The 144,179-nt window shown below is 41.2% G+C and overlaps 1 protein-coding gene across 3 annotated transcripts; it reads right to left on the bottom strand.

The window, feature by feature from the left end:
- Positions 1 to 75,317: 75,317 nt before the first annotated feature.
- adamts18 (ADAM metallopeptidase with thrombospondin type 1 motif, 18) lies at positions 75,318 to 133,367 on the bottom strand. Of its 3 annotated transcripts, XM_029497880.1 has the most exons (24): positions 133,031 to 133,367; positions 132,674 to 132,755; positions 131,483 to 131,796; positions 116,800 to 117,091; positions 115,055 to 115,269; positions 114,089 to 114,172; positions 113,844 to 114,003; positions 112,456 to 112,561; positions 111,524 to 111,661; positions 111,278 to 111,431; positions 109,577 to 109,672; positions 107,695 to 107,843; positions 103,120 to 103,292; positions 101,595 to 101,725; positions 99,629 to 99,752; positions 99,281 to 99,525; positions 90,087 to 90,207; positions 88,720 to 88,846; positions 84,043 to 84,247; positions 81,795 to 81,989; positions 80,142 to 80,212; positions 79,803 to 79,968; positions 77,970 to 78,165; positions 75,318 to 76,666 (listed from the first exon to the last, which is right to left on the bottom strand). In XM_029497880.1, exons 1-24 carry the CDS (start codon positions 133,130 to 133,132, stop codon positions 76,551 to 76,553), a joined length of 3,762 nt encoding a protein of 1,253 aa, XP_029353740.1. In that variant the 5' UTR covers positions 133,133 to 133,367; the 3' UTR covers positions 75,318 to 76,550. The 3 variants fall into 3 exon arrangements, with proteins under 3 accessions (XP_029353740.1, XP_029353741.1, XP_029353742.1); XM_029497881.1 differs by lacking the exon at positions 133,031 to 133,367 and having other exon boundaries at positions 131,483 to 131,770; XM_029497882.1 differs by lacking the exons at positions 132,674 to 132,755; positions 133,031 to 133,367 and having other exon boundaries at positions 116,796 to 117,091; positions 131,483 to 131,619.
- Positions 133,368 to 144,179: the final 10,812 nt, after the last annotated feature.

Here is a 144,179-nt window from a genome sequence, read left to right as displayed (position 1 = left end):
ATCTTTTTGTGCAAGTGATGTGCTCAGTTTGACAGCGTTTCAGTCTAATAAGCTACGGCTTCATATCATCTTATTGCCCAAGAGAGACAATCAAATGTCAAACACCAAAACATCCGGGAAAAAAAAAAAAAAAAACTTTCCCATGTACAATCCCATGCACTCCACCACTGCTGGTATTGTGAGCCGTGACACCTATCACCTAACGTAATAACACCCTGCTCCACATACATCATCCCAGGATTTGATTAGAGATCTGATTTATTTATTTGTTTAGCACAGAGACCCCACTGTCATTATTTTTCCTTGTAAATAATTCAATAAAAATGTCATCCACCGCCCTGCTCTACATTAATATTATGTGTAATAAAGATAGTGGGAGGGAGCAGGTGTACACAGGTACAATGGGGAGAAGCAGACATAAAAGCATACTCAGCAGCATCTGACCTGATAGTAATATGACAAGTCAAAACAAGAGAGCCAGATTTGTAGAATAAGTACAAGAATTGTGCCTAGCTGTCAAATTATACTTCATACATGATATATGGCAAAGCGAACACTGCATTCGCTACACTGACGCACAGAACAAGGCCCTTGTTTTGGAGTTTACTGTGAGTTTCAACATTTTCATTTCACATTGTGTTTACAACATAGTGTAGTGGAAAAAAAAAGTGGAGGTTTTATTAATCAAACTTAATGCAACTTTTCGAGCATTTAACTTCGCTGGACTTTTCCAACACCGGTTCATGTCATATCAGAGGAGGAGGCTGCAGTGTGAACTGTGCTGGGGCTCCATCCTTGTCTTGGTTTTCACCCTGCAATGTACCCCAGCAGGAATTACAGATGCTTGGGTCCATTTCTCTTCTTTCTTTTCGTCCTGTTTGGAGGAAATGATATAACACAATAGGTTGTATAACTCTCCGTTAAACTGTCTTAGATCACTGAGGAGTCCTTACATGTGCATTCTCACTCTGCAGAAAGGGAAAACCTTAAATCTTGTGCCCTATGGGAAGTGGTCTAAAAGTTGAAATAAGTGTGGAAATGAATCAAAAACCTGCACAGACCTGTCACAGCGACTATCTGCAGTTCAAGACCTAAGAAAAGCAGACCTGCGGTCTAAGTTTATAGGCTGAAAAAGAAAACATTGTGCTAAATCTTGCAGCACAAGATTTTGTGATCTTTATCTCCAAATATTTTACACCGTATAATTTCCAGACAACAGGAGCTGGGGACGAATGGACATTTCGTTCAGACACCTTATGAAATTGTTGCTAATTCATTCAAAGGACAAACTGTAACTTGTACTGCCATATTGGCTATAGTACTGTTTCTTAACTTTTACATCTCGTTATCTCGTCTGCCTCGCTCCCATCAGTAGCATATGTTCTCAGGGCCACCAGGCAGATAGTATGAGTAAATACCTTCAGAGTTAGAATTAGATACTGTCAAGTATCTACAGATGGACACTAATGTTAGCTAGCTTCTAACTTTAGCCTTAATTAAACATTAATATAAGTAATGAGCACTGAGAAAAATTAGCTGCTATGAGTATTATTTTATTGTGATAATCTTGTGGCTGTGGTGGGTAAGTCTTTTACCCATTTCATAATTGACCCTCATTTAATAGTCTTGAGCACAGTATTAGGATACTTTTACTTCAGCATTTCCATTTCCAGTGCATTTCAGAGGGAAATAATGCACTTTTACCATTGTATATTTATTTGACAGTATGAGTTTAAGATTATGCAACGACTGCCACTGATAACCAGGGACCATGCCTGCTTCGTACTGGTTCCCTTCTGCTTGTGGGGAAAAGCTGAACGCCCCCCAATTGCGATTTTGTAATTGTACTCTGCCCAAAAGGCTTTTCAGACAGTGAGAAAAAAGATTCTTTGGTCTGATGAAACCAAGGCTGACCTCTTTGGCCTCAATTCTAAGCATCGTGTTTGGCGGAAACCAGACATGAGGCAAGAGACTCAATCTGGTTTCTGAGTGATGCAGGTAGTTCTGGTTTTTGCTCTGATAAACATTTTCAGCAGTGAGATTTTACATAGTAAGTCTCATCATGTCCAATCTGTTTAATCAAGCATGAGGGGTGCAATGATTTGATAGGATGCCTTCACTTTTGATCCACTGCATTTTATAACCTAAGAAACAATTTAATTATTTTGAAGACTTTCAGTCCAGTTTAAGCTGAGCTCTAATTCATAACCTATTTTATGGTCTGTTTATCTCCAAATAGGACCAAAAAAAATTACCCTCCTGTTGTATTGATGAAGACTTAAAACTAGAGACTGAGACCATAAACTCATTAAGAAAATGTTTGCTTCCCCAATAAATCAAGTGAGAAGTAAGGAAATTTTCACATCGACTTCAACATAATCTTGCCTCTTTTTACAACCAGTGGCGTCACCTCTTGATCGTCATAGAGTGTCAGTTTTATGTTCTACCCATTTAAAGTATCCACAAATGCTATTATGTAAGTAGTTTCAATAGCTCAGGATACCCGTGTAGGTGGACATTGTCTTGTGGCTGCTCACCGTGTCTGAGCTGTGATCTGACTGTGCGTCCCTGCCATCTGTCCAGGTCACCGAGGGACCATATGTGTGTGACTGTCTGTTTGGCTGTCCCAGGCTAATGCAGTGCTGCTGCACATGAGACCCAAGATAATCAATAATATGTCAGACGTACTTAGAGCACCCCTGTGCTAAAGGAACTGTGGGATCTGTCTCATCTCTCGGACAGAGATGAAGCCACTGACCTCATGTCCCCAAGAGGTCCCAGCTAAACACAAGGGTCACCACAATCCAGTCTCACGCCCGCTTGTGCTCACACAACATAAAAAATGGGAATTTCAAAAATGGCATTTGCACTCAGGGGAGCCTCACATTTGTCAAAATGTCTTTTGCACACTAATTGTAGGCAGGTTATAAGGAATGTGACAAGCTGAAATGGCTGAAATGGCCAAATTGATTTTTGCTTGGGTTGGACTCCCATGTTTTTACATTGCACATTTCAGGAAAAATGCGTATCAGCGGGGATAGATGCGCACAATTTCTTTTCTGGCATCCATCTCTGATCCAGCAAATCCTCTAATTTGCCAATCAAATTGGAAAAAGTGGCGTAATAGGAAGTATATGGTCAAAAATGTCTTCAAGTCAGATTTTCCCCCGAAATGATCAGATGCATGCATGTGTCTTCCTGTGAATGTTAAATTATGGCTCTCTCATTTCAGCTACTCCACAAATGCGAGTAAATCCAGAGCATTTCCATTTCAATCTTGAAACCAGTGTCAGGTTTTTCATCTCTTTAGCATGGAGTGGGGCCTGTTTCACACGAGCACTTCCATCTCAGGGTTTCTATAAGAGCACGTGCCTCATCATCGGGTTTCATCTCCCGCCATATTTTCTCCAGTGGGAAATCCATTGTTTCAGTATAAAAAGCATCTCATTTCACTCTCTGATTTGTTTACTTGGCTAATGAGACTGCAGTGTCCTTTGTTGAGCCTTTGCAGAGCGTGACAGAGCTCGGTTGCATTGCGGAGAGAGAGTTGGCTGGAAGAGAAGCAGAATCTCACCATTTGATATTGGGGAGGCTTTCATGCTAGATTTAATGACTCTTTGCCAGCTGACATAATTGCACTTTCAGATTTTTAATAAGAATTTTAACATAATAAGGAAGTAATGTGCAGTGTCGTGAACACCACTTTTTACAAATGCTTTCCTTTTTAACTGTGATAATAATAGTAATTACAAAGATAATATGCACTAATTGCAAGGAGGGGATAAATTGCTTTTTTCCCCTAATCCCATATCTGCACGCAGCTGTTTCTCACTCCCCTTGTCTGTTCTTGCAACAGGTTGCATCAGACATTAAAGGAATATTTGAACTTGGAAACAAGCTGTTGGTCTGTTCCAGCATTGTTGACGCCCATAAAAAAACGTTTATGATTTAAGTCAAACAGTGGGAATCTACGCCGGCCAGATAAATGTCTCTCACTGGAACGTCATTGCTTCTTCATTCTTCACATTCGTCACAGGTGATAATCCATATATATATTATGTTCACCATTTCCAGCTGCTACCATCAAAACATATCGCCTTGAGGAGTTTTATGTTTGCTCGCATACATTATATGTTGAAGCGTGGCGGGGAAAAGGGCCTCACTTTTTTTTTTTTTTTCTTTACTTTTTTTCGTGCTGTCAAATGAAATCCATGCAGCTCCAGTTATGTCTTTAGTGAAGTTGAGGTGTTTGACTCTCCTCAGGAGATTGTGAAAATGCTGGAGCCCGTATATTGTTGAAACCTTTTCAAAGCCAACAAAAGTCAAAACGAGAGCGAGAGACTGCAGCCATGCCAGCAACTCTGTGAGGCTGAACTCGGGCACAGCAGTGCTTTGAGCTAAATGTCAGTATCCTAGCCTGCTCACAGTGACACGCTAACAAGCTGGTGCTAACAGCTATGATTTACCATGTTCCCTGTCTCATAATATCGTGTTTGCATGCTGATATTTTCTCAGTAGCATTAAAAAAAAAAACAACTCAGAAATTGTAAGGGGACCTTCAAAACTTACTCCAATTGTTGTCAAGACATTTCACACAGCACCGGGGATGTGAACTGCACGGCAGTGCTCACAGAAAGGTCAGGAAGTCACCACAGGGGACCACAAATGTCTGTGCGAAATTCCACAGCAATGCATCTAACAGTAGTTGAGATAAAGTCTGGGCCAAAGTAGCAAACTGGCCGGCAAGCTGACAGACTAACAACCCAATAAATTGCCGTCCAGGAAGCCATGTCATTAGTATGGCAGAAAATGAGGCCAAACAAGATTAGTTTGCAGAGTTCCTCCAAACTAAACATCACAGAATTGCCATCTCAATGAGTTTTCCTACTTGCCAACAGTTAAACAAAAACTTGCCAAATGTACTATCATGACATCACAACAGCATACTTTGTGCCTTAGTTCAGTGAATGATGGTGCCAATTTGGCTGAGGAGCAGCTCTCCTTGGCCAGCTTTATCAGAAAACGACATTGCTGAGCTGAGTTCAGCTGTTGTCAGAGTAGAAAATGCCTTTCCCTGCATCTCTCACCGAGTCCTTGGGCCATCACAGGGTGAGATACCCATTGCTTTATACAATATCGGAGGTGCGAGCGCCTTAATCTCAATAAAGAGGGCAACTGGACTGAATAATCTGTATGATTGCCCTTTAGAAACGCTGTCAATGCTATTCTCCTTATCCGGCTTCTAAAAGCCTCTTTCTCCGCAAGAAGTCTATGTGAGGGGAATACAATGCAGGCAGTTCAGACACCACAAAAGGGCATTGCATTAGAAAGCCATACCTCTGCTGTGTGACCTTTGCTATGCTGGGGAGGTCGGTTGAATCCCGGTGGACACCCAGTCAGCTCCAGTCAAGGCAACAGAATAGATTCTAAATCTGTGATTCAAGGTGCGCATGTCAGTGAGCTCAGGCAAATGGCAGCTTATTGTTTTCCCTATTTACACTTCGAATGCTCGGCGTGGGTGGTTTTTATTTTTTGTTGTGCAAAATGCTCGAGTCTGTGTCTCACACCTGGATGTAACTTAGATATAAATCCATGCAAGCATGCGATAGAAAATGTTTTCCCTCTTTTCACATGGATGTACTCAGGTTGTACTGGTGTTTTGAGATTGCTGTTGTTATATAATAATTGAATATCATGTATAAGCTCTTCATGCTACTGTAACAGGATGTTTCTCAAATTGTTGGGCAATCACATCCATTCATCCATTCATTCGATCATCTTCCACTGCTTATCTAGGCTGCAGGGGGTGCTGGGGTCAATCCCAGCTCACACTGGGTGAGGGCGGGGTCATCCTGGACAGGTCACCAGTCCATCACAGGGCCAACACACAGAGACAGACAGAGACCAACAACCACTCACACTCATACTCACACTCAGACCTACGGGCAGTTTAGAGCCACCAATCAACCTAAACATGATGTCTTCGGATTGTGGGAGGAAACCCACGCAAGCACAGAGAACATGGAAAGAGAACATGCCATACATAAATCATATATCTGTACTTATCTGATTTTAGGCTGTCAAAGCACAAATGCAATCATTTATGAGCAGTCTGCTTTTTCTAACGTAGAACTGATACAGGGCCTCTTTCTCTCTGGGTGTGTCAAAATGGAAGCTGAAAGAAAGAGCTGCGCTTAATTGCATGAAAACTGATTTTAGTTTCTAAACCAATGAGTCATCGTGGGCTGAGATGATGCGCCGAAGCCCCTGGAGAGACGAAGTGAGGGGATTCTAAAAGCCTAAAATGGGATCATCTTGGCTGAGCTTTTTTTTTTTTTCCCCCAAGCAGAATGGGATAACATTTCAAACACTCAAGTACAGACTGCTGTCTGCCATAATATGGCCATTGTTTTATCTCCTCCAACGGCACTAAAATATGTGGCTTCTCAAAATGCCCCTCTGTTACACCCCGCTTTAGTTATATTGCGCTTTTTTGACCTTTCTGGACATAATGAACCTTCTCTTTTGGGGGGACCAAGACACTTTGAACTTGTTTAATTATTCATAATTTATATGTTATTTGGAGAAATAACATACTAGCGAAACGAGACAAAGATGCTGCTGTCAAAACAAAATCTCCGCAGCGTCAGAACCGATGCCACAGATGTCGTCCTCAGAGCTGTTGCTGGCAGCATCATCGTCATTAACACCGCCATTATCATTAACACATTTCTTTTTACAACTTTTTTGTGCAAATCAACAAATTACAAAACACAGCACACGTCATTAAACAAGTTAACAAATCACAACTAAGTATCCAACAAAAATGAGTCGTTAATCTGATTTTAAGTTTGGTCCCCTCCGCCCCACGCCCATTTCTCAGCATGGACGTCCAAGCTGCGCTGGTATACAGCATCATACAGCTGTCAGCTGTGTTGTTTTTCAATGGTGTAGTTTGCTTGTTTTTTTTTTTTTTTTGTTTGTTTGTTTTTTTGTTAAGAAACTGACAGTTCTCTCACGATTAACTAATTACAGCACTGTTATTTGAGCTCAGTTTGTGTTTTTGTCTGGCACCGGACTGGACCTGCTGCCAGTCAACTCTCGCCATTGGCCCTAAGCAAGCCAGCCGCAAGCAAGGCAGCAACAGCGGCTGAGTCTCTGGCTTACTTTGTTCTGTTTCCTTGCTGAGGATGAACATACTTTGACTGCAACAAACTGTTGCCAACTATAATATAATCTGTGCGGTACATTGTGCAAACTATTCAGTTGTTTGCTTGTCCGGAGTGGTATCCTCCACTAGCAGAGAGATAGCAGAGTGAACGGTGATGCCTCCAGGCAGTGGAGAAGAGGGAAGCTCAACTTATCTCGGTTTCAGTCTCCCAGTAGTTATTTCGCAGTGAAGACAGTTGGTGGTGGCAGCAGCTGGCAGCATCTGGCAGCAGCCACACAGAAGACGTTATCAAGAGCTGTAGATGTGTGGTCGTGGTACTTTAGTACAGACTAACTGACTTGCACGCTTTAGTCAGTTGCATCCTATCTCGCCTTGTAATTATTGATTAAGATGTATTGTGCTTTCACAGTATTCAACAGCTGTAGCTGACTGTGCCATCACTGTGTCAGCTGAAAGGAAACTTATGCCGTACCTGACACGTGTCCAGTGGCCTCCGTGTCAGTGATAGTTCACAATTTAGCATCTATTGTGACACGCTGACATGTCCTCATTCCTTTGAAACGGTATCTACAAATATAGTATGCTTCTCCTTGTTTTAAGTCAAAGTTAGAATAACATTTTTATTGCAAATACAAATGTATTGTACCCAAATGCCTGAGTGAATGAGTAATTTTCCATGCTGATTATTATTATTAGTTTGGGTGTGTGTTGTTTTGATGTACACACGTTCCTATCCTTTATTTTAGCCAGTGTACCACACAATAAAACAAATTAACTGATGAATCGAGGCGGAAGTATTTCAATGGCTCGTGCGTTCTGTGAGGTAAAATGAATGTCGTGTCCGGCTAAACAAATAGAAGCTTTAATAACAAGATATATCTCTGTGGGAATGCTACCCATAAAGTATTCAGACATTTATAATGACAATCTAAGTCCATCAGAAACTGGTAGAAGGTCAAGCGTCAAACAACTTCGACGTTGAAAGCTGTGCCATTACTGACACTGCAGAAGCTGTTTTGCAGTTTCCGAATAAATCGCTCTTGCTCAACACAGCACCGATTGCAAACATTTGTCAATACCAATCGTTTATCATAAAAAAAAAAAGTATTGCTAACTTTTGTCGTTAATATTGTATTGTTAACTTGTTATAATTTTAGAAGCGAACTTTGGGAAGAGAGATACATTGGCCCAATCTCACAGAAGCCATTAAAGATCATACTGATGCCAGCTGCTACATCACACATATAATGACAAACATCACTGAAGGCCAAGAGTCATGGGGCAAAACAGATGGGGGGCACCCAACCAGAACATTTACAATGTGATTTTGGTGGGTTAATAAAAAAAACAACAACAACAACAACAAAAAAAACCAAAACAACCCACACTCATTCATCAACAGAAGGTTTGAAGACAAATATGTAGAGTGGGAGCAGATAAAATGTACTTTGTACTTCGTAAAGCCTGTTCCCAGACAGATTAGCTAACTGCCTGGTGTGGTAGCTTCAGATTTACCACGTCTGCTGCAGACAATCTGTGGGCTCATTTGTTTGTAGGAAAGTCGAGATTTTTAGAATGCTTGTGGGGAAAAATAGACACAGTTTGTCAATTAATAGTGCATTAATGGTGCTGGTCTGCTGAATGATAAATCGAGGGCTGCTCTTAAACTGTCACTGTCTTGCCAAATAGGAAAATCAACTGGCCTTGGAAGAAACCCAGTTTATACAGATGACAGCGACTGAGATCTAAACAGTGGCTTCTTTGAGAAGTGAATGCCAAATGTTAGTGTCAGGTAGTCTGAACCGATATAATGAAAACAGTCATCACACAAGTATTTCAGTATCAGAATGGTTGTTTCCTCAGTTGGTGGTGTAACTGAGCGAGAGACAGGAGAGCACACCTGACGGCTTCTTCTGCCATTCAGAGAGAGAGCCGAGCGTTGAGGCCGGAGCACAGCAGCGTCAGTACGAAGCTCTTGGTTAGAAAACAAGCTTTGCGCTTGGCCTAGCTCATAGGCGAAGCTCGGCCTTCCCGGGCATTCGGCAAATAGGGCCCTATAAAATCCAAGCTCATGAAAAAACAGAGTTCATTATAAACATGGAACAACAGAACTGCCCCACATTTTACAAAAACTTTTTTTTTCTCCCGGAATAAAAAGGAACGTATCTGTCGGGAAAATGCTCCGAGGGAGGTCACTAATAATGGACGCCTCCCTACCCATGAATAAATAAATGAATTAATATAGTGACTTGAGTGTAGTGGGCGCGGTTCAATTCCCAGTGGGGGCACCTGAACATGTCTAGGTTAACTGGTGAATTGATATAAATATATGTGGTGACTTGAGCAGCATGGTGGCGTCGTGGTTAGCGCTGCTGCCCTGCAATAAAAAGGGCGCCGTTCGATTCCCGGTGTGGGCACCGGGAATCAAAGTTGATTGGTTAATTGGTGATGCGTAATGGGCTGGACTACAGCAAGAAACGGTGACCTGGACCGGGCCAGACTAGACCGGTGATGGGACCACACCAGAGACCAGGCCCCTGCAGAGAGTAGAGAATAGACCAGACCAGACTAAACCAAAGATGGGACCTCCTCGGAGACTGCACCAGACCGGACTAGCCTTTTTTTTTTTTTTTTTTTTCTCGGAATAAAAAGGAACGTGAGAGAGAGAGTCACTCACTGAGCTCAACACAAAGAGGTTGACTATCATGTACATCAATGGAGATGTCAGTAATCGGTGGAAAACCAACGAGCATGGGGATGGAAGAAATGAAAAAGTTTACAGTGGATTTGATATTTCCACCAAAGTTGTGTGACATGTTTCATTGTTTTATTATGTTTTTGCTTAAAGGAAGCATTAAAGTTTTCAGTTATAACTGAAGAAATTGTTATATTTCATGACTTAAAACACTGTCTCAGGGTAACATTTGCATAAAATGCTAAAAACTAAATTCTCAAAAATTAAAAGCTGGGGTTTTTATGGGACTGCGAATATGGGAAAAATTTAAACGGTATTTGGGAAAACATAAAACTGATTTTACAGGGCTCTAGGTAAAAACCAAAATTAGTCTTCAACAAGGATGGGGCCGGTTTAATCTTTCTTTCCTCTATTATTGTAGTTTCCTCCTTGTTTTGGTGTTTACTGCACATGCACATGTTCCAGAATCGGCTCTGTGGTGATGTCAGGATGTCCCGCAAACAAAATGGAGACAAAGAGCCTGTGGATTTATTTTTTTTTTTAATCGATTTTGGGAAATTTTAAATCGATTCTGAATCGAATTACATGGATCAGTTTTTTGGCACACCCCCAACTTGTAGTCATTTTTAAAGAATATAGGAATAAAAAGATTTGCCAACTTTTGGTGAAAGTTTTGCACTCAAAATCGAACGTTTTTGAAGCAAGAGCTTACCATTGTCACGACAAAGAATAAACTAGTCCCTTTTACAACCACACCAATTTGTTTTTGGCAGAGAAAATCCGTCAATATCTTAACTGCCCATTTTGTTGTCTTTTTAGTATTTATCTCATCTTTCTCCTCCTCTATCATTTGCAGCTCTTCAGGTGTCAGTTCCTTGTGCCGTTTTTCTCTTGATTTTTGTCTTTTCTTCTCCATTTCTTTTTCTTCAGTGGCATCCCATTCCTCAAAATTCTTGTACTCTCCAAAGAAGTTGAAAGAAATGTTAAAATCACCCATTTCTGTTTGTTTTTTTTCCTTGGAAGTTGCAGTTGACAGGTCGACGGTTGACACTTTGACAGCTGGGCCTGTTATGTTTAGCCAAACTGTGTGTGCATTCAGCAGTTTTAACGCACACCTGCCGACCAATCAGAAAAGAGTATTCACACTGACCATGGTGTAATAAGGGAAGGTGATACGGTGATTCCAATTGTTTTACTGCTCCATTGTATGCCTGTCTCCTCTTAGACCCTAAACCTTACACACATACCTGCAGGGTGGGTGAAACATACACCAGGTGGGTTACATTAGCAAGTAAATGTTAATGTACTTAAGTATTGTCAGCAAAATTTAAACTCAGTCTGGGAGGTTTAACCACTTTTCTGGCATTTAAAATCTTTCCTCAAGGCTACATTTCCACTGTCAAACAGCCCCATGGGCTTCTACACCGCATCCGGCCACTTGTGTATATATAGCCATCTTTTAATAATCTCTCTCCTGCCCCTCCTCCTCAGTATATTTCATTTCACAGTTAAGATTCTCTGCCTCGTCTGTTGACCTATGCACCACGTAACAGTTTTTTTCCAGAATCAAAGGCAGGGAAGATTTTAATTACATTCTGAACTGTTCAACAGCAGTTATGAGGTTAGAATAGCTGAGAAAGGACTGAGCCAAGAAATGTAATTTAGTGTTCCATCCAGTATGCCCAGTCTTTGTTTCATGCCAGTTTGAGTTGAAGATTTAAACTGAGTCAAGACCCAAAGGGAAATCATTAGATATATTACTGCATAGTTAGAATTACACTAGTAAGCATCACACTGGCAGCTCCCACTGCCAGTGGAAAAGTCTGTTTAAAGCTGCGTGTATCAATTTTTAGAACACAAGGGGCCAGATTTTTCTCTGTTTTACAATAGAATTCTCCTTTTAGCTCTGTTTTGGTCAGCACCAATATCCAAATGCATGTCAAACACAAAAAAAAACATTTTAAACTTAATCTCCAATTTGCATGAGAGAATATGATTTCTCAAATTCAATCCTCTGACAAAAAGACTCTTAAGCGGTCAAAGTCTAAAGTAATCTACAAGCAGCTGTGTTTGCTGTGGTGGTTTCAAGAGAGACTAATGGCTTATAGCTGCTTTGGCATCACTTTCCAAAATGTAAGTAAACATAATCTAAGAACACTGCCCAACAAACTGAACTGTTGCAAAAATAAAAAAAATAAAAGGTATGTATATGTGCTAAATACAACACAAGGACAAGACAATACCAGACAGGGCAAGAACAAAATAGTGAAAAGACCAAAAATCCAATTTTAGTTAATTTATTTATTTATATCTTCAGTAAGTGCTGTCGTGTTTTGTTTTGGGTTTTTGTGCGTGCATGCGTGTGTGTGTGTTAGCATCAACACAGCTCCTTTATCCCTTGAATTTTAATGCCCTCTTGTATACATTCAAATATAAATATTTTGTTGTCTGTTAATACTGCTGCAAATTTAAAATTTGTATACAATGTGCTGAATATCTGTTTTCATGAAATGCTGCACCGAATTAATAGTTTTAATTGCTTATTCAGAAAAGTAACACATACCAGCTACAGCTGAAAGACTATGAATTAAGGGTGTGAAAACTGAGCAAACAAAGCTGAAGGTTCAAGTGATAAATACTTTATATAACACCGATTTTAGCACTGCACATGTTGTGTGGTGCAACAAAAAACTGGAGCGAAAGATGCACGGGGAGTTTTTGACTTATTTAATTCAAGAAGTATAGTCTGTAATACACAAACAACGAACATGGACAAGCCTCTATCTGAGGGACAGATTGCTTAACTGACAGGGTGCTCGCTAGGTGAGGAGAGGCTAATGAAAGTAGCTTTTCCAGTACTTTTTGGATTACAGCTGCTGGGGGAGAGAGAGAAAGGTGCATTCAACTGAAATAGCACGGTGTGGGAAAAGTGAAAGAAACCCAAAGAACATGTTGGGTTACTTATGTGTGTGCGTATATGCATGCACTGTATAAGTGAGAGTTTTAATTAAGTGTGCGGTGTGTCTGTGTTTATCTGAGTGTTAGTGGGCTGGGATGATGCAGGAGAGGTCCTGCTGGGGAGCAACAGCCAGGGAAAACATCTGGTCTTCATCAGGCACTATCAGGCACAGAGGCCGGGAGCAGGCTGACAGATGGTGGAGAGGTCTCTACACAATAGGGAAAGCCTACTCCCTACAACACCAGCACCATTACACCTCACGCACGCACGCACGCACACACACGCGCACGTGCACTCCTACATGTGCTGTAGGTGAAGATGTTTACACACACGCGCGCACACACACACACACACACACACACAGAGCAAAGAGTGTATGCAAATTAAATGTGTCATAACAACTTTACAAATCACTAGGCATTATGGCATGGGATGGTTATTTTGAGGAAATCGGAATGGCACAGGCACCATAGTGAATTTCCAAAAACCCAGAGGGCTAAATTTTAACCAATACCTTCAAAAACACACAAGAAGCTTTATCTTCAGGGAGATGCAAAGCCAACAGCGAAGCAGACAGGAATGTTGACAGGAACCAGTCTTTTAAAGCAATATCAGTGTCCTGATTGTCTGTCATTGCTACATATGACCGAAGATTTTGAGCGTGTTTTTGCTGGTAGCAGCCTTTTTGTTTTTGTGTGGAAAGGTGATGGAAATTATAAAATTCTTGTCAAAAACTTGTCAACAATAAGAGAATATAATATAATAGGTTCAGCTGGCAGATAGCCATAAGGGTTAGTTCTGGTGTGAAGATGAAAAGGCAGAAAACACTTTTTAAATTTTTACATTTATTAATTACCCTTCTGGCCATTTCTGTATTTGTGAGGTTTTTACATGGAAACATGACAAAGTCAGCTTAATGCACTTTGTACATTTTGTGCTGCAAACAGAGGCAGGCTAGCTTAGCCACATTTAAATAGCCTAGCATGTGAGCTTAGCATGCCCAAAGTTGACGCAAAGTTCTTTTGTTCACTTTTCCATACAGTTCGATATCACACTGATTACAATCTGCCGTAATGCGGTCTAACATCACTTTATTGGCCTGAATTCTGTCAGATTCGTAACTTGATCAAAGTGTTACATCGGTCGATCATGTGATCAGTGCTGCATAGGGACCACATAACTTCACAGTGCACACACATACACGCCAGTATTTACACAAATAGGACTAGATTTCTGCAGACGGACAGACACACAGACCACTTCATAAATACCTTTCTGTAGGTCTTCTCTCTTTCACTTTGGTATACAGCTTTCATCTCGTAAATTATTCAGTAGGCATCAAAATGCAGTTTCTGATCCAAGGAAGTAATAGTGTCTACTGCTGCATCTTTTTAGATTATTAATGCTGTGCTCATGGGCGACAACGTGGCACATACTCACTGCAGGTTCAGCAAGGTGGAAGCAGCTCAAAAGACCTCGGGGTGCAAATGAGCATGTCGCGCACACAGCCAGCGAACGACCAGGTCAGAGAAAAAAAAAAACCCCAAAACAAATAGTTTGTCTCCACGCTGGAGTCGAGCACAGAAAATGAGTGTTGACAGTGCTTCGCTGTGAGTTTACATGACCTAAAGCAGGATTTTAATCATGTCTTTCGAGGGTTGTTTTACATTTCATTTAACTAATATGAATCTTACGTTATTATTTAATGGAGTACGTTTTACAAGAGGCTTTATTACACCCTCTGACCAGCACTGCTAGCTGGCCAACATGTTAGCCTCGTTAGAAAGAAAGAGGTGATAAAAGCAGAACAAAAACAGGATCAAGACTCTTATGAAACAGCAAATGGAAGGCAGCGGAAAAATGTCTGTTTTCTACTGATAATTTATTTATTTATTTATTTATTGAATAAATAGCCAATGTTCAAATAAATATTTTAAATGATTGCTATTTATTGTCTTCAAAACTGAGATTTTTTTTTTCCCCCCTCGGCACTGTGAGGCTGAGAGTGTCCTGCAAATAATAAAACAGTCCAGTCCTGATAAAATCATTTTCTGCATTTCTTAAATATTAAACCAACCTCAGACCATGTCGCTGCTAATCTCAGAGATACTGTCTGGATTAATCAGACCGCTGACGTACACAGAAATGTTACAATTTGTTCAATCAAACCAATTCAACCAGTTTATTCCCAAGCATATAGGGAGGTTAAAGATTCCTTTGTTTTTATTCACAAAAAAACAGAATAATATCAAATGAAAAGCCTCTATATATAATTTTAAAAAATAACACTGCAATCTTGTTCTGTAAAACTAAGATAGGAACTCAGATGCAAACTGTGCTGCAGGCTTTAGAGTTTATCTCAAATTTACACTTCTGATCATGATCGGCTTTTCAATCTATGTGGCAATTAACGCATACATTTTCTTTGATGCCTCAAAGACCAACCCCATCGACTCACCATGTTAGTTCAGCTATTTGCTATTAGGTTGTCGGCTGGGTGGGTATCAACTGTCAACAACTGCAGGCTGTCTTCCTGAATCTCTCAGCCTCCCGCCAGCCTTTAAGTTTGTGCTGCTGTGAAGTGATTGATGACAGGTCAGCCAACAACGGCCTTGAAAAATTTCCAATTGTTCCACGGGGAAATTGTTCATTTCTTCACAAGTCTATTTCAATTTTTACCACACAGCAACGTGCTAAGCTTGTGCATTAGCCTGGCACCTGGATGCAGAATTGTGATGTATTATGCCATGCATTGGACGAAGGAGAATATATATATATATATATATATATATATATATATATTAATTTGTGTTACCTCATTGTTTGCTTTTTTCTCCTGGATGGCTCGTCAGGGGGCGTATTGTGGCAAGGTAATATAAAAGTAAGCAGGCGTGACACTCTTATTTAGATAACTACCTCACTACCTCTCTCACACACTTTCTACACGACTGAAACTGCCACTGTGACATTGTTGTTGGCTGTTTTTTTTTAAGTCCCTGTGCCTTTTTTAAATATACAGAAATGGTATCCTATTTGCTGCGGTGCGGGCTTCAAAGAGGTTATTTGTCATCATACAAATTTATGCTGTCATTCAGGGACATTTATATCACTTTAAGCTCTTCGGGTGTTCCAGCTTTGGAGCTGGGCAGACAATCCCGCAGAGATCCAAGCGTCTCCCTCTCATTTCATTTTCCTCTTTTTTTGTATCGCTCGCCTTCACCAGCGAGGAGTGAAACTCTAATGATTGTTACTGCTTCCATGGGCTCATGTTGTAACAGCACTAAAACAAAATGGGATCTGGTTTGGCGAGCGTGGCTGAGCTTTACCTGGAGAGGCCCTTTGCTGTGATTAGTTCATAACAGGTTCAGCAAGGCCTGGACGAGCATCTTCTCAGGTTTGATGCCGGCATATGTGAATTCATCAGCTCATTTCAACAAGGACACCATAGGGCATTTCACACTTGACTGACAGAGATCTCAGCTGCTTATGTGAACACAAGATGTATTTTTCTTTTGGTCTATTATTCCTATATTATTCACACAGTATACCTTCAGTAGTTCCCCTAAGGCAGGCTGGATGCTTTGGGCATTCAGTTGCTGAAACTTCCAGTGGGTCGTCATATGCGGCAAGCATGTGGACTTCTCATTTAAAAGGATCTTAATCCTCCGTCCTACTGATACTCTGATGGTGGCAAATCGATTTCTGACAGCCTGCCAGTAGGTTTTTTGTCATTCACATCCACTGCCTAAAACCTAGAAAACATGGCAAGCAGAAAAGCTGAATTTTCATGGAGCAGAGGGGGGCTTATGAAGAAGCAAAGTGGACCTTGTGTTGTATATTTCCAGTTTGTAGGCTGCATTGTATTCTACTAAAATGTGAAGCATTTTGCTGAAATATTCCTTTTATAGCTTCCAAGTTCTAACATAAATGGGCACAGGATCAAAGAATACCAGTGGGATATGCACTTATTATTATTCAAATGCATTATTAATTAATATTTCAGTGAAGCATTGAATATTTAAGTGATAAGAAGCAACCATGGCATTTCAGCAGGTGAAGGTGATTCGTACAAGGTCTATTATCAAGGGTACAGTGGGTTAAAGGATGCCTTGCCAAACTAACAGTAAACTTCCTGTTGACATTTAGGTTAAAGCCTGATGTTATGTTCTAAGGTACACGTTAGTAAAATGTTTTTGATGACCTAGATATGAACCACACCATAAGGATGCTTGCAAATGTTCAGTAGATATTAATGAATTACATGGTACGGATGGGGCAACAGGCTCAGCCTGTACATCCTTTCACAGTAAAGTTACATAATGAAAAAGACTATATAAATTTTACTTTCAAGGGGGGGAAATATCTCACCCCACTGGTGCATACCAGTATATGCTGTCCAATATGTTTGTAACTGAAAGTATATTGAGTTTGATAATTGCTGATGAGATGATGATAAGACTAGACCAGTTGTTGCAGCTCCAACATTAGTATTTATTGTCATATGGATCTGGACATTGTGTTACTGCTCTTACATCCTTCTTCCCAGGCGTAACCTGATGTCTTGTTTCCAAGCAACAACAGCGGATATCAATAGTTATTAAGCTTGGCAAAAGTTCAATAAGGATGATCTCTTCCCCCTGTTCCTCCATGAGCTAATGTATATCTGGGTATATGAGTATGAATATTATAGTTACCCTGCCAAGACCCACCAATCAATCCATCATCCTATAATATTTAAGATACTCATTTGCTCCGCATCCCTTGCATTGTTTCAGATGATGGCCATAATATCCAGTCAGTATTTAATTGATATGCACAAAGTAAATTAGGCTATAATGCGTAGGCTGTAATTTAAAGCATCAAGCGCTAACCTTGTTCTGACCCACTGACTTGAAGTAACAAAAGCAAACCGGAACTGTAAAATAATGGAATGGAAGCAAGAGCTTGCTAGCATCAGTGCTTTTGCTGTAAACCACGAGCACCCAGTTGTACTGTGTGAATCCATAGCTGCAGAACAGGCTGTGCTACAGTAATAGACTTCTTTAAGGTAATTCAGCAGTCATTATGCAGAGGTCCGTTCTAATGTCCTGCAAATTGCCAATTGCTCAGGCTAAGTAATTATACTGGAGGCAGGCAGACAGTGTTTAAAAAACATTTAACGTAAATGACTTCAGGTGAAGAGTAGACTGTTGCAGAGCAGAACCTGGTCGACACACACAGCAGGACCAAGACATTGACAGAAGAGTTGGTTAGCCCCCGTGACAATTTCCTCCTGAGGAGAGACCGAAAATTCTGAATATTCAAGCACCGTTTGAAAGATTCAGGTGGTGTTGAGAATTCTTCCCATTCGACGCTCATGTTCATGGTGCTCTGTTTTGAAGTTGCTGTTTTATTTTGTAAGGGCTTCATGATGATTGCGCTTCCTGTGTTGGCGTCCTCCGTTCGTTGTACAGTTGGCAGCAGGACAGAAGCCACTGACGACGTGAGTTCTATTTATGATGTTGTAAACTGAGGTGATTAGATTGCTAACCCTTTTCTCTGTTCAGCAGCTTTAGACGTGTGTTTCCAGTCTGAAAATGACTGTTGTTTAACTTGGAAATTAGCATTGATTTGCGCTAATTAGTTAGCTTACGTTGTTTGTGAGACTCATTTAACATTGAGTGATCAGGAGATGCAGTAGATAATGGTTATAGTACTGCAACGGGCTAGTGTTCATTTATATACGTGTGTACATTTATTTTCAGTAGCATGTCTATTTACCGCTGCGTACGAGAGCGCACAAATATTTAAGTTTTGTAATTTTCTGTTATATTTTGCAGATACACTGCACTGCACTGTGGAACAGTTTATCAGTAAAACCCTTAAACTCAGCTGATGACTCTGAGTGTTCTCTGACCAGAGCCCCGTAGCGGTCAGTCATTCCTATCGCAGCTTCAGAGGTCAACTCCTCAACAGGTGCCCTATTATTGGCATTTCAGGCAGTTTCTTTATGTTTCCAGGGTAGAAAGCAAAGACGTGAAGTCACTTTCTGCTTTTAATTCTTTTTTTCTTGAAATCCTTCTCCATTTTGACAGGAGTTGTAAGTAATGGCTTTGAGTGTGGTCTTTCATCCTGTCGTCATGCTGTTCACTCTTGTATATATACATATATGTGAGTGTGTGTCTGTGTGTGTAGTACATATATATATGCCTTAGCCTTCCAGCACACACTGCTTGTCTGTTCTTTTCTGTTCTCATCTGTTGGCCCTTTTTTGTCATTTATGTACTTTCTTTTGGCTTTTGCTAGCCTAATCCTTTGTATTTGTTTGACTGTAAAGTAAAGACTCTTGGTGCACATGATTTGTACACGCAGGCTTCTTTTCTGCGATGGCCCTTAGAGCTCAGAGCACTGCAGCTAAAGAAAACACTACAAATACACAAAACATAAGTACACTCAGAAATTGCCTCACCAACTTGACAATACCACATGTGCTGCAAATGCACAAAGCACTAAGAAATGCAGACACACATTTCAAGTAGCGCAGACAACAGCGAGTGTTTCCGGGGACACACAAAATGTGATGAATCTCGTAGGGAAGCATTTGTTGTTCAATACTTTTAACTTCAAACCTCCCACAGCATTTAAACAACAAATAATTCTAAGCTGGATTCATAGCTCTTTTTTTTTTTTTCATGTGGTGGTCTGTGCTATTTGCAGCGCTACTTGGTTAGATGGATGTGTTTTCTTTAGCTGTGTGTGAGGAGTTCTAAGGACCACCGCACTTTTCTGCAAACTTTTACAATACTTTAGACGGAGCACCAGTTGTAAAGATTAAAGAACAGAGCGTATACACCAGCGGAATTACCACATAAAGTTTAACAGCATGAAAGATGCTGAAATCTTGAAATAACAATGTTTACAATTTGCTTGAAATATATTATTGACTTGGCTTTGGCAGGAAATTAAACTGTCCATTACAACTCGCAGCACTCCAGGCTAAATAGTGACTGCAGTCTAAAAAAGACCAAATCTACAAAACTGAGATTGTTTCAGTTTGTGTGTGTGTGTGTGTGTGTGTGCGCGCGTGTGTGTGTGCACCTTCTCACACCCCACTTTCAGTGAATATCAACTCTGTTGCCAGGGCATCTTGGTAGCCAACACCCTCCTTCATCACCCACAAGAAATAAAAGTCATACTTGATTTAGCTGACAGGCGCTCTTTGAGCTCTCCTTGGCTGAAACTTGAGGTGTAGCTGCCTCTGTAGAGAGACACAGCATTGAAATGTTTCTGCCTGCCCTCCCTTGAAAAACATCCCCTCCCCTTTTTGCCAGTGATCTCCTCTCTATTCTCATGGTGTCTCCGTGTCTGGCAGTTGTTCAGCTTGGCTTGGTGCTCAATCTTATTAGAGGGCGGAAGGTGGTTCAGAAGGTTTTCGGTGACACTGACAGACCCCAGCCACTTACTTTCTTCCTGTTGTTTTTTTTTTTTTTTCTTTATCTTGATACACACGACTGCACACAATAGCACATGCAATGTAAACCCACAGCTAACACCACACATGTCGAGTCAATCTGACATTTCCTCAAGGTTGTGTGTAATAGCTGATTACTTGCATATAGGAGAATCATTCTTGGCATGTTGCAGAAACACCAGTGATTTGTAGCAGATCAGTCATCTGTAATACAATTCAAATCTATTACATCTGAACTCCATGGCTCCCGGGCCTGTGACCTTGGCTGTGCGCTTTTCCAGAGGCTCCCTTTTAAAAACAACTACTGTTGACTTCTTGGTCATTTGATTTGTTGGGGGCATTTGCCTTGAATATGAATGCGGACTGAAAACTGGCAGTGTTTTTTCAAGGTTACTGTTTGTCTTTGGTCCCTTAGTTTTCCTCCCAGATTTAAGCCATTTATAGGAGCATAATAGCTATGTCATTGCAGCCAGAGTAATATGGCACATTAGCACATTAACTATTGCCAAAGCTCGGCGGTATCAGTTATCAATGAATAAATGAAAAGAAAGGTAAGGCCGCGTGGTAAATAATGAGGCATTGTGAGGAGAGCTACAAGCTACTAATACCACCTGTGAAGGCACCAAGGCCATGCAGCAGTGACAGTCCAGTCACATTCCTGCTCCTGTAGCTATTCTGTGCATTTAGCCCCTGATGCTTTAATCCACCACCTTCCTATCACTCAAGCGCCAGCGATGGGTTGTTCTGCTATAATTGTTTTTTATCGATTCTGGCTTTGGTCTGACGCTTAGATATCTCCTGTAAATGGAGCTGAACAGATATAGTCAGTTTACCTGTATAAATATTTCAATAAAGAAGAAAATCTTTGGGTCTCTTTGGCACCCCACCCCCACATGTTCCATGTGCCAACTCACAGGCTAATGCGGATGCACATTATGCCTCTTCCTAATCCGGTTCAGAAGAGACAGTGTAGATGAGAAAAAAAAAACAGCTTAGTGTTAATGTGTTATTGAATTTTGTTCGAAATATATGTCATACCCCAGGCTGAATGCCTAAATGACAGACAGACAGGCTACTATGCTAATTCTGGCGCCAAGTGCAAAAGTCCTAAACAGGGATAATGTGATGAAATCTGTTTCCAAAACAGCTCAGAATTGAATGGCACTGTCCCAGCAGGTTTGTAAGTGAGGTGCAATGGCTGGCTGCCTTCGAACTCCAAGTCCTCTGTTCCCTTGACTGACCGACGGGAAGGACAACAAAGCCAATCATCCTCCACTCATCCAGACATGAATTATAACCCCCCCCGCGCGCACACACACACACTTTTTTCACCTCTTTCTTTCTTTAATACCTTTGGGTATGGAAGAGTGTGCGGCTGGCTGCAAATGCTTCTCATCTGTCGGCCAGTCAGCTTTGACAATGAAACGAAGTTAGGATCCACCTTTTTGCCAGGTCCCTGGATAATTCCTGAACAGAGAGCCATCCACAATGTTTCCTCCTCCTGGGCCCCCTCTGCCCACTATATGCACCTCCAGGGCATCTACAAAGTGCCCTCTGTCTGAGGGGGAGCGATAGAGTAATAGGAAAGAAGCAGGTGCTCAGAAGCTTTCATCTTTTTTTTATCGTGTATGTGTGTGTGTCACCACTGATGTGTCAGGTGATGTCGCAACAATGAAGTGAATGGACTGCAGTGACACCACAGATCATTAATAATAAATCTGAGTTTGGGCTCTGAGATGTTGAGGGGACATCCAGCCCACAACTGAGAGGGCTTTGCTCCAGAAATTCCTTCAACCACAAACATATTGGCATAACTGGCCGTCAGCTGCCGTTACCTCACCCCTCCACCCAGCCGCCAACATCATCTTCCTACTCTCTCCTCTACACATCTATTCATCTTTCAAGGAAAGCCAGCAGTGCAACAAGATGTAATCATCGATTAAGCACGCTCATTCTGCAAGAAAATTGAGGGGTTTTTCTTCCATGCGAGTAAAGTTCCTAGTCTAGCTTCTCAATTTGTGCCAAATTATTTCATGAAAATGCATTAAATCTTGGTCTCGTTCACACCGTGTGTTTTGTTATACACTGTGCACAACGGCTGCCAAATTACTATCAAATCCCACTTTAGTTTGTTTCTGTTCTGTTCTCTTCTACTCTTTTCCCAAAGCTTAATGTGGTAGTGCGAGAGGAGGTGGATCTCTTTGTCTTTTCTTTCTTTTCACAAAGAATGTAATCTAGCCTGCTTGTGCAGAGGTGTAGCTCCACCATGGGACGTGCTGGGCTGAGGTCAGGCTGTTTAGTCAGGGGGAAAAGTGTTGCAGTAGCATAAATTAACACCTGAGCCCTGAGAGGCTGAGATGCGCTGTGCCCTGCTGCATCGTGGGGGAAAAGAACAAAAAAAAAAAAAAAAAAAAAAAAGAATCGCATCTGGTTGCTCAGCGGCCGGCCATTACGCCACTGGGATAACACAGCAGCGCTTACGTGAATGTGTGTACCTGCATGTGATATATGCACTCTGCATTTCTATTGTAACATCACCTATCTAGAAATGGAGGCATTTTAAGATGGTGAACCTGCCTTGCTCATGAGCCCCGCTGTGTTCAGTTTGTTTGTCTGCTCGTTAGTTTTGCTGGTCTTTATTAGCTTTCTTTATGTGTCAGAAATTTTTTTCGGTATGCCCATTTTGATGCAGTTGACTCGCATGACTCTCATTTCATTGCTGGTAATGTTACTCAGGGGTTCCCTTGTATTGACACATGCTGTTGGATGGAATTGGTGTCTGGCTAATAGACTATGGGAGTTAACATAGGGTAGGCCCTGTTGTTATCGAGTGTTTCATATTGGTAGGAGTAAAATGCTGTAGGAAATAATAGACTTGGTGGTTGCTATCACTCCCTCGGGCTGCAAGAGGCACTCATCTAACTAAATGAGAGTGAGACAGAGAGAGAGAGAGAGAAAGAGACAGGCTTCCCTCTGGAAAGACTATTGATGGCGAGCATATTGCTGCTTTTGATACACATTTCAAAGTGTGCGCTAACATTTAATTTTTTTTTATTTATTCACATATTTATTTCTCACTATTGCGCTGTAGTTTTACTACAAGTTTGGATTATGATCAGAGCGTGTAGAACCAAGCTGAACCCCAGGCCATTAGACGTAGTACACCCGCCTGGCCTTGTCATTAGGCAGGAATATTTAGCGAGAGCATGCTCAAGAACTAATTACCAAGCTGTCTCACTCATGCACCCACACCCCCGCTCACCAAGGAAATGAGGGGCTTTGAGCAAAATGCACGTGGATGGGAGAGACAGCGGGGCTAAAGAGGGACAAGACTGAAGTCATCTTGACATGATAAACGCAGAGACAAAGCAGAATTTATCAGACATGACAGGACTGTGTTGTAAATTGCAACAAGCCTCAGCCCATTTACATTATGTGATTGAAGAAGGTGTCCTTCCTACACACACACACAAAAACAGGCACACAATATAGTTAGTGTAATGTGTGCAAGTGTTTGTGTGTGCGGACAGGCATGATTGACCTTACGTTATCACAGCCAACTGATATTTAAGATCAACGTCATCACAGCCTAGAATAGAATTACAGTGACCTTTGAGAGCTCAGAGCTGTGCAATTTAAGAAAATGTGAATAAACAAAAGCACATCAAACAAAGGAAATTTCCTCATCAATGTGCTAACACACAAGCAGCATTTAAAATAAATCATGCAGAGCAATGAAACACAGGCACAACGAGAAACAACGGGAACCAGGCTGACAACACATACGCAACAAATTCAGAAACATGACATATGGTTGTGTTTCGCGTATGGTTGTGTTTTGTAACGTGCATTTGCACAACCCTCAACTTAACAAACAGCAAGTACATTTTAGGGGGAAACACAGCGGCTGGATGTGTAATGCTCAGAGGCAACATGTTTTTTGAATGACTGAGTTGCTACATTTATTAATGGCTGCAGAGACGGCAGCAGGCAGTCAGGGTGGATGGTGGGTGTTAAAAGCAAGAGACTGTCACACCAGAGGCCAGGGTTCACACCCACAGGACTGTTTGTGCTTTAGCTAGCAGAAGCTGTTGTATTGTGTTGCCGCCTAAATCTAAGCATAAAATATACATATTGTACAACGAGAATATTGTTGTGCGGGATGTGATATTCCAGTAGCAGTACATTTTGGTTATAGGAACAGTGGCAGCAAACAAAGCTATTGATATTCACAGAAAATAAAGACTCTGGCCATGAACATTTTACTTATTTATTTTTGTTCTTTTTCCTTTTCGGGATGGAACCACAAGTTAGTTTCCTGCAACTGCAACAACTATCCTCACCACTATACTAACTAGGCAGCTATGGACAATTTAATAATATATTCAGTTTCCATTTTGCATTCACATTTTCTCTGATGCATGAATTAAATATCCTTAATATATTCATAGCCCAGTGATCTGGGCAACCTGATGACCAAATGGTTTGGGCTTATACCATGGGGGCACGGAAGTTCTGAGCAGGCTACATTAGCTTGAATTCAGGTGGTATGACCCTTTCCTGCCTCAATAAATGGCCCAAAAAATAAGTTAAACAAAAGTGAAATCTGGTTGCAGTTTAGCTTTCATATAAATGTTCAGTTTTAGCAAACACGGTTGCTCAGCTGCAGTCTTTATTATGCTGCATGACTGTTTTTAGTCGTGAAAACTGCAGTATATTGAGCTCTCAGGACTGCAATTGGATTGATGACAATAGAATTAAATAAAGGATAAATGAAACAGCTTTTCTTAAAAAAAAAAGAAAAAATATCAATGTTCTTCGCAATACTTAACCAAACAGCCCAATAGCCTTCTAACTCCTGGGATAAGTGCTGCGCTCACATTCCACAAGAGTAATGTGAATTGATTAAATCCCCCATCATTCCTCAACTTGTGCATGCATGTGTGTGTGTTTGTGTGTATACAGTATCCCTACAGGCTAATACCCTGATTCATGAGACAGTTAAGTGAGAGAGCTGGTGCGGTTCAAAAAGCAGGCGTCCTTGTGGATGTGGAGTCACGGCTGAATATCACATGGACAGATACTATTCCCCGGACCATTTATTACCATGTCCGCCTTTCATTTCATCTATTATTCATTACACAATTATTTAACTAAGTGCAGTGATTACTTAAATGTTTAATGCTGCCATAATCAATATTGGTCTGAGCTTTTCAGGTGGACACGGTTTTTCTAGCATTAAAGTCCCATCACCTATTGAGTTGATCAGGTTAATTTGCACATGGTTACAGTAATCACCCCCATTAAAAAGATCCTTTTATCAATGGCAGAGGAGACATGTGGAATGATAAGTGTCAGTTTCTGCCTTTGCTGCTCAGGTTATCAGAGTCGATGTTCACTTTTTTTCTTTTTTTTTTTTTTTCCTCCCCACAAGGACAGCTCATGAGGATAACAGTCTGAAGTTGGATGGCCAAAATATCTCTGTTCACATCTATAACTCGCTGCTGAGCAAGCCAAAGAAGACTAATTCACTCACACGGAAAAGAAATGTTGCACTCCCACATGGTGACATAATGAACATTGCATTTGCCTTATGAAAGAGCTTTTTCATTTTAATGACAACTGTGTTGAGAAGAGGTCTATCCAAAGGATGTAAAGTGAATTATCTTGATGTAGCAGCCCACGTGTCACCCAGTCTACCATCCGTTCTCCCTCCAAGAATTTCAGACAATCAAATCTGATAGTAACTGCAAAACACAGCCAGAGTGTGACATTCACATTCGCGCTGTGTTCACACAGATATGGATGCCATAAACATGAACTTGCCACCTGGATTGTGCGTCAGTGTCAAAGCCTGGCTTACAGCACCTTAATCATATCATCCATATGTAAGCAGTGGTTGTATTGTATTCCCTTTGCATCACTTCCCTCTGCCTGATAATCCAACCTGAATGAGGGAGCTCGGTTTGAGGAGTGAAATACAGCTTTATGTCGTTCTCCCGGGCCCGCTGGTGGCATGGATTTATCACACAGGATTCATATTTCTCTCCCTGTGCTCGCTGAAGGATTTGAGAATGACTGTGGTGCATTTGCCAAACACAATACTACAAGGGAAATGGTGTTGAGCAGCTTTTGCGCTGTTGGTCATAATCTGTTAAACTTTGACCTCTGAAATGTTACTGGGCCAAAATGTTTGGAACAGGATGACGTGTTGGCATTAAAAGTTACCATGAAAGTAAATGGAGTTGGATAGCAATATATCAGAAAAGGATTGTAAATCGTGAGAGGTTTCACGGAGAGCTATCACTTTAGACTGTAATATCACGTCACCTTTAAGAAGCATTAATCAATGTGTCTGCATAAGTGACAACATGGAGGGATTTTTCTTCCTGTGATGTCATGGGAAGGGAGGAGGATTTCTTTGTTGAGAGTGGATGGAAGGTGTTATATATTTTTTTTTATTTACTTATTTGTTTTTTACTTTTCCATTTTGCACTATTAATGTGATTGCAGAATTTTAAACTGTCGTTTAACTCTTGTTTCTGTTGGAAATCAATTGGATGACGAAAAAAATTTGATTAACCTGCTAGTTCTGGTCTTATCTCCCACGAGAAGCATTTGGCTCTTTAGCAGCTAATATTTTCTGTAAGCTATCTTGATTACTTTACCTTTCTGCTATATAGTTGTGAATGCATTCCTTTTATGTCAGATTATCAGATCTTCGCTGAAAGCTTTTTGACTTGTTGCAGCTTAAAATGGATTAGTAAGGAGCTGTGAGAGTGAAAGTGGAGAACTAGATGCTAAAACTCTCTGTGGAGCTGAAAGGAGGCTGATAATTCTCTGATCACCATTGTGTCTTTAGCTTTTCATTCAGTCACTGATGAGCAGCATGAAACCATGATGGCCGCTTGTTTTTTTTTTTGTGTGTATTTCGTTTTTTCTTGTTTGAAAAAATCTGAAGTATGTCGCACTGCCATCATTATTTCCTGTTCAGGAACTGCAGTATTTCTCTGCGTATGCTATCTCTTCCACACTTCTCACAATTTCACTATTGATACTTTTAATGAAGGTGCCTAAATAGCAAGCCTGTAGTGATGCACGTGTTGGCTGACATCAGGCATGCTTGAATGAATAATCCGTGCACTACCTACTCAAACAGATAATTTTTTACAATGCCGTTGTGCATTCAAGCACACAATAACATCGACTCAATGGAATGTTACAGCGAAGAGCCACATAACCTACAAAACCAAGCCTGTCAACTCAGGGAGACAGGGGACGGAGAAAAATAAACCTGAAACCTTGTCAATACGGGAAGCTAAAGTTTGCATTAGCAAAAGCGCTAACACTGTGTCAGCCACTGCCGGCTAGAAGCAAACAAACAGAATAACCAATGATCTATACTAACTGTTCTGATATGGATCCAACTGAGCCTCAAACACGTGGCTGAGTTTGTCCCATTTGTTTCCTGTGCTATTCATCTTGACTTTTGTGGGAAACTAAAAATTCTTCGTATGTAAAGTATTTTTACATATGCACTTTGATTGTCTGGTTGTTTCTCCAACCGAACTGATGACCAAATCTAAGATGTGTGCAGAGATATATAGGTCTGGGATAGGTATAGCTTTGAGTCCATAAATATGTAAAATGTGAAAATGGCTTACTCTGATGTGAGCCAAGAGCAGTACCTAAAAACACTAAGTAGCTTTAATGAACATTTTGAATGTGCTTAGCAGTACTAGTGCTATAAAATGTAATCTTATTGTCATTGGTTACCACAGTGATCCCCTTTCCTGCCACACCACTCGTACTAAATGTCAAAATCTGCAGTTTTAGTTTTTAGACTAAACCTTTCTGACACATAGCTCTCACTAAACCATATAATAAAAGAAGAGTTTTGTTCCTTTTGAGCTTATTTGATGGCACAAAAGAATTGGACCAATTTGGCATGATCACCTTGATTACCAGCGTTCAGTAAAAATTATAGTGTTTGCTTTCTTAGCAAAGGGACTACAAGCTAATGCAGGTTGCGTTGGAGGGTAGAACCTTTTAACAAATCCTTTCAGAGAAGTTCCGTCCCTGTTGTGGAATAACTTCACCACAATTAACTTCTTTGTGAAAGCAACTTCACAGGCATGAATTTTAATGCTCTGATCAGACAAAAATATTACACCATGTTCGCTTATACGCAATTATAAGCCAGCGTGGGTTGAACAGCAGCAAACATTCAGGCTGTGATGTCAAGAAAAGAACACAGATAGAATTAACGGCTCTGTGATGTAGACCCGAGCACCATTAGAAAATTGCATTAATTCCCACTAGCATCTGCAAGCCCAGCTGTATGTGCAAACCACTAAGAACTTCAACCCTTTATCAATATGACTACAAATGTGAGTGTATATAAATATATATATTCAGAGAAAGGGAGAGAGAGATGTGTGTGTGTGTGAGTGTGTGAGTGAGTATGTCTACAAGAGTTTTCAGTAAGGCAGTAATGAATTTCTCTCTTGTGAATCAGCAAGTAAACACTGAAGGATAGTGAACTCTGGCAAAAGCCATTCCCATTTGGCTCAATTAGGCCCGAAACTGAGACAATCAATGGTGCTGGCCTTTCTGCTGGTCTGCCTGTTGGCGACAGCGCCGCACTCAGTAAAACAAAATGGGAATATCAAAGTCCATAATTAGTTGGCCTGAGAGAGTGCGGGAGTACGTTTTCACTCAAGTACAACTGGACAACAGCGCGGTGACTATGTAGGCACAGGCACTGCATGGAGATGAATGCACACAGCCTCGAGGAAAAGGAACACAACAAAACATGAGCTCTATGCTATATAGTTATCCCATCGTGACAATGAGGCATACCCGACGCTACACGCAAGCAATGGCACAAATATTCACTTGGCAACAAAGTAAATGCCAAGGGAGATGTCTGACTGTGATGAAAAAGTAATAGTGGTGAATGTTTTTGATCTGGAGGATCACTCAGTTGGGCATGAGGGCAAATATAACACTGAGACGGAGACCACAGAGAGAGAGATAAAGATGAGCTATAAAGTGGGGAGTAAAAAAATAATAAAGTAAAAAAAATAATAAAATATATATATATATATATATATATATATGGTCTTGGGGTTTGCCTGCCAACTGAGGAGGGAATGTTGGGAAAATGGCCCAGATTCTCAGGGAGCATATCTGAGATGTGTGAACAAGGATGTGAGTCCATGCACGGGGACCTGCAGAGAGATTCAGAAGAGGCAAGAAATTATCTCTGCAAGCTTTTAAAGATCAATTCACAAACACTTATCATTTAATGATAAACAGTTAGCTATAAATGGATTTACATTGGTGGCCAAAATTATTATAACACCTGACAGATCTGAAAATATTGACTTTTTTGCCACCAAAATAAGATTTCACTTTGTAAAATTCATGAAACCTGAGGATGGTTGATCTAAACACACCAAATATCCGATGAAGTGAGTCCTATTGTTTTAATTCATTTTTAACTTTTAATATTCAGTTCGTCCACCATTTGCAACAATTACAGCGCTAACGTTATCCCCTGCCTTATGCAACTCACACCAAAGGCTTTCCTTTGAATGTACAATGGATCTGTCCAATATTTTGGAACTCTCCCAAAATTTGCTCAGTGGATTTGAAGTACAGAATTGGTGGCATCATGGCAGTCTAAAGTGTCATTTTTCAGTATAATTAGGACACAAAAGTCGACACAGAGATGGGGGATGGTTGAGGTGGTGTTTATTCGTGAACAATAGAAGGTTGGTAGGGGGCTCCAGGGAACAGGGCAGGACACAGCAGACAAGTGGACAGTGGTTCAGGCAAGGTGGCTGAGGAATGTTGATCCGGGAGGCAGGGGCTCCAGTTAAGCACTCTAGGGATGCACAAAGGCAGGCAGTTGGCCGGGATCGAGGGAGAAGGTGGATGATCCTGAGCACAAGGGAACCAGTCTTGGGAGAAACAGGCACAAAATCTGATTACCAAGTAGATAAGTCACAAAGGTCAGCAGAGAGTAACTCTCTAACTAGTTAGAACAACAATCTGTCGACGAGTAGGTGAAAAGCTTAAAAACGTATACAGATTCTTGATTGCTGGTGTGCAGGAAGCGTCCATCAATAAGGTATACAAAAAAACGAAAGTGAGGTGGACCACAGGGAAGAGAAAAAGAACACAGAAAATACCTAAAGCCCGAGCAGATCCATGATACTGAAGTGGGCTTTACAGTGCTTGGACTGCATCTGAAGTCTTTGCCAATGTCAAAGAGCCTTTATTTGAACCCGCTGCTCATTCATTAGCTCATTCTTCACCTTAGCCATGTTCAAATAATAACATGTGCTCCTATTTCTAAAGGCTTTGAATTTTTACCAGCTGCAGTGATAAAACCCTGTTACTAATCACTTAATGAGCAGGATAAGCATCGTATGTCCAAAAGAAACACAAAGCTGTGCCTTTGAGCTGTGTCGCTGAATCACCATCAATTTGATCATGATCACCCCTCACTTTGATTACACGAGTGAGTTGGCTTCTCTGAAGAAACATGATTGTGTGACAATAGTTGTGTTTCCATTACAGTTTTTGGCAAAAATAGTCCAAAAATGAAAAAAATAAATAAAAGTACAATTCCAGCTTGCAGGTTTTTCCATTGAACGGTGTTTTGCGTATGAACCTTAATCCTAGTAAAGTCTATTCCCGCAACATCCCATAATTCTTGTAAAATATCGTCTTGAGAGACTACACTTTGAAGAAGATTTTGGTCACCACTGTATATTCAATCTTTTTCTCAAATAATAAGGGCCGAAGCAGTTCACAGCGCGAAAGCGTTATTGCATTTGTATCGGTTATTTTATTTATTTTATTCTTTTTCCATTATTATTTTGCCAGGTCCCTAAAGAGGCAACTTTTTCAGAGCCTAAACATGTTCCAAAACTGTCCACAATTCACATTCTGACATTTCCACAACTTGTATTTGAGCTCCTCTCACAGCTCTAATCCAAACAATTTTACATTCACTCAGTGTCATCTCCATGATTGAAAAAACAAGGCGATTCAACACTTTTTCTCATGTCATTCCTGCTGGGCGTGGCGGGACCGTGAATTCCTGCTGGGCATGACGAGGCCGCAGATTTCGAGGACTTGCCATAAATAGGAAGTTCTTTATAACTCAAGTATACAGTTGGCCAAGCTGCTCCAAGTGTTGCATGCATGACAGGACTCCTACCCTGAACACGTCTATTAGTCAGTAATGAATCAGACTCCAATCGCCACCTACTGGACACACGAAGTCGGCGTCATATTGCAAACATTGTCCGATTTACATGATCTCAACAGGGTGCATTCTCCACATCACACACTTTGATATGACATATGACATGTGAGCGTTCTCTAGCGCCACGCAGTGGACACTCACAAAAATGTTCCATGCACACTACTCATAAAACGGATTTAATGTGTTTGGGGGGAGGGGGCTCCGAGTTGCACAGGTGTGCAGGGGCCCTTTCATTGCTGATTGCAGCTTTAATTTGGTTTACTTTTCAGTTTCAGTGGAAAAACTATTAAATATAACAAATGTTATCGAATGGAAATCGAAAGATAAGGCTGTTATACTTTGTGGATACACTACTAAATTACTACAACTCAATTTAGCGTGTAAAGCACCACAGTGATTTGCACCAAAGAAATACATTTGTTCAAATCAGGCATCAAATTAAATCCTGCAAATTACCTCTTCCTCAGACCTAACTCTTTCTAACTGTTATTATCGGCACTTAGCGGTTTAAAATTCACTGACAAAATTGTAGCAGATTTATAGTAAATCAAAGCAAAGTGTTGCAGTCCTCTATGGACCAGATGATGACCAAAAAATGGACATTTTTCATTCATGTAAAGGCTGCAGTGCTGATTGATATGTGTTGTAAGGATGAAGGGGTGAAGGAAAACACACATCAGCCAATCCATCATGGGAGCCATGACGATCACATTAGATCACGTTGAATCATTCACAGGAAGATGAATAAAAAACAATCTTAAGTTTGCTTGAATGTAAACGTCGCCATTTTTTTGCCAAGAAATTGTTTCCCAGCGTTGTTCCAGTCTGGATTTCTGCCCTGCCACATATTTTTATTTTTTTTTTTTTTCTCCAGAACTTGTCCTCATTCAGATTGAAGTTGAACTTGGCCACTTCCTGTATATCACTGTTACTGAAATGCTTGCTGGATGCATTGAGGCACTATGACACCGACAAAAACGATGGCCACTGGACTGATTTGCTGCCTGTGGAAATGATGAGAAGGGAAAGGTGATGCTGGCACAGGCTGGGGTCACGCTGCCCCTGGTATTCTCACAGAAGGTGGCCAGCCTAATGATGAGGTAGATTGCGTCTGTGTAAATTGCTGCCAAGTTAAAGTTGGAAAGTAGTGCCGTTTTTGTGCATGTGTCTAGATGTGTGTGTGTGAGAATGAGGCGTGTTTTAGATGCATTGATATCTGGTTCCAGATCAGAAGGACAGATTGACAAACAATGGGAATCTGATCCATAGGACCAATGCCTCATAAATAAAAAGGCCACAAGTCTTTATAGTGTCTAATTATTTAACGTGAAAGGGACATCCAGTTTAATTCTCACCTTCTTTGTGTGTCAAATGAAAATTTGACACACAAATAGGATTTCTGTAATATGAGAATTAACATTCTCCACAAGAGGATTAAGTGACAAATCAAAATATGTTTCCACATTTGTCATTAATTAGTTGGTGTCAAATAGTGTTCAGCTACTGAAACATCTGTAGCTCAGAATGGTGTTAATGTTTGGTCAAGATGAAGTTTAAAAAAAAAAAAATCCTCCTTAGACATATTTATACATGTTTTCAGTGTTTTAGCATGCAAGTAGTACAAAACACAATGAACAAGGGAGGCTGATGGGAATTCGACTTTGAAATTTAATGATGGAAAGCAACATGAAAGCTGAATGGAAATTAAGGGGATTATGCCAAAGTGGTTATGATTCATCCTCTGAAGAGCTTGAGTGACTGCACTGAAATGTCAGAAAAATCCTTTCAGCTGTTTTGAAGATATTTAATTCAAAACCAAAATTTCAACATCATGGTAATATTGGGGGAAATGAGTCAGAGGACCACCTAAGTCATTAGGGTAGATCCTCTGGGAGCCATGCGCATAAGTGGGCAATTTATTGGACACTTGCTGAGATATTTTAGACTGGCCCAGTGAAAGACCTGTGGACTGCCACAACCACCTATAGACTCACACAGCTAGGATGGCAAAACTAGGTTATCCTTTTCAAAGTAAAAAAAAAGAAAGAAAAGAAAATAAAAGGATATTTTCTCAAACAATTTATATTTCTTACACTTTAAGAAATCATTCTGCTGTTAGCTCAAAAAGTTTTATGAACGATATAGATTTAGTAGAGCTCTAGCAAAACTTTTTTTGTTTAGTTTCCATTTGCAATAAGCATTACTGTTGGTCCTAAGAGCTCAATCCCATAGCGAGTTCAAGAGAAAAGGCCAGTGTGATTCCTCTTGAACAGACCAGGTCATCTTGGGTAATATAAGGCCATTTTTGCTACAAAGCAACAGCTGCTCCCCAGGTCTGAGTGGGAATGAAGTGCCACAGAGTTATACCTGTAAATATCCCCAAAGCAAACTCCCATGACAAAGCCTCATGGGTGACATAATTTGACTTTTTAATATTGAATACCTTCATTGCTGAGCTATATTTTTTTTTTCTCAAGTCAATCAAAAGCTAATTTATCCCCAAGAAAATACTCTTTAGAGGGAATGCTGTTGTTTTGAAAAATAATGATGTAGTTGTGGCCTAAGTCTTAGCTGTCAGACTGGCAGGAAATGAAAACACCTTCTTGGTTGTTTGATTTGTATCTCAGGGGTGAGGTTGTTGGGAGACACCATTCTACTCTTTCTTGTGACACCTCTGGCCCTTTGCCGGATCATGGGGTGGTTCTGTCTGGCAACCGTCGGAGGCAGCTGACTTTAAGTTGTCTTGTTGTTTCTTTGCCCAAGTGAGTGCACTGTCTGCTTAATATAAATCACTTAATGCACAAACATAATTAAGCACATAATTTACATTTATGCACTGGGATCGCTGCCTGTTTTTGCTTTCAAATATGCTAGTGCCCAAATGGAAAACAAACACAGGCAGCCCAAATGGAAAGGCAGAACCACTTAGAGGCATGTGTCTACTGTGCTGTGTTACAAAGGTGCTGAAAGGAGAGGACCACTGAAATCAAGGTAGACCCACTTTGCATCCCAAGCATTGGATCTTTCAGGATTCGCAGGCACAATCATAAAGAGGCCTGTGTGTGCAGCTGTCATTTCACTGGAAATTGAAAAACTGATAATGCTGAAGCACAGAGCTACTCTCTGCCCATTGTAGACTCAGTTAAGCAGTAAAACATACAATGTAAAAACACGCTTACGTGTGAATTTGCCTTGACTCCTCCTCCGGTGTGTCTGAAAAGGTGTTTTATGAGAGGGCCAGTCAGATAAAGGATGTTGTTTTCCACGCTATCATGTTTCCTTGTCTCCCCATTGGCATGAATAATGAAGGACATTCACCTTGTTTATCTTTCAATTCAATATTTACTCCTTGTCAGACGCATTTGGGGGCTTTTCATCATCACTGCTCTCCAAGCGCGACATTTTCCTCTGTGGTATTCAAGCTCACTGTTAATGTTTGATGAATGTCACAATAAAGGGCTAGAGGGGGGTTTCTACCTGTGCCACTGTTTTTTTTTATATCATCCTCTATTGATGTTTATAGCATCTTCTCCAACATCACGCTTCCTCCCCAGGGACTCCCTGCTTTTCCGGGACTCCCCTTTTCTTTCCCTCAAGGTAAATTTGGGCTATTGGGCTAGATTGAATGAGGCAAGGGAAAGTAGGTCAATGGCTTTGATCAGTCTGTTTCATTGTTAGTGTGAAGGTTAAACCTGACGCCAGTATCTTCCCAGCAGCAGCCCCAGCCAGGCAGGTATTTTTGCTCTTCCTTCACTTCCTGTTTATTTCCTCCTCCTCCTTGCTTTGCAATTTAAAATGTTTTCCCCACAATGCTTTTTTGAACACAGGCACAGGCAGACAGCTAAACTTTGTTCCTGAAGACGGTTTTCTTTCCTTCTCGTTTCCTTCTCATTTCTTTTCCATGCAGTACTTTGCTGTTTCTGCTCTTTGATCATATAATGTTAACTCTGCTGTCCAGCTTTATTCTATCTATGCTTTATCTTGATTTTTTTCATCAAATACGTGCTATCTTTTTATATTTCAACTCTGCTGTTTCAGACAACGTGCTTCCGACTGTGCATGCTCATGTTCATTTTAGATTTTGAAAAGTCACACTTAATAGGGTTAATATGTTCAACTTGATAAAGAGTTATATACTGTGTAACATCACAGTTGACCCTTTTTTTAATATATATAATTGGCCTCTCACTTACTTACTCATTTTCTACCGGTCATCTGTTTCTGGATCTCGAGGATTGCTGAAGCCAATCCCAGCCAACTTCCAGGTGAGGGCAAGGTACACTCTGGACAAGTCACCAGTCTATTGCAGGGATATCATTGGCCAGTAGAAGTTAGGGAAAAAAAAAACAAAAAAAAAAAAAAAACACTGCTGTCAATATCAGGGAAAAAGCTGCATTATCATCACAAACACCCTGGACAAACCTGTGACAAGGTTATTGAAAAGTACCCATCAGGGGAAGGACAGGGGGAAATCTTCAAGGTAATGAACATTCCTCAGACTACAGCACGGTCAGACATAAAAAATGGGAGAAAAAATATGGCACAGCTGTAAAACTGCCAAGAGCAGGCCATTTGTGTGAGAAGGGTAGTAGTGAGGGAGCCCACTCGTATGCCTGTGGCATCACTGAATGAGCTACAGAGTTACACACATACAACTGTTACCACAGTGATTCACGAGTCGCATTTATATGGCCACTGAAAACAAGACTGCATGCTCACGCCAACATGCCAACCTGCTCAGTGACATTGCCAACAATATGGTGTTTGAGTGTGTTCACCATCTTGGTTTTGTTTGTACAGTCATTTTTACTCAGTACTCTTAAAATAGGTTAATCACATTTAAGATTTAAGAACTAACAGGTATTGTGATTATTTTGGTAATATCTATTAGCGGCCTCAGATAAATGATTTTGGTTGCTTGTTTGACATATTTATGTTAAAGTCGTGGGGGGGGGCTACGTGTCTGTGCTCGGACTAGTTGCTTTGAGGAAAGGCAAAGGGGGCAGCGTCTCCCCCATTTCTTCAGAGGCCATCTGGAATGACAACAACGCAGACTGCGTCCCCACGGCTCTCTTTCAAAAGCTACTGTTTCGGGTTCTCATCCCTGGGACCCGTAACAGTAGCACCAAACACAAGGGATAGAGTGAAATGAGCTGATAACAGCACCAGATCAAAAACTGTTGTTGAGATGTTTCATACAAACACGAAGAAATCAACATCCTGGCAGCACAAATGATCAAAGCCATAAAAAAAATCATCGTTTTGAGAACAAGAATATGTTCATTAATTCATTTAGATGTTTCATCGTTGTTCAAAGCGGCGACCAACACTGTCAACCCTTGCTAAAATGCTAGCTCTGATGCTAATATTTTACAAGAGACTGAAAATACGGTCAATCTTTTGGGGACCCTGAAAATTCAAAGCCACCTCCTCTTCAAAAAATCTATACATTCTTTCAGCTCAGTTATCGCTGACTGCTGGCTACATTGATGCCAGAAGAACAAGAATTATTCAGATTCACCCCGATAGAGACGTTGAACTGCACTACCTCAGACATGTCGTCCAGTACTCATCTTTAACTGCTCTTCACTGATGTCAGTAGCTCTGTCTAAAGCCTAACTCCCTCGATTTCTTATTCACATTCTCATCTACATTTTATTCCAGTGAAAGTAGTTGAAGTATTTATTTCTATAGCTGCCGAGTGGTGCCTCAGCAGAGGTACCTCAAAGTGGAATCAAACCGCAGATAAATGGCCACTGTTATGTCTGACCATGGGCCCTAGACACACATAAGACCACATCTCCTTTTTATCATCAACACAGTCATGAAGAACAGCACGGGTGGGCAGGGGGACTTGAAGCAACCACTCCAGTGACATGTTGCTCACAATTAGCCAGCTGCGGAGGGACCGTATGGCTGTCATGTCTCCCGTTGTTCCGAGGTGAAAACAAGGCTGTTTCTGAAGGCAGAGTGCTCGCTGAACAGAGGTTGCCCCTTCCACATGCGCACACGCCCATACACATGCACTCATCCACGTGCACGCAGGTCATAGAGCCCCTCGAAGCCCCCACAGCAGCTCTTAAAGCTAGGCAGTCATTGACCAGCCCCTTTACTGTCCTGATGTCAAGTCTATGTCACATTTAGAGTGTGCTGCCATTGGGCTGGAATAGCGTTAACAATTAATTGGGTGCGATAGGCATTTTATTTCACATGGCCATATAATATAAAATAGCTGTGCAATATATTCTGACTGTAACTGTGTCCAAAGATCGCTCACAATATTTCCTACCAAATGCTCTATTGTCATTGTATGTATTGTGTATTTTTACAAGACAAGACAATTATATCAACCTGCCTGCCAGACACCGACCAAAACTGTAGCGCTGAATTGAAATCAGTCAAATGAGGGGGGCACACCCTGCACCCTGGACAGGTCACTGCTCCATCGAAGTTGGCGTTTCAGATGGTGGATGCACATTTTTATCCACATGGTTACTTCATCAGGTGACATAATAACAATTATTAGATGTCAATATGCAGATTTCTTGCATACAGCATAAAAAAAATTTATATAATTTGACAATTATCTGTAGTAAATTTCCCAATAATCCATCCAATCTTTTCAAGACAGTTTACTATGAATCAACCACCGTTTGTCACTGTGTATGGTATGTTTCCTCTAAAAGAGACCATCATTTAAAGAATTAATGGAAAAAGACTTTAAATTAGATACTGTGACCATAAATTCATAAAGACAATCTAACACATCAAGTGAGCTCTAAGGCTATTTTCAAAAAGACGACAATACGATCTCACTTCCGACCAGTGGAGTCGCCTCCTGTTGATCATCAAATAGAATGAAGGTTTAAGGTTCTTCAGCATTGGCTCCACATTTCACATTTGTTTTAAGTTTAGTATTTTACATTTGGGGCAGCACGGCGGCATAGTGGTTAGCGCTGTTGCCCCACAATACGAAGGTTGCGATTTTGGTTCCCAGCCTGGGTCCTTTCTGTGTTCAAAGTTTGGGTGGGTTTCCTCCCAACATCCAAAGACATCATGTTTAGGCTAATTGGTGACTTGTCCGTAGGGCAGAGTATCAGCGTGAGTGGTTTTTCGTCTTTGTGTTTTGGCCCTGTGATGAACTGGCGACCTGTCCAGGGTGTACCCCGCCCCTCACCCGGAACGTTGGCTGGGATTGGCTCCCCGCAACCCGGAAGCAGAAAAAGCGGTAGAAGATGGACGGATTGATGGATTTTTACATTTGTGTCTGAGTGCTCACTGCATCCATTTATATAAGCAGTACATGGGATCAGCATGTTGGCTTAGGTGGGATTGTCCTCCCAGAGGCTAAAAATGTGGAATTATTCATTGAAATAAGTTTATGATCACACAGGGAAAACTGTGAAGTGCAACTGAGTTTTTGACAAAGAAACTATGGACTGACCATTTTTTTTGTTGAACACCAGTGTCTGTTGTGAAATGCACTCATGCAGTGTGACTGGATGGTGATTAAAATGCACACACATAGGACGTTTCACAGGGACTCAACATAACCATTTAAAAAGAGAAAAGAATGAGTCCGCCAAAAACCATGGTTTTAGCAGCAAAAAGTCAAAAGTCACAACCATGCTACTGGATTTACACCCAAACAACTTGCCACACAAAGAAGATGAAAACAATTTCTTTCTCTAAGAAAATTTGTTTGGGGTTCATGCTTTTTTTTCCAACTTGAGTGAGTTTGATCACATCTGCATTTTAAGGTGGAGGAAAATCACAAATTTCGACAGAGCTCCTGCTAACAAGAACAATCTCTTCCCGCGTAGCTTCTGAAAAAAACATTGTCATTGCTCATTTAAATGAAGCTTTGCTGTACCTTATTTTTGGCAAGTAGCTATGTGGTTTAAATTTAGCAATGAAGTGGTAATTCTTGTAGAAATTTAGACAGAATAACCAAACGTTAGAACAGCAACATTACAAAAATGCATAAAGAGTAACACAATATGTGGAGTAAAGAGTCCAATAGGCACAGGTTGTTCCATACAATTAGAAAAACTATAATCATTTAATCCAGGCCTGGTTAAAACTGGAACAGATACACAGATGCCATTGTTTCCACTCTATATGCATTAGCATGAGTATGGAATTTGTACCGTTTGCCTCTCAATGCTGCCAAAATTGTTCTTATTATCTGGTGAATAAAGGCAGGAGGAAAAAAACGTGACTCTTCAATCCTCTCCCCCTCCATCTCTTCCATCCTTGAGTTTAGATGTCAGTGCTATCTCCGGAGTAACTGAGGAGAGGCAGTCTGTGGTGTGACAGCCAACTTGGGTCACAGCCTCCATTCCAGCAAATGGGCATGACTTATTTGCACGGTCGGGGGCTGAGGGGAGTAGCAGGGTGAGGGCGATATTGACAGGATCATTTGCATGTATGCCAAGTTGAAGGCAGGAGAGTGGCTGAAGGGGAGCTGCAGGGGAATAGATGGGATGTGATGGCTTTTACAGTCCACACCCCTCTCCAACACTGAGCCTGCAGCCTGATCAGTCAGAGGTGCCGTGTGAAATGATTATCCTCTGGCTATGCCTGGACCAAAAAAGGGCGACGACGTCAACCACCTCTGATGCAATGCCTCTGTAGAACTACTTTTAGTCCACTCATTAAAGATTTCATCTTTTGTTATCCCAGACAACCTCTGAAGCAGTGTTTGCAGGTAAAAAAAACAAAACAAAACAAAGGAACTGTCTGCTATATGTAGCATACATAATTTGTTTTTATTTGACGCAGAGAGAATCAGTGTTGTGTTGCCAGACAGGAGAAATTGAGTTTTTAATGGTGGCATAAAGCCTTTGTCATAAATTGGAAACTCTGGTTTGGTTTATCACCTGTAAGACTGTGGTCAGGTACGTGTGACTGAGCATAAATTTATATTACATCTTTTTTCCTTTGCTGCAACATCAACTTGTATAAAATCCATGGCTGTCATTCTTGAAACACTTTTCTGCACATCTGTATAATATTTATATTCTAGTATATCGGAGTTTTTGATTATCCTTTTTCATTTACATTTTTTTGTTGTGTGTTTTTATTCATACTGTATGCTGATTTTGAGAATTGAAACTATCCAGTGATTCAGTGCTGTAGTATCGCAAGGCCTATTGTTCAGTCACTGCTCAGCAAAAAGAGTGCGAGAGATGCATGCAGTGTGTTGATTTTCAGACATGCAATTTTCTATCGCAGTATCAGACTGCAGTTCACCAGCCGACTGCAAAGTACTGCTGTTCAACATGAGATAAATATTGGAATGGATTTATCAAAGAGCACCAATTTGAGAATATATAAGAGTAAACATTATCAGTTTTACCTTAAAATGTACAACAGGTATTTGGTGTTTTTAATAGTCAGAGTTGGACTTATAAAATGCAAGACTGCTATACTATACTTTAGTTTTATGTATGCGTATTCACACATACACTTTGATTTAGTGAGAAGTAACGATTGCTGGAGAGCCCATTGAGCCACAGACATGAGAATTCTTGTCACAGTCTTTCTGAGGTGACACTGCTTGCAAGTGTTTGAGGTAAGTATGATATTGGTTGGTGACTGTGGCGACATGGTTATACTGGCTTGTAACAACTTGCACTGGAGTGCTGATTAAATAGTCAGCGTACATACCAAGGACACTCTCACTACTTCCAAGAAGCAGAGGATGTTCTTCAAGGGCTCCTTCAAGGGCAGAAACCACTTTAACCATCAACATCACTGTGTGGGTTTTGTCTCTTTACACTCCACAGGACAAACAGCTAAAGACTAGTAGGCCTTTTAATGGTTAATCAATAGAGCCAAGAGGCCCTGAACTATGTGTCTAGATATTTGGGGGCTGAACCAAAATAATAAGCTAGCATCTATCTGCACAGGCTGACAGGGAAAAGTCAATACTTTTGTACTTGGGTTCCAGATTGATGGCAGCTGAGCAGCAGTTTGGTGGTGGGCTTTTTGGCCAAAAGAGAAAGAGATGAGCAAGACGGAAAATAAAGACAAGAAGAAAAAAGGAGTTAAGATGGTCAGCTTGTTTTATAAAGAGCTCAGAGTCTCAACATCTGGAGTGTGATATGTGGCAGATAGATCATATCGTACTATGAAGAAACAAAGTGGTCCATTTACACTCTCCTGCTCCGATTTCAGCTCCATCTTCTCATTTTTTTTTTTCATAATACTGCAGGTTTATCCAGCTCATCTCTCACCTTTTTATATTTATGTGTGTTGGGATCGGTTTCTTTAATGGAGGTCACCTGCTTATCCACAGTAGAGCTTCTTTTAAAGGGAAAGTTAGAGCCTGCTGTGTCTCCTGGCTTAAAGTCTTAAGCTTAAAATCCCCCTTTTCTTTGTGTGTAAAGGAAATATCACCTATTAAGATTCTACAGCAGTGTTGGGCAAGCTACTCGGACATTGTAGCAAGCTAAGCTACAAATGAAGCTTCACTGCAGTGAAAGTACCCCCAGAGAAATTAGGCGAGCTATTCTACACCAACCTGGTAAAAGTAGTAACTTCTTTTTCATGGATTTTTTTTTTTTTTTTTTTTTTTAATTGAACCAGCTTCATGCTGACAAGTCGTTGCTTTCTCTGTGATCAATATGAATGTGTCAGTCAAACAGATACACGGGTAATAATCATAGAATTTAATAATATAAAATTAAATGTTGTGTATGAAACAATAACCTGTGATTGTTACCATCGCCGCTCCAGAACACTTTTGGTGGCAAACAGCATGGTTAGCACAGTCCACATAATAACACACGGTGTGTATTTTTGTGTAGCATGTGTGTTATAGGTTCTCTCTGCCATCTATCTGTCAGGTGTGTTTGGTGTTGAAGGATTTGTGCGTGATGTAACCATCACACAAAAGAGCTTCTGTTGCCATACACACATATATATAGATATATATGTTCTGAATATGGCAAAAACTGTTTTATTTCAGACCAGTATCAGGAAAATCCTGTTTTTGTGACATGGATGTAAAATGCTAAAGTTAATCCTCACTTCAGCAACGCTGGGGAAGTTGTAGCTTGTGAGTTTGTGTGGATGCTGCAGTGACGCTTTCGATGAAAAACATTAGCAATGCCACATGTAGCGATACTGCAATCCAACACTGTTGTACAGCTATTATTTGCCACCTTCATTCATCCTCTTTATTTAAAATACATCTTCAGATATGGTTAAAGCTATTCTTAAATATTCCACGCATTCCACATTAGCTTCGCCTCGGTCTGATATTTAATCCTGTGTCTTTTTTTGACCAGCTCCATGTAACCGTCACAAACAGACACCGACTCCTTCAGGCTCCCTTACTTGATTTTTCCCCAGAGAGCACCTTATCTCCCCAGAGTGATGTATATCTGGACACTTGCCATCTCATTGTATATAAGCCTCATTCAGCCACAGGATGAATCACATGGTCTCCATGAAGAGCTGCTGAAGACATGTTCAAAGGCCAGGATTGTCGTTAACAGGCCTAAATAATGGACTAATTTGACTAAAGGCTTTTAAAGCCCATTTATCCTCGAAAATGAGAAATAGACTGAGGATTAGACTCACACTTAAAGAATTGCATGTTGAGGCTTTTTTTAATATGCCGTCCTCTTTCTATTTTTTTACACAGCCATACAAGTGTAGCAAGGGATTTGAGACATGTTGTCCTCATTTTCAACAGACGATGCAGCTGCATGAACAAAGGATGAAGCTGAAATTATCAGTGCAAGTTAACACGAAACAATGGTGCTTGCATATCACTCAAAACACAATTGAAGCACATGTGCGCCCATAGAAATGCTATGCCCATGTCTATGCATACAGACAGAAAGACATTCATGCACTCAAATAAATGCAAACTTTCCCAGTCCTCTCACACAGAGACTCTCTTACCAAAGCCATTGTTTCTCATTCAGCCCAAGTTCTCCAATCAATAAGACCACACACAACTCTTTGCACCACATTATCACGATTGAAACACGCTACTATCAGCTTTTGTATGCTTCAGTTGATACCTCTCTCACTTCAAAGTCCAAACAAAGAGAGTCGACGGTGTCCGAGAGACAGGTTCTCTCCCTCTGGAGCAGAGGATCCAAGGCGGTACAGTGCCATCTTGTGAGAGAAAGAAAGGCAGACTAAAAAGCAGCAGTAACAGGCAAATAGTGGCAGATTTGCCTGTCTAATGACCATTGCAAATAGCTAGTGGGGAGCTGTTTAACATTTTTGTCTTTCAGTCTTTATGCCATTGTGTTTGTTAAAGCTATCTCACATGTATCTTCATTTATCAGCCCTCTCAAACACATACAACAAAAAGTTACATCCACAGACTTGCTCACAGGTCAGTCAGATGTGTATTATCCGTGAGCTTTTCAGCAGAATAGAGGGCTTTAAGCCCGGATGAAAGGACCACTCTGAACTCTTTTGATGCGCATTAGCATGCCAATAGCCTGCTACCTTTGTTACCCCTCTCATCTGCAAGAATGTCAAGGCTAATCTGCATGATTCCTAATGATGGCAATGGGCTTATAAACAGTGCGTGCCGTGTGCTCTCTGTAGTCTGTGGAGATGGCAGTGCTTTGTAGGATATGTGCTTATCAGATTTCAGACTCCCAAAACAGAGATTTGGGAGTCTGGGTCTAAATCACTGTGGCTTTTTGTGGATTTCTTTTTCTCCATATGTTTCTCATTATTTCTCTTTGGCTTTTCCGTGTACTGTCCACACTCTGAACCTTTCAAGTTCCTCCCAGCATCTCTTATCGCTTTCAATATGTCCCCCCCGATACACCATCTTTTTTGTCTGTTCTTTGGTCCTTTGTTTTGGTTACTTGAGCAGGTCTTGTAATCTTTGATTAAATCAAATCAAGGTTTGAAATCTTACATCTGTCACACACCAGGCGTTATGTGAAATAAAATGCAGTGCTGAATATGCTGCGAAGGCCATTCTAAATGAAAACATGTGAAAGTCTAAAATCAAGTCAGAATCACAACCCCATTTTACAACTTGCTTTAAAAAAAGCAAATTTTTTAAACTGCCATGTAAACAAGAAAAGCTGTTTCTTTCAGAGGGAGTGGGTATTAAGGAAACCGGATTTTCAGAGGAAGTTTATTGGTCTTATATACAGGTAGTGAGTACTCATGGACCCAGAACATTCATGTTCATGAGAAAGATTTCAGAGAAGCAAATGGATGAGGAGAGATTACAAGGAACTGTGCAATTTCAAGTAGAAAAATAAATCCATCCAATGAATAAAATTTTAATGATAACAATGCAGGCGGAGGAAGGTCACTGCATTTGTTTCCATCACTGAACATGTGACGAAAGACCTTCAGCCATTATTTATCAGGCGCAGTGAGTAAGGTCTGAATTTTACTCTATTGCTGTCTGTAATAGCAATGCTGTATGTCCTCTCACTGTGTCATTGGTACTTTCTTACTACACACACACAAAGGAACAGATTGCTCACCTTCTAGCATGAATGCAGTGAAAGTCATAGGTTCACACTTAGGTTTATTCTGTTGGCCTTTGCAGATGAACGAATGATAAGTGACAGCAGTAAACTATCATTTCCATATGTAACTGGGTTACCCCAGATTTTCCATGTGATGCGTTTCTGACGCAAAGTCCTGATTGAACAGAATATATTAAGATCCACCACTGCTCATTTTCAGAAGTCCAATTAATATATCTAAGATGTTTTTTTTCTGATGCCAGGCTTCAGTCAGTAACCATGTTGCTAATGCTACAGCTAGCAGGCTGGCTAGTATCTGAAGCAAGAAACAATGGTAAAAAGCTCAATTTGAGATTGATGCTGTTCAATTTCACGCTATAATAACAACAGAGGTAAGTTTGGCAGGTTTTGTTTCTTAATAATCAGCTGAACTCATGATGAGAATGAAGGTGATTAACAATAAAAATTTTAACCTGCCAAATGCAACTTAGCAAAACCTACTCTATTCATACTGAACTAGTAATTAAGGCCTTTGACATTTGATGAGCTGCAGCAGTTTTCATTTTTCATGTTAAGGTTAATTTAAGAGCAGACACCATTGCGCACACACAATGACGACACTTACTTATGTTTGTCCCAATGACCCCACATCGCCTCCCCCTCCCAAGCTCCATCTGCTGGGGTTGTAAGGGTTTTGATTTTTGATCCAATCGCCGCTCTTTGGATCGTAATGCGGCAGCATACTGTAGCCATAAAACGCAGGGATGTAATGTTGGAGACCATTGCTCTACACTGAGGCTGAACCTGATCTATGTGACAGACCTGAAAATCGAGAAATTTTCATTTTTAACCATTTTAGCAGCTTTTTATTCAAAGAAAAGCATAAAAAATATTCAAATGTAGAGAAATGCAACATCAAGTATCCTGCAAAGAGCACTCAATTCTATGAGTTGTAGTATCTTTCCACTAATAACTGACTTCTCTGCCTTGTGTTCTGCTTTGCATTGAACAAACAATTTCATTTAGATTTTGCATGAATGTCACCTTTCATCACGTCTTATATAAGATGTGACCCAACTTGACAGCGGCTCCTTTCGAAATTTGATCCAGATCTGCAACTAAATAAGTTCAGTGTGTTCATTTCACAAATGACTGACTGATATGTGAAGTGACGTGTGACTACTGTCAGCTGTCTCTGACTCTCTGTGTCTTCATGAGCCTCCCCTTGCCCATGGTCTGTTGGTATATCAGTCTGCAGAAGCCATCAGGTTAATGCTTTCTATCAACACCTTATTATCAGACACGACCATGCTGCCTGCAGCAGATGAGAACTATTCCAGTTGTGCCCTAATGCCTGTGAGTGCGCGCAATCTGCATGGCCAGACAGGCTTAACGGGGGACAGGTAGCAATTAACACCCGGCCCACACAAACATTACATCCCTGCGCTTTATGGCTACAGTATGCTGCCACATTACGATCCAAAGAGCAGCGATTGGATCAAAAATCAAAACCCTTACAACCCCAGCAGATGGAACTTGGGAGGGGGAGGCGATGTGGGGTCATCGGGACAAACATAAGTAAGCGTTGTCATTGAGTGTTGATGAAGGGTGGGTTGCAGGTTTGTGCACTTGGCCATTGCCCACCTGCAACCACCTTGGTTTTAATGCCAGCAAAAATGCGACAGGCTTGAGCTTGAGCACACAAAAAGCCAAGGTTAACACAGAGATAGAGGAAGTCGATACGGTCACTCACGCTTGGCTGAAAAGGAACCCTGATGACTCTTCATTTCCAATGTTCATCTTGTTATCTGTAATTGTTGAAGGATGAAGCGCTGCAAGTCACAGCCTGGGCCTTTATAGTCTGAGTGTGTAGCCGCTACGCAAATTGATGCTCTCTGTTGGAGGCGGAATGGGATCGGAATGGGTCGTGTGCATGTGTGTCCGTGCGGAGGGGAGCTGTGAGGGTGGCGCCTTTTGGCACACTGGGGGAGATGTATGGAACGGCCGTGGTTACAGGGTGGGAGTGGGATTTGATTATGAAAACAGTCATAACATCATACTCTCCTTCAGCTTGACAGATAGAAGTGCTGCTGATGAGGCCCAGGGGCGGAAATGAAGATAACAGCGAGATGCGACAGCACTGGGCATGTTTTAAATACATGTGTTCATTGGTGCACACGCATACACACAGAAGAACACATGCACACATTCATAAACACGTTCCTTTGAGCTCTGAGGTTAGGGGGTGTGAACATGAGATAGGTAATGAAAAGAGTATTGATTTAAGAATTTGCTGCAGAAATTCTTTTGCGTCTCCATTCCTGCACATTAATATCATTATTGCTGATGGGCCACACAGCCTAATGCTGTTAGCATTAATCCCAGATCTTTTACCTGCCCAATCATTATTCATTATTAAGAGGTCAGATTGAGTCAGTATAGGCAAGCAACATCACCAAAATAGCTTTGTTCAGCACTGACTAGGATTCAGCTCATGTTCCTATTCAGCTGTCTGGGCCCAGTGTAAAACTCCCTTTTCTGAAGGAGATGAATAACGCATTGAACTCGACACGGAAGAGTGTCACATCCTGCAAGACATTGTTTTAAAATAAAACTTCCCTCTCGCTGCTTCTAGCAGACCCAAGTGAGAGGTTCAAAGATTCTTTTTGAAGGTAGTACCTTCAAAGCACCAACGGGGATCAACATGAGTTCAGTTAATTTTACTGCGATGATGTGAAGTGAAATTAAATTCAGAATTTGGGGGATTTCCTCCATTTATGCGACAGAGTCATTATAAGCCAAATTTAAATAAATGAATTAGGTCTAACAGTCAATGAAGCACTCAATAAAAACTTGTAAATCCACAGGAACTGGTGATACCCTTTTACATGGTTAGCAGTTGTGAAATAAGTTGTCCTGGGTTGACCGAACTGAGCAAAGATGTAACACAAAGCAGCAACAAAAAATGTGTACGTGACAGCTGTGATCTGGGCTGAGATCAGAATCACTAAATGTTAAGGTGAGACATAAACTGTAGGAATATATTCACCTATGACTCATCTTCAAACATTGCTTATCATTTAAACGGGCTTAGAAATAAGATTTCTTTTTCTCTGTAAAATTGCACAGCGTTGTCAATGCCACATTTATTACCAACCCCAGAGTTCAACAACTACCAGCCGACGAGGAAAAATCTTTAGTCGGAGTAGCCCAGAAAAGAAGCTGTATAAGGATGAAGAAGGGGAGGAAAGATAATCACTCCCATCGCCTCCAGTCTTCTGCGTTATCAGTATAATAAGGCAAATTCAAAAACCACTGTTCTGATAATGAAAGAAATGATAACAGAAAGACAGAATAAAATAAGTCTTTTAGATAATGCCAGAGGTAGATGACGTATACAAAGCACTGGGCACATTTATATATGCCCATAAAAATTTACAAATGAGCTAGTTTTTCTGTGGTAAAATGAATTCTTCACAAATTGTCTGATCTCCACGGTTAAAAGATTTGGCTGACACTCTCAGACACAAAACACAGTATGCTTAAAGTAGTTTATTTCAGTCAGGTTTCATTGCCTTTGCCTTGTACACAGTCTGTTTGGAGGGAGTGAGTGTAAGTGCTATCAACAGGGGGTGAGGATGGGAATATCAATGTGTCCTACCTCTGGGCTCAGGTGTTACAGCTGCAGCCATGTGGATGGCAGCAGAAAGGTCACTCTAAAGTTACAAACAAACTGTAAAAGGTCTCAAAAGCAGGATGGAAGTTCAGGTTAAAAAGGCACAAGCATTACTTTGTGTGTGAAAATGCAGTTTGTGTATGTGTGTATATGTACTGGGGGCACAGAAAATCAAAAATCAAACATCAAAACCACAAAAATAATCCAGCACAATGCTTTTGTACCTGGAGATTAACTTTGTTTTGTGGATTAGCACAGTCTAACTCAAGTGTGGTTATTAGTCTTTAATCACTTTCATCCTTTGGAGATTGAAAAACAATATAAAAAAAGGTCATTAACTGTTAATTCACAGGCTTGTGGAGATTTGAGATTCAGTCCTACAAACATCCTCTGTTGTAAGGAGGTTAGTTTGTATTATTTATTTACATGAAAATGAAACACTGGGGTAAATCAATGAGGTACATGAAAAATCTAAAAAGTCGCTGAGTTGGCAGATTAGGTACCGCAGCTTCTTCAAATGAAAAAGAAATGTGAGTAGCAAATTAAATCATGACATTTTTGTGAAATGAACAGAAAGGTGCATTAAAGAGACTAAGGAGATGAATAGTGGGCTTTGCAGCCTATATGCATTTCATAAATCCTTTGGTCTGGACTTCTACACTCAAGCTGTAGCATAAATACGGTATAGCAGTTAGCAGTATCGTGGTATTTCCGCCCAGTTCTAGTTTTTATTTGATTTGGTGATATTTGTAATGTCTGGGTGGTCTTTTCTCTTTGAATTAATCTCATTCTGATAACTAATGCCATAAAGACAAAACTTCAGTTCATTACAGCTTTGACCCTTAAAGATCTGACCCTATTTGGCTGATTTTGACCTCTTTTGCTTTTTTTTTTTTTTTTTTTTTTTTTTTTTACAAAGATTCGAACCGGTAACCTCGGTGATTCAGGAACCGACCAGCTCTAATATAAACTTTGTCATTTGCCTTTGATCGTCATTACTGCGGACCCTCGATGTCGCCTAGCAACCAAACCATCAGTATGGGCTGTAATAAGCTAGAGTACAGGGGACCTATGGACTCAATTATTTTCCATTCAGAGAAAAAATGTCCCCTTTACTTTAAGCTAAAGCCGTAAACATGAGAGCGTGTTGTGGCATGCTAAATGCTAACTGGAGTCATTACCACAGCTGAAAAGTTTCTTTCCATTCAACCTGCTCTGGTCCACTGACTGTCAGCCATCTTTTAGTGTTCTACACTTCAGCAAAACACATTCCAAGTACCCAGCCAGAGAAATTATAGATACAGTCGTGTTAGATGATGGAGAAGAGAAGTGCACAGGGTCACAGTGAGACACAATTTGACTTGCCAATTTCTCGTATTTTCCTTTTTTGACAAACTTGTTCTTCCACCGAAGTTTATTATAGTGTTTTGAAAGTTATCACAGGTTGGGCGATGCTTTCACTCCCACCTCGTTCCATCTCAAAATCCAGTCTGTGACTTGTTTTGCTCCTAGTGATGGAAAGTCTATGACTGGAGCTCGTGTCAGAGGACAGCTCTGCTCCGGGCCATGTGGCGTTGTACCGTACACTGTAGCAGCAGAATCTGGCCAACAAAGGAGACACTTGAGCTGTCATGGCCTGTCAGAAATGAACAGCCGGCAGTGATGAATTATCATAGCTCTGTGCTGATGACATTATATCCTGTGACAGGGCTGCAGTTGTTTCTTTCGAAAAAAAAAAAAAAAAAAAAGATTTATTTGTCTGTCATCAATACATTTTCTTTAGTACTGACTGGCAATTGCGCTGAAATGACAAAATATCAATATGAAGTTTCTCAGAAACAGACAGTCTTCCCGTCAAAGTCTGAAATATATCAAATTGCATATTCAGTATTATTACAGCTGAAGCTTTGGTGCATTTACAGTAAAGTAGTAAAACAATTGAAACCTGATGGCCGAGCTGGTAATAGATATATGTGCTCATTCATATACTTGATATGTTCTGATAAACTCCTTGTAACATAAATGTGTAAATTTATGTTTATGGTGGAAAGTTTTCATGATATTATTCAATTAAACATAATTATTTGAGGAGTTTCATAAGAAAGAAATGACTGAATCGGTATTTTTCTTTCTGACACTGATTTGACACTGGTATTGAAATTGAGTTAATGTGTGCTTGAGATAAGGGACAACACTGTTGGAGACACAACAACAATACAGTATAGGGGATTTATTTGGCTCAGTTGTCTTTTCTTTTTTACAGTGCAATAAGACAGGCCTCTTTTGGATAAAGGATTGTAAATGTAATAAAAAATATTATTATTGGAATAAAAACAATTTATCTCAATACACAAGTGGTTTAAGAGCTTTGGACTTATGGCACTGTTCAATACTCAACTCTTCTGCTATTTTTCTTGGCCATTTCCAACCAGAGCACTTTATTAGGAGTACCTGTACATCTGTTTATCCATGCAATCAGCCAATCCTGCATAAAGCCTGCAAGTCTGGGGCCCCAGTTCCTGTTCATATCAAACATCAGAATGAGGCAAAATTGAAATCTGTGACTCGGACCGTGGAATGATGGCTCACCGGTGTTTTTTTCTGGAAATGCTCATCTCCTGGGATTTTCACACCACAGTCTCTGGAGTTTTTACCATATAGTGTGAAAAACAAAACAAAACTAAAAAAAGCCCACAGAGAGGTCAGAGGAGAATCTCCGGACTGGTTGGAGCTGTCAGGAAAGCTGCTGTAACTCAGATAACTACTCTTTACAACAGCGGTGAGCAGAAACAACAGCTCACAATGAACAACGTGCTGAGCCTTGAGGTGGATGGACTACAGCAGCAGAGACCTAATCAGGTTCCTGTCCTGTCAGCAAAAAACAGAAACCCGAGGCCGCAGCAGACACGGGCTCCCCAACACTGGACACATGAAGACTGCATGGACTGTCAACAGTCCAGATTGGTGGTGGCGATGTCATGGCATGGAGCAGTAGCAGAGCAGTAATTAGACTACAGTATTATGGTATAGGGTATAAATAAAGCAGTATATAATAATTGGTTGCTTCACTGAACTGTGTAGTTATCAGCCTCTTGTGTCTGCCAGTGCAAGCTTACGAGTCCGTCTTCATAATCACGGGGTAAACGATGGTACAAACCCAGCATGCCTTTGATTGGTCAGCGAATGAGCCAATAACAGTGATGAACTCTTAATTCAGGATGAGAAAGAGTTATCAGATATAAGGTAAAGTGTATGTTCACAAGTCAACAGCAAAAAGAGAGGGGCGATGGCAGAGCCGAGAAGAGTGAAAACCAAAAGAAGAAAAGAAATTCAAAGGGGGGTTGTACGATACAATTTCTATGAGAATAAAAGGAATTTTCCAACATCCAGTTAAAAGCAGCAAAAGATATTAAGCAGGGAGGCAAACCCTCAGGCATCTCCTTCTGAAATCCCTCTTCCCTTCAGGATTAGGGGGTTAGTTTAGTTATACTTTTTGTTATTCGTGTGCACAACGTGCTACCGATAGATTCCAATTATTCGTATATTTTTAGAATTATATGAATGCTTCACTTTTGTTTTGCTAATGCAGTTTTTATTCGAGCAGGTTCCGGGATAATTAATGGGCTGACAGCACAGGCAGAAATGACCACCCTGTCCATGCACATAGCTGTGATCCTCTCCCAGCTTCAGCCAGACTCAGGCTGCTTGAATCAATGCAGCTGCTTTGGAGAAGTTAAACTCACAATATTAATTTAAATCCGTTTATCATTACACCACTAAAAGCTGCCAACTGATAAAAAGCTACCTGACTGAAGAAATAACCTGTGGATTCACCTCTAAGTCAATCAAACTTTGACAAAATGCTAGAATAATCTGATTGAAAGGCGATGTACGGCATGAGCTGCTTTGTTTTGTTTGTTTTTTTTTTTGCTCAATGTCCTGGCCCACTTCTTTGCTTGTTATATTTTTGTTGCATTTATTTCCACTTCTTGTTATGATATGCCAAACCTCTTCCTTCATTTGAGATTTGCACTGCTTGCCATTTTGGATGTGCTGCACCTGTGATTGTCAAGCCCCGCCCCACTGGGTGTCACCTGCGCCAAGTTCTCTTCCAGTCCTGGTGTATTTAGTATTTAGTGTGCTCGCGGTCCTCCGGGCCGGCATCAGGAGCCAGATCCATAAATGATCTATAGACACAAGTACGCCAGTTTATGCAAACGGATCAGTATTTGTAAACAGGACGTACAGTGGCAGTGGGAGTGCACCTCCACTTTCTTTAAACCATGTTCACTAGTTTGTTAAGAGCGAGCTGAGTTACATGCAGTCAGGCGTCAACCCATCACGATGCCACCCACTGGTTTTTGAACTGCTGTTTAAAGGGTCCATCTTCACAGCCGTCGCTGTGTTGGTTTTTTTTTTTTTTTTGGAATCGGAAGAAACCTTATTTGGAGGAGAAGTTGGAGCTGACCTGCTCTGTACTCTAACCTGATTGGGTGCTACACTCAGTCAGTCACGTGGGCAACAACACCTAATACATCTTTTGCTTTAAGGTCTATTTTCCTCTAAATGCTTAAAGACGGCAGCATGGCGGCATAATGGTTAGCGCTGTTGCCGTGCAATAAGAAGGTCACGGGTTTGATTCCCGGCCTTGGGCCTTTCTGTGAGTTTGGATGCGCTCCCCGTGTCGCAGAAATGCTCCACAAACAAAGGATTCAGCCTGTTCATTTCCATTTTTTTCTGTGATTTGACACCCATTGAATCTCATTTAACGCAAACAGCCAACTTCTTTCTTCTTTTTATTATCTTCCATCTTCCACTGAGCATTAATTGTACACTCTGGTAATCTTTCGACCTCGAGGACCCATTTTCAGGAAGGCAATTTTTTTTCATCTGAAATCGTTACACTTGACATTTGTTTACATACGAACCGTGCAGCTATAGGTGCTGCTGTCCAACAATCCCACACATATAAAATAGTGACTAACTTTGCTGCCCTTCAGCATATCACGCATTTATGAACCGAGTCTTTTGAAATGAGCTTTTGTTCTGAGCTGCGCTGCATTCATCTGGCATTAATACTGCGCAATTAGTAAGCACAATAACATCGTTAACACTTGACATTTGGTGGGTTGCTCTGCTGGATAAGAATCCTTTGCTGTCAGAAACATTGAGATGTACACATCCAACAAGCTTCCCCAACAGCAATCATGAATTACTTTTGGCAAGGATACAAAAAAACCAAAGCAGGAAAGGGAGCAGGAGGACTCACTGGTGTATTTTGATGCTTGTGTGTGTGTGTGTGTGAGAAGGACACACACACTATAATATCAGACCTCCAAATTATGAATCTCTTTAAGTCAGAAGCAGCTGTGCACATCTTTTTTTTTCTGCCCTTCATGTGGGGATATTCTAGCTCAGTTTATGAATTGAAAACAGCTCATTTCTGAGACGGCTCTTTCTTTTAAATGGCCCTCAAATCCTTGAACAACACTTCACTTTTCTCCACAGTGAATAAGAAGTCTATTTCTCTTCCCTGCTGCCTTTAGCTCTCTTTCTACATCTTCATCCCCCTCTCTCACACTCTAATCCAGAGGTTGAAATGCAAGGTGTGTGTGTGTGTGTGTGTGTGTGTGTTTTTGTGCGCACTGGTGTGTTACGACCGCTCTCCCCTCTGTGACAGAGTGGTGTGACAGGTCATGTCACATAGTGGACAAGTGGTAGATGGGCGCCTGCCAAGGCACGATAAAGCCTGTCACTCTCCCAGGTTTCTAGCCATCTGCCACCTGATGAGTGGCCTGGTAACACACACGCAGAAGCCAGTAGATAGAGACACACACACACCAAATCCTGCCTTAACCACTTATCACCCTGACTTGTTTTTCTTAGCCTGCAGGCCTCTTCATGCAAGACTTGGAGGTTTGAGAAAGTTGTCTCCCCAAACACACACAGCTGACACTTCCTCTGCCACATGTCCTTTCTCATCCTCTTTCTCCTTCACTTAAACCATTATTCCAACCCTGCGAAAAGCTACAAACTAACCCTCAGATAGAAAAGCCCACATTCTGAGAGACCCAGAATATGAGACTGGGCAAGAAAGTAAAGGAAAACAAGAGAGCGCCAACATATTCTAGGCTGCTGTTAACTTGTCGTTTGTGTTTTTTGAGAGCATGGACGTTTCCAATGTGAAAACAAATCTGAAAAGTGTAATTTTAGTTGAAAAACAATGTGTAGGCTTAACACTAGAATCAGATCTGGCTGGTACTGTTTTCATATATTATTGATACTATATGTTTTTTTTGGGTTTTTTTTTTTTCCTGGTATGGTTGTGTTAAGAAGGTTTTACACTTTGACAGACATTTTTTTTTTTTTTTTCATGAGATGAAGGTTTTTCTTCAACAGACGTTCGGCTCTTGAGTTATCAGAGCAAATGTCAGGCAGCTTGGCTCCTACCCACATTAATGCATCATCTGTCTGCAGAAGAGCTTGGATGAATTGATGTTTAATGTAAGACTGTTGTATTTATTGTTTCCATCAGTTTTAACCCCATGGTCCATTTGTTATGGAGATGAGGATACCTTGGTGGATAGTTAAGCTGCTGATAAAAACCTCCTGAACATCTGCTTTATACTTTATCAGAGAAACAAAGGTAAGCAGTCACAGTTAACAGCCCAACACTGACAAAAGTGAAATCCTGGCTTCTTCTGTGAAAGTGCCTCATTCTGTGCTTCCACTCACTGCAGATAAAAGTAACTGATATTGATTTCATCTAAAATGGGAAAAGTTCACAACAATTGTGGGGGAGACACCAACGGCGACTGTCCCATGCTACTTTATGATGTCACCAAAGGTAGGCCCGCCTTATTTCTTACTTGCTTATATGGTGCTGGTGACAGAAGTTACATACCATGCAACAGCAAGCAGATGTCATGAACAACATCTCTTTGGAAGTGTTACAGTTTCTCTCCTTTGTTTAAAAAAAAAAAAAAGACAATATTCCCCCTAAATCAATAAATGGCTAATGAAAACGAATACTCCACTAATGTTGTTGTCCAACACCCGTGCAGTAACTCTGACTAAAAGAGCATTGCTACTTGTGGTTACACACATGCACCTGTTGATATCCAAGTCTTTCAAAACATTCGAAACCATACGTGTCCCTCCTGCTGTGCAGAAATGTTGTTTTTTTTTTTTCTCTTTGCCTTCATTTCTACTACAAGCTCACAAACAGTACAACGTAATTAACTGACTGCAAACAGACAAAAGGCTGCGTTCCAAACTGCCACAGGAAGCCCAAACATATCCAAAGCTAGGAGTGAGCCCACTGCAGAGCAGATAGTGTAGCTTTATTTATATGTAGCCAGTGGCAGTCACTTAATGAAAACACAGTGTAATAAAGTGACAGTGGCCTGTGAGTGGCTACAACACACTGTGCAGTGACTTTAATAATTTACTGGTGCACAGACACAGTTGCAACAAGTATTCTGTCTCAGTGGCAATGCATGACATAAACGTAATGATAGTACTGGCTTTTCCCTTTCTTTCTTTTTTTTTTTTTTTTTTGCGTGGTCAGACCTGAAAGTCCAATGCAATGGTCATTGTTTACTTCCACATCTTTATTAATGTAAAAGACCATTTTTACTGCTGCATGTACACAATCTCTTTCCAGAATGTTCTCTGGCTGAAGTGTTCACACCAGCAGCCACTTCCTCCTGAATCCTGAGTGAAAAACTTCAGCTAAGTTTTTTTACTTACTTTTAAGCCATAAGTAGAATTCATCAACTAACTCCGGGTTTCCATTCTGCCTTCCAGTATACCTAAATATGATGAATGCACTTTCCCCATCATGTATAATGAAATACACAGAGTGCATTATTATTAAATTATCCATTTTGCCATGGGGCCATGATTGTTAACGCTTACATAAAATTTCTGACTCAAAACTGTACACTTTTCCCCCTACCACTGCTTGATGTTTTAACATTTTCCTGGAATAGTCCCTGAACATTTAGCTGGTTATATGGGTCCACTTTAACGAAGGTCAGCTCTGTATCAACACTCAGGTTTATCAGTTTAGGATTTTTAGCTCCTGTCAAGCTGAGAGAGCTTGGAATTTGGGTGAAGTAAATAAATTAATGCACTTCCTTCCCTCTACCACTACCACCAAAATGCCTCAAGGCGGTGGAACTGCCGCAGAACTGACTCAGGGCATTTCCAGGTGTAAATATGTGAGTGAGCGGGAAGCCAAAGGTTGGCTTCCCGCTCACTCCCATATTTGGCTAAAATAGAATAGATTTTCTCAGTCCCTCTTTCTGCATAAATAAAGGTTAAAAACCAGAGCCCCCTTTTTATTCCTTTCCTTCCCTTCACCCTTTTTCTGCTCTTGTACTTTTATACCTTCCCTCTTCTGTGCTCAAATGCAGCAGCACACCCATTAACATTTAAATATACACGGTTAATGATGCCGTTCTTCTGTAAGTTTAATCCTCCTGCTTGCTTCATGGGCGTATCATCTTGCAACTGATCTGCAATGCAACAGAGTGTAATCAGGAAACACACACACACAGAGAAAAAAAAACACATTTTTGACAAGAGACTTATTAAATAGGCTTGTAAAATTATCTCTGAACCCTCCCTGTCCTGCGTTCAAACTGACTCCATCAGGTACAAACTGCTTTCATTCAGTGAGTCTTTACAGCAGAGGAAATGAGGAGGGCGGGAAGTGAGAGCACACTTTATGTCTGCACTTAGTTTTAATTCATTAAGTCTGAATTCACTGTGAATGTCGGTCACTGCACTATAATTGTCAGTGTAATTGGGGCAAATAAAGCAGTCTTGAATCATGAACTGCACGCACTTATTCACACATGTGTGGCCACGCAGACAGCCATGAGTGTGGGATTGCTGCTGACAGACAAGCAAGGCCATTTAGTATTCACTGAAGAAAACAGACAAGGACAAAAGGAGGTACAAGTCAAACAGAAAGAAAGTGGGAGACAAAGACAAGAGGAAGGCAAAAACAGAGACAAAAGCTCAGTAGGGAGCAGACGGGTATAAAATTGGGTTTCGGTGCCCTGGCTTCTTCTTTGACAGTTGACATCAGAGGACTTTGCACAATGTTTCTTAGCTGTGAGGGGACCTACTGACACCAGGTACTTTCCCCTCAAGGAGTCTGCCAAGAAACACAGAAACCTTCACCAATTAGAGCCCCTCCTACTTACCGATCAACATACACATGCGCGCACACACACACACACACACACACACACAACCCCTCCCTGCCATTTCCATCAACCGCATCCTTTTCAGCCAACCCTCAACTCCCCACAGGCCTTTTCCAGGTGTCGACACAGTCAACAGCACATCTGAGAAAACGGAGGACACATTTTCCCGAACTGTTGTATTGCACCCAGGGTGGATTGGGAACTGCTGCCTAAGTGACTGAAAATGATTTAGCAGTTTCAAATAGGAATATCATGGTTTCCAGTTGGCGAAGGGTAAATATTTCCATTGCCTTCGGACAGATGCTGTGTCTGTGTCTTTCTTCCTTGTGTCATTGGCTGTGACACAAGGAAGAACTTTGATCTTTACAGTATTGTTGACGTATCTGTGCAATGCAGCTAAATTCACTGAAATGATCCAGATGGGGATCATTTAAAGAGCATTTAAAGTACTTAACATCCAGCTCTCAGCAATATAGAAGAATTAAGTTGCTTCTCTGTAAAACTGTGTGGCCTGAATCTCTTGGTCAGGATGACATCACAATCAAACTAGGACTTGAACCCAAAGTTCAAATAAGCTATCTTTTAATGCCATCTTTATTGATACTTTTAAAGTATCAAAGGAAAATCACTCTTGCAGAGGAAAAACTACTATGCCTATATAAACTTGAAAGAAAAAACAAGACAAAGCATGAAAATAACATAAAACTTGACTATGACAACAAAAAAAAAAAAAAAAACATTGCAAAGTATCAAAGAAATATAAAACCTGGGTAAGCAGCTACACAAAATATAAGGAAGTTCCTTGAAACTGCAATGGAGAAACTCAATGTACTCTCCATGGCTGGTATTAATTAAGTGGCCGGTTGTCATGGATACCACCCTTTACCTTATTTAGCCTGGACCTCTCTCAGCACGTACAGTTTAAAATTTCAGAAATAGATCTTATCACCTGAAGAAATAAACAGCAGAACTTTACATCAAACAGCAGCATATGACGTAAAGTCAACCTTCCCCAACGAGTTAGCCCATTAAAATATTCATTTTTAACACGCTGAATCGTAGCAGGTTATCATCTAGAGTGGCAGATTAACAGTCTCAATAAATTTCCCATGATAATGTAACAGGACTTTCTAAAGAGCCACCACAGCACATCCGGAGACAAGACAACAAAAAATGCTATTAAAAAGTAAATAACTTTTTTTTCCAAAGTAATGAGAATGTTACAGAAGGTACAAAAGATACCAAACAGACAAGACAATTAAAGTCATATTTTGGTCATCAGATTGTTTTTCTGTTTACAAAAAAAAAAAAAAAAAAAGAAGCTCAAACTCTCAATATTTGAGGCAGACAAGTTCCAAGGCAGAGAATTAGTATCAGTACAATGATATCGATGCAGCAGCACAGAGGAGATTCAGGGATAAAATGCTTTGGCTCTCAGTCGATATTAGCAGCTTTTATCCCTAAATCATGAGCAGACATGTTTAACTGATGCATTTTGTAATTTTGTGCAGGATCCTCAGGGAGCATCAACGTGGAGGCACTGAGGCCCAGGACCTGAAGGGGACTGTGAGTGGAGCTCTGTCAGCTGCTGCAACGGCTGGTTGGCACACTGAACATCAAATTAGCTCCATGTTAGCTGACCTGTCAGCTATATTAGCTTCTCTGACACCTAATGTGGCACAAGGGGACAGGTTCACGTAAAGGGAGACTGAGATCTGAATCCGTATGTGTGGCTTGCGTCTTCACCGCCCCGGGTCTTTGGGGCACCTGAGCAACTGCCCAGTGGCCCTAATAATTAATCCAGCCTCGACTGTGGTGACACATAGCAGCCATTTTCTGCTAGATTAATGTGTGCTGTCATAAATGTAATAATGTCTGGCTATGGGGTATCAGTAAGGCTGGTATAAGGTAAAACTAAAAGTAACACTGGACACTAAATGCATTATTTCATGTATAATCACGAAGGTCAGATTCTGCCACTAATTAAACTGCCGTGTACAGTTTCTGGGATTCAACTGGCGAAACAAGCAATGGCTTTTATTGTGACAGTGGCAGAAAATGTTATGTGTTTGTCACTGACTTCAGAGCTGACCTTGCAAGATGCGTCTGGGCTGCAGGCAGTGTACACCTTCCCTCTGCAGTCTCTTTCTATTTATTTCCTGGCATAAACCTTTGCCTGTTTAAGCAGTCATGTTGTGAAACAACTTTGGAAACTTAGGGGAGGGAGAAGCTATTTCTGTCTGCGCTCCGGGGTCTTTAATAGCAGCTGATATCTGTAGTCTTGTCAGTCTTTTGTCGTACCATTGTTTTCTTTGTCGCTCCCAGTAATCCACATCAAAAAAGAAAGCCCTCCAAGCATCGTGTCATTACTCTGCTTGTCACACACTGCTTCAGAATCTGTTTTATTGTGCAGTGTCGCTCATTTGTACCATCCGTAGCTCTGCAGAATTGGACACTTCAATCCATTAGGCTGTTTACAAGCATAAATTTTTTTGTTTGCTTAAGTCAAAGTGATGCCATAAATTGAATATATTTGTCTCGTTCAAACAGAGGAAGGTGTTAACAAAATTGTCAAGAACATTTTTGTGAACTGAGACACGCCAAGCTCCGTATTGACTCTTCAAAGAGGATGGGGCAGTTTCTGATGGGGCTGCAGAGAGTGGGATCTGGCAGAAAAGGAGATGTGATGGGATAACTGTGACTTGGGTCATAGTCACTCAGTTGACACTGAAGACGCATCGTTTGGATAGATAAATGCCTTGTAATGCAACGTTTTGATACATGCATATTGTTGTGTGTGTGTGTGTGCCGCTGCTGCTTTGTGTTCTCACAGCGTGTGCTTTTCGCAGTCACAGTCAACAGTGTAGTTCAATCAAACAACAGCGTCCAATTCCCTCTCCTGCAGGTTCAGAATGGCTCTTACACCCCCCCACCCACCACCAGCCACCCACCCATAATCTTTACCTCACTTTTATTCTCCATCTCACCCCTCATCTCTTCATCTCCTCCACCCTGCGTTACTCTCCAGAGGGCTTGTGACAGCTGTAAAAGCTTGTATCAAGGCGTTGACCTATGGTACGCTGCCCCGCCATCCCCCTTCCCCTCATCCCTCCCATCCCGATTCTCCCCTTCAACACTGTGCTGAAGTACACCCCCCGCCCCCTTCCATCTTTCTTTTCAGGCCCACTGGCCCGCTCCACCACTGCAACATAGCTATCTGCAGCTGATGCTGCGGAGCTGATAACAGTCTCTTTTATCTGTCGCTTAGCAGCACAAAAGGGACCTGGGCATTGATCAAATGCCAGCAGACTGATGGCTGCTCAACAGGCTGCTTTTTACGCCCGTGACACTGGCGAGGGAACAGAAGGGAAGACAGGAAGGAGGGGGATTCAAGTCAAGCTGAAAATACAAGGCCTGAACTGACAGCCAGATTTTATAGTAATAGATAGAAAATAGCACAAAATATTGGTTTTGTGAGCAGAGCATGATATGAGATTGGCTGTCTTAGGCTGATGCTAACTGCTGCCAGCAGCACCAGTGGAAGTTGCTCCAGCCCTAGAGTACAGCTTTAAGACAAAGAAGGGAAAAACGTGACCCGCAAAAAACACAAAGAAGTTTCCTAACTTTCACAGAGCAAAGTCCACCTGAAAAACTCTTGTTTGAGCGTCAAAAATATGCCTACAGCTGCCAGTCTGGGTCGTGGCAGCTCATGGTTGCCAGAGGATGGACCCTAAAACTTGAAGTTCGGTAACAATATTCATGGTGTCTGGAAGATAAAACCTGGTAATGTCACCCAGCACCACCTGCAGATCACTGATTGATGTTCAATAGCTTTTGTATGAAATTGCAAAAATGACATTGCGCCTTTGTTGATCAGCCTCACACATAGTTTGTGCTTTCTGAATTGCCCCAAAAGATAAAATAAAAATGTCGGACTTTGATTTCGTTTGTTGCTATTTATTCAGCATGCTAACATTAGTTATTTAAACCTATGCATGTCAATGTGGCCGTCCCTAAAATTAAAGGGGTCGTCCAATCGAGATATTTCAGCATATTTTTCTCTGAGGAAACAAACCCTCTCATGTCCCAGCAAACCCTAACCCTCTGAAAAAAAACATAGCTTTCACTCAAGATTGGCCTACAAATAATACACACATTATTAAAACACAGATAGGATATATATCCAAATCCTGCTGTAAGTAATGTCATGTTACCATCGCTCGCTAGCCCCTTTAGGGATTTACACAAAATTGTGAACTTGTGAAACCATGTGCCATTTCTCTGGACAAAGCCAGAGATGTGGGAGATCCCTGCAGCAGCCTCAGCTAAGAATAGAGATACATAATGACATTTTAATTTTGTGCTGTTAACAGACCCGCTGCTTTGCTTCTCCTCATTTTTGCAACCCTCAACACTGCTGCTTTCACAGCTGAACAGAGGGTAACAAACAGGCACGAGTGTTTTACCGCCCCCTAAACACCAGCGACCAGTGGATTGTGTTGAGGTTATTGCTCAAACATGGCTCATGTCAGCGTCGAAACATGGTGGAACGCTAGTACGCCTTTGCCGGTTTCTTTATGAATCTCTCTGTGAATGAGGCTTCGGAAGTTCATTTTCTCTGGACCCCTACAGTGATACAGATAGATTTGGTTTAACTGCTTAACTCTGTGGTATCAGCCTCTCAGTTTTCTGCCACCACTACAATACCACAGGGGTGAAATTTAATCTAATTAGTTTTTCAGAGCTTTTAGAAACACAAATAAAATTCCCTTAGACCCAGTCAGAGTGGCAGCAGCAGAAGATATTAGAAAATCTGGGACCATAACACCTGGGTTGAAGGCTAAGGCGTATTTCAGTTGATGTTCATTTGATGTTTGGTAATCTGGGACATTAAAGTGTCTAGAAGCAAAATGTTTATGATAATTGTCAATGAAATGTCATTTATATGTCACGTCAAGCCTTCATATTGTTGAGGTCCAGAAAGCTATTTGAGCTTTTGAGAAAGAGAGCAAAATGTCAGACCGGTATAAAAAAAAATCTGTCCATCAGTTAGCACCTCAGTGGTAAAGGCAGCCTGAGGGGTATTTTTGTGCTCATGTAACCGGAGTCATTGTGTCGGACTCAGAGTGCTTTGAAAACACAAAGTGGCCTGAACTCACCTCCCCTGCAGAAAAACATAGAGCATCAAAGCTGCTGCTCAAGATTCACCTTGTGAGCAGAAAGATTCAACACATGGGCGGAAACATGACTCCAAACAAACGTCTGTTAAATCATTTCATCGTGCCAGCTTTACACAATATGTTGCTGTTCTGTTCATAGCTTGTTCAAAGCAGCAGGAAAAGCCTCCTGCATGGTTTTTACAGCTCTGTTTACAATTTCAATGCTAATTTAGTCGACACTCCATAACCAGCCAAACCGTGACCTATGACCTCCCTATGACATCAGACGTCATGATTCTGCTGAAAGGTGCTCTGTTCAGCCACTGGAAACTAACGGAAATGCTTCCTCCACACTTGAAGTACAACAACAAATAGTTCAGTGGCATTTTTTGCATTTTGTGAGGATTTTAATATTCAACAATATAATGAGTAAGCAATGTAATGATTTTAGTTACCCAGGAGCTGCACGGGGTTCAAATTTCATGGTGGCTTCCAGTGCGCACCCCAACAAGTCACATTGATAAATACAAGTATGTGGCAGTGTAGTTTACCGCGAACAACGTTCTACTAATGCCAATGTAACATTTTAAAGAGGCGCAAAACAACATGAGAACACAACAACTTTAATAGCCTATGAAAAAAATAAAATCTTACAGTTTGGGCACACAGGTAACACTGGCTGCTGCTTCTTTCTGCTACTGATACACAACCTTTCAAGAGCAACACAACAACGATCACAAGAACTGAGGATTATTTAGCAAGCCAGAGTGAAATAAAGCAGCCATCTGCGGCTCTCAGCTTTCTCTCTGTCTCTCGCACTTTTTCCCTTTCTGTCATTATCACGCTACTCTCCTAACGTTTCACTGGGGTGCAACAAAAAAATAGGCCCCCAAGTGGCTCACAGCAAAGAGACAGAACTCATTGGAGACAGATGTTTGGAAATGGAACTTAATGAGCAAATAAACACACGACATTGGCATATTAATTCAAATTTTTTTTTTTTTTTCGTGAAGCTTTATATGCGGAACAAATATCTGTAAGCTCCATGTACTCTCTGAACTATCCAAGTAAAGTAGTTAAACATGTGTCACACAAACAGATAAAATAATTGTTTAGTTCAATAAACACAAAAGTTGGTCACCGGTCACTGGTCACTGCCGTAAACGCAATCGAGCACAAGCTCTTGTGTTCTCGATTTTTTATGCTCTTGAAGGTTTCTGCAAAGTGTGGTATCGCTTCACATTTTCAATTAATACTCTCATCCCCATTAAATGCCACATTTTGTTTTCCATTCAAATTGTTTCCTGACTGGGAATATGCTGCAGACATTCACACAATTAGACATCACATTTATTTCTACCTCTGATGTATTGCCGTGCTTACAGTTACACAGCAGCTGTTGTTTTTCTGCCTTTTTTTCCTCTCCATTGCTCATCTGTGATTGTGGTGATTATTCACACACGTTATGCAGACATACATGCATACGCACAACAAACCTACATTACTCTCTCATGACATGAATCAAAACATGCCAGTATGCGTTTAAGTAGGGGTCAGCAGGTTTAAGGAAGCTTGAAAAAAAAAAAAAGAAAATGCCCCAATTGATCCGGTATTCTGACAAAGCCTCCCCCCTTTTGATCATTGCTCTTTCCTCCTTTCTTTTAAACATGTATCCATCTATCTTCTGATTTCTCTTTCCTCTTTTTCCTTTTCTTGAAAAGTGACAGTGGCACTCAGTTGTCACGCCACTGACACCATTGTAAATCTAAGCCCGGAAAAGATCGGGGAACAACTTGTCCCATCTGATTTATGAACCTTTCCTAACTATTGTTACAAGTGCAAAATCCAACATGATGGGTGTCCTTGTTACATTTGTCAGAGACAAGCAGTGGATACAGTCTGCATGCACTTTCCAAGACAAAGAGCAATAGCCCATCTTAGATGTTTGTAAGTTTAGTTGTTTCTAACTCAATTTGGACTGAGCGTCTCTTTTGAAATAGTAAAAGGGGATATGGGCTGCTACTGGAAAACACTATCTCAGAATACAAACCCGCCATGCTGTAAGAGATCAGTTGATCAGCAAATTGATGTGTTGATATTCATCGTAATCTGTTGCTTAGCTATTGCCATATCTTCAGACTTGCTATAAATTGGATGCGACAGAGCTAAATTCATATTACACATATTTTGGAAGTGTCTTACTCGCTCTTATGCCTCTGACTTTTCAAAATGAAATGTAAAAATAACATAAGGATATGTGTACCCACTTGCCTCCCTGAGTATTCAGCTATCAATTCTAATTTCAGAATATTGCAGCCACTTCAGCCCGCTGCTACTCCCCATTCACAAGTGCCTCTTATGGGCTTTTTCATAGAAATACAGGAAGTGTGTTCTGGGTTTTTTTGGTATCACACAGGTGCACACACAAAGAGCAATTATTCCAACCTTTTCACAAAAAGCCACACTGAAATGTGGGTTGTGGAAACAGATTGTAATTTTGTGCCTTCCCAAATAAGGAATGCATATCAAGCCATCACAAGCTCGAGGCCCCCGAGGACAGTTGATGTCTTGTGTCTGGTTATGGCGCTCTGGAGTATCCATTAGTGTCAGCATAGTCAGTGAAATACACACATTAATGCTGTTCTGAGAATGAATGAAATGTCCCCTTGCATATTTATGGGCCATTGTACACACGAGATGAAAAGCGCATCCCACATTCAAAAATAATCACATAGTTGTGACACACAGACTTTTTTTTTTTTTTTTTTAGATTTTCAAAGATGTTTAACATTAAAGGGCAGCACGTGGTTAGCGATGTTGCTCCACAATAAGAAGGCCGTGGGTTCGATTCCTGGGCTTGGTGCCTTTCTGTGTGGAGTTTGCATGGTCTCCCCGTGCCTGCGTGGGTCTCCTCCCACCGTCCAAAGACGTTACATTTAGGTTAACTGGTGACTCTAAATTTCCCGTAGGTCTGACTGGCTGTTCATCGCTTCCCTTGTCTTTGTCCAAAAGTGGGGAATAGCTGAAAAAAATTTGAAAAATCGTTGGACTGAACAATGTTAAAAGCTACAACAATAGCAGTAAATAGAATTATTTCATGATTGTGTGTTTATTTGTATCCACTCCCGTGCTTCGAAGTGAATTTCAACAAGCTGCTAACACAAATGAACCCTGTATAGTAAGTCATGCAGTGGTAGCAACAGGAAATCCCAGAAAACTGCGTAAACACTGTGTAAACCAGAACCATGTGGGGAAAAGTGCTGCCCAAGACAGTCCTCACCCACTTGGTCACTGTTTGGGGCTTTTTAAGTGCCGAAAGCAATAGCCAGTCCGTTCAGTTTGTTAAGCTTTGTAACAAATAACGTAAAATAAACTAAGAGGTAGAGCAGAAAGGGGAGGACGAGGAAGACAGAACAGTAATTTCAACTGTAATAGATCACATCCATTGTTTTTACTGCATGTCCAGTTCTCTGCAGAAATGCAGGAGCATGAGGGTGAAAGAGGCTCCCATGGTTGATATGTTCCTTCAAAACAATGCCACTGCACTGGAATATACAGCTAGGAGCTGTTGAAGCGAGTAGGCAGTACAAGCTACCATAAACTCGCACACTTCAGGCGGTGCAGAGTTCTTTTGGCCGACATCAGTTTTCATCTTTTGGCACACAATGATCTAACATCAAGCGAAGGCTTCATTTATGAATATTTGCCTTCCACCATATCCCCATTTCCTCACCTTGCTTGTGGCGGTGGAAGGTGTACGGCTGTCAGTCCTCCATCAGGGAATACCTCCTAGGAGGCCGTGGAGTCAGCCTGCGGTGTCATGAGAGTGGAGTCCGGCACAGCGGAGGGTTTTCCCCTGTTGGCTGACCGTTGGGAGAACAGAGCCTGCGATATGTACGAGGTCTTCTGGGCTGACCTCGTACAAAAGGTATATGAGGCTGAAGCTGAATGACTCACATATTGAGTTTGATTTTGCAGTTACGTTAACAGTGTAATCTGCTTTTCCCTCGACTTTCCTTTATGGCCCAAATGTTTTACTGTGCGAATCGAGCAATTCAATGCTTTATGCCTTGCGGTACTGAAAATATACAATACTGTAACTGTTCATAAGTTGGGATATTCTTTTGGAAAACAAACTACTGTAACTGTAGTAATATGCAATAAATGCGGCTGCAGCTTCATGTTCTGATCACCAGTGTTTCTCTTTTTTTTGGGGGGGGGGGGGTTAGGGTTTCAGGCACAGGTAAGACCGCTGGAGGTGATTGTTTGATTGTGCGAGATGAGTAAGAGGTTTTGTGAGGTAGTTTGACAGCTGAGTTTTGTTGGGCTGCAGTTTGGGGAAAAGCGAGGGTTTCAAAAAAAAAAAGAATTTTAGCCATTGAGCCAAAATTCTGCCATCCAAAAGTCTGTTAACTATTTTTTAAGCCTTGTAGTACAACTGCGAAGATATACATAAAGAAATAAAAAGGCCAGAAAACAGAACGTATTTCACAGCTGTGCTGTTTACTGTTTCTGCATTAAATAAAAAAAAAGACTCCACTCTCCCTAGACTTGTTGTAGGCAGCAGGATAGGAAAATGAAAAAAAAAATGACTGTGACACATGTAGCTCTGCACCATTGTATCAGCTGAATAACTAATCTGCATCTGCCTACTGATCTGAGCGAGGCTGTATTGCAGACACCCCCGAATGGGGCTGGGAAGGTGCTGGGTTGGGGGATGTCTTGCTTTGCAATCAGTCCCCAACAGCACACGGAGAGCTGCTGTAATTAAGGAGCAGCGTCCCCCATGAATCCCATACGTGAAGCAGGACTTTAATTCCCCACTAATTGAAGCCAACACAGGGAGGGGCGAGGTATTGGAGGCTCCTGGCGGGTGGACCGACCACTGTGTTAGATGATTAGCTGAGGTGTAGCAAAGGTAACTGGGAAACTGAACCTCGCCTTCACAGCCAGACACACCTGCCCACCTCTCCCTGCCTCCCCGCTCACACCCCGCTGCTCTCCAGAAGAAACCCGACCTCAATGGAGGCAAACTTTTCCATTTTAGCAGCACTTTAACAGCAGCTGTTTTCTCTGCTGGTTGGAGGAGGTGGGGGTTGGGAGGGAGCAGGTGGTTTGATTGATTTGCTTCATTTGGATTCGCATCTATTGCATTTGCAAATGGCATTAACAGAAGTTAATACAACTCCGGGGAGAGCAAGCGGGAAGTGTGTGTGTGTGTGTGTGTGTGTGTGTGTGTGTGTGTGCGCGCATCAGGAGGCGGGTGGCATATTCAGAGAATCCTGCAGCATCAGACTGCCGCATGATCTTCGTCGAATGAATTGAGTCATTCGTGAGATGGGATTCGTTTTACTGTGTCGATGTCAAAGTTGCATGGACATGTTTCACAGAGCTTTTTTTTTTTTTTTTTTGGTGGGGCGGGATTGGAGGGGGCAGTCAAATTTGCACCGCTTTCGTTCATTGTAAACAAACGGTTGAGAGTGAGGCGAGGTAAGCCATCAAATCCGCTGACTTCAGCTGCGGGTGACAGTTGTTTTGTATCTGTAATGGTGCTGTTTCCCGATTTGGCTGCATGTGATGCCTCGTTCACTTTCATGTGTGTACTTCACCAGAGGCACCGGGTAAAAAGCACTGAGGCAGTGGCTGTAAGGCACATTGTCACTGAAATCTGTCAGACTCCTCTCTCTCACTCTGTCGCTGTCTTTCTGTCTGTATACATACACACACACACACACACACGCACGCACACACAAATCTCTCCATTCAACAGCAGTTTCTGACAGCCACAGACAATTCAGTGGGCCGAGATCTACTTGCAATTGTCACTATTGTCTTAGGTGAAGTTTTGATTTATTCATATGCAAGTTTGCCATGTGTGCATATGAGCTCATGCATGTCTGCATCCAAGCACCCACACAAACACACACACACACAGCAATAAAAATAGCTCACACACACCCGCACAGTGTGCAGTAAATAGCTTCTGCTTGTGCTGTTAAAGACATCGCAAACAACCTTCATCAGTGCTTTTCTTGCTGATTTTAAAATGCAAGTCTCTCTGCCCACCACACAGCGTGCAGACAGAGCCTTATGGTGCCTTTTTAGACCAATTTTCTGAGGCTTTCTGTAAATACTGTAGGTTGGTATATTTAGAAAGGTGCTCCGGTGCCCCCACAGAGCCTGGGTCATTTAATGGACGTGGGGCTGGGGAGGGAAGAAACACTGCAGCAATTTAACTTTGTCTCGGTTTGCGGGATAAAAATTTCATCAAGGGATTCTGATCCTTTCAACTGGTCAGAGGTTCCAAAGATCAACTTAGCACAGGAGTGATCCTCCCTTCTCCTTTCACAGAACGATTCCCAACATCCATTGGCTTGAAATGGCACCGACTAAAGCGAAATTTCCCTCAGAAATAACTTCAGAGGGGCGTCGCTTCCTCACAAATCACCTCCATCTCTTAAAGGCTTTGATGAGATGAAACTCTTGTCCAGGGAGAAGCTACCGTGGAGCCTCTTTATCTGCCATTGGTGGCGCAGAGGCAGGTCAAGTAAGGGGGAGCGCTGCTATCCAGTCATGGGACGTAGAGTCTTTATGCACAAGGATGGCGACAACTCAAGTGTGTTTGGAAATAATGTATTTGCTGTAACGTGACCACTGCTGTGTCCTTGTTTGAAACACAACATGCCTTTGATTTATTGAGGTTTGTAACCTTGGCCAATTACCTGCAAACACCCTTGCTGTTTTCCACAATGAAGCAGAACACCTCACTCCCTCACCCACTGCACTTTAGTTGCTTGCCTTGCACAAAAAAAGTAACAGCTAATTGGTAATAGCTCTGACCTTGTTTCTTTCTACCTTATGATGTTTCACAGTGATTATTTGTAATTCAGCTTTGCCCTCAACATACCGGAGAACACTTCATTTACTTAGGAAATCACTGGTGGTCCAAAAAAAAAAAAAAATCAAGCCCAGCTTGTTTTGGACGATTCATCTTTTTATCCACAAGGGGCAAAAAATGAAGGATCGCCTCTGAGATTCATTTAGCATTGCCGACGAAAAAGTCTGAAAAATTGATAGGTTTTGGAATTTACATATCTGTTGTGCAATTGTATTCCCCGTGGCCTGCATGAGAATGCAGTTCATCAATAAAATATGACTGTTTGAGCTGCAGACACTGAACTGACGCCTGTCAAAACGGAGTTTGGGCATGTGCATACTGGAGTGGTTGTGATAATGTTTAACGAGGTATCAGAGGTCAGAGAAGTCAATGCCTTTGTTTGGGATACAAAGAAATCAAGTGAGATTATTTACATTCATCTAACCTCTTAGGTGTGAGAGAGTATGATTTATGTTTTTTTTTCCCTTTCGCTGTTCTTCTGTGTTTATGTTGTTGTATGTAATTTGCATTTAAAATGTGGAGATGACGAACTGTGGAATTGATGGGTAAGCATTGCCCTCTGGTGGCCGGACAGGGAACTGATCAGAGCTCTCTCTCCTGCTTTCGAGTACGTGTGTGTGTGTGTGTTTGTATGGCAGCTCTGAGCTTTGTCTACTGTGAAACACGACAGAATATCATTTCAGCCTGTGTGCACACGTGTTTATATTTCTATATGTGCCACACACACTTTATATGGCTCTATAGGAAAACACTGACTCCAAGCCAAACAGCAGATCTCAAGGGAGGAGGAGGAGGAAAAGGACGAGGAGGGGTGAAATGCATGGGCTTTGTGCTTTACACTGACTAATTAACATTCTTAGAAAAGCTGAACAAACACAACATTAAGGGGAGGAGACGAGATAAGAAGAGCAGGACTCCTTTACAGCGACCGTTTCCTCAAGGTCGCGGGGGTTAACAGGCAGGTGGGCACCGCAACAGTTGGGGCCTACAGGGCCCCTGAGCACCCAAATCAATTCGTTCATTTCAGAGGGAAAATGATGAGAAACGGGCCACTCAAAGGAGAACAGATGAGGGAGAGTTGCAGCAAACACCCCAATCAATAATATTCATAGCTTCAAGGAGAAAATGTGTTAAGTAAAAGCTTTGCCCAGTGGATCTAAGCAGGGATGCCGAGAAGAGCTGCTGTTATGTTTACCTCTGCACGGTGAGAATGAGCCTGTTTGAGGAAAAAGAAAAAACTCATCCACACTGTGAAGGTGGTGAACAATAAGCATGTGCTGTGGGAGGATGAGACAGAAAAAAAATGTGTGGTAACGCCGGTTGGTATATTTCTGCATTAGCGTCACTGACAGAGAGAATAAAATGGCTGCACGAAATTCTGCTTGGAACTACAACCCCTTGGAGCAGTGTGGCTTCCACTGCAGTACAACAAACTCAGATGGTACAACATCAGAAAGCAAAGTGTTCCAGTAATCAATAAAACTGATTCTTAATCAAGCAAGATCTAATGGGTTTTTTTTTTTTTTTTTTTTTTTTTTTTTTTGTTTGTTTTCTTAAGTAATCACAGGGAGGAAAAAAGGGAGGTTCTCACAATAAAAGGGAATTTGAAGACTTACACAAAAACCAGCTGTGGCTTCTTCCCAAAAGACACCCAGTGCTGAGAAAACACACAGCAGGTGGGGTTATGAAGTTCTTTGGATGCTTGAAAAACCAAACATGATAAACTTCTGCAGAGTGCAGAAAGGCATAAACAAGGGTAATGAGATGAGAGGCGAGAGCAAGAGGGGAGGGAGGTGATGAGCATTAAAGAAGTCAACATGGAGGAGGAGAGGGGGGAAGGGAGAGTTGGGGAGATAGATGGAGGAGGTGGCTGATGAGAGGCAGCCTGGGAGCGTGCGAGGGCCAAGGATCAGGCCGAGCATTCAGGAGAGCTTAGGAGGGATAGCTGTGCATGAGCGAGGTATCCGCTAGTCTTCACCCGACTCTTAAATCATGCAGCGCGACAGAATCACAAAAGCACGGCAAGACGCAGAACTGTCAGTCGTCTTTCTGAGCTGTTAATCACGAAGATTTGTGAGGGGCAGATCTCTGAAGAGGAGGAGGGGAGGAGACGTCCGGCAGCAACAAATGAGCCCCACAATGCAACTCCCACACAATCACACACCTCTAAAGCACTGCCAGTGTTGTGATCCACCTGCAATCACCCTGCAGCAAATGCCAGGTGCTCCCCTGTGTATGTCCGTCTGTGTGTGTCTATTTGTGGGGTCCGAAAACCAGAAACCAACTACAGCAGGACGTTAAAATGGCAGTTAAAGGGTTTGGACATGCATGTTCCAACAGTGGGTCCACACAAAGGGAAAAGAAGACAGGGTAAGACAAATATGGGTGAGAGGGAGAAAGCCGGGGGAAAGGGGAAATAAAGAAACGCTGTAGAGTGCGTGTCTCTTATCGTTTTTGTATGTGCTGGCACGTGCTCGGTGAACTCTGCCTGATGCCGAGGTACTGATGGGAGAGGTGGCGTTGAAATATGACAGCTCCCACTTGTTCTGAAGCTTGCCCTTGGCGTAAGCCCTGGAAGAAATAGAGAGATCACTCTCACTTTCTCTCAAGCCACACACACACACACACACACACACACACACACACACACACAGATAGAACTCTGTTAAGATGTGATTAGGGCGACTGTCAGTTGTGAGTGGTCCTATCAAGGTTCACTGCTTGCCAAGCGCACAGAAATGACCATCTTAGCCGGGCTGCCTGACAGGTGGCTAGTGGAGGAATGTCAAAGCTGGAAATAACAGCCGGCTCTGACTTACAGCTGGACCGACAACCCCTGGTGCTTCGCCAACTGAAGATGGACCAGTAGAGCATGCCGAAAACAGGAAAGAAATACCTGCATCGATCAGCCTGGCTAGAGAAGGTATTAAGAAAGACAGGCCTATTTTGGAGTTGACAAATCAGGTCATCTACTTCGACTCAGTGTGCACATTGTGTACTCTTTGGAAAAAAGGGAGAACCGCTGCAGTTACTTTGTTTCAGACAAGGTTTCTCGTCTGAAACAAAAGGTTGTTACATAGCTCATCTAAACAGATGAGTTGAAAATTTAAACAAGGCTAAAAGACCGGCTCGCCAAGGGCCCTGTGAGGCTGAGAGCCACCGTTCAAATGCTAACATGCTCCCAGCGACAGTACACTGATGTTTGACAAGTAGAATTCTGATCCATCCGACCATCGTCAGGAGAGTAAAATTAAAATTGGTCATGGCAGAAATTCAAAACAGGCCCAGGGTTGTCGAACAAGAACGACAATAAAATCTAAAACAGCCAAATTTGTGATTTTCAAGGAGGAATTATCTCTTCAAATCTGAAGCCAAGCGTTTCATACTTTACAGTGTACCCTTCCACACCCAAAGCTAGAGACAATTCTGTTGGTGATAAAAATGTGTTAAGATTCATGATCAGCGTGGGTCCAGATCCAAATTCAAGTGAGGATGCCAAATAAAAATATCCCTCAGTTTCTGTCTCTTTATTTGAGTCTTGGTCTCTTTATGTCTCTGTAGCAGTAATGCTTAGGGTTGATGTGGCTCCCCATGCTAAAATAATCAAGATATGTTATTATGAACCAATATTGACTGGGGAAATCGAATCCCATCTGGAACTGAACGCAGGATGCTGGAGAAATAGAAATTCTCGCATCAGCTCAGCAGTAAAATTGCTGTCCCACTGAGAGTTAGACATCATAAGCTGGATTGTAGGGACATACATATGTAGTGTGCGGGCACTGTCTCACGCAGACACACACAAACACGCTGCTGCATGAAAGCTTGCAAAATGCACATTCACGCACAATTTGCACAAGCATGCTCTCACCCACACAAATTCAAGCACAGCAAATACACACTTTCACACCTAGCCTGATGCTCCATGGACACATTATACCGTAGGTGTGTATGTTAGCTGAGTCAATATATTTATTTGTGCGCGTCTGAGTGGGCCCCAGCTTGTGGTGTCTGGCTCACAGCATGCTGGTAAACAGCATGCAGCTAAGATGATGTCGGGACTCCAGGCTTCATGATTCATGCAGACGGGTTGATTAAAGAGCAATCGTGGCCCCCGCAGTGCGAGAAAGGGTGGTATAATCACTGCGAGAAAAACACTGTTTAGTAGCATAAGTATCAGCATGCTTCAAGTTCTGGAAGTTGTGACGTGGCAAAAAGTTCTCAAATGTCTAAAGTTGCCAAAGAGGCCAATGAGAGTGCAAGCAGAGTCCCACTGAGGAGTCAGACTAACGGTGGCCACTGAGCATCTAACTGGGCATAATAATCAGCAGTGTTCCTGTGGAAGGCAATGCACACAAATGCCACAAAAAACATGGAGATGTTTCAGTATTTTTGGACAGAAAATGTATTAAATCAGCATGTGTAGGGCAGATGTTTTCAGCATAACAGGGGCCAACAGTTCGGAAGAGTTGGTGGAGCCCATAATGGAGCCCAAAGAAGTGACAGTGTTGTGACGTCTGTCTGGGGATCCAGCGAGTTTTCTCAATTGGTCAGGAATGAAGAACTGTGATCAGAGCAGTGAGAGTGGAAAGGCTGTGTACCCAAAAAAAGATGCCAACTCTTTACGCTACTGGAAGGATCAACAAGTCATGTTACAAAGTGTTACTGCACGTTACAAATATCCAGGAGCCCCCCTGAAGTCAAAAAGTAATGAATAAGGAATAATTAATTGTTGCTCATAGGTCAGATTACTTCACGGCCATGTGACACTGCTTTATATTTAAAAATACGTTTTGAAAATCATTTGCATAAATTCACACAAAAAAGTGGAGAAACGGGCTTCTCAAAGCATCAGGGTCAGTATAGCAACTCAAACTAGGGATATACTGTTTGTACATATGCGTGTGGACAAAAGCAATAATTTGCTGCTTCAGTCTGAATCCGTGCAAACATTGAAGAACACTTCTCTTCCAAGTTGTATATTTTGCCCGAAATAAAATTGGTTTGAAAGTAGATTTTTGTATTTTTAACATCACCGGTGTAGCTTTGAAATGAAAAATAACAGATTTGCAGTAGCTTTGAGGCTCTTTTCTGCACCCACATCCTCAATGTGGGTGCAGAAAAGAGCTGATTGATTTAACTGAATGAGTGTATCTGTGCTGTGGCTCTGCAGTTGGTGGGTAATAAAGGTGCAAAATTATACCTAGCTCCAGCTGTCAGACGATGAAAAAGGATTCTGTGTATGACAAACAAAAACTGAATTTCACTTCAGCCCAAGAGACATTTGTGAGCAATTTCACATAATTAATCAACACATTCCTGAACAATATTTGTGTATGTTTTGTCTTACTTATTCCAGCTATTTGGTATATTTTACAGTCATATGAGCCATCAGAGACTGACTTGCCCAAACTACACTTCTTTGATATTTTTTCATTCTGTAGAAATAAATTGTACGGAATTGACAGAACCCCATAAACCTTTGACTTCATGTGTTTGATGAAAAAATCCAAATGTCAAGACTGTAAATCTCCAAAATTGTTTAAATATAACTGCTGCAGCATTTCAGTGACTGAATTCCGGCATAGTGTAAGGTCCCACTTCACACTGAACTAGTCATGTAAAAGCTCTTACTGGAAAATGAGAAGTTTGAGATGCATTGGAACTTGATATGTTTTTATGTCAGTGTGCAAATGACTATGTCAAGCAAAGCCTTTCTGCTATTTTTTGGTTTCTGGAAAGGTTTTAGAGAAAATGGTAAAAAGGGAAGAAAAGAATGTTAAGTAGATCATCAAGTTGTATTACCATTACAATATAGGAGAGATAAAAAATGACCACTTAACAGAGTGACTGAATAAAATGTTTTACATAAAAGAGGAGGCATGTTCTCAAAGTGTTTAGAGGAATGAAACGCACAGGAAGAATGTGTGGTTGATTGAGCAGCAGCAAACAAGACAAGCTGAGAAGAAAATCTGACAATTGATTACTAATGCCTCTGAAAATCTCATGACGTGGATTCAATGATAACTGACACGCACCTATGGCATATCCAAACACAGAATTAAAACATGTCGCAGATCCACTGTACACGTGACAAAATGAAAATCATATTTTACGAACAATAATAATTTAAGCAAAGACGTGTGAAACCAGACGCCTTTAAATATACAACAAACAGAGTAAGCAAGCGGGAAATGCTATTGTACTTTCCTTTTCTCTCCATGGCTTGTAGTTTCAGATGAGCACCATAAAATGACAACATATATATATTTTACATCAACAAGTCCTCAGACGCTCAGGGTCTTTCCACGTTCAGTACCCTCAGTGACTTGATGGTGCCGCTTTGGCAGATGCACATTAGCAGCTGCTAAGCCCTTAGCACGTAAAACAAGTCAATAGTTTCTTGTTTTTACTTTCATTCAAAATTCTTAAGTCAAGTACTCCAGGAAGAAAATTTAAATTGTTGAGCACAGTTCTGTGTCCTGTGAGTAAATAGCCCCACCCCCCTCTCCTGCCCTTGAACAGCCTCTGAAATGTCCTTCCTTTCAGGTGTGTCTGAGCTTCACGGCCTCCTGCTGGAGCAGGATTTGCAGCACTGCTGTCCGTAGAACTTGTGGTTGCACACGCTGTGCTGGGGGACCAAGTGGCACCAGCTGAAATGGTCTACGCACTGTTCATCTGTGGAGAGAGGACAGGCAAATTGTTTTAGCACCACTGTTAGACCTCAACTACCAACTGCTTGATGAACCACTTGTTCTGTGGACCTCGTACTCATTCATTTCTTTTTGATTGGTTGTTTGATTTTACACCCAAAACACATGGCAGGAAGTAGTGAGAAGTGGTCGGCGCAATCTCCCAGAACCCAAAGTGGGATCTTGGTACTGACTGTTTAATCAAATAAATGCATTTTGACACTCAAGAGAGCTTCGTGTGACAATGACAGAAAGCAGAAAAATAACTTGAAACATTGGAAATGCAGGAAACAGAGAATATCAAATCTGCCCATAAATCACTTAAATTCTCCAATTTTCTGCAGATCACCTGGACATACCAACCAATGGGCTTACATCGCCTGCTTGGAAGAGTACAAAAAAACCCTTAAGACAGGCAATGCCAACTCCAGCCTGCACTCTGCTTTCAAATCACCAACTGTATTGAAATGTATGCAGTAGTTGGGTGATTAGAGGAGCAAAGACCATGAAATAACTTGTCGTATGTCTAGTGTGATACTCTCTCTGGTTGCTTCGTGAATGCTTTGCTGTGGGAAAACATCTATACATTTTAATAACTTTTAGAATTATTTTTTATATTTGACAGAGTTTTACTACCCAACTGAAATAATCCATAGACAAGTCTCCTTGTGGCCCAGTTATCCAGCAAAAGCAGCCAAGCAGCTGGATATGAAGCTATGGTATTGTGTTTGGAGTGTAAACTTCCATTATATTAAAAAAAGAATATAGTGTATAATAGTAGGTCGTAGATTAAGATGGGTTTTAAAATCAGTCTAAATAAATGATATAATCTTTGATGAATCCCAACTGTATCTCATATTATTTCCCCACTAAATTAGAAAAGGTACTGTACGATACAGTCTCTATATGTCTCCATGTTCCATTAGTAGGGGAAAAAGATTCTTGGCCTCAAGGTTGTTATATCTAATAAATTAGATAGATTTTCTTAAAATAAGTCTATTTTCTTCAAACAGGATTATCCATGTTTTACAAATAACACAGCTGCTAAAAAACCTTCAGCATGTCAAAAAAGGTTAATCTGAGACATTCAAGGCTCTTTCACTTAACAAGATTTTCAAGAAGCACCATCTAAAAACAAGGCCATATGACTGAAATGGTGGATGATGTCTTATACTCATTGTATGTGGAGTTTTGACTCTAACACAAATATACTTGGAAAGATTTGCAGGTTTTGAGGTGCATAGCTATTTTTTTACTTGAATTTGTCAATTTCCCATTGATGAGTTTACCTTTCACTGTGGATCTAGCAGTTGTAACCCGGCCAGGACGTTGTGCTGGAGCTGGAGGAGTGGCGGGGCAGAAATGTGTGTTACATGCCCTAGAAGTGACGGGCCTCTGGTGCAGCAGGCAGCCAGCTGCGGGACGACCTTGTCGTAGACACTGGATAGACCGAGTCTGAACCCCTCCGCCACAGGATACAGAACACTGAGACAGAGGCAGGAGAACAGGAGAGAGGCAAAAACAAAAGACAAGCCAGAATGAGACAGAGAATTATGAAGGAGAGCAGGGATATAAATAGGAGAAGGAGAACGCTGCAGTGGGTGGAGAGAAAAGAGTTGTCATAAAAAGAGTAGAGGAGGCAGGGAAACGGATTGAGGATAAGTCCATACAGAGACCAAGAACAGATGAAGAAAACAAACATCCCATCCAGCATGTACTCTCCCCTCCAGCAAGCTGTCAGTATATATCTACTGTGGTGGAAACATACTGGGATCACAAGCTCTAGATCAAGCAGAATACGATTCTGTGCTGTCTAAGGTTGCCCTTAAGACTTTTTGCATAATAGATGATATAACACATAAACTACACAACCTGCCCTGAAAGACTGTAACAGAATGGAGCTCTTCCATAACATCTGAGGCCTGTTCCACATAGCCAGAGACTGTTCGAGAGTCTGTGAACTTTCACCACCTACACTGTATTGTCTGCATTTGAGGTTTTTAGGGAAGCAGAGGAGTCACTCGTTGTCATATGTCCTGTATTGATCAGAGTTCTGGCCCAGACATTGGGCTGCCTCCCTTGTTCCAGGCCTCCCAGAGAAGAAGGCCTGGTAAACTAAAATCAATAGAGTGAGTGATGGCGAGGCTGTAAAATAAATTTTGTGAACCTGAGGAGCTCTTTTGTGAGATGAGTTAGATTTAAAACAACGGATCACAAACTAAAATGACTGGGAAAGCCCCACAATTGTATAACTTGAGATAAGCTTTGTTTCCTATAACACTGTTCTAGGTTTGATTATTAATTCTCACAAAGTCTCAAAGGTGTCAGTCCACAGAGAAATGCTCACAGCCTGTATTCAAAAACTGAGGCTTAAAATCAGCTCTCAGAACTGCACAATAATGTAGCCACTGCCCTAAGCCAGGCCACAAAACCTGATTTATCGAATCACTCAAAAACAGTCAGCCAATCAGATGAGGGGCTCTGACAATTCCAGCCAATCCAAAGCTGGGTAAAGAGGAGGGCTGTGTGAAACTTCTGTGCATGCTAGTTAGTGGCAAGAATTCGCTCACCCACCTGTTTCTCAAAGCAGCATGCAGCTCTATGCAGAACTTAATATACAGACGACGTTAAGAAGTTAAATTTATTAATAAAACTTAAAATAAACCTGGAAACAGGTGAGTTATTAAAAAAAATTACCTGTTAAGTTGTCATGAAGGAGGAATTTAACAACAGAGACCAAAAGTGTTTCATTCTAAAAGCTGCATTTCTGTTAAAAACCTGGGACATTTTAGAGCTCCAGAAAAAGTCTGAGAGAGGAGCTATGACTGAAGGGTTTCTGTTTAAACTCTATCTTAGGTTTTAGCAAAGTTGAATTCAATATTTGACGGTAACTAAAAAATGTATACACTAGGGCGTGGTTTATGTTTTGAAGTATTATTTGTTATCTTATAAATTAAGAAGCTGATTCCTGATTTGAGGCATATGTCATATAATGCTTTCAATGACAAATTTTCGTGCCATGAAATTTGAACACATCAACCACATGGAGAAAAGCTCCAAATGGGAAGACTTGCAGCTGGTATACACGTCACTCTGTCATGTAGACAGTTTTTGGATCACACCTGCTGCCAAGGTGAGGGGAACCAGCCTAAGACCACAGTGTTGGAGGCTGTTCTGCCAGGCATGACCCGAGGGAGCTCCAGGCACGGACCTCGGTTGCAACCCTGCTGGAGATCGATCAAAGGTTTGGCCACATTCCTGCACCTCCGAATGGGGAACTCCACGAACCTGCAGGAGAGGAAAGGTTGTCTGCTTAAAATTACTTTTCCAACAGGGCTTCCCATTTTGAAAACAATGAAATTCTGATTGAGAGGACATAGCACACAGACGACTCAGTGGGGTGGTACGTGTACAAATCTTTTAAAGTGGGATGTCTCAGTTGTGCAGTTGAACGAACATACCCTCCATGTGAGTCTCTCTCCCCGCAGCGAAGCTCTCTCTTTTGGATGCCTGAGCCGCATGACCTGGAGCACTGAAGAAGAGTACAGGCAGGAGGAACAATTTACAAAATGAATTCTGTGAGTGTGCGTGTCTGTGTGTGTGTGTGTGTGTGTGTGTGTGTGTGTGTGTGTGTGTGTGTGTGTGTGAGATCCCATAGCAGCAGATACCAAAATGTCACTCACTTAGATATAGAAATACAGCCAAAATACTAAGTGCTCTACTGAGTGTTTTTCAGTCATTTTATTTGATGAGCATGCAGTATGTGTGTGTGAGTGTGTGCGGGCGCGTCGATCTGTCTGGCTCTATTTCAAAATCTGAATCCAAATGTATTTCTGGGAGCTAACTTCACTGTGTTTTATCTTTGTTGTATCTCCAGGCTGCAAACCTGATCCTGACACTGACCTTTTTCATTACATATTCAGCAACATGAAGTATTTAGTGGATAACCCCTTGCGCTGGCCCCAGACCCTCCAGTTATCCACCACTGGACTTTACATGTATGAGAACAACAAGGGCAATGGTTAACAATTCACCAATTCTTTTGCCCAAATGCAAAAATAATATTCTATCTATCAAGGTGATTAATGGCTGGCATGATTAGGGTGTGAGGTATTGTCATAGAGATTTAGTTGTAGTGCAGTTGTAGTTGTGTGCCTCTTGAGAAAATATGGTCATCAACACATCTTCAGTTTATGGTGTTGAATAATAAAGTGTCTTTGCAGAACACTATTATGTCAAATTGAAGTTAACCTTTGATCTTTCTGAATACAAAATAGCATCGCTTTATCATTTTATCGTAATAAAAGTTTGTGCTGAGGTGTGTCATAATTAATTTAGAAATGTGTGAATTCTGGGCAAAAGCATGTTTTGTGAGGCTGCAATGACCTTTGACCTTTTATGGCTAAAATCTAATCAGTCCAGCCTTGAGTCCAACTTTGTATTTGCACCAAATTTAAAGGTTCACAAGGCATTTCTGCAATATCAGGTAGATATCATGTTGATGAGAATAAAGATGTGTGCACAGACGGCAACCTGAAAATAATTACTTCAGCTGCTGCTGTCACCCATGTGGAGGCATAAACACATCAATTCAACATCTGAGGTATAATTAATGTGTGTGTGTAACGCGTGTGCCAGTCAGTGTTTAGGATATTGATTAACTTTGAGGTGAGTCAGCTTGTTTTGGATGCTGTAAGAAGATCCTCAATAGAGTGTTTAATCGGACATCATTTCAAGGCACTGAACCACTGGCCATCTAAGTCCAATTCATTTAAGTAATTAAGAGGTTAATCATTGGGAAAATGATCACCAGTTGATATGATAGATTGTTTCATCATCAGTTGCTTTAATGTGTGTGAAATATTCTTCCTGGACCAGCTTTATTCCACATTTGATAGTGAAAAAATACGCTAATTTATTTATTGTCATCCATTTTCAGGCAGGTCCTCTACGGTTATAGTGACTCATATTAGGCACAATGAAACATGAATCCACAACTACAAAGCGTTGAAAATTTCAAGTGAATCTTTCCTTAACAGCGTGAAACTGAAAGCAGCACATTTCACTTCTAATGCTGCTGCTGCTCCCTGAGCTTCACGTCTCCTTGTTCCTACCTCTCCCCAGGGAGCAGGGATCCACTGGAGCTTCTCGTTTTTGGGGCACCGCCGCAGGACACAGGTCTCTTGGGATTTGGGTTTGTGGTGCTGTCTGCACATGCTGTCAGGCACCACCACCGCTTTGGTCCCAGGATCAGTGCTGCTGCAAAACACACTCCGCTTCCTCAGTCCCCGACCACACGTCTTGGAGCACTGTGAGTGGACAAGGAAGAGTCAGTGAGGCAGAAACACAGATGACTGCATCATCAGGAGTTTGGTGATTCAATAAGCAAAGGCTTTATGACCACATGCATACATTAACTTGGCCTGATACTTTCTGATGATTATTTTAAGCTTTAATGTTTCAGCACTGGACCAATTTAACAGAGGTTAAATTCTTGGCACTGTAAAAACATTTGTAAGCCAATACATTGCACACAAGCAAGCAGAAGGTCACTGGCTTGATGGCAGCACATTATAGCTGAACATTAAATACAGTAGACCAATAACTCGTGCATGAATGTGACCCAAGCCCATCAGTGTCTCCACTGACAGCAGACGGCACTCCTGTAAACTCCACATGAACTCCACAGACGGAAAACTGCCCCACTTGGACTGACTACCACAACCATCACAGCAGTCCTATGCAGCATCACATTCATTCATTAAATATAAAATACATCCACATCTGTGCAGACACATTTCCATACACTGCCACACACACAGACATGTCCCAGTTGTCCTTTTGTCACTGTAAGGGGCCAAAGGGTCTTTTTAGGGGAGACGAGCCTTCACTATGCATGACCGCAGACTGAACTCAGACTGGTGTTCCAAAACAGTCAAACATCAGCGTCCTCCAGACTGATGGCCGAATGACAGCTAAATGTCCTGACTGTGCAGGTCACAGCAGAAAGTTTGACAAATTATCTGATCCACTGCCAAGCTAAAAATACAGTACACAGCATAATGAGCAAACCCTGTCCCGCTTTTTATGCACCCTGGTTAGAGAGGGGAAAACTCTGAAGTATACAGTAATATTTAACATTTAACAGCCACACCAGTCAGAGGTATAATCAATTGTTGGCTATACCTGTCTTTCAATTTCCATTCCAGACTCAATCCCACATCTGAACAAGTGTTAAGTATTTATTACCCAAGAGCAGCTGAATACAAACCAGACAATGATCATTTTCATGTGGTTGCTTGATGAGTCATTTGGTTACGAAGTGCAGTTGGAATTAATTATGATTAAACTGCACAAATTAAATCTCCGGAGAAAATGATCTTTCTGCGAAAAGACTCAGGAGCTTTTGCAACAACTAGCAGATGTCAGAGGGTTTATTATTTCATTGATTTTCTTCTCTTTGTCTTCCACTTGTCCAACAGAGGGCAGCAGAGTGCTTGTTTTATCTTGACTGAAATGTCTGACAGCTGGCAAAGCAAATTTATCACCATGTTTGTGTTTGTGTGTGTCCTCTCAAGCACACACTATCATTGTGTTTCAGCTAAGGTTCACAATGATCAATGATGTGTAGCCTATAAAATAAATTACAGCAGAGCACACATAACCTGTGAAATGTGAATTTATTTATGTTTATGTTTCCTCTGTGTCTTGTGATAAATTGTGACAATATTAAATTGTGATTTATAAATGCAAAGAGGAGACAGATGAGATTATCATCAGCAGAAGCATCATGGCTCTAACCTGTTTTCTTACGTCTCATACAGCTACTCCCTTTTCTGTGCTTTAAATTTACTATGAGATTTAAATCCAAAAAACAAATAAAAATGTCATTTACAAAAATCATTTAACATCACTAACATCAGATCATAACCACTGCAGTCATGTATAACCAAAGTCCAGACTACGGCAACACTACAGACACTGATGTATGAGTTAATGCTAGTGCTGAGAGAAACAATGGTAGACTGCTTGCCAGGTTAAAAGCCCCAGTTTAGCTTGATGGCATGCTGCCATGAGCTAACACAAAACACATAATACAGGCGAGGATGGTTTTATTGCTACTTGGTAACAAACTATTAATTACATATACAGACACTTATTTGTTTGAGTGAGAGAGTATAAAGATATTATTCTGTTAAAGAGCCAGATGAGCTGCATCTGGCACTAGATTAAAAGTGAAGACATGATCAAATGCATGAGGGCACAAACCAAGAGTTGTTGATATATTGCAGTCTGAACCAAAGTGGTGGATGGATCCACCCAATATTGCCGTCACAGGAGCTGAGTGTGGCTGACGTGTACCTGAGACCAAGAGCCGGTGCTCCACTCGGGTGGACAGGCCTGAGTGTGGCAAGGCTGTACTTGTGCTGGAGAAACGACGGGGCAGAGGGAGTGTGCCACCACCTCTTCTCTCTGGTAGGTAACCTTCCTCAGGCATCGTAGTGTCCTCATCTGCTGGCCTCCTCCACATGAGCGACTGCAAGATCCCCAGTTGCCTGTTGCCCAGCTATGGATAGAGAGAGGATAACCCATCAGGTGCTAGTTAATGGAATTAAAAAGGAAGATGGAGGGTTTTACATGTGGGAAAAATAGCAGATAGCAGTCATGTGGCTGAGCTCCTAATCAGCCAACCACAGACCTCAACTCTGATCTGCTGCCCCTATTTTGAGCCCAAACAAACAGAAAAAAACAATTTCACCCGAAATTAGCAGTGAGTGTTATCACATGAAAGACTTAACATTAGCCTCCTTAAGTGGTTAAAAGCTCCAAACAGGGAACTAGCTGGGCTTTTCTTATATTTCTTATCATTAATCAAATCCTGGATCTGCTGCTGCTTTTAAAATACTTACAATATTTTCCAACATTGATCATTGTCATTTCGCAAATTGGTAGTTAAGAACATACAAAAGAAGAAAAAATACACAGGGTAAAATATATGAATCCATATCCATCCATCTCTCCCTGTAGTAGTCCTCTGAAACTAAATATGGAAACCATATTGTATACACAACTCTCTACGTAGGAGTTTTCATAGGTCTCCAGAGTCAACCGCAACATACAATATAGAATATACAATAAAACCACTGACAAATGGGGTGCACAAGCCCTCAATTCTCTCTCTTTATGTGCTCCCCTGTCTTTTTCATGCTTCTTTTTGCATTTTCTTGTCTTTTATTCACCTGTTCTCACTCACTTTTTTCCTCTTTCCTCTGAGTTCACTTTGCTTTTGCCTCTCCTTTAAGTGTCTTTGAAATTTGTCTCACGGCTGATGAAAGCCTATTGCTGTTTCGAAAATAGCTTCTGTCTTGGCATCGGCGCTAAAAGGGGAGATTACAGCAAATGAGTGGTCTGACAACCACAGGCTAAGAAGAGGGACACGGAGAGATGGGCAGATGGCTCAGTCCAGTTCTGAGAGGACATGCCACCGCAAAGACCATTCCTCTACGCCGCCACGACCTGCTTCAGGGGAAGAAAAATGCTTTCATTCTCTTTCAAATGCCGCAGACAAATGAAGCAGTGGGACTAAACTGCAATTTAGAAACGGGGAAGATGTGAACCATTGGGACCGGGAAGCACTGGTTTTGGATTTCTGGCTTGGGGACTGTTTGCTTTTTTTCTCTCTGTTTTCCCTTGCTTATAAATAACAATATATCATTGGAGAAAAGTGCCTGAAGTGCCACTCTGCTTTGCTGCAAACCACCACTATAATTTGTATTTCTGAAATGTTTCAATAACTGACATATTTTGAGGTAGGAGATGCATTACTGCCCCCCCATTTATAGTTGTGTGGCTGAAGACCAGCTACTACCAACGAATAAGCACAAATTCTTACCTTGGTGTTGAATTTGGAGTTAGAGGGCCTATTGGAGATACAACTTTATACCTGACCACCTCTGTTTAACAGGTTGCTTTGCCCATAATAAGACATACTTTTACATTTTTATATGTACGGCTTGATGTACTTCCTGCTTGCTCCCAACATCAGATTTGTCACAATGCTAATATTACACATATATCTTAGTCCTGATGTTGTCATTCAAAGTTTCTCTGCACACACATATGACATAAGGCTTTGCTAATGTTATATCAGCCAGACCAATTCAAAATGTCTGCTGTGAAAGTGTGTTTGCAGCTCTTGCTTGCTACCAATATGTGCCCTTAAAAATATCAAATGCTTCACTAGTTTTAATTTACTTTGTACAAATAGTGTATACAACATATTTTGCAAACCAGCAACGGCCTGCAACCAACAAATTACTTCCCATATGGTCATATTTTTGTTTTATATTTTTTTAATTGGTGCTAATATTGTTAATATTAGATGTTAAGATGTTAGATGTTTCTCCATTTGCCACTTATTGCTCTGTGTATACATGTGACTATTCACATAGTCTTCAACGGTATCCTTAAACCTTTCTGAAAGTAAAATTCATTCGACAGATGCAACTATTTTACTCGAAAGTTGTCTCTGCAGAGTTATTCAGTCTAATTCTTACAGGTTTGATAAATCCAGGCTCCACATCTCCTCTGGCACAACTACAGTACACCTCACTTTGATTTGTCTACATATGCTGCTGCGTGATAGAAACAGAGAAATCCCCAACCTTTGGTAAGTGAGTCTACAGATGGCCTCTGCCAAGAGAGAGAGAGAGCAAAATTACTTCAAACTCCAGATAGAAAGAGATGATGGAGAGATAGTATGAGATGGAGATGGGGGCTGGGAGGCAGACAAAGCAAGACATGACATGAACTTCAGTGAGATATGAGTGCATTTCTTCCAGGCAGCAAGCTTGGGCTGGAAGATTTAACTTATTTCTATAAAACCTTCGAGCCCCCGCACCTCACCTTTATGTTGAGAAATATTTCCAATGCCACTCTTTAGAATCCTTGTTTTCCTCAACATACTAACACTGAAATGGGGAGTGATACTTTAAGACCCCTATAAAGCAAAAAGGGTTAGATGGGAGTGACGGGATGAGGGTGAGCAGGGGAGAGTCTGACTGGCTCTGCGTGGCTAGACTGGCTGTGCCCCGTGGGAATCCAGCCGTCTCTGCACAATAAAACATGGATAGGCCTGTCAGCGCCCGAGACACACACCACTGAGATAAGCAGGCACTTTTACATTCATTTTCATGTCAGGCACACTTACACTCAAACACAGAGCACACATGCATTCCTCCTCATTGTCAATTTAGCTTTTCTCTGCTGGGCTTTTGAATGTGTGCACATGCATTGGGAGGTCTTGATGTAGTCATTAATGCTTTCATGCTGTTCACTCAACTCAACTGCCTTCCTGTGTAGCGGCCATAAATTGGCTTGTACACACACTAGCTAAGAAATGGTGCCAGCTACTGTATAATAAGATCCTTAATTGTCAAAGACTGCTTTACTTTTCTGGATGGACAGCCTGTACTGATGCTATTTATCTGCACTATACCACTTTCTTCTTTCAAACCAAAAGGGGGGAGGATTGGACATGCAACACAACTGTTTAATGCCTTTCGCCAAGATAAGAGAAATGGTATGCCTAAGATTAGGGGCAGGAAATACCCTCTCGGGTGGTGGGAAAATTGGTGAGAAACAGAGGCTGAATGCTGGAAGTGTAACCGATAGTTGTCTGGCTTGTTCAACCCCCCGACACAGGAGAAAGTTCAGTCTGCACTGAATGCAGAATGGCTAATGGTGGACGAAACCGCAACATCATTAACATAAGACACATGCATCTTTGTGTTGTGTTTCTATTTTTACCCTATACCTTGGATCCATAATGCATTATTAGAGCATCATACGTTTGGCTAATGTTAATGCATATGAACTTTAAGTGTGCCTGTCGCCCTGGGTCTGTGTGTATTTTTGTGTATGTGTGTGTTCTCTCACTGAACCCAACACATGGTTCCCTGCTCGTTCTCTGGAGCAGCGCAGTAAATCAAGCCAGCTCCAGTTCCCTCAGCCAAAGGCCTACATAGGAGAGAGCCCATTTATTCAGGGCTGTTACAACATGTTACTCTACCGCAGTTAAGCCTGGTTTCCTCTTTTTGCTCGCTGCAATGGCCCCTGAATGCTCATTGTACTGAATGCATGTCCACAAGTAAAATGTCAGGCAACTGAGGTAAAGCATGGGCATGATTTTGCCACTGAGACAGTCGGCAAGCTTTGGGCTGAGAATATGTGAGAAATATCTGTGTGCAGAGAAAGTAACAATGTCTCTAATGCCTCCTGTCTTCCTTCAGACATACCTCAATTTCTCTATGTCTCTCTTTTATTCTCAAGCATTCACTATACTTTAAATTCTTCTACAGACTTGGAAACATCATCCTATATTAACTTCATGATGAAAAAAAAACAACCAATTGGTAGAAAAAAGTTGTTTTTTTTTTTTTTTTTGATTAGTGAGTAAACAGCTAATAGTTAGTCAATGCTAACATTTGCTATTCAGTGATGGAAAACGTTACAAATAGGCTCTTTAATTGTTCAGTTTTATATTTCTTAAATTTTTTACCTTCCTACATCAAACTCCTAATATATATATATATATATATATATATATATTTTTTTTTTTTTTTTTTTTAACAATTACGTTTCATCCTAATGCAAAGACTGGCTGAAGACTGAGAGTTCAAATAAAAAAAAATAATAGCTCCACTTCCAGGAGCCAAGCGGTAGAATAAAGATGGATATCAGATCAAACACTATATGATTCTGTATGACAGCACGGCTAAAAAAAACAGGAAAAATTAGAGAGTGAGCAGAAAAGAGAAGAGCACAGAGAACAGAGTGGTGGCTGGCCACAACAAATGGACCACAGGCACCCTCCACACTCAACCACTGTGTGTGTGTGTGTTTGTGTATGCGGGCATATACGTGTTTTTGGGTCTGTAATGAAAACAGCTCCAAAGCCGGAAAATTTGGAAACATTAACCCACATGTCACGTACTGCCTGACCCCCCCCACCCAACACACACATGTATCTGCACTTACTAAGCGGGGCAGGGCTGTGTGTTGCAGAGATGGGAGCCCAGCGTTGGCCTGGTGAGGGGATTGCACATGGTGGAGTTGACTTGAACTTTCTGGTCCTGCAGACAGATAGCCTTGGTCGAGATACGACCTGATTGAGAAACAGAGGGAGGGAGAGAACAAGACAGTTAGTGTAGTTCTTGCAGGTAATTTGACGACTTCAGTTACATTTTCTGCCATAGCTCAAGCTCTCTGGGTCAAAATGTCTGCATACCTGCGGACTGTTGCTGCCTCTAGAGAGAACACACGCTTTCTCTCTCAGTCTCTCACACTCACACACACACACACACACACACACACACGTAAACCCTTTCACTGACAAGTGAACAAGGGGTTGATGAGAGTCTTTTCAAACCAAGAAAATCTGAGCTTCTCAACTGACAAAGGTGCTTTTCATTAGCCTGAACACACTTTGTGGACCACATTGGAGCAGAGGGGAACTGTACCCAATAAAAAAACACATCAACACACAGATAAAGACAAATATAAAAGCACAAATACAGATTAAATTACACACTGTACACATAAACAAACATGAAGATGCACGTTTTCTGCTAATCTATTTCTTATATCAGACCATCTCTACCCTCCATAGTAATGGTTGGGATGCCTTTCAAACGTCCTGTTCTCACAAAGCTCAGATACAGTTTATAAATACTGCAACAGATGAAACTCTTTCATTTTTTCATACTTCTGTAACAGTGGCCTTCAAGCTGAGATGGACAAAAACAGTTATCAATTTTACCAACATCTGGCAGATTTCCTCAGCTCTAACAAGCTGGTGATTTCTGCTGCCTGTTTTTTTTTTTTTTAATGATTCAAGCTGAGTTGTTTCAAAATAGGAGCCTTGTAAAGAGTTAAATATGTATGATACATTCCATAATACTAAAAGACCGATGTTAAAGTTGGTTAATGTTACATTAGAACTAGTCTATAGATATACTGTCTAACCACATCGAACATCAATTGTTTGCGCCTGATCCAAGTAGCTGGAGCAAAGAAACATTTTGCCCAAATTCAGGCGCTGCAACTTTGCAAAACAGGATTTTCACCCTCACGACATATAACTTTTTCCCAAAATTATTTAAGCTTTTATGGGCTTTGGCTTTAGCAGTTGTACCTGAAGTTAAAACAGCTTGCAATGAATCTTGTGAAGGATCTACCTGTTAGATTATTGCTTTATAGAGCCACATGTGCCTAGTCATGGTTAAATTAAGGACTTCAGCAAAAGTTTAGATTAATGTCACACTGAATGTATGAATTGAGAAATCTTCTAGTCTCAGCCCTTAAACATGAACAATTGGCTTTTATTCAAACACACAGGATCTCACCTCCAGCACAGGGAGCAGAGCAGTCTGAGCGCACCACACCCCAGCTATAGTCAGGTTTTCTCTCAGTACGAGGCAGAGTGTACTCCCACACCACGCCCGGGTTCTTCCCCTGCAGGAGGATCTGTGAAGCAAGAACACAGCTGGTCAGGAAAGGCATCACATGCGTAAATGCAGTGTGTCTTCTAACCTTTATTTATCCAGGAAAAGCATCACATGTTCACATTACTCTGGATCTCATTCATTGCAACCACTTTTTCCAGGCTGCTCCGAGGAGTTCAACCACCAATCTTCCACCCTCAAAATCTCCAGGCCACCAGTATATACTGTAACGCACCCGCACAGCCGCAGTTGTGCCCTGATGAGCCTCTGCCATCTAAATCTAAAGATGGCACACCCAGCATAATCATATTTAATGCAGGGTTAGGGTCAATTTGTAATTTGCAAGCAATCAGCATTGCCTTTATGCCATTACAATAATATTCAATTACATCTCTCTGCAAACTAGTGCATGTTAGGCTAGGAGATCTGATTCAAAATTATGCGCTTTGGTATTCATATAGAGAGAGTTTCAAGAAGAGAAAGGGGGTTAGACAGTAAAGAGAAAACCCCAGATGCTACTTTAACTGTTATGAACCTCAGCCAAAAAAAAAAAAAAAAAAAAAAAAATCACAGCATCAGAAACAACGATTCTTCCACTTTGAAGGGAACAATGTTTCCTATGTGTACGTGACAAGTGTGACACTGCATTTTGTCAGCCACAGTTCATTTGCTTTTTCCATGCGCAAATAGCTCATAAGCATAGCTGAAAACCCTGTGGTTACAGTTATTGGAAAAGCTGAGGATTTCATTTCATGTTCATAGCTCATACTGTATCTGCAACCACTCCATGTCTAATTTTAGTTTCATGCAACAGTTGTGTTACAATGTAGGCAAATACTACATTATGAGCTTAAGAAATTAAGAAAAATTGCCTTATAATCAACCAAATGACAATATAAACCAGGCATACCAATGGCCAGAATAAGTAGAGCTAACAGAAGTTTTTTCTAGAAAACAAGTCAGTGGTGATTGTCAGTTTTCCCTAAATTGTGGATAATTGAACATTTCCCACACATACAGTACAACGAAGACCCTCTCTCTGAGTCAATATGTGATTGGTGGTGCCGCATTTGCAGCATGTCTATGCCACATCAACTTAGAGGAGCATGGCAGAAGTGAAGTGAAAGAAGAGAAGAAAAAAAAAAAGGTCTGTTATGGACTAAAAGTAAGACGACTGACAACGTGGCAGCGTAACTCAGTTTCCATTCGGCTGTCAGATCTACTACCCACTAACCAGAGTGCATATAGTAGAAATATTCAGGAGTGCTTTGTTCCCTCTCTATTCCAAACTGGCTGACCACACTATTATAAGGTGATTTTATTTGGACAGTGCGTGAACATATGAGGGACAATTTCTATTTTCTTTTGAGAGTTTGCTTCTTTTCACCACATCCTTTGTACTGGCTGGAGATTCTGAGTTACCGTTTCTGTTCAGGATATTTATTTGGACAGTCAAGTTGAGCGGGGACGAACGGATGAATGACAGCAGACATACCTATTTGCAAAGGCAGCATCAGGCTATAATTAACAGTCCTGTCAGGATCCACTACCATAGTGATAAATTTTGGTTGAGGAACATTTACATACTGTCATTTTAAACCCTTTTTAAACACTGTGCTAGACTGTCTTTGGTATAACTGTTTTTTTACATCCCACCTCACTTTAGTTCTGGTTTCATGGTTACAAATCCTAAATCCATCAGCATATTCTATTAGGTCCAACTGTCAATATTCATTCCAATGTCTCACAAACATACCAGTTAATCAGTATCTGCAATGATGAGCTTTGACAAGTACGTTTTCTTTGGAGTATATCCTGAAGTACAAAGGAATCTACCATCAACCATCCAATCTTAGGGACAGGGGCGGTCGGTAACGAGTAAGGGTAAATTTACTAGAGTACTGTCCTTAAGTACAGTTTTTTGAGTATCCGTACTTTACTCGAGTATTATTTTTGGGGAATACTTTTACTTTCACTTCACTACATTTGAAGGACAAATATTGTACTTTTTACTCCACTACATTTCTATTGATGCCCACTATACTTCTGCGTTAGTCTAACTGTTCATTGTTTTTAATTTTTTTGCAACACACACTCCTCTGTGTGTGTTCCAGGTAAGAATATGTCCACGATGTATAATCCCAATCCTACCAGGATTATTTCTCCATAACGATCGGCTCATTCTTCATTATACATCGTGGCCGTATTATTACCTGAACACGCATTAGCCTGTAGCCAGAGTTTGGATGTCTTCTGTGGACATCACTGACAATACGGCCCAACTAATCACCACTCACAGCTGAACACAGGTCTGTCTTTCTGCTTAAAAAACATTGAGGAGTAGTGTCCCGGTCCTTGTGTGTGTTGTTGTGTCTGAAGCGGTGGAGTACTTCTAAATTTGCGGTCAATATCTTTATGCAGAAATAAAGCCAACAAGTTAAATAAATCCCCCCAGGACCCTCCCTGTCTCTCTTTCTGTTACCTGACAGCAGCTGCAGCCCTCTCCTCTCTGTGTCTTCCTTTCTGATGGAGCTACCAAACTCAGCTGTTTCTGTCAAAGATAACGTTTTGTGTCGGGCTTTAATACAAGCTAGGCTAATGGACGTTAGCATTAGAGCTGGCCAGTTAGCTTAGTTACAAGCTAACCGCCGTTTATTACCTTGCTCTACGTTTCTCGTGCCACCTTCACCGTCACCGCCATTTTTAAATATTTGTTTAGAGAATTTCTAACCCTTTATTTTTTTATTCTCTTTCCTTTTTGGAAACCGAACTGATCCTGACCGGACATGTTCCTTAAGAACTTCAGACAACAGAAAACACCTGGCATAGCAACAGTAACCAAGGGGGGCGGGGCTTAGCCAAGGCTCGGTGGTCAAACCATTTGTTGAGGGAAAAGCTTATGTGACTCAAATATAACAGTCTTTGACTTAAACATATTTTTACATTTAATGAACTGGTATATTAAATTCTGTCAGTGTGATGAAACTCGTAAAAGTACTTTGTTGTGATGTTGAAGGAAGAAAAGAGCTGAATAAAGCCGGTCCATGTGTTCAACTACTCCGCCACTCCTCTTAGCCCGGACTGCTAGTTACCATAGTTACCAACGTCGACACTTAGCTTTATAGTTAGCTACGCTAGCATAAGCTGAGCTAGCTAAAGTGCGGAGCTGCGACTCTAACTCGCTGACTCTTGCCTCCATTTTTTCCGTCATCCTGCGTCTATGACAAGAAGTACTACAATAAAATGAGGAAGAGGAGGAACTAGGCATGGAGCATACAGGACAGTCTATTAATAGAGACTAGACCTGAGGTCTCCAGATCCAGTCCTGGATGTTTCCTGATTCAAATGAGTGACTCCTGATCAGACTTCAGCAGAGCTTGATGATGAGCTGATCATTTGAATCAGGTGTGTTGGAGCAGGAAACATCTAAAACCTGCAGGATAGTGTCCCTCCAGGACCGGAGCTGGAGACCTCTGGACTGGACCAAACCCCTCCAGAGACTATCCAATCCCCCTGTGCTGCCTGTTAACTGTTCCATGTGTAGTCGGCCCGGTGCGAGGCAGGAGGAAAAAACAGAGCGATGTCAGGAGAGGGGTAATGCACCGTCTAATGTCAGAAACACCTCTTCATGTGCAGGTACAGCATATGCAGACTTTGAGCAGCTGGAAGGACAGGTTAATGTGTACGAAGGCACTTTCAAAAACGAGTCCGTTTTCAACTAAGGTTTCAAAGTGCAAGGTGAGTTTTAGGTGAAAGGAACAGGGGCATGCCGATGTTCTGAAACAGCAGGAAGTTACTGTAGTTTGGATGTAGGCATTTTGGCATGGGATATTACGTTAGCATTAGTATCTGTTGTTGCATTTTTAATCACATACCACACTTCTTCACAATCACAGATTAAGTGTGATTAACGCTTGGCAATATCACAGTCTCTTAGATTTCATGGCGACACAATACACTTTGCTACTCCAACTGACTCCAGAAAAACCCTATTTTTAATTATTATTCACATCTTTGTCACGACACAAACTGCTAAAAGTGTATGCAGCATTATCTGGCATTGTTTTATTCCATATCAGGTTAATAATGCACCATGCTAAAACACTTCTAAACATATATCAAATGTTTATTTCCATCTTTGCTAGCTTCCAGGTTCCTTCCTCAGTACTTGAATACCATTAAGGTAGCATGACATGAAATTATTGCTCCATAGTTTTACTATAAGTGGGAAAAAAAAAATCTCTAAAATGCTTCAAAATAAAATGCATCATCTTCTTCATCTCAGCCACATTACTACCAGGTTCTTGACCATATGCCACAAGTCAAACCATGGTATAATGTTTGGAAACCCAGTGTTTGCAACTATGTCTAAATGATGAAATTGTGGCCTCTACCAAACAACAATAACACCCACATACTTCCTTTGCTGATGCTACCTACCTCACTCCGCCCAACTCCAGCAAAATCCAAACCCATTGTCATGACACAACTGCCACCGGTAACCACACCGGGATATTGTGCTTATCCAAGCAAACCAACCAGTACCAAGATTCCTGCTCCTTTGCCAAACAACCACCTTGGATGTGAATCAGAGGCACTCGATATTCAGTAGCCCCTATTAACAGTGGCCCTACACTGAAGCCACGTAGCTTTCTGAATAAATGATCTCTCTTTCCTAAGCTTTCCGCCATGTTGAGTAAACCCAACCAACCACAGTGTTAACACTGTCTGCCAGGGCTGACAATAACTTTCAAACAATAATAATTTCAGACATGTCCGACCCCTTCTCCTCTAGACTTCCTTAGTCTGGGACATGTGCAGCCAAACCTCATGATCTGGCTGACTACTGAACACCAAAACCAACAAGAAAAAGAAACATATCCAACCTGTCCATCCTGCAAACCAGCGTTCCTGCAACCAGTCACAATATCAACAGTGAGGTCAAGCTTGTTCCCACTTTGCAGACAGAGCTCACCCTGGCCTTGCAACTCCTAAGTGGTCAAAGCAAACAGAACTGGCCTACTGTCTTGATACAAGTCACAATATGTAAAAATCTACCTAATCTCTGACACCAACTAATAAATGAGCACACTACTGTGCGCAATTCAATAAATTGATTAAACTGCTCGGTTTTACATTTTTGGAAGTTAAATTTTATGCATTGGAAATGTATTTTTCCACATGTTCAGTAAAATAGATCTACACTGTACTGAACACCCTCTTTTCCTTGGCCCAAAAACTTGAAACAAAACCATCTGCTTCCAGATGATCATTTTAGCTCTGTATCTAAAAGAATGTCTATCACACCTTAAACACATATCACGTTACCATTAATGTACACTAAGAATGCAGAAGCCAGCATAAACTGGAAGTAGACTGTCTATTCTGCAGTGTCTATTAGTCGCAGAAAGTAACACAAATTAGTTACAACAAAAACAGGTGTCACACAAAATGCAGAATTTTATCAGTTGCTGATGAAGACAACAAGGCTATTAACCCTTCTAACTCTTTTTTTGTCAGTGTGTTGATTTCACCAGTGGCAATCATGTCTGATAAGTCGTCTTCATCATCAGATTTTTAAAACCTGGGCAGCAGCATTTCCAAATCTTCTTCTCCGAGGGGTGAAGAGTGGTGGACACCAGGAAAAAAGATTGCAAAAAAAAAAGAAAGAAAGAAAGAAAAGAGTTTTAAAACTAAGATGAATGGAGGGGATCCATGGATGCAGTTGGAGAAATGTTCCTTAATGGGTAACCTTTGGTCATAAATATAATTTTTCCTCGTCACATTTATTGAAAGAAACACATTATTTCCTGAAGAGAAGTTTAGCATGAGCTGCTTTTCAAGTTTAAGTTGTGTGAGTTTTCCCACAGTCCAAAATCAAACCACAGCGTTTCTTGGTTTTCACAACCCAGCCACCAAACCACTCATCACGTCAGATGAGATGATGATAAATTACAGTCTAGCAAACATAGATGTCAATCTCACTTACAGGCCCACAATGCTTTGCCCTGGACTGGCAAGACCTCGCACCTCGTACCATTAAAACATCAGCACGGGGGAAATTATCCGCGTTGGTGTCCACTGAGACCTCCAGTGACAGCCATATGTTAAATCTGTTCCCTCCTCCTTGTTAACTACTCCCACTCCTCTTCCCTCCTCCTCCATACTGGTAGAGCAGCTGTGCAGATGTGAACACCTTGTCACAGTTTACGCTCACACTCCTCAACATTTGGGTTTTTTTTTTTGGGGGGGAGTTCTTCAAACTGAATAAGGGTCTGGCAAAGACTGGTGCCTACACCCTCCCCCACTGCACTCCTGTTCAGCATTTCTGTGGCAGAGCCAGATAAGTAGAATGTGTGAAACAGATGAAGACCAGCACTGAAAAAAAAAAATAAAAAAGAAACTTGCTTTCCTTCATTTGCAGTTTCATCTGCACTGCCCTGGCCTTAACTTCTCACATCCAAAGAGCTCAATTGCAGAGTTCTTAATCTTTTAATCTCACACTGGCTCTACTCTCTCTCTCTTTCTATCCTCCTATTTCTACCAACCTCTTTCTTTTTTAGTAATTACAGGACATACTTACGGAGATTACAGTGGTGTCATCTGCAGATCAGCAGCCTGCTATTGCTGAGTTCAGTGCTGGACAGACCCATGAGATACAGACAAGCAGCAAGACTGAAACTTGAAGTCCATTCTTTGAAGGATCATTTATCCCCATCACAACTTGGGCTGTATGTTTGTAGTTTGGACTCTTGAACGTTTCAGTCATGATAATACGGTACTCAACCAAACAAAGTGATGAAATCAGACAACCAGTTAACAAAACTACTCAACCGCCCATCTTGCCCATCTTGTCTCACCTCAGTAGAAACAAAGACATCATTTGACAAGTGTTAACATTGGTGTTACCTTTCAACCCTTGAAAACAGGTTGATGGGAAACTTTCAACATTTCTTCTAGGTTGGTAAGTAATGCAAATACTTGCTGGGTAGCAATAGCAAATCTACGAATACCTCCTTTCATTCAGTGTTTTGGCATACAAAGACTTCAGAGCACAAAACAAAGAGTACAACTGAGGCAGATTGGAATGTTCATATTTCTGCATGTATTAAGTCTTAAGAATTGCTATTGTTTCTCTGAACCAGAAATATGCTGCAGCTTTTCTTTGAATAAACAAAAACTTCAACCTTTACAGGAAATGTATGGGGATCATCAGAGTCAATGGGATTCATTGCCTGGGCACCACAAATGTCACAAATTTAAATGAAATCCATGTGGTATTGTTTTGTGAAATGCTTATTGAGGTATTTCAATCTGGACCACAATCGTGGACTGGCCAACCACTTGTCCAACAGACATACCTCCAAAGCCACATCAAATCACATGGGATCGAAATAAAGCTGCTATTGACAATACAGTACTCAGTGAAAGCAAGACTGTAAGGTGGCAGAACGCAAAAATGTTTGCAAAAGTTGATGTACATTTTTTAAAAATCCATCTAGAACAAGAAAGAGCTGTTGTTCAAATGCCAACTACAACAGCAAATCCACTTAACTGCCTACAAACAGGCCTCTTCTCTAAAATAGCTACAAAAAACACTCAGACATTTCCTGATGGTCAAACAAGTGACCAACCAGGCCTGTAAATCCAGCGGGAATACCAGTGTAGCAATCATTCCTGCTTTAACCACAGAATTTCAGGGGATGAAAGACTGAGGAGAGACTGGCTTTTACAAGACTATCACTTCAAGCATGATGGAGGGGGAAAAAACAACAAAAAAAACCTGTCTACTCTTCAGCTGGTTTTCACTTCTGTTTCCACAGCTAAAGTTCAGAGTTCAGGAGAAAATAAATGCTTTCACTGACAAAGTTATGTGGGAAAAACATCCCACCCCCGCTTCTACTCCCGCCTCCACCCTCCAGCTCTCGCCACTCACTTGAACCTATTACAGAGTCATGAGTGATTCGGCCACTTGTCAAATATTAGTCTGGAGGATACGTCTGTCCTGCATCACATTGGGCTGCTGCCTTCAAGACAGGTAGAGACTCGCCCTCCCCTCCAAGCTTTGGTTTCCTGCGCACCGCTGATTACCAACGTGGGGTAGGAAAAAAAATGTGCCATCAACTCATAAATCACCTGTTGCACACTCCTGAACATCTCGCTCAGAGAAACCATCTGATTTTATACCTTTCATCCCTCTAAAGGGCAGTTGGTGATTTTATTTGGTCTATTAGCTTCAAATCACTTGGCTGGAAGAAAGCACTTTGGAGGTCAGTGGCCAGGGGGAAAGGGTGCAGATCCATGGTTTTGATTATTGTACATGGAGAAACGTGATTGTTGACAGTGCAGCTGGCAGGACCAAGAAACTAGAGTCTTTATAAACACAGGCGATACCTCAGCCATATGACACTGATATGAAAAATTAAATTGCCTCCGAGGCTGATTTAGTCTGTTGTGTGGTTGAACTACTGATGGTTGGGGCTGGAGGTCCTGACACATGGGTTAGGGTTAGGGTTAGGGCTGGTGGTGTGTGGAGCAGTGGCTGGAGTGATATCTGAGTGATATCTGATTGACATCTATGGAAGAGTTGTCAGTGAATAGGAATGGAAATTGTGGTTGACATCAAACCTTTGATGACCTAGATGCTTATGTGTTATGTAGACAGAAGACCTATCGTAATTTCTATTGAAAAACTGCTCCCTAAAAACTGACATGACAATGTGCCATTGCGTTCCATTGGTTTTAACATGATGTGAAGTTCTTCGTCTTTCCTCCATCACTCACAATGAGGACATCCCTGCTTAGGACTGAGACAAGCTGTGGTGCTGGTCATCATTGTGCAAAGCCTGGAAAAAAAGCTAGTTTCTTTCTAATGGCACCCACCCATCTGCACATCATGCCTGACGTAACCAGTCAACCAACACAATTAATCCCCGACAGAAGTACTGCAGACAGCTACAACCACCCCCGTGCTCCCTGCCACCCAAACTACTTTTTTCATCTAAGCTTCATCATATTTAGACATTTTAAAAAAGAGGAGGGGGCTGTCACTGTTAATTGCTACAAACGGACATCACCCGGCAGCAGCGGCTTACTTCAAACACTAGCGTCTCATTAGTAGGTCCAGCGGCATACAGGCTCTCCGGCTTGTTGAAAGATCGCTGGTAGTCGAATACGGTTCCACTGAAGTGGAACTTTCCAGGCCAGTCCACAGTCCAGTCCCCTGTCAGGTAGTACTTTCTTTTCAGGGAGCGGACAGCCAGGTAGCTGGTGGATACCTCCACTTCCTCAATGCGAATGCTTCGTGCCCCTGCTGGGACCGTTACCATTGAGTAATACTCTGGGGATAAAAATAAAGCAAGTTGAGGCAAAATCATGCTTGGATATGTCTTTATTGACACACTACAAGGAGATTCTACAAGTAATGACAAAGGCCAGTTTACCATTAGCCCTGTGTTGAAGTGTGTACTGGCCCTTGAAGAACTTGCAAGTAGAGTTGTTTCCCTTACAGACTCCGCAGGCATCCAGAGAGACCTTGGAGCCCAGAATCTTGTCACAGCCCACTGCCTACAAATAAACACACGTGCCATCAATGTCACAATTAAACATATAAATACAAATAAAAACTATGGCCAGCTCTTGTCTAAATCACTCATAAATGGAATAAACAAATGCTGTGCCAGACAGGAGGTACAATTCAATCTCTGTGTTTACATCTGGTGTTTCATGCAACTCTTGCACCAAGGACCTGGATTATAAGGAAGACATAAGAATGGCTGCAAGAAGAAGAGTTACTCTAAAGATTAGATTAAATTCTGGAAAAATAGAAATGGCCAAGCAAGGGACCTTCTTAAAATGCTCTAGTGCCAGTAAAAATAAGCTTTAATGTCAGAAATATAATATATATGTATATATATACATTCTGTAGTACTGTGGTGTGCAGACAAAGAAAATGTTCAATGTTCAATGTTCAGACCTCTTCAAGTTTCATTGCTCATTAAATTTTTGCTCATCAATCTACATTCAACCACCAATAATAACAAAGGAAAACAGCATTGTCAAAAGTCTGGAAACGAGTTGTTTTTGGGGTTTGGTTTTGTTTCGTTTTTTTTTTTTGGAAATGTACTTAAAAACCAAAGCTGAAATCTTTTTCTAATCTATTTATACCCTTTATTATGTACCTCATAAAAGCCTCTTTGTCAGTAACAACAGCTTTAAGTCTTTTGAGTTAAATCTCTACAAGTTTTTCTGGATTTGGCGACTTTATCCTGTTCTTCCTGGCAGATCCTCTGAAGCTCCACCAGATTGGGTGGGAGATGTCTGTCAAATGCCGCCTTCAGGTCTGTCCACTGGTGTTTTATGGGTTTAAGTCTAGGATTTGGCTGGGTTCTGTACGGTCAGAGACTTGTCCAAAAACTACTTCAGCTTTGCCTTGGCTGTGTGCTTCAGGAACCGTTGTCTCAGTGTCAGGTTGTGTTCGCTCCAGAGCCGATTTTCTCCAAGTACTGCTCTGGTGTTCGCGGCATTCATCCTTCCCACAGTTCTGATCAGTCTCCCTGTTCCTGCCACTGAGAGGCTGCTGCCACCATGCTTCACCGTAGGGTTGGTAACAGCCAGGAGACAGACAGTGCCTGGTGTTAACCTTACATAGTGCTTCTGCCCAAAGTGTTGAATCTTCATTTCTATTTTTCATTGCTCTCCTATTCCTTTAAAAGCCATTTGGCAAAGGCCAAGCAGACTGTAAGAAGGCTTTCACTGTTAGATCATACTTCTCTGCAGAGGACTCCTCAAGGACTTCTGTTGACAAATAGGTTTTTGGTGACCAGCCTGATCAAGACCCCTCTGGCCTGGGTACTGGGTTGGGACTCATAGAGAAAGCCCCGATGCATCCAACCTTCCATTTCAAAATTATTGAGGTTACTGTGCTGCTGCAAGCACAAAGCTTTAGAAATTGTAATATGTATTTGCCCATATCTTTTCCTCAGCACAAAGTTTTCTCAAAGCGATCTGTACAGGCTTCCTCAAATATCTTGGCTTGCTTTTTCCTCTGACATGCAGAGTTTTATATATATATGAGAATGTATTTATAAAATTATATATCTAACCACATGAAGTGCAAATGCTTCTGATTTCAGTTTTTGATTTTTAATTAATAAAAATGTTAATTTGCAACAATGTCTAAAAACATGTTTTCAACTTATTATTATGGATTGGATGGATGTAGAAGGACAAATATCTCCAGTCAAAATGCAGTCTGCAGAACAAAAAAGTGTGATGTCTGAATTTTATGGGAAGCTTCTGAATGTTTCTCTGTCTAAGAAAAAACATCTTGGCACACATTTTATTTGTAAGTGGCCATATCTTGAATGCACATACACACACACACACAGAGACACACATCTTACGTACCTCACACACTCCATCAATACAGACATCTCCTTTGTGGTCTGAGCAGGAGGTGCCATCTTTGACTTTGTTGGACATGGCGAAGAAGAAGTCAAAGTCTTCTGCAATGCAGTACAGTTTACAGATGTCTTCGTCTTCACATAGAGGAAGAGAACATATAGACATGTAAAGCACCAACTGGAAGTTAGAAACAACAGAATTCACATTTTGTGTGGATAAGTCTCACTCATACAGTAAAGTTTTAATGTGGCCTGCAAAATTTGACATTTCAAAAACTTCTGTTCTGCAACCTGTTACACATGCAGTATGCGCATTTCCAGCTGAGACTGATTGGAATAGACAGGAGTTGACTATAAATGTACCCAGGGGTATTCATGTGGGGCAAAAGGCTTATTTTGTAGTTCAGATCAGTTATCACAGACAAGTCTCTGCAGCCATCTTTGATTAAAATAGATGACGGTGAAGGTGACTTGGCCCAAGGTCCCAGAAGGCAGTTCAGAATTTGTTCCTCTTTACATCACCTCACATTCATCAACAGCTTAAACGGAGTTGGGACTGCAGCCAAACACACAGCTCTCCTACATTTCACTCTGCCTCCCTCTCTCTCACTCGCTTTCTCTCCCGCTTCCTCTATATGACAAAGCTGGCCTGAAGGCTTCCTTTTTAAATCTATCCCCGCTGTGTCAAAGGGTGCAGGTGGCTACATGTTTCTCATGTACATTACACAGAAAGTTTCCTCCAGCTTTTTGGCCCTAATCACTGCAACAGTAAATAGTGGTTGGCATCACAGAAACACTTTATAAAAGAGATTTGGACGAGCGGCAGAGTACAGCAGGGTGCAGAAAATAAAAGATCCGCAGAATTAAGACAAGAAAAAGCTTGTCCTGAACAATCTGCAATTTCTTGTTTATATAGTCACTCTGTGTTCTCTGAACAATGAGATTCTTTTCCTGTGCAAGACATGCCAAGAATACATTAAATGGTGGGATGGCTTTGTGGTCCCTGAGAAGTACTGTAATTTAAAGGAGCTATTTGTAAGTTTTCTCTGCCGCTGCGGTTTCTTGTCTGAGTGGGTGGTGGTGATCGTTGCTTGACAAGAACTCTGGATACGGTTGCATTATTATGTCTTGGTTTTGATGTATTGATGCAATGTTGCAGCTGAGACATGCTTATGCAAGATATTGCCATAATCCGATCTGAAATTTGGCTTCAACAAGAGTTTTTCTACAAAAGCTAATTTTTCACTTTCATTTTCTGATAATGCTCTGAAAACTTCTCAATTCAAATGGCTAGATATTCATGTCTCCTGTTTCTTTCAGCGGGGGCTCTCAAAACTCATGGCTACTGATACTAACACTGGTTATGTAGCAACAATAAAACTTGACCAATGGCTCCCTATATTCAAAACATTAGTCAATTTTTTTTCAGTGCTTGAAAGTAATGGAGGGAAAATTGTTTGATTAAATATAAACATATCACAGTACTGAACAAACTGTTTTCTCTGGGTGTTATCAACTGACCAACTTACCATCCACTTGTGTGTAGGGCTTCCACTTGTAGTACCAGCCCCTAAATGGCTTGCTGTTGTACTCAGCACACTGTTGGGCTCTGAAGTCCACGGCATTGAGAGGGCACGGCCGAGTGTTACACAGATGATTGAGTCGACTGGAGCCCGAACAAAATTTACCATTGTTCTGTGGGCTGAACAACCAGGAGAAACGAAGAGGAAGAGACAGTTACGGGCTTGAAATGTCCTGCTCGTTTTTTCTTTCATTGGAACAACAGGATTAAAGCTTTCGTCTTGTGCTGAAAAAGAGAAGTCCGTGTCAGAAGTTTCCACACACACCGTACTACAGAAACATCAGGAAGTCAGGAATAAATGAAGGTACAGAACAAAAACAGATGGCGCTTTATTATGCTAACAAAGTGAAGAAAGCCATCACCGCTCGTTAGAAACAGACAGAGTCTTGACACGGAGTGAACACAAGGATGCCACGGCAGACTTCCCAGCCTTTCTTAACTCGCGCCAGGCATTCCAACTCAACCACTGACAGAGAAAATTGAGTTTAGCCATTCAAAAATAGTGGCAGGCAAAAAAACGCATAGACACACACAGAGACTTTGGAACCATGCTGATTCAACATGTCTAATAAAAACAATTGACTACGTTTTACAGTGTAATGAAACGCTTTAGAGTGGGAACTGAAAAAGTGCTTAATAAGGATAGTAAAGACAAGGAGGAAGGAGGAACCAACCAGAGGCATGGCTCTTGTGAATTTCCTGTAACAGTGTCTGCATAAAATTAATGTTAGCAGCAATTAGAATGATAAATGCATGTTGCTTCACTGCATTTTTCTTCACTCCAACTGTCCATCCACTCCATTCAGACCTGGACTCAATCACAGTGTGACTAAGCTGGGTGGAGATTGGTGATGATGGAGATTCATTGAAGGTGTATTTATGTTTGTAGATAGGCTCTGTACCGATCTTACTTCCCTTGGTGAGGAGGGGTTGGATTTGGCCCAGGTTTTCATAGTCCTGATCCTATTAAGACTTAGCGGCAGACAAACACAGTCCATATGGAAATGTGCTTACTGCAGGCCACTGGGGGAACTACGGCATATACTCCATCAGTCTAGGGCCTCTGATCAGAGTAGCATGGAAGATGGACAATTTACTTGAGGAGAATTGACAGCAATTCAAAGATTATGGGCACGTTACCCCAGGTTCCCAATTTTCCTAATTTCTCTCATACACCCTTTAGTCTCCTCTCCCTATATTATGTCATTGTAACAGTAAACATCCTAGAACAGGACAGAAATCCAGATATGACAATCTTCAGTTTGGATTTCAGTCATTTCTCTTCCCGTCTCGACACCCAGCCCGAATGCGGCCCTCTGGACCCTTTAGGATGCTTAAATGTCTCAGGAGCCCAGTAATTTTGGCCGGCAGCAAAAGTTGAGACTGAACTCCTGTGGGTCAGAAGTCACCATGTCTAGTCTTGTCCTCATCTTGAATCACCTGCTCTCTCCCTGCCCCACTCATGACTTCCCACATAGATCCTCTTTCTGCTGCTGTGCTGCAGGCCTAAACCCTGTAAAACACCTTCACAAGTCTATTGGGAGACTCCACCAAACATCACCGCCTCATCCCCCTTAACCCACTCCCTTTAAACTGAAGTGTGTGACAAAATGTGCTCCCGACAAAACCAGGTCAAGATCGCAAACCTAATCTCCCAGGCTTGTTGGTGAGGATTAGGTTGACTGTGTTTGATCTGGCAGGTGGTCTACGGCGAATGAGGCCGGAAGAGGGGAGATGGAGGGACAGAGGGGGTGGGGCAGAGAAGAACAGGAGAAGATTCATTTTCCATCTTGGAGCAGCTTTTTAAAAGGATTTTACAAGACAGAGCGAAAGATAGATGGTTGCCTCATAAAATGGATCTTCAAGGCTGCTCCCACTGGGCAAAGACTGTAGTAGACAAGTGGTGAAAATGTACAAAATACTCAACAAAAAACAATGATTTATATGGCTAAGCCCACTTGTCCTTTATGCAAACACATTTTTTGTTCGTTTGATCAGAACTGATCAAGCTGTTTAAGTGTCAGACATCATTGATCTTTCTTGAGGCTTGACAGTGACACCCCTGACTGTCCAGGCAGCTCAGTTTGGGGGTAAAGATGGCATTACAGACAAGCCGTCAGATTCAGGCTAATCCTTCTTGCTCTGCACAGATTAAGAGCAGAGGGGTCCTGCCAAAATAATCACAGCGATTACTGGGGACAAACTTACTCTGAATGCCATGAATCAGGCAGTAAAATGTGACTCAGGGGTAAATGGAGCAGCTGGAAAAAGTGTGTATGGGTGGCTGAACTTATGCGTTTGGGGGTCTGTGTTGAGGTGCTGGAGTCAAGAATAGCAATGGAAAGGAAGAGATGTCATTTAAAACATACTCCTGCCTCATTTTAGTGTTCCATCATTAGAGCTCTGACAGAGCTAACAACTGTTTGGCCCATTAAATGTAAGATAATGATATCATGACTTGACATGATTGGATTTAAAATTTTCCTCTCACCATCTTCACATCTCCTCTCAATCTCACTGACCCCTAACTCACTGTTTAGGAGCATCTATGCATTCTTAAGCAACTGATGCTACATAGCGCTCCGTAGTGCCACAGGAATGATAAATGAACCTGACAGCTAACCTGGTTTAAAAAGGCTCTGTGGCCCTTTTTGGTCTGCCAGTCATGGTGTATAATGTGTGTCATATGAGGGCTGGTCTGCCTCTGAAAACATCTTTGATCCCTCACAGGGATTAGGACACAAGTCAACTGTGACGGACAGAACAGCCACATCAGTATCCACCCGGCTGTTGAATAAGCAGCGATAAATCCAGTGTAAAAATACAGGTCTGAGAATATCTGAATTAATTAATTAATGGACAGGACAAAATTAAAAAAATGTAATGTCTAGAAAAGAAAACTATAAAAGACCACGTTTTTCCGTGAAAAAATTTGAAATGGAAGTTTAAATAAATTGAAGTAGAAATGTAAATGTCAGCCCTGAGAAAAGCTGACACCATAATCAGAAAGCTGCAATCACATTTGCAATCACACAATTAGCTGAAATCACAGTTTGTGCAGTGCAGTTTGAAGTTAGCAGAAGTATTGGAAAAACTAAAAGAAAAAGGTCACTGAAGTGTCATCTGAGGGGTAAAAACCAGTTGAAGCATATTCTTAATAAAAGGTGGAAATTTTGGAAGTTGTTTTATATATATTCATTTATGTATATTCAAAGGAGTTGAGATGCTTAACTGTAATCTCTGAAAGCAGAAGAACTTGGATAGGAAATAACAAGTGAAAGTAGAGAGACTATGTTCCAGCACAGAAAATTGTTGAGTTGCAAACTCAATTCTAAGATGATTGCAGTTGAAATGCAAATGAAAGTGTGACATTCGTTAGTTCATTAGCACTATTTGTTTTGAGTCAACACATTTCTTTTAGCTATCTACATTATATTGTTTGAGTGGTCTGGTTCTGTAGTGTAGACTATTATGAATCTAAGGTTGTATGAACAAATATGTGAAATGAAAGATGATTTTGTCATTTTGTCATTGTTTTGGCTGAAAGACGGTATACAGGAGCACCAGTAATGAAGACACTGTTCCTCTATTCTTGTACTATTCATAATCCAAAATCACCTCACCTGCACAACCTGTGTTACAGCATGGAAGAAAATATCTTGTACAAACAGTCTTCAAGGAGACCCATCACTTCCCCTTGTTCAAACAATGTGTATAATTGTGCTATAATATCAGTGTTTACTAAGATCTCTGTAAGAGTGCCTGTGGCTAATGGATTTAACATCCAGTACGTCACAGTAACGGCAAGAAATAAAGGCATGAATGATTAGGAAATAAATCCTTTTTCTAAATATCCTGCTGCAACTTGTTGTGTCTTGAATTCAAAGGGGAAGTGCTGTTGCGGCTAACTAACTAACTAACTGCAGCAATCAATTATTTGATTGAACCACAATGACAGACCTAAAATAATAAATCTACTCCATGTGTAAAGAAAGTAAAATAAAGTTTTCAAAATGTTGAATAAACCCCCTTAGTTTTGTGGGGAATATCAAAAAGGGATTTTGCAATGTGTCTGTTATGAAACGCAACATTAATACTAAGAATCTTTCACTGGGATGTGGGTCTATACAGTTATGTTTATATGAGTGAGCAGCAATAGGTGACGCTTACCCACGATCTTGGCAGCTTTCAGAGAAAAGAGCATGCTATGAGGAGGTTTTCCTTGTCTGGAGCACAGGGAGAGATTTTCTGTCTGTCTGGACTGTCAGTCTGACCGATGAGGGCCTGCATGGACGGTATATGAGTACACGTCTTGCTGACAGCTACCTGGCAGAAAGCACTTCCAAGTTTTCAACTGAAAGTTTCAACTGCAACCACGCTTTTCACCGCTGTCATATGACAGCATGAATAACTTAGTCTTCTGCATAGCTACTTCATCTATAAGTAATTTCAAAAAAGAAAAAAGAGGTGATCAATCAGTGTAGAAGACTGCGTGTAAGAATGTGCAGATGTGTATGTATACCTTGGGCTGGTGCAGGAGCGCTCCCTGTACATGACCCCTCCTCCACAGGTTCTGGAGCAGTCAGACCACTGGGACCACTCTGACCACTGGCCATCGACTGCCCTGGGCCCATGCTCCCCATATTTAACACACTGACCCCGTCGACACCACTGCAGAAAAAGAAGAAAAGCAATAAGGAAATTAAATAAGAGAAGCGAAACCGAGAAACAGAAATGGCTCTCTTATCAGAACTTGAGTTTTGGCCCACGCATCTTGCCTGAGTTTCTTGTTTTGGACAAATGCCCAACACACCTGGACACCTGAGCTGCAGCCAAAAGACACACACACACACACACAAAGAATACTGCACCACACCCTGGCTGATCCAAGCCAAATCCTGCTCTCAAACACATCATCACCTCTCTCTCTATACATGTATATGTATCAACCATCGATATGTGAGGAGGTGCAGCCATTCTGTGTCCAGCTGAGAGAACTGATGGGGTAAAATGATTCTGCAGGTTCATACAAATATGAAACGATGGACACTATATAGTCTTGAATATATTAGTAATTGTGTTAAAATAACGTAAGTACAATGATAAAACAATCTTGTTTCAATCACTTTCTCTGCCCTGAAGTTGAAAGGATTTGCTTTCGCTCGGGAAAATAAAAATGAACCTATTTCAAAAGGACATCAGCAGTTCATTATAATTTGTTTCAGTTACCAGTTCTTAAAACGCAACTTGCTGAAGTCATTCATATTATCAATCTGGAAACATGACATCACTATAACAAAGGCAGCTGTGGTAAGAAACGGGCAGTCGGATGTTCAGACAGGTTGTAAACATGCGAATAGTTTAGGCACATTATCTAAAGGATCTCTCATCACACAAGAGGTTGTGTACATTAGCTGCTTTAAACTGGATTAAAGATGAACCAGGAAGTGGCTCTGTAAACTGTGATGAATGTTTATTAGACTGTTTGGATAATAACTTTGAGGTTTGCCCTCATTTAGTCTGACTTACCTTTGTTTAAAGGACAAGCTTTGGGAAATGTGCTTATTTGCTTTCTTACAGTGAGTTGGCTGAAATGACCAATACCACAGTCTCGTCTGTGCAGTAAATATAACACTGCCACCATGAGTCTATGAGTTTATTAGATATGTATCTGCGTGATTGCAGGAAATAATTAAATTATTAAAATGTATGTGTATGTGTGTAAGTACCAGCACAATAAAAATGTAAGACAAAAAGAAATATGAGTTCAGCACAAAAACTGGGAAAAAGCCATTTCCTAATTTGCCTGTCCACAAAAGCCAAGCATAAGCACAAGTTGCATGTGGATTCATGAAGGATCATGTGCTGAATGATGTGTTCACTGAAATCTGTGACACCACTAGGAAATAGGAATAACCTTCAGTCGAATACAATAAGAATGATGACCTAAGACTAAAGTTTTAATAAATTGCAATAATATTAATTTTTCTTTTGCAATCTTTCATTCTTTCTACCAAATGATCAGTATCTGTTTCTTGTCCTGTTGACTGTAATGTCTGTGTTCTTGCATACATTTTATCAAAATAAGACAATTTGTTGGATATCAGTTTCTCTTTTTTTCCCGTTTTTTTTTTTTTTTTTTTGTCAGCAGGATTACACAAATACTTCTGAACCAATTTAGCGGGATCTTGAGGGTGGCATATGATGAACCCATTCAATTTTGGGGGAGAATCCAGATCATTTACTTTAATATTTATTTTTGCTGATGCTTTTGTACAGTGAAACTGTACAGAAGAAGAAGAAGACGATAGATATAAGTGTGGTTTCTAATTTGTGCATCGGTGTGTAAAGCCAGTCATCAGAATGAATGAATGGCTACTGTGACTCACACAACCTTTCCTCACCATGTCAGGCCCACAGCTGGTTCCTTCTGCAGCAGGCATGAACTTGGTCTCACATCGGTGTCCTGTGCGATGACACCACAGAGACTTGCAGATGTCCTAGAAAAGAAAACACAGGATGCTTCCCACTAGTATCAATTTTTTTTTACCTTTACGATCATGATCTTCCTCCATTTCCTCTTCCCTGAAATAACAGCACCTACTTCTTGCAGGGGCCACTACCATGCCCCCACCACCTCCATAATCGGGCATAAGCTTCTCTACAAAACATCAGTGTCAAATCTAATCACTCTACTTCTTTTATGAAACAGCCCATAATTGTACGTGTCATCTGACCCAACAATACAGAGACAGCGCAGCAAGTGAGCACAGAGGGAGAGTCGAGGTCTATAAACAGGCGACAGAGCCTGGCAGCCCGCCCAGCTGCAACTGGCAATGGGAGAAGAAGCAGTGGGGGATGGAGGGTCAGAGCAGGAGTGACAGTTATGGTGTGTGTACTAAGTCTTTCTCCTCACTTCTCTGACACGGAGCAGGTGGTTGACAGCACCACCACTATACTGAAAATCATTCTACTTGAGCCCCTGAGGGCCAATAAAACAAAAAACAAAGGCAGCCCCCAATTCGTGCATAGATTAATGAACTACCCACTGACTGGTACACAGGTCTAAGAAATGCAGATGTACTATTTGATCTTCTTTCAAGGAAACATGGCAGGGATTTAGAGTTGTGAATAGCAAAGGCAATGTCGTTTGTACTAATATGTGATATATGTGATATATATATATTTATATATACACACATACACACATTTTTCCAGCAATTGCAGCCCTGCAAAAGCAGAGCCTGGAGTATTTTGAGCATCATTTACATGTGAATCAATGTCATTGAAAGCATGGAACATAAAGGCTTATGCCTAAACCACAGGGATTCAGGGGGACACACTTGGGGAGATGGGAAGGGCTCCCATTCAAAAGGTGGAATGCATTTTAATGTAGGGTCAAATGTGGGGGCTCTAAAGTTGTTGTGCCAAGACCATGCAAATTAATAAAGTGTGATTTCACTGGCGCTGTGAAGTATACAACTGTGGCCCCTATATAATGTGGTACATCTCAGACTCCAAGTGCATCTTGATTTAAGCAGAGACACATTAAAAGTAACTAATATGTAAAACCAAGACTGTTCAACTTTCCCTGTAATTGCACAATTCAGGGATTGTTTACAGGACTATTGTAGGAATGAACCTTCTTCCTGTCTCTGTGTCTTTCTCTTCATTCTTTAGTGTATTTGTGTCCATGTCATGAATGTCAGTCCAATAGTCACATGTTCTTAAAACGTTTCTCTCCCACCCACTAGTTGCTGACTCTGCCTGTTCGTCTCTGAAAGAAGGCGGTGATAGTTACTTAATGGCTTCAGTCGTTGTATTTACTAGACAAGAGTATAAAATACTCCATGTGCCCAGCGCTTCATCTTTGAGGCGGAGCGGAAGCTAGCTGGTTTGCATGCTATATAAGAGGAGAGAAGTCACGAGATGCTTTTTCAGAGATGCCATTTGTGAGTGAATGAATTAAGTTAGCTGCTGAACTCGCCAAATTTTAATCTACATAGATAACTGCAAACATTGGCTTTGAAAAAATTCCATATAACAGCATTAAATTGTAAATCACGATAAAAGAAAACCATGTTTAAAATAAACACATATCTCACCTTGACAAAATCAAGGCTGCACAGTTCGGCCTTAGAGCCAAACTGCCACTTGCACTGTGTGTCTGCATCATACAACTGCCCAGGAAGCTGTTCAGGATACTTGTACTGACCGATTTGCCTTGGCTCATCCACCAGACAGGATGCCTGGGCTGTTCTGGTGAACACAGTACACCACCAGTGTCAGTCAGAAAGATATTGATAGAAACTGTCGGGGGAATTAAACAACGTAGATGTGTTAGCCCTAACCCAAGGAAGCGGCTCAGGTACTGTCGACTGCAGGTGGACCATGAGAAGACTCCATTGTTTCCAGCAAGAGTGGGAGACATAATGTTGCCTTCTGTCGTGCGACAAGGGTTGCCCTCCCCATCGTGGATCATCCCAAAACTAGAGAAAAACAGAGAGAAATCTGTGACTTCCAAGACATGCACACTTTAGTACAGGATCACAGTAAACAGGTTTTTCAATGTTAAGAACATTTAACGAGAAATAGTGAGATAAAATGCTGATTTGATTTTCATTTATTTTGACTGTTTCCTGTGTGATGCTGGAGCTGAAGTCACTGTTTACGCACCTTGTTTTATGCCGTACTATGCCATACAATGAAAATGTATCTGGTTGCATTGAGTCATTACCACACCACTACTACCTCTTTGGTCATTTTTCAAATTTAGCTAGAGTCAAAAAAGTTTCTATTCTGCAGGCTATATTCCTTAGCATACTTCAGATTATAGATACACCTGCCATATTATCAACTGGGTAATATAAAGATTTCATCTCAGTTTAAATTGAGAGCATGTCAGACAAACATAACATACTAAAATATCAAAGCTAATTTCTATCTCAATGGAAACGTATGAACAAAAACACAGTTGTGCTGCCATTATTCTCTCATAAAGTGTCATGGAATGGCTGAAGGTTTTCTCCACAGTAATGCTTTTATCCCAGAGTATTTGTTTAAATCAGACCATGTTCATTTCATGTAACATGAATTCATTGCCACATAAATGTTGGTAAAGTGCACGGCTCTAAAATATCACAAACATCTGACACTGCTCCATATGTCTTAAGTCTCTGGCACCAATTCTATAGTCAGCATTGAGAAAGCACATCTACAATTACTAACACAAAAAGCGAATAGAATTTACATACAAATCCAAATAAACTTTTGCTAAACATACTTGTGTCCAGACTCATGTGCAATGGTGAAAGCCAAGCCCAGTCCTGTGTCTTCATTGATGGTACAACTCCTGTACTTACTGCACATTCCACTGATGGGGGCAAAACCTGCGCAGATGAAGAAAGATTGTTATTATCTATAACCTAATGGCGGCATAGAAAGGCGGAGGTTATAAAAAAATCCAACCACAAATCTTCTTTCTTGTTTTGTAACCGAGTACATTCTTTCTGTTGAAACCCTGAACAGATTTGGCAAGCAACAAAAATCTGTCACAAACCCATTCACGCACTTGCACGTCTGGAGGGGAATTTCACACCAGCTGCAAAGCACAACTTCACAAGCCTGGCTCATTTATCCAACTCTGACAGCTGATCAGTTTAGAGGATTACCGTTGATAGTGGCCTAGTAGGATTTAAAGCAATTTTTATGGGAGCAGCTTCTCCCGGTGGACCCGAAATCAGGATTTCTAACAGTAGGAACATCACGTTTGTGTGACTAAAAGAGCCAGATGTTGAACTTTACCAGAATGGACAGAACAAGTTCCTGTTATTCTCAAAGCTCATGCATTTTGTCATCTGTCACACTCAGTTCTGGTTTAAAATTGACAAAATATTTTTTTGTTCTTTGTGTATGTTCTACACAAGGTACACACAGCTAATAAGCAGTTGTATGATGATCCACTTTTCAGGTCTTATACCACCAGGAGCCAAAAGGATAATGAGATAAAGAGCTACCCTGAGATTACTAGCATTTCGGAGTGCGAAATCAAGATGACAGTGATATTAGCCAAGATACGTTGGCTGCATTGTTGTTATTACAGCTGCATCTTGTTCTAGCAAGTTTAAAGATTTGCATGTGGCTTGAACTTCAGCTCATCCTCAAGCACACTGGTATATTCATACATGATCGACCATGGTTCTTGCTCAATTTGCAGCTTTGTCTTCCTTCCTAGCCATACTCAGGACTTTCTTTTGCATTGATTCTGACAGACGACTATGGAAGGAAACTTTTTAATTAGCTCTTTTCCTCCAGAGCATCAGCTGATGAAGGTGATGTTTGCATATCTGGCTGGGAAATTCCATTGTAACTAATAACTCCTGCTCCTACTCTCCTTGCTTCCTGCCTGCCTCTACACCATTACCGTGCAAGAAAGGCAAAATGCCAAAAAACACATTTGGATTACTCCCAAGCATGAGTGATTGGGATATTCATCTCTTTGGCCTGCGCCAGTACTGTCACTGCTAGCTGAAATGTCTACACCCACGGTAACATTTCAAAACCTATGCCCAAAATCATGACATTTATAATGGAGTTCAGAAGTCTGAGCCCACCTTCCCTTTAACTTCCCTTTAACTCCCTCAACAACAAATTCACTGAGGACAGTCTTACCCAGTGTGTCACAGGGCTCGTTCTTCCAGGAACAGATGTCCAGTCCAGTGAGGAGAACTGCATGATCATGACGTTTACCGCCTTTCCCCACCAGACCAGACTGCCACTGACAGAAACTGTTAAGGGATTGGTCAGCATGGTGATTTATGGTCAAGCCCAGCTGCAGGTAAAGTAAGAAAAACAGAGAATGAGTGACTGAGTGAGCTCATCAGTCATGATGTTCAGAGTTATGTGACTCCACTCACCGGGTCTTGTTCTAGTAGTAACAAGCTAACTACTACAATGTTGATGTCAGTCCCAATGGTGCCGTCTTTGAAAAGACTGGAAACCTGCAGAATAGCGGAAAATCAAGTTTAATCCCACGTGTGTCCCATATAGCAGTTTTACGAGAGGAATTTGTTGGATGTCTTTAAGTAATTTTAGATAGAGTTTGATCTAGACCTGCTCTATATGCAAAGTGCCTTAATATAACTTTTATGTTCTGTATAAATACATTTGATTTGATTAGACTGCATTGAATGCCCCAATTTGCTAATGCACTCATGTTTAGCCTCTTTAGGTGTGACACATGCAGGACAAAAAAATTTCCTGGATCAGGGAAATTTCTTGCACCAAAATGGAGACTACATGGTGCATTTAAAACACCTCTGACCACATAATCAGAAGACTGTCAATGTATACTGATGACCTGCGAGTCAATGGTTACACGACCAAAGGAAATGACACAATCAGTCTACTTTTTGGTTAGCCATGCTAGCTTGTCTTTTAAAAAAGGTAAACAGTGTATGCAAACATTCTTACCTATAAAGGTTATACTGTTAAATGTTGTTGATTACATTTTGAAGACCTATTTAAAGCTAGCCATTCGCTAAATATTTTCCAACAAGTATTAGTGAAAAATGTCAGCCTTGGGATGTAGCTCAATGGTAGAGCACATGTTTCGCATGCAGAGGGACCGGGTTAAAATTCTAGCCACAATGCACACTGTTGGTAGACTTGTGTCGGCCGTAAGCCAAATAAATGAGGAGGGTTGTAGGAGGAAGTGCATCCAGTACAAAAAAGCCGACTTGATATGGTGACCCAAAATAGGGAAAAGCCGAAAGAGAAAAAAAAAACAATATATTTTTCATGGGTCTTCCAGCCTTTAGTGTCAAGTATTTTACATGCTGCCTCCTCATTTCCTTCTCCTCCCTTATTCTCGCAGCTCTCACCATGTTCATGACGGTGAGGACGTAGGTTGTGACGTTGTCCCTGCCGTGTTTTTCCAGCATCTTCCTGTCCGCCACCACCAGAGTCTCTACATTCAGACCACCCACCCTGTTGGATGTGATGGGCGATCTCTTTGCCCTTCCTTGTCTTTCCAACTCGGGTATTACAAATTCATCAGGCATGATGAAACTGTCCTCAGCGGGAGGCTTGGGAGCATCTACAAGGGTGAAAGGGAGGAACGGAAGGGAGGAGAGACAGAGGGAGAGAAAGCGAGAACTTGGCAGTGAGGGTCAAATGGATGAACTGTCTTTTTCCTGGCTCGTGCCAAGTGATAAGAGTTTAGCAGGGTGCTGAAAAGGCAGGAAATTCACTCCCCACACTGCTTCCTACCTCTCACCACTAGAAGGAAACTGTATAAAACTGTACCCTAAGCAGAGGGTTTATCAGCTGGTAGTGCATTCTCACAGTTGTCTAAAACACATGACAAAACTTATCAGTGAAAAAGAACAAGAAAAAACCCTTTCTTAGATTAAATTAAAATACTGAGTAAATTTTCTTTTATCATGAAGACATTCAAAGCCCAAACATAAAGACAAATAAAATTAATATGCATAAACAGTTGAGGGCGAAATGCTTTGTAAAAACATAACTACCACTGTGTTATGAAGTGGTGATAATGCTATAACTAGTGCTCTTTGTTATTGCATTACAGTTAAGATTTATTTTTCAGTTTCCCATGATGGTATAAATGCAGATCTGTGATTTTTCACTCTGACAAAGAAAGCTTTGTATAGAAGTATGTCATGATAGAGATACAATTAAATGTGCTTGAATTAGAGCTTTCCATACTGATAGAAAAAAGGTATTACTAAACTCTAAAACCACAATTTTGGTATCAACATCCAACAAATTTGGATGCAGTAATTATGTATTTGTGTCAAATAGAAGCTGAAAGTATATCACAGGATTTAAATGAGGTATTTTCCCACTTAATGATGAAAATTGGCACTGAAAAAGAAAATGTACTCAGTATTTTAATTAAAAAAAAAAATCTTGTTCTTTTTCACTGATGACTGATGATGATTCTTAGCATGATGAGAACAGAAAAGTACAGTTACCAGAGTGTGTCTAATTGCATCTCTGTTAAAAATGATTCCAAACCATCTACTTTAAAAAAAGAAAATCATCCCTATATTCCCACATAATTACTGTCTTTAAATATTATTTCCCTTCCAATATGTTACGTCGTGGACATGAGGATGTACCCTGCACTTTGGGGATATCTGTTCAAAAGCAACATCTGCAGGAAAGTAAAATGAATACTTCCATTCAGAATTTAACAGCACTATTTTTCTGGCCACTGGAAAGCTTTTGCCTGAAAAAGATCCCACGCTAGATCCCATGCTTCACGCTTCTGGCATGTAGTTTTTAAATAAATTAAAGAGTAAATAATATTTTTGCATTTTTGAAAAAGGACAAAATTATATATCACGTTTAGCACACTAACCATATGAATGCTTATACAAAACATCAATTCATGTTGAGTCATGTTATTTAATTCAGCAAATTATGTGTGTTGTCTTGCATTACACATCAAAGTCGTATAAGTGGCACGGAACTTGTAGGTATATTCCAATTTCTGTGAGGGGTGAGTGCAGCAACAGCTTGTTTGAGGAGTAAATTATTTCTCCAAAAATTATTATTTGGTGATGGATGAATATGATGAATATAAGTTTCCCTTACATACATTGCTTGCGGCGTCCGCAGAAGTGTTGCCGTTGCAGTTTCCCATGCTGGTAGTCATGGTGATGGTGATGATGCTGCTGCTGATGATGGTAGTGAAGAGATAGATCATCAGGTCTGGACGTACTGGTGCCAGATGAGCTTCTAGATCTTCTGTGGACAGCGAGTTCTGCAGAGCGTTTGTATACAACATGTGGGTGGTGACCACTGGGGACGCTGTAGTTGTGCTGTTCAGCCAGATGTTGGGGTAGTGGATCAATCAAATACTCCTCCTGAGACACACGGATCAACCCTGACTGGAAAACACACAAAAAACAGGAACATTAAGTAAATAATATTGATGACTCACAACAAACATCCTTTTGGATACACAAGTGGGCAGTAGTTACATTTAAATATCTCAACTTGGCACAAAAAGTAAGGCAATTTGTGTTTGGTAGATTACTTTTTTGTTGTAGTGATGCTTGGCAATACATCTTATATCGTTGTAAAGCCTGTTTATTTCCCTTTTAAATAGGGCCAAATTTGTAAGAAACATGCATTTGTGGGATGAGCAGCAGAGCTGAATATGTGGGTTGCACCCATGAAAAATTTGCCAAATCTTCTCTGCCAATGCCAAACAGCTGATTTTGTTTTTGCTATTGACTCTTGTTTTGAGCTTCTGGTACCCCCAGGTGCTGCCAGTCAGGTGCCTATCAGCACCTGTGAGCATGGGCCCCGCTCCAGTGGTGAGTAGGTGTCTGCTCCAAGATTCGGCATGACAAGTTTGATAGGGCCTGTGCGATAGAGCAATTTCAAGCTGGTGTTTCACAAAACCAAGTTGCGGCATTATTTGGAGTGAGCCCTTGTACCATCTCAAAAGTGAAGGCCAAATTCCATATAATGCAGGATGTCAGAGACAGGCACCAAAGTGGGCATCCCAAGAATACGACACCCCAAGAAGACTGTGTCCTCACCCTGTCAGCACTTCGGTTATGTAAGCTGTCTTCTACTGATATGCAGTCAAGTTTTACAGGACGATACAGCCAATGGACAAGTGCACTGGAACCTGAACATGGGGAGGAACGTTATGTTCAGCGATGAGTACAGATTCTGCCTACGGCAGTTGGATCATAGCGTCAACGTGTGGAGAAGACGTGGAGAACACTATACCGATTGCCACACCGATAGAGTAACATCTTTTGGTGGGGGCAGTGTGATGGTGTGGGGCAACATCTCTGTTAAGGCTCGTCATCATTGGAGGCAATCTTAATGCAGTGATATATCAAGGTGAGATTCTGCAACCAGTGGCAATCCCATATCTCCAAGACAACGCTTGCCCTCACAGAGCAGGGTTTATCAGAGACTACCTCGAGAATTTGGGAGTGTAGAGGAGAGGAGTGACCAATACAACCACGTTGGCTGACTTGCAGCAAATGAGGAGACCAGCATGAGGAGGAGGTGCCATGCTGTCTTGACTGAGTATGGTTCTACCACACGCCACTGAGGCTCCTGTTTGTTAAATGAATGAATTGTTAAAATGCCAATATGTCTTGTTTCTTCAAACTTTAATCATTCAGTCTACAAGACAGCAAACAAGAGTCAATGGCAGGATAAGGTTTTTGGCATTGGCACAATCCACATAATACAAGCTCGTCCCACAAATGCATGCTCCTTACAAATGTGGCCCTATTTAAAAAGGGAAATCTTTCCAATGGTACAACATTGATTGCCAAGAAGCATTGCTACAGCAAAGTAATAATCTACCAAACACAACTTTCCTTAACTTTTTGTGCAAAATTTGTTATTTGATATTTGACAGTATCCACTGCCTGGCCTTGACAGGGACATACAGTGCAGTTTCAATAACTTCACACACATTTCACCTCTAAATCGATCCAGATAAACTCCACCTACTCTCAGAACCTACACTCTAAACTAATATTAGGCAGATGTGCACAGCGAATCCAGCTGTTTTAAAGAAAGAGATGTCAAATTGTCAAATTTTGCTGGGAGACAGACAATATTAGTTTTTAATAGAGAATTTAGAACAAAATCTAAATTGTGTGCACAGCTAGTTTTGTACAGTTTAGGGTTCACTTACAGTTTAATCCAAGTAGAAAATACTGCAATCTTTGTTGTTGACATATTCATAATGACAACACTGTGTTCCCAGTGCTGTGTCCAGTGTTCAGAGCACAAAAATTTTAATCAAGTCACTATTTCACTTTATTCCCTGATCCGGACTAATCGTAATAATATGGTTATAACTAATGGCATCTTTACTGGAAAACAACATAAACGTGGACATTCACGTACATTTGCAGTTTTTGTTTGCTTGCTCTTTAACTGTAACTTCAAAGTCAAAGCTTATATTGATATATATTTACTAGCTCAAGTTAACTCAACTCAAAGTAACACTAATCACACAATACAAAAAGGAAAATTGAGTAAAATAAAACACAATTCATTAAAAAAATGTACACTTGTACTTTTCTGTATTCCACAACCACAGGGTTCACATAATTCACTCCATGACACACCAAGTCTATACAAAATAGCTGTACACTCAATCACACACGTCTACAGCCATAAGTACACATCTCACTGAAAACACATACATAAGCGTACATCCACTGACCCAGTAACCTCTGGGCTTTGTGTGTGCATGTGTGTGTGTGTGTGTGTGTGTGTATGTTTGAGACAGGACCTTGCTCCTATTGAACTGACCCCATTGCCCCCAGACAAGCAGGTGGCAAAATAAACAGAGACAGGACAAAAGGGAGGCCATGGCAAAGCTCTTGTTGTAAGAACAGTGCCTGGATACACGGCAGGCTGTCATCACCAGCCCTATCCATCCCTCTAACCAACCATTCATCCATCCATCTCCTGAATTCTCCAGCTGCCAGCACATCTTTCCTATGTCCATTAATCATCTCCTCCTCCTTCCCCATCAATCTTTCATGGCGCGAAAGGAAGCTCTTTATTTTGACTGCATGAAAGTGCCACGTGTTGGTTGTGGGAGTTTCATTCTGCGGTGTCAATGGTTTTAACCCCAGCACATCAATACCTGCCAAAACAACCCTGAGCGAGATTCGCAGCTACCTGCTCCAACGGCATAGCTCTACAATAAAAGCATGTCTGTCAAGGTTTTCATTCATCCTGGTCAAAGTTTTCTGAAGAGAATTGGGTAGAGAATGACTTCCTCAGCTTTCAGCTTCCTTTTTCTGTGTCAAGAGATGAAACTGAGGAAGTCCCTTGGATGAAAGGCGAAATGTCTTCAAGGATATAGAACCAAGTCCAGTCACTCTCCCCTCAATTCTCTTTGGATAGCTCTGCTGTAAAAGCTTAACCTGTGAGCAGAGTGGAAAGAACATTTTTCCCCCAAGGCTATGGATAAAACACATCAAATCAAAGACTTGAATTAAGAAAGAGCAAAGTTCCTCAGCAAAAATGAGTGCAGCTTCACAAAATATTGTGGAATTCAAAACAGAGCTTGAGGAGCTCAAAGGAGGTGTCTCCTATCAGCACACACTGCTGTCGTCTCTCGTTTGCCCATCTTTTTATCTGTCTTTCAGTCTGGCATTTATAACAAATCTGCTCTATGAAAACGTACACCTCATCAAATATTCCCCTTTTTAATGAAACGTTTTCATCTCTTGACAGTCTCTTCTGTCAGCTTAATCATCCCACAGCACCAGGAGATTATTTCAGGACCCTTGGAACATCACACTGACTTTATTCACACAACTTCAAAATTGACTTTTTAAGCAAAAGATTATACTGATTCTGCTTAAGAGTTTTAACATATCACATAATTTGCCACCAGGCAAATATAATTAATGACTTGCCCCCAAATACCACAATCCAACCATAAAACTAAAGGCCCAACTGTCTGAAGTAAATCACAAGCCTTACATCTCTCTCCCTTTCTCAGCATCACCACATCTGCCAGCTCCTCACTTTCTACTCCAGCAATTAGCAGATGATAATGACAGGAAATTATTCCCATCTGCAGCAACGGTAATAATGTTGCTGTGTGTGCTGTGTGTGTGTGTGTGTGTGTGTGTGTGTCTGTTTGTGTGTTCATACATATGATTAAATTCTCTTCTGTCTGTATGGACTGTATATATGTAATTAAATGCCTCAGATTGAGCAATTTATAACACACAGGGGTTACCTGCCTTTCAAAATAAAACATCACCTGTCTCTGTAAAACAGCATCAGTGGTTGAACACCATACCCCTCACAGTTTGATGCAAGGCAAAAAGCTGAGGCAGCTCCAGATTTAAAATGCAGATTAACTTCAGATGCTGGCAACAACAATTTCAGTAAGGGTTACATTTTCTAACCTTTGTTACATTCGACAGTCGAGGCCTAATTAGATAGACTGTGGGTGCCATAATTGCTAAAGATCTCACTTTCTGCCCATCCATCCAACAAAACATATAACACGTATGACACTGTGGAGATAATTATAGGGGGACATGACTTAATCAATGACAGTCAGAACAAATGTGTTAGGGAGGACCCAAATGCAGACAAACATGACAGGTACATCCAAACAATCATAATCAAACTGAAACAATACAAAACCAGGGAAAACTTCATGGGAGTGAAGAGACAAACCAACAAAGACAAGTGAGGAAAAACAGGGACTTGAACACACAAGGACAGCAAAAAACAGGTGTAATACATTCAGCTGTGGCAGACAACAACAAAGGTGGGAAAGTAAAGACAGCCAGTAAAAACCAACCATATACACAGGGGAGGTTGAATCATAATCAAAGACAATATGAGTTTCAGAGCCAAATTAAATATCCAAATCTACAGCCCAAATAAAACATGAGGTAAAAGCACTAGCCAAAAAAGTCCACACCTTAAGGTTGTGGTGGTGGTTTGAACAGACAAAATCTTTGAATGCAAACCTACACCACAGCTTAATTCTTTACATTTTCACACGCCATTGAAATCCCAGCCATCTGCCAGTGCCACCATGTGACCGTTGGTATGTTTTGTGTGTCACTTGGATCTCGCTACTCCTACTGTCTTCCCCAACACAAACACATTCCCCAGCTTCCACTGACAGTGGCCTTTTCAAACTGCTGCGCCACAATTTTGTGGTCACAATTCGTTCCCATTTATAAATACAGGCTTGTTTCTGCACTTAAGATACACAGGGGATCATAATCATTTACTTCTGCTTCATCATACAGCAACGCACCAGTTATGGAGTCACTTCAAGGTATACATCAAGGTCAATTTATTTATCATTGGACACAATAGCCTCTGGAAACAGCATGATGTCTTTTGTAAATCTGGAGGTAGCTTACCAAAGATTGAAGAAAATGGACCCTGCTGACGACATCGGGTACCTCTTAGCATGCAGAGACATTGCATTGTGAAAAGAACGTGTGGCGTGAGAAAGAATGTGTATTTACCCAGCAGGGAGGGTTGAATGACTCACACAATGGAAACACATGATGAAAAATCTAAAATTCTGTGATTTTACTGCTGAGGACTCAAAGTGAGAACAATTTAGTATCCACCGCTTTGAACATCTTTGTAGAGGTGGAATATTTATACATTGAAACCTCAATTAATACTTTATTATTACTATTATTTTGCTATTTGTCAGTAGAAAAGGAGATATGAGAGTTAATTTACTGATCTCTGGCAAGTGCAGTGCATCCCTGTGATGAAACATTCCCCTCAAAGGTTTGGATTATTTGTTACTTTTACCTAGAATCTTAAAAATCTTGCAAATTATAGATGAACAACATGCATCCAACTTGGTTCATGATTTATTTTCTTTCCCATTTGGTGAAAGCACACATTTAATGATCTGGGAAGGAAAAAATAGATAGGTGTCTATAGACAAGGCGTCTTCAGACACCAGAGAGGCCACTGAGCAGACCTCTAGTTATCTCTGTACATTAACACTTGTAAGGCTCGACCAGATTAAAGGGACGAGCACTCTCTGCTAAATACCACTTTACTTTCCACCTTCGTTTGCATGAACACTCGCACATTTCTCTCTCACACATTTAGATCCTCACAGATTACAGGCTGAGCCAGGTCATTTCCATTTATAAATACTACCATTCTCAACATAAGGAAATTTAGGATAAAAAAAAGAAACCTTCCCTCAAAGCTTCTTCCTTTTCTTGGACTCAGTCAGTACAAGTAACTCGAACAAGCAGCTTTTCCTCTTTGCCAATATGACATTTTATGTTAAGACAGACGACATCTTTAGCTTGTCTTTGTATAAACTGCACCCTCTTTTAAGGTTTCCCACCATGATATTATAAGGCAAATGAGTAAGTGCTTACATGCTGTTAAAGACTAGGGCAGAGTGGCGAGAAGCCCCAAGGTGGTGATTACCAAGCTCTAAAGCACATCTGCACTCCAGCTCAACAGAGAATCATGTGAACACAGTGTGTGGTGAGGGGGGGGGGGTCATTCAGCCTCAGAGAAGGCCCCTAAGGCATCTAACTTATTCAATAGAATCATAATCTGAGTAATTACAGTTCGCACAAAAGAAATTATGTGTCTTTAAAATGGGGTAAGGAATAGGTAGGAAAGAGAAGGTAATTTTGGATCCCAGATTCAAAGAAGATAAGAGCTGTATAGCAATGATGGGAAATAACAGTGGCTGGGTTTCTTACCTTTAGCTTCAAATGACTGTGTTTCACAGCCATTCAGGCCATTTAAAGTCACTCCATTGGTGATAACAAGGTCTAGATAACCCTCTTCATGTATGAATGATTGGGATCACAGTGTGTCAATAGCCCAGGGCATTTTCAACCTTTGTCTGGCCTCACTGATCTGACACCCTCCGAGCATTTCTTCTAAGGACAGCAGAGGTGGGCAAACACATAAGGGAGAAACTGATGGTTATGGATGAGTCTTTTGTCATATCCAGCCTTTGGGCACAGTCCCACTCGTTATCCCATGTAAACTCAGCAGGAAACAGGAGGGCGACTCCCACACTGGTTCATACAAATGGAAATGTCCTCCTACAAAGTGATTTTAATTGCTCCCTAACTGGGTTAGAGTGCAACTCTCACACTTTTACTAACCTAAAAAAAAACAATGCCGCTGTGATGCAAATGACACAAAGGATCCCAAAACTGAAAAATTATTACTTAAATTTACCGGAGAACTTTGAACTTTCCAGCAATGGTCGACCAGCCCTCAGTCATACAAACCTGAGGCTGGAAAGGTGGATGTGACAGAGATGGGAAGTCACACCCAGACACCCGGAGGAGCTGAATGAACTGCACATTTTACAGGAAGCAAAAAGATACAGTTGTGGAAGCATAAAATGTCTAAATGTCTGGACTGAAAACTATTTACACATAGTATAAATATTAACACAACACTGAAAGAAACTATCCATCACACTGAGAAAAAAATATTTACACCTGTATGTGACCACTGCTGCTGCTTCCTGTGATAAAGACAGAGGGTTTGAAGGAAATTATAAGGAAGTACTTTTCAACCTGGGCTTTACACCTACACCTATAGGCTAATTTGTGGGTCCAATCGACTTAGATAGGAAAACTGAGGTCAGCAAATGCCAGAACTTCCACTTAAGACAATTCCCTTCCCTTGCTCACACGTTGCATAAATACATTTAAAATTATAGACAGAGGTGTGTCCAGGTGTAAAAATGGCCAGATATCAAATTTCACCATGTTTTTTTTTTTGTTTGTTTTTTTTACCCTTCCTCATCTATCTGGGTCTTACTTTGGCGATAGCCCACAGCCAAAGCTGAAACACACTGTTCACCCCTGTGTTGGCAGCTTGGAGCTTTCCACAAAGAGAGAAAATCTTTATTTACTTCAGGGCAGTGATAGACGCACTGTTCCGTGCTTATAAATCAAACTCTTACGGTTAGTATTAATCATCCACATGAGATGTAATGTTCTCTAACTGTTTTATCACCCAACAGTTCTAATGATTTATCATCATCCAGGTTACTTAGATTTGAACACTCTCGTATACCCACAGATAGCTGCTCTCAAGGTTTTACCAGAAACAACCTTCACAACCTGAACAAGACTCTTGAGTGCACTGAAACCATGGGCAGGTAGTCTACCTGGTGGCCCGCTGCAATGACAGTACAACTCGATTCAAGAGCATCTGCCCCAAAGGCAACTATAAAACAAACATCCTCACCTTGACAACAGCCAATAGACAGCAATACAAGCATGTCAAAATCAGATAAGGCCCCCCTCTCACCATTAATCCCAGATTTTGCTTTCCCAGAAACTTGAATGAAGACCATGTGTTTCTCACTGTTAGGTAACACTTTGGGCTGGAAGGTTCTAATATGCCAAGTGACAAATAGGTCTTAAACATGAGGAAGCACTACATATCACATGAATTCATGGCAGTAGAGTGAAAAGTGACAGCTTTAATACTTGAGTCAACATTCTTTATCATTACTCTTTATCACCCAACTTCAGCAGGTTTACAGTAAACCTGAACTGTTTTACAGCACCAGTCAATGTAAGGCAGTGGGGACAATAGTGGGTAAGATTTGATGTATGGGCTTCTTGTAGAAGTTGCAGCACCTACTTGAAGACTTCAACACCAGCCATTAGTCTTGTGCGAGAAAGACCTTGCACAGACAAGAAAGGACACACAAGTAAACACACACACACACACACAAACTTTCTGTTTTTTCTCTCTTCCTTTCACATACACACACACACACACACACACACACACACACACACACAGCATCCCAGACCCATACTGAGAGCCTGACCTCCCCCCTTTCCCACTGGCATCTAACAGTGGGCACTACATCACTGTCAGTGTCAGGACCACCAGGGAACGGCTCGAGGGCACTCTCCTCTTGTAGTGCCAAGATCTGAGCTCCTCCGTGGCCTAGCCCTGTCGCTGAATTATGGCCAAGCCAGAGAGGCATATTGTGGCAGGGAGACGTTCCAATTTGTTGACCTTTATAGAAAATGGATAGGTACAAATGGCCCAAGCACCGTCTGGAAATCGGTCATTCAAGTGTCATTTTAACTTAGCGAAAGCCTACAGCATTTGGAGTGCAATGACAAACACACGTGCGCGCGTGCACACAGATACACATACTGTTTCTGTTCCCAGCCCTGCAGATGAGTAATCGTATACCGTCTCAGCACCACGAGGAGTCTAATGGGATATAAACATCTACATATGTTAAATATTCAAACAGCGCAGGCAAGGGTTCAAATGTATGCCTTATGGCCAAATAGATTTGTCTCCCAGATGTAGTTTACAGACATATTTTCAGATATTTAAATGAAATTTTACAATCCCATAAAACAGTTTTGGAGTATAAATGACTTAAATCACGAATTATTACTGAAATGCACATTCAGCTTTACAAAACAACCCAAGATCTGACATTATTTGGTGCCAGCACAAAGCTTTGCAAGAGAGGATTTTTCCAAACAATAAATAGAGCTCAACCTCTCTTTTTTTGTTAGAGTACATCATGATGTTCTGCAACTACAAAACAACTCCAGGGGCTACAGTATATCCAGCATCAATAACAAGGGCCCGGGAAGAGAGCAAAGGCCTTTTCACACTACAAGGAGCCCCCCTGTGCCTGTTGGAAACAGACAGAGGTCATAGGTCAAGTTGCCATCGTACAACAGCCGCCAGCGGTTGCCACAACACGCGGCACCGTGTCAACGACGGCCATCAGACAGAGAAGATGAAGGGAGATGAAGGAGAAAATAGGAGGTGGGGTGTGTGCTGACACTTTCTTTAGTGTTTTTTCTTTCACACATGGCTGTGCAAACACACAATTAAGCCATAAATTGTGACACCTTGGGGGGTTGCTAGGTTTTTAAGACCAACTTCCAACACACAGCCAAGAAATCTGTTGGGCTTGTTTGAAATAAAATCATAGTACAAGAAAAAAAAAAAGAAAAGAAAAAAATTCTACCCACATCTATCTGTGACAATGGGTTAATTTATTTCTTCACAACCACACAGTGACAAATCATTAAATCACACTGTGCTTGGTTTAGTTACTTGAGGACTCCAAGTGAAACAGAGGTGGAAAACTGATCCTTTGAAATGCATCTATTTCATACTTTGGACCTCAGAGCTCAGTTTCCAGAGAACCCAACCTGTGTTTAGCCTGGCCTGACCTGGCCTGGCCTGCGGGGGCATGGGGAAGGTCGCAATAAAGGTCATGGCCAGCTCTGTGACAATGTGTCACAGGCAGCCTGCAATGGGGTTTATCCGAATCGCACATGTTCCAGCGAACATGGCCAAGTCATGAGCAATAATTTCAAATGATCGTAATAGACAAATATTTTGCAACAAGTGCAATTCTCAAACGCTTGTCGCAAAATTCTGAAAATTCTAAACACGATAGAATAATGATGATTTCATAAACTATCAATAAAGTATACAGCATGCCTTCAGTGTGAAAATGTCAAATTCAGACACTGAATTCTGCAAAGTTCCAATGAAGCACTGCATGTAATTACCCCGAAGAGTTCAAAGATATGCAGGTAGACAAACAAACAAAGAATTAAATTCAGATCGCATTTATCATCGATTTGACAACACGTGCATCAAATACTCATCATGCACAGTGAGTATTTCCAGCAGACAAGTTTCATTCATTCATTCATCTTCTACCGCTTATCTGTTCCAGGTTGCGGAGGATGCTGGAGCCAATCCCAGCTAGCTCACAATGGGCGAGGGCGGGGTCACCCTGGACATGTCACCAGTCTATCGCAAAGTCAGACAGCGAGAAACAACCACTCACACTCACTCCAACGGGCAATTTAGAGTCACCAATCAACATGAAAGTTTTTGGATGGTTGGAGGAAACCCAAGCACAGGGAGAACATGAAAACTCTGCACAAGAAAGAACTGAACGCGCAACCTTTTTGGTGTGAGGCAACAGCACTAACGGACAAAAAAGCACTAACCACTATGCTGTTGTCTTCAAATTCATATTCTCACATTTGGACTGGCGACCTGTACAGGGTGTACCCCATCCTCGCCCAGAGTGAACTAGCAACCCCCATGACCCAGAAACAGCAAAACGGTAGAAGATGGATGGATGGATTTTCTCACATTTTGTATTTCAAAGAATAATGTTTTGGTAAATATATAAATGTGCAGTAATTCAATAAATCTGTTTCTGATTTCTGATTTGAATCATTTGCCTACTTATCTATTTGTTGTTCTTTGCATTTATTTGATTCACATGCCCCAAATGTATGGAAAATGTAAAGCTTGGGATCACATTCTAAGGATACTTGGTACTTATTTTCTCCCAGGGACCAACCCAGAGGCATTTCAGGATCCAAAGCTGCCCTCATAACCCAAGAGAAGAATCCTTTATTGGGAAGGGGCTGGTAGGACAGAGAGTAGCAGTAAATCACCCCTTTCTGCATTCACATGAGTGTTGAGCAGCCCTGAACTAGCACTACAAAGTAGGAACCTGTGAACCTGTCCACATTCAAACCCACCCAACGACCCATCCCCATACGCCCGAGTAGAGAGGATTGGGGTCAACCAGAAAAGCAACCTCAGATGAGAAACCCCCCAAAGACAAGAGGACCCCCTCACTCTCCCCTTTCCATTACTCTTACAAATCACTGAGCATTACATCTGAAACTTCGGCCTTTCATCTCATGCAAAAGCAAACCAGACAGCTTCATTTCACTCAAAAATGTGAGCCTGGTGCTTCATGAGGACACAGGGAGAGTAATTAAAAGACAGCAAATAACACCATGTTCAATATGTGGGGATTTACAGCAGAAAATCCTTCTCTTCCAGTCATCCATCCATCCCACCCTGCTCTTAATGCCATGTCGCCCTGGTCTTCATTCAAACAGCTGAATTCCACTTCCATCTCCTTAGCCTGGGCCTGGATGAATGTTTTATAGAAAAAAAATGGGGGTTGTCTTGGTTTGGCCCCTTAGCCAGTGCTGACACTTCTGCACTAGTAAAAAGGAGGGTCAAGTCCAAAAAACAGATTTTAGACACTTTTCTTTTCCCTTTTCTCCGCTTTCCTCGTCTCTGATGAAAGGACACAAAGAAATTGAGAACAAGAGAGCAATTTTTCTTCCTTGTTCTCACTTGATTACTTCTCCAAAGATATTTGACATAAACTGCGAGTCCATCTCTTACACTCTCTATAAAGAGACCATCCAGCCTGCCTGGGAGCTTCCACCCTAGGCAATGAACTTGCATTATTCTTGCACATCACTCCCTCTCTGTAGTGCTGTGCTCCCAGCTCAGCTCTATTCTCATTCATTATTTCATTCATTCATCCATCCTCTCTGCTTTTTCCCTTAATGTTTTCCCAGATTTCCTTGTCATTTTCTCTTTTTAATCCATCTTTCTTTCATACATCTTCCTCTCTGTTGTTGTCTTTAATCCCACCTTAATTTCTTCCTTGAGCTCATCCCTGACTTCAAGCAGGCTGGAATGGATCATTCTTCATTTGCACTTAATCCAAATATTCTTGGCAGAAGGCTGGATTAAAAGCAAGGGTTAACTGCTTTTGTTGTTGTAAGCCTTACAGCAGTCAAGCAACATACATGCAGACTAATGCATTGAAAAAAAGAGACAGAGGGAGGAGGAAAAGGGCCTGAAGTCACTTTCCATGCACTTGCCGATTTCTCTCACTTTGTTCATCCAGTTTTTATTGTTTTTTTCTGCTCATCTGTCTACAATATGAACACATCAATGGATTTAACTGGCTGAGTGAACACCCGTCCAGTGATGGCCCACTTGGGAGAGGAAGTGTGTTTTGTGTGAGTGTGTGTGTTTGGGGGGGTGGGGCTGACTAAAATATATATATAAATCAAAAGATTCAAATGCAATCATGACCCAATCATGTTGCGGCCCAGCAGCAATTTCAGGGTCAGTGGTGTTTTATTGTGGCTTGAGGCTATCTTAATGAAAGTGACAATGTGAAGATTGACAGTGACAGCCAGAGAGCTCAAACTTCGCCCTGCCTGTAATTGCTGCGAACAAGAGATATAGCAACAGGGCAAACACAGAACAAAAGAGTAGGGCAAGCAGGGAAGCCAGAGGTATGAAGTGTGGGTGATAAATAGAGGATATTGCTGTTATCAGAATCCAAATCAGCTTTATGCCTTCATTATACCATGCACAATGAAATTACATGTGGTTTCATATCCCAAATAAATACGAGTAACATGTATATACACCACTGGCTCTAATGTTAAAAATAGGAAAAAACCATACAGTAAGACATTGTAATGTGCAGGTAGTCTTAGTGCAAGTGTCTCTTCTCCTCAAAGAGGATGAGGTGGTCTGGATTTATGGGCAGATGTGTTTCCATGCAGTCTAAACTGGAGTGGGATGTGTCAGGCAGTGTGTATGCTGATAGATAGGGTCCAGACACCTCAAAGGCCACAAACAGAAGCTCACAACCTTCTAATTACAGAATCAATCAACATCCACATACCATCACTCACAAGAGCAGGTGTGATGTGACAAAAATCTAATTCTGTAATTTGGCATCACCTTGAAATAAAGTAGTAGGTATAAAGTAAAGAGGTGCTACCCAGCTATCTGTGTAGCTCAGTATCAGCAGCTTGAAACAACTAGCTAGTTTTCGTGTTTGTCCGTTAGTTGGTCTGTTTTGTTTTTTTTTCCTTTGAACGACCCTAGCTGCATTTAAAAAAAGATGGTACTCTTTGTGACCTAAGCAAATTCTGATCCAAACACCTTAGGGGAGCCATCAAAATTTTTTGTGTTTTATCTTTAGTATCTCCATGACCTCACAAATATCCTGAGGAAAAAGAAATGTTTTTCTTGAGGCAAATTTTTCTACACTGTGCGGGTCACCGTCACAGCCTGTCGCAGCCTTAGCACCACCGAAGAAGAGAAGAGTGGAGCAAAACTTTGGGAAAGCATTACATTGTTAACTGTGGGGTTTTGGAGGGGTTTTTCAGTAGGTATCAAGTATATTACATTCATGAGGTCACAACTTGGGCAAAAGATAATCTAAGCACAAGCTAACTCCTGCTCTAAACTTAATACACTGAAATAATGTTGAACTTGATCCTCTGCACTCACTCTGACAAAAAGCAGTAGGCACATTTCCCACTTCTTGAGCTAAGGCAACACAATCAGTATACCACTTGTGGTCATTTGCTTGCTGTCATAAACAGTTGGATATGCTGCTACAACCAATGTGAAGCTTTTTTCCACACTTTCCATGTTTGTCATATTTGGACACTGATTTTAATGGAAGCAAATAGAGCAAGCACACAAAATGAAAGCCAAATATTTGTCAATGAAGAAACACTTTGAATTTCCGCCTTTCTTTTTTCACAGTAAAGTCAGGAGTGTTCTCCTGTCTTCTTCCCTTTATCCTTTCATTCTCCTTTGTTCCACTCCTCCCAATGTTCAAATAAGAGCAGGACAATACTCTGGAAACTGTGCTTACACACATGGGTAATGATGTCATGTCACAGCTCATCCATATTACCAAGGTTTGAATTAATTGAGTTAGTGGGGAGGGAAAATTTTTCAAAAATAAAAGATATGAGGCTTGAGGTTGGGGTACGGCAGAAAATCTGTTTGGGAAATGTCATTCATTTCTAGTAAGACCTAAGTTTCCCACAACTTTACCAACCTGATGATGAAAAAGAAATGAAATGTCTGCTGAGTTTCTGGCAGACACTTACCAGTCCAAAGCAGGTTGATATTGCAGCCGAAGATGTAGACAAGTTGCGGACAAATCCTTGATACAAGCAATTGTGAAACCCCACATCATCCATCACTGTGGCGATGCCATCCGTACTGAACGTTTGCACAGTGAATCCAGGGCCAATCACAGAGGATGGATGCAGGTCCAAGTGCATGTCATGCCCAAAGGCAGAAAGCCGGTAATGCAGAGAAGAGGACAGGGACCTCCGACTGCGGCGGCTTCGCCTGGTCACATCGTGGGTCAGGTATCCTCCCCCAGAGTCCACCTCCACCGGGGTTACAAACACATAGTCTGAGAAGCAAATCAGTGAAAAGTAAGTCTAATCAAAAGCATCAAATACAATTCCAGCTCACCTAAGGTGAGGGCAGGATACACACTGAACAGGTCACCAGTCCATCAAAGGGCCAACATACAGAGACACACAAGACCAACAACCACTCACACCCAGACCTACGGACAATTTTGAGTCACCAGTTAACCCAAACATACATATCTTTGGACAGTGAGAGGAGACCAGAGTACCTAGAGGAAATCGCATGGGGAGAACATGCATCACAAAGAAATGTCCTAAGCTGCCATGCTGCCCCAGAGGTTACAAATATAAAATATTCTGATTTCATGCAGTTGACATTATGGTCCAGCAATAGAGTGCCAAGTAATGTATTGTTCTAATATAGTGGGAGACACCAGGAATTTATAATACTAGGAATTTTTATATTTCCATGAATTCTTCCCTCTCTTAACCTTCTAGTTATGTGACAGGAGAATGAGGATGCTTTCTTCACAACTGGAGAAAAAAGTCCATCTAAGTTCTTCCCTCAGTAAATCTAAGTATGTAAATCACCTCAGCTTGTTTCCTTGGTTTCAAGAGGACAAAGCAGTGCAGAGGGAATCCCTGTGTTCTCCCTGCCCTCATTGGTCTTCTCTCCAAAGCCACAGCAACCGCGCCAGTGAATTATAAACACTTCATGTTTAAACTTAACACTAACCTGAACAAGGATCCCCTAATTTTTATCATCACACAAGCTGTAGAGATGTCACATTTTGAATTGAAAAGACCATCTTCCTAAGTCCTTGGGAATCAGTGTCACTGCCATGTATCTTATTTTATCTGTCATATTTATTAGCTGGAGGAAACATCAACTGACAGCAAAAGATAAGCACTCACCATGATTTAATCCATGACTGCCGCTGGGAGAGTAGCTGGCCGACGCACTGTGGGGGGTGTGTGAGCAGTAAATGTGCAGCGTCTGCAAAAAAAGAGACATATGTATTTATGTATAAATGAACAGGTAGCAACAGGTTAGCAGAAGTGGGAGAAATGTGGAAGACAAAAAAGTAATTAAATCAGTTCCCCCTTGGAAACAGGAGTTTTAATTTGGAATGAGAATCGTTCGTCTTACTTTTCACCACAAGCGTGGGCTTTTTTGCTGCCATACATCATGCTGAAAAGAGACAAACACTTGCAGATTGTTGCATGTGTTTAACTTCAGTATGTGCATTTAAATACTTAGATGCCACATGCCTTGATAATATTCCAGGACAGGAAGGTGGAGAGAAGCTTGACTGAGGTGCAGCTGACCAGCGGGATGGGTAAAGTCCATATCAGAAGAAAAAGGCAATCCATGATGATGGCATGCAAGCTCACACCTTCCCCCGTTACCTCCTGAAACAGCGCAGAAGTGGTAGTAGCCTGCGGTGGTGCATAATGCAGCGTGCGCGCATTGTCTGGTGGCTCGGTCCCCCGTGTTGCTGTTTCAGGTGAAGTCGGCAGCTTGCAGGAGCCGGTGGCGCGCACAGACAGGAGGCGCACTCATGAGTGTGCGTGAAGGGGAGCAGCAGCAGGTAGCGTTGTGCAGGATCACCGGGATCACCGCTGACTGAGAGCCGGCCTGCAGGATGGAGCAAAGTCAGTGGGCAGCAGCCAATCAGAGCTCAGCATCATCCACCACGCGGAGATAAAAGAAGAAAGAGGGGTTCTCCTTTTGGCAAAGCACGAGCTGTTGCTGCCTTCGAGTCCCGCTCGGAAATTTCGTTTGAAAGAGTCTTGTTCTTTCACTTTTAAACCCAATTTTTCTCCTTTGTTTTCCCATTTTCTTTCTTTCTGTTTTTGCTGTGGCAGACTGTTGGAGCGCTGAAAAAAAAAACCACACACACACACACACACACTATGTAAAACGTGACAAAGACCTGAACACAACACAAACCGATAATTGGCTCTTTTTTTCGGCCATTTCTGCCACATCGGCAATTTGATCAACCTATAACGAAGATAAAACGTAAACAAATATGATACTTACATTACAAATGTTCTCGCCTGGTCCAGTTACTTCCAATTGATCCCTACTTCCACATAATTACATTTAAATACAATGCGAAGCTAGTTATTAAAGAACTATGCAGGGTTTTACAGCTAAAGCAGCAATTTGTATGTAGCATAGCCACATTAGCATTTCCAGCTGTTTACTTGCCGATGGGCAGTGATGGACGCTAACTTAGCATGTTAACTTAGCATGCTAACGAGTCCTGGTCCGTCACGTGACTGGAGCGTCGGTGAGTTTTTAATTATCAATTGATTTGTTGATTTCAGTTAAGAAAAATAACGACAGGCAACTAAAGAAAATTTGCTCATTGAATAAAACTAAAATAAACAAATCGATTACAGCTCAGTTCAGTTTTTTTGTTTTACTCGTACATGGAGTATTTTTTCCTTTTTTGCATGTGCTACTGTTTGTAGTAATTGAAATGATCTTTTCCTTCACCACTTCGGGTATCAGTTAAATCTGCAGCCTAAATAAATAGGTTTCAAATATTTGTCGTCTTCTCAAAAGAAGAAGCACGAGATCTTCAATTTAAAACTGCAGTGCTTGTATTACTTAACTTGAAACAAATGCAACAAAGTTAATGACCCCAGCACGCTGTTGCCTGACTATCAAATTCTGGGTGAAGTCGGCATAATGATGTTTTTTATATATATATATATTTGTTTGTTTTGTTTTTGGTTTTTTTAAGTAGTTTTTTTTTTCTAATAAATGAACCCTGACAAGAAAAAGCCTCCAAGCCATAAATAAATACAAATGCCTTTTACTTCATCTTGGCTTTCAACCAATGTGTTTACTCAACTTTTGTAACTTTTGCTTTTTTTGTGGTACAACACTGGTTTGATCCCCACAAAATTTTATACACAGGATGTTCCATTTCCTATGTGTTGTTTGTGTTGCAGTCATTTTATTCATTGTGGTTGGGTTGCATGTAAACAACAGGCAGCAAAGATGCACAAACAAGAGAGGATGCAGATTTACTGAATGCTGCCAAGCGGCTCATAATTTTAACTATTCTGCTAGGACATGATCAGTTGCTGCAGTGAAGTGTGTAAGGAGTGCTTCATTTGCAACTGTGGATCCACCAGTGAAACACAGTAAACTGTCCCAATATACCAACACAAAAATGTAAATAAAGAGAAAGAAGAAGTCTAAAGTCTAAACACACAACTGACAAAGACATTGTCTTTGTAGAAACAGTCATTATGATATTTGTATGGAGGTTTTCCAATGAATTTAGTCTACATGTATTTTCTAAAATGCTTCAGTTTACTAAAGGGTTCTGTGGTGTTGTGTACTGCAGCATGTCTGTATGCATGAACTCTTTCCTGGGTCACATTCTTGCAACATTTGAAAACATTGCTGACAGCAGCTTTACCCAGTTCTTCCCACTGGCAGCAATGTTAATGACCAGTCAATTGAACTCACCGAAATTGCAGGCTGTCTGTGTGTTTAAGAGTCATATAATAAAATCTGTTGTGTTAAAGTGACAAGTTGCGCACACTTCACCGGCTCATATTGTTAAAGCGTGTGTGTAATTCTAATTGCTGTACTGTTTCCTTTCCAGTGACTGGCAAACACCTGGAGAGGTTTCTGGAATGGACTGACAGACACACAGCTGAAGTGTACAACCAGCTCACTACACAGATATTCACACTCCGCCGAGCATAGTAAAGCTTCTCCCAGTTCATGACAGCTTTTCTGGCAAAGCACAAAGCACAGCCTGAATAAAACATCACCTTAATAACCCCCTAATATTCTCATGGGGCTTGTGAATGCCTATTCCAGTTAATTGTGCACCTAGAGTAAACTGACCAAATCACCCATCAAGGGATTTTTTTTATCACTTAGCTACGAGACTAATAGTGAGAGCTTTGCTCAGGTTATCATATAAAGGATAAAGTCTGCATTGTCCTTTTTATAATTTTCATATTGCAAATGCCATTCAACATATCCGATGATCAACTGACACAGGGCTCTATGAAGTGTGTTACACAGAACTGTATGTCCACCCAATACATGCTATGTTCATTTTGAATGATTTCAGTAGGTAAGCCAGTCATGCAAGTCTCTTCATTATAGACTAAGAAATTGTGAAGGATATAGAATTTTGTACCTTATTTGAGTTGAATGTACTTCATTCTTACTCTCTCCCCCTCTTGGTCAGAAAAAAGTCCTATGTAATCCTCTCTTATTTTATCGTATGTTACAAATGTGACATACTAAACACCCTTCCACTCTCATATTTCATTCCAACTCCCTTACTACAAAAGAGAAACAATTCTTTCTGTATTGGCATTGACTTTATCTGCAAATCTTAAGGTGAAGATTTTGTCCAATACAGCCAGACTTCGAAGGAATACTGGACTCATACAAGCACAGTGGGGGCCAGAACACCTCCATACTATTCAGCCTCCAATGTTCCCACCACACTGGAATGCCAGCCTGTGCCAGAAAAGAGACTGATCAGACCAGACAACCAATACAGGATACCGGTCACACCCATATCAGTGGTTGGTATCCAGAAATGTCTTGCAGATAGAGTACAAAAAAAAAAAACAAAAAACAGACTGTTAGGGCAATCAGATGTCTGCTGGAGCACACGACCACAAGAACTCAGAACTGCCAGCTTGTCAGCATGAGAAATATTTTATAGCAAATGAGCAGGTGTCTGATCATGAGACATTTTTCTGCACATCCATTCTAAGTAATGGACAAACTGTTGGTGTAACCATCTCAGACAGACTATGCATTCCACAAAGCATGCCAGAATCACTGCATCCAGAACGTTTATGCAGCAATGTTGGGGAAGCATATAATCAGTTCCTCATTAGAGATCCAGAGGAAAACATTTGGATGGTAGCTACTGTGCACTCCCAAGTGGATGTTTAATTTAAGTGCCTTTGTGAAAAGGGGGCTGTGGTCATGTCAATCACAGGTCATTGCCTCATTGTTGTACTGTCATTGTCAATAAACATGAAGTCAGTTTGGATGGAAAGTTCCATGTCAATAGCCTGCACCTGATTTGGTTGCAGTTCCTGTCCTGAAAAACTATAAATTAGAAGTAACGCATGCTTAGAAAGTGCAAGTGCATCATATACTCAAGTCTACTCTTAAGCAATGAGGGGTGACCGCATGGTGAAAAAGAATTTGGAATGTTTTACAGTATAAGCTACATTTTTTCTTCCAGTGCTTTCGATAAAGATGTTTTATTAGGGAACAGAACCCTTTATGGGATGATGACATTATATCTCAATAGCTGATTATAGATTCTGCTTGTCATTAAAAAAATAAGAAGCAATTTTGGTGGGCCTGCACTTGGCCTAAGTGTCAGTGATTTGAGGTTGCTGGGAATTTTCCTGTACTGTACTTTGGAGGGTAATTGCACTGTCATCTGCACAGTTTGATATACAGTTAGCACAGAAACACAACCACAGTGTTTCCAACAATGGCAGTGGAGCTCCAAGAGCTGTTGTGCCAGCTTACTCATGTTTAAAACTGTGGTTGACTACCTGATTAGTCCTTGGTGGGCCACCTTTTTGCTTGTAAGTCTGGAGCCAGAGCAAAAAATGCAACATTGTGACTGTAAAGTGGAAAGATCTGTGGGAGAGAGGCATTTTCTAATGTGGGAGATGCGGCTCTTGTCCTTTGTTTGTAGCTGTTTCTGCTGCTCGGCTGATGAGCTTCCTGTCTGTCCCGTCTTCATGTATGTCTCTCTCTCTTTTTCTGAAAACGGACTTTGTGTTTGCCAGTTGTGGCTACAGATGTTTTTAAATCTCAGAAGCTCTACACCCCAGCACACCACAGCCTGTTGCACTGTGCCTCTGTGTTGACAGATGATGTGCTTATTTATGGCATGCTAAATCAACTGACCAGAGCCCTTAGCAGTCTCCTCTCTCCCCCTTTCTCACAATGAGCCCCTGCCCCCCTCCAGTTGGGCTGTTGAGTTACCATGACCAGTCAGAAAGGTCTGTTGTTTGTTTCACAAGAGCAATACAACATATCTAGTTGCAGCTGAATATAAGCAGTTGGGTTTTCTGGTCAGGGATGAAAATAGATTGTAAGCTTTAAAGTCCTCACTGAGATGAGATCTTTCCTGCAATCAGTCCTGGGAAGACTATCCATGTGAGAGAAACCAGAGTAAAGAGACTCTGTGGCAAGCAGATAGTATCTCACAACTGATAGACTGTGGTAATGTACATTCTCAGACAGGGTAACTGGTGGTGGTTCTCAAAGCTCTTTATTATGACGATAAATATTGTCTGCTTTCCCACAGCTACCTAACTATATAACTGCAAAGGGTCATTATTTAAGGCAGATTCAGTGATGAAAACCTCTGTCTTGTTAAGTAGTGTTGGGCCTCCATTGCTGTGAGCTTGATATTTTTGTTTTTGTGCTGACTCGTGAAATCTGGTTCAGCCGTCCTAACCACTTTGATGACCTTCATGTTTTCACTTATCCTGTGGAATAGCTCAACATGTACCACATGGATTGGAACACATTTTTTTACAGTTGTTCACAATCCCTAGATGATCAACTCTAATGACCCTGATTTTTCTTCAAGGGCAAAAAAGACCTTTAAACATCAATATCCTCTCTCTTAGAGTCATGTTTGTAAGTCAACAAAGTAATGCTCTAAGTAAAGTGATTTGTTTTTCGCTGACGTTTTGCTCCCACAGTGTTGTTCCCATTGGACCTTGTTCCTTTCATCCAATTTTATGCTGTAATGCAAAACACAGTTCACCACTGGATCCAGATGTGGTGGAACACAAGAAATGTGAAGGATGTCAAGTCCATACTGCCACACCTGAGGACATATAATGGTTGTCTGTTCACTGGGCACGTGTGTACTGGTGTGAACAGGATGGTTTATTCTGCAGGTGGTTGGTTGAAGAAAATACAGTGAACAAGGAGGAAAGGCAGCTTTGAAACACTATTTAATTGCACAACAGCTGCCAGCGAAGACAACAAGGTCAACGCTTTTAATCTGTCATCCATGTGGTTTCACCACCAGTGGTTGAGGCTGACGAGCCAGTCAGAGTGTGATAGTAGATGTCCATTGAGTCCCTTTCAATGGTCTCAGATACTCCCCTGAAACCAGAACATTTTAAGGGCTTCAACACTCTTGAATAGGGTGGACGCCACCTAAAAGATATTATTGCTCATGCAGGCCATGTTATATCTCATCTGGTCTGGAAACTCACAGGGGTTCCTCAGTAACAGCTGAAAAACATTGCTAAGGAGGAGTCAGGTCAACTTTGCTTAACCTGCTAGTTGTATCAAGGTCTTCAGGTTTTTCCCCAGACTCCACATTTTGAGTTCTTGGTTCCAGGCTTCTCTGCACAGACATCACTCATCACTACTTTCACATACCACAAAATACTGTGCCACATAGTGACCGTGTGGGAGACCCTCCTCTTTCAAGGTTGGGTATAGCGCAAGCTGAGAAATTGGTTGTATTGTGTTTCTAATTATGTGCAGGCCCCATTTACTGAGCAGTCAAACACTTCAGCGAAGCCTTAAGAAGAGAGAGCTGTAAATTCAGGAATATGTCAGCTTCTCCCCTGATTTCTCCCCCTTTCAGTTTGTCTTTGTTTGTTTGTTTTGCCTGTCATGCCACTTTTTCCAGTGTGAGCTCTACGATGTAAAACTCCAAACGCCTTCCTTTCTGCCTGTATCTGGTCCCCATTTCAGACTTTGTAATTTCCGTGCCGTGTGTATCTGTGGAACTTTTTGGGGTGAATTTCTGTCTCTTCTTTCAGGATTATTTCTGGCTATGTCAGCGGTTGCCACAGTGGCAAGCATCTGTTTGCCTGTCACTCACGTCTTGTCCTGTGTTATTACTCTTTCCATGTGGACAAATATAGACCAAGAAAAAACTATAGACCAAGTGTGGACCAACCACATACATGGCATGTGTGTTTGTATGTGTGTGATAACTTTGAAATTACAAACGGGAATCACAGCAAACCAAACAAATATTTAAGATTTGTAAGATTTTCAACTTGGGTTTATTTTACTTTTAGGGTTCATTGTTTCAGGTAACCAGAACTGAGAGTATTATCTAATTTATAGCTGTAGGACTGAGTCCATATCGAATATGTGTGCATGCTGGAAGAATTCGTCTCTGTGAGTGCGGGTTTTCTGTATTAGTCAGTGTCATTCATAGCCTCCTCTTTTTAAGCAGCTCCTCTGCATTCGGGGCTCCTGGCATATCTCTCCACCCCCCACCAGCATCAAAGATGTGAATGGTATAGTTTTGCTCACAGATGGTTAATCAAGACCTGACTGTAATATCAGTAGACCACCAAGCTGGAGTGAACAATGCTGTTAAGATTATATGGCTGAAAATGACTGTCTGACCTCAGATTGCATGCTTATAAGGATCTTAGGCTTTATCTGTACATGACAATGAAGATGGCGGTTCTCCTCCATCATTTTCCGTGACAGAAGAACTTTTACACTGCCTTTGAGTCCATTTGGATCATATATTAAAAGTTCTCTGACATGGTTGGACAACATATTTTATTCAGTTCCATGTAGTATGACTTCATCTTTATATTAGTCCATTCGCTTTTAACAAAATCAATATTAAGTTACCTCAATGAAATAGTTTAACAGCTACAGCGGAAGTCATTTTTATTTCATAAGGGAAAACTGACAGATGCAGTTGAGAAATTGGTCTCTCTGTTTACCTCATTCACATTCACTTGTTTTTTTCATCCATGTCTGCCCTGCTGTGCTGTTAAAATCTTAGGTTTCAAATAATGTGACTATAATGACATAAAACAACGATTTCTTGAAACCCTGTATTTTACATTTGAACTTCTGAAGAATATTTACAAAAAGGAAATTACAGGTATAATCATCTTACACCTTACCACCGTGTGTTTGTGTACATACGGGTGTGTGTGTGTGTGTGTGTGTGTGTGGAGTGGGATTCCCCGACTTTCACTTTGAAGTCGAGAGTGATCATTACATGAAAAGGGAGATGTCATCAGTTGTCAGCATTGTGCCAGGAGTCAGAGGAGAGCCAGAGAGATCACTTCCTATCCCATCAGCACCTGGGATTTCTGTCTTTGATGACGTCAAGTGGGCCCATGCCAGTGGAAGTGCGAGCTGCCCGGTGTGTGTGTTTCACATGTCTCAGTCCTTGTCATCAGGCCGAATAAAAACCTGTTGTGATCGCAGCTTATTTTTCAGATTCACCCATGTGCTTTAAAGTCACTGTGGAGTGTGCATGAAGTATCCGTCATACACACTCCAAATGAGACGCATTATTTGCTCACAAACAGGTCCACGTGTCACGACACATTTTTCCTCATTCCATACGTATAAACTCATTCCATACTAGAAAATAAACACTTTTTGTGAAGTGGTAAAACAGAGTTCAAATGCAATTTGAATTCACAATTCATTCACATGAAACCCTTGCTTGTAGATATAACCTAGCTTCATGCTTTGCCCATTTTCTGTCTTTGTGTCTTGGAGGTCTTTTCTGAGAAACATGAGCTTACACACAGGAAGAGGTGCATCTTATGTTTGTGGTTTGTTTGGAATAAACAGAAGAAGAACAGAGGAGCTAAAATGAGTCACCAACTGAGGAAAAGAACAGAGCAGAAAATAATGAAGAACAGAAAATAATTGAGAAAAAAAAAAAAAAGAAATAATAAAAATAATGTCATACTTCCTGTACATAAAATCCAGGGACTAGACCTATTTTTGGTCATCAGCTGGTGTCTGAGAAAGTGATTGTAAAAAAGCTCTTAGATGTAAAGATTGTGAGCAAAAAAAGACAACAGGACATTTAGGCAAACAACAAATTATACTCTGCTGCTCAAGTATTGATCCAAACACTTTCCGATACCCAGGCAAAGAGGAGATTTGGCAAAGGACATATTTCTGACACACCCATCTGGCTTTCCTCATCTCAAAAGGCACTTTGTAATATTGTTTTGACAAGTATTCAACAAGTTAATGTGGATTTCATAAAAGTAAGAAGAGCAAATCAATACCAAAGTGTTTGTTGTGCAATACTAATGTTAATTGAACCTTAGACTGGCAGGATTTATAATGGTTTTTCATTGTACCTGGGAAAACACACACACACACACAAAAAAACAAAAACAGGGCAATGACCATTTGTTCTTCTTTGAATGAAACAGATTTGTCCACTTTGTATCCACTGTGTGTAATGTGAATTATGGTCAGAATTTTCCTGTGATCTTTCAGCTCATTGATTTGGTTTAAAGGGCCACACTGCAACCTTTCTGAACTAAATCCATAGGCAAACTCATAAACACAATGCTACCCAATGGAAATTTAGGATGTATAATGTCTACATTCACACCATCTTGGTTGCATGTCTTCAAGCAAAGATGTGTTAATAGCATTTTTAAATGCTAATGGCCCATCTAGTCCAATTGCATGGACATGAGATAGAGCAATAAAGTTACGCCTAAAATATAATGGGATGAAAGAGTAATAATATTATGCAGTAGATGTAAACTGCAGCAAAGAACAAATTGGCCATACAAAGAACAGCTGAGGCCAATGATAATGTTTTTCAGTTTTTTGGTCTAGTAATGGACTAATGGGCTTCTGGGAACAATGAATCTGTGAATCATCATGACAATCAGTAATTTCCAAAAACTCCAGCTGCTGGTTCAGCTAAAGAAAAATCCAGAGGACTTTTCCAAAAGCAACATGATCCATCATCAGAGAACCATGAATGTCACTGAGTAGATCCTTTGAATAGATGTAAACCTGTCAGTCCATCCAAGAGTAATCTTTTTTAATTTTGTCACTTTTGTCTGAATTCACTGGTTCGCTTGTAGGAAGCCTGTTCCTGTTCTTGAACTCGTTGACCTATCCACATTACCTGCACTGCTTTACTTAACACTGCCTCAAAAATAGTAAGGAACAAGGGCCAACTTCTGGATTTCTTTCGTCACAAGTGATCTCTACATTTGCTCAGCAGGAACTGCTTGAAGTTGACATTCCTCCATCCATGGATGAGATCTACAGCTTGACTTTGTCCAGTTGCCAAGCATAGGAAGTTTCCAACTGTTGTGACTGGGCTGGGCATAGAGATGATTGGGCGACGTTTTAATACGCTGTTAAATTCCTATTAGATACGGTCTACTGATGTCCTGGGGTCTCACTGTATGTGGCAGGTTTCCCACAAGCACACGCACACACACAGACACATAACCATACACTACAATGTCCATTACCGTCTTTTAAAGCGTGATGCTACGTTAGTGTGACAGTTCTCAGTGATCTGCATCAAAGAGGTCGCTTATTGAGAAGTTGTTGTGATCCAATAAACCAGCTTGCAGCAAACAAACCATAAAAGGGATGAGAGAGTTGTTTCGGCCTACACTAAAGTTGACTATGCTGACTTGGATCAAGGAGTCTTGTGTGTGATCGTGTTAATTCACATTATTGTAACATGAAAAAATTAACTACAAGTAAAGCAGAAAGAAAAAGAAGAATTAGATCATTATCAGTTAAATCACCAAAAGGTTTGTCATGCATGACCTGCTAATAGCAAAGCACATTAATTTCCCATAAAAGTGTCATTAAAAGAAGATGATATTTCCTCCCTCTGCACCTGCCAATGTTGTTACTTTCTGCAACACGCAATCAACATGCAGCCCTACTCGACACAGCTGAGGTGCAGGTGTGAACTCACCATCGCCCCCGAACGCACTTTATGTGAAACAACTACACAAATCCATTTTAAGGAGACTAAGTTTATGGTATGTTATCCCATGTATGACCTTCAACCCTGACCACTCCCAGCAGGAATAAGAAGGATGAAGGGATCAGCATATTGAGCCCGTAGCAGATTTCTGTCATGTTAAGTCAGACTACAACCACACCATTAGATTTAGATCTTAAAACACACCTTTGCACAGGACGCTTTGAAGTCCCTAAAATTTGAACTTCCCTAAAATGCTGCTTTACCTGCTTCAGCCTGAAAACTCAAGTTTTCAGAAATAACCAGAGATCTTTAGAAATTAGAACGTACATACCATACATGGTATGTAAAAGTGGATGCTGATGCCGTAGTGGGTTAGTAGTAGTAGTTACCGTAGGGTTAGTAAAGCCAATACTGAAGAGCCTTCAACATGCATTGCATCCAATGACTATCAGAAGCAAACGTGCTGAGTTTATGCTCTCAATCTTCAGTTTCAAATCTTCAACAAAACATGGTGTTTGTTTTTAAATGATGCTCCCATTGAGAGGACAAGAGCATAAACCAGGGCTGTATTGGGTGGTGTGCCTACCGTGTGATTGACACACTGTTCCAACTGTGTCAGATCCACCCCTCACACCTCCTCAGCT

The sequence above is a fragment of the Echeneis naucrates genome, chromosome 3, assembly GCF_900963305.1.
Source record: "Echeneis naucrates chromosome 3, fEcheNa1.1, whole genome shotgun sequence".
Classification (NCBI taxonomy): domain Eukaryota; kingdom Metazoa; phylum Chordata; class Actinopteri; order Carangiformes; family Echeneidae; genus Echeneis; species Echeneis naucrates.
The sequence above is the reverse complement of the archived record's forward strand: the minus strand, read 5'-3'. Positions and strand labels throughout refer to the sequence as shown.

What these genes read in the sequence shown, in the direction of transcription:
- adamts18 (XM_029497880.1), bottom strand. Translation starts at nt 133,132, where the DNA reads ATGGATTGCCTTTTTCTTCTGATATGGACTTTACCCATCCCGCTGGTC. An exon ending in TGTCCTGGAATATTATCAAG is followed by an intron (nt 132,756 to 133,030) that starts GCATGTGGCATC and finishes CTTTTTTTGCAG; the next exon opens with ACGCTGCACATTTACTGCTC. An exon ending in TGCTAGATCCACAGTGAAAG is followed by an intron (nt 76,667 to 77,969) that starts GTAAACTCATCA and finishes CTCTCTCCACAG; the next exon opens with ATGAACAGTGCGTAGACCAT.